The 115,691-nt window shown below is 39.0% G+C and overlaps 1 protein-coding gene across 1 annotated transcript; it reads right to left on the minus strand.

Annotated features, from left to right (window-relative positions):
- Window positions 1-29,572: 29,572 nt before the first annotated feature.
- Window positions 29,573-115,372, minus strand: LOC108891202 (exostosin-1a). Its single transcript, XM_051072069.1, has 13 exons — window positions 115,297-115,372; window positions 115,096-115,187; window positions 72,343-72,572; window positions 69,796-69,889; window positions 66,528-66,635; window positions 60,294-60,413; window positions 55,592-55,724; window positions 50,335-50,453; window positions 49,438-49,533; window positions 41,575-41,664; window positions 34,840-35,000; window positions 33,396-33,567; window positions 29,573-30,541 (listed from the first exon to the last, which is right to left on the minus strand). Exons 1-13 carry the CDS (start codon window positions 115,370-115,372, stop codon window positions 30,356-30,358), a joined length of 1,677 nt encoding a protein of 558 aa, XP_050928026.1. The 3' UTR covers window positions 29,573-30,355.
- Window positions 115,373-115,691: the final 319 nt, after the last annotated feature.

The raw sequence follows: 115,691 nt of genomic DNA on the forward strand, positions 1-115,691 counted from the left end.
ACCTTACTATACTATGACCATTTTTGACACCTTACTATACTATGACATTTTTGACACCTTACTATACTATGACATTTTACTTTTTGACATTTATATGCCCTACTATACTATGATATACATTTTTGATATTTTTGATGCTTTACTATACTATGGAGTAATTTGACATTTTTTAACACATACACACAATGACATTTCCTATTTTTGATTACTATTATTTCTGCATTGCTTTTATATTAGATTACTTTTGCTATTACCTCTAATATAACATTACTTTTACCATTACTTTTCTTATCACATATTACTTCTAAATTTACAGATAACTTTTACCCTTGCAAACCACATCTAGTGACAGATTGACTATTACATCTTACTTCTGATATTGCTAATTATGTTTACGTACATATTATTTATACACTATTTCTATATTGCAGATTACTTCTATTATTCCACTTTCATGACATATTCAGTACTGAAAAAAAACAGTTTAATGTCGGTGCTCTGTGTTGGACAGTTGATGTAAAGCTGTTTGTGAATTACCTGGAGGCCTGTGTCCTGGTCTCAACGAACTTCTTCATTGTACAAAGACTCTCTGCGATCGTGGACGACATCTCTGTGATCATGGACAATGTATCTACGATCGTGGACGATGTTGTGGAGGAAGTTGTGACACCTGAAGGAAATCCAAGAGAAACATACAAAGGAAAATGACAAAAATTATATGGTTTGGTAAGAAAGTGAGGGGAGCTACAGTCAATTTTTCCACTGACAACTATTCTGATACATATTTTTTCAAAACCAAGAATGCCAAATATTTGCATCAAGACAGAGGCTTGTGAGGTGTGAATTTAATAGTTTTGTCATATGATAAATAGTAAATACTGTTGATTAAGCAAAAGAAGACATCTGAAAACATCACCTTGTGCTCTGAGCAATTACAGTTAGTACTATTTTCTGATTTAATAGACACAATTAATCAGTTCTTATTATATTCAGTACTAAATTTATTGAATACCAAGGTTTGAGCTGGGATTTACCCAGAGACACTAAAAGAAAAAAAAGCAATTTCTGACATTAACAATTCAGCTCATCAACATATTTTTCAGCCTGGGTAAATGTTTTAGACAAATACCTGTTGGTCTGTAAGGTGATGTTGGTGTCTCTGTCCAAGTTGCAGCAGCTGAACAAGTAGACCTGGAAAACACAAGTTCAACACTTGAAACACTGATACAAAATGGTAATGGAAACTTTTTACCACTAAAACCCACAGAGTGTAGGATAACAGTGAAAACTAAACACTAAAGCTTTGACAATTACAAATAAAACTTGACTGACCGAAAAGAAAAAACTGCAAAAATCTTTATTTCTGTTATTTCTACTACTACAATATTGTGTATTGTCTCACCGTGTAAGCTGAGTGTATACAACAGATTACTACCACACATCTTACAAAGACAAACAAAAATGACAGACAAAAACCTATACGCAAAACAATCAGAATGATGTGCTTAACTACTACAATGAAACAAAAAATGGCCTCAAAGAAATGTCAAATGATCAGGAAAGGACACTACAGAGATGCAGTAAGAACAACCACAAAGAGACAAATGCCATAGCTGAAATCCAGCTGAAACGCAGCCAGATGTACAGACACAATATATTACAAAATGACCACAAGTAGACACAAAACAATGACAACGACGCGATAGACCGCTATAAACTGAGTTAAAATGACCAGGTTACAAAAAGTTGCAAAATGTCGGAAATGTGACTGTAAAGAATTACAACAGGGATTTAAACAGACTATAAAGAGCTCCTTGAGTTGTTACCCATCCACGTTGGGGGTCCACAACTCGTGTGAGAGACGCCTCCGTCACGGAAATACAAACACGCTCTTACCCACGCGGTAAAAAAGCGACTGATAATGGAACTACTACAAGGCTAATGCTAACGCTCGCTTCTAACGCAAATGCTAAACCTAGCCGCTAACTAGTTCACTCCTTAGCCTTACCTTCGCGCCGCAGGTGTATTCAGCGTCCAGCCTCATTCGTGTTCGACCAAAAAGCAGCTGCAGGGTTTGTTTTAGCATCCAGGCTTCTTCTGTAATTCAGTTTTCTCACAGTACTAACAAACCGAGGCAAAGGCCCAAACGTTGGTTTATATCTGTTGTCCGACCTCGTTTCTCCGCCTCTCTGCGCGCCTCCCAGATCATGGCCAATGACAACACACGCAAGCCAACGACGTCAGAAAAAAAACGCCAATTGGCCAGTTGATTCTGTTCCGCCTAGCAACCGCCTCTGATTGGTCTTCTAATACAGCCATGTTTTCTAATTAGAACAACTTGTTTTGTCATTGTCACATACATTTTTCTATTCTATTTTTCATTTTTTTTTCTAATTTTAGATAAACTTTGTTTTTTTTATTGTTCACAGATTATCATCATTCATTTCATTGTAGAATTTACTTAAACACCCCAGACTGACCTGTGAATGAGAATAAATATATTCAATTACAGGCCAATTTTCTGCATTTTGAGTACTTACATTGTTGATACATTCAGTACGGTTAACTAATACTAATGTTAATCTACTCAAGTAGACCTTTAAACACAGGATTTATAATGTAATCACACTTGTCTTTGAATTAAATCTACTAAAAAGGAAACAAATGTACTGAAATTTTACATACCGTGCTCGCTGCTGTGATTTCTAGCTTCATAACATTTTTTTTTTTTTAATTTTTATTTTTTTTGGCTCATTCTGTGGTTTGGAACAGGAGGGTGTTTTACTATAAAGTGACTCTAGGGAAGTGGTCTGACCAACATAAACAAACATTTAACTGTTTTTATTCACACCTTCAAATTATTAGCAGCATTAAAATACATCTGACAACAACATCTGTGGTGTAATGTGTTTATTTGCATATTTAATATGTTCAACATTTGCCTGTCTATATAAGATCAGCTAAACTCTGGTCATAAATGAGACATTAGGGGCAACATTAAGAGATATAATTAAAGTACTGGTTTTAACTAATTATTGTTAATATATTCCTCTTTCTGTCTTCTATAATGCATCAAAGATAAGCTCTTCTAAGATCAGTGATGAGTGCTGAATGAAAACATTTGCATTTTTAACTATATTTGCATAATGCAGACATGCAGGGATCTAATATAGTGATGCTAATGTCTGCAATTAGCCAGAATATGATTTCCCATTCTGAGCAATGCATTTATTTTAACACTAGAGAGTCTGTGCACATACTCACACACACAACATGTATAGGGTTTCTGTATACATACACATAATCATACTCACATACACACACATATATACACAATGATTCCTCTCAGTCTCTGTGGATTCCATGAGCTGTCAGTTCTTGACAGCAAGATAAATAATAATCCTTTGATGGATGCTGCCGTGAAGTGAAAGCTCAAGGAAGATTTAATAAAAGTCAATACAATCTAATTAAAGTGCCATGAGTGTGTGTCTGTGTCTGTCTGTGTGTGAGGGAATGAGTGTCTGCATGTGTTTGTAGTGGGACTTCCTTTGTAGATCAAGGTTTGTTATTTAAATTTTGGAACGTATGATTTGATTTCACAGAAAAGAAAACCGGTTCAATAAACATGGCCGACAGCTGTCTGTTTTCTGTTCTCTGTTTGTTTTATATTCTTCAAATACCTTGATATTCATTGGATACCCTGTGTGTTTACACTAGCTGTTTAGATATAGTGTTTAGAAAAGTATAGCAGAGTTTCAATAACATCCAAACTTCCCAATATCCACATTTTTGTTACTGTTGGGACAGGTTCACTTTGTTAAAGGAATAGTTTGACATGTTGGGAAATACTATATACTTACTAGCCTTCTAGCTCATATCTATAAGCTTAATGTGAAGCCAGCAGCTGATTAGCTTAACTTTAGCATAAAGACTGTAAGTTACTGCCAATAAATAGTTACAGCACATACAGGAATTCAAATGGTTTCAAATGCTAGCTGTTCTCTCATGCTTCCAGTCTTTATGCTAAGCTAAACTAACTACCTGATGACTTTAGCTTCATACTTACTGACAGTCATGAGAATGGTATCAATCTTTGCATCTAACTATCAGCATGAAAATAAATAAGCGTGTTTCCCAAAATGTTAAACTGTTAAGGATGGAGCTGGAGCTGGAGGACAGTTAGCCTAGCTTAGCAAGACTAAAAGCGGAGGGAAACAGCTAACCAAGCAGTTAAAAAAATACTCCTACCAGTACATCTAAAGCTCAGGGATTAACACCTTCATACACAGAAAGAAAAGTATAAACCATTTTATTGTCTTCACATTTCTGTTTGTGCACAGAATTGTGTGGTTGCACTTGTTTCAAGTATGGAGCTGAGAGGTGATTAGCGTAGCTTAGCATGACTGGAAGTGGAGGGGCACACCTGCATCTGTACAAAGTTGGAAAAAACACCTGCTTATGAAGACCTCTAAATCTTGTTAATCAACAATATTATGTCCCATTTGTTTATTCTGTACACAAGCAGAAATGTATAACCAACTGATTTTACATTTTTTTGAATGTGCATGCTGTGTGTGTGCTTCCAATCTAGTTGCTAAGCTAATTACCTCCTAGGAAAAAGGCAAACAAGAGAGTGGTATCAATCTTCTCATCTAACTCTTGTCAAAAGAAAATAATAATCTAAATAATCTAAATGTTAAACTATTCATACAAACTGTTGTGTAAATATGATCTCCCAATTTGTATGTGTATTGAAGGAAGCCAGAAAGATACAAAACTCTGCAGAGATTGCTAGTGTTGCCGAGCAATTTAAAAAAAAAAAACAAACCAAACAACTTTTATTCCTGTAATTTGAATCATCAGGTCCAATTCATTCTTTCAAGTTCCAAAAGTTTATTGACTTATACCAGTAGCTCTTCTTGGACCGATTCAAAAGGTTCAAATAACTGAAAAAGTAAAAAATAAATAAATAAATAAATCATGGCTATTTCCAGTCTAGTCATTTGGGAGAAAGAACATCAGCTGGGGGGTTTAGATGTGGGTGATTAGGTTTTGTGTACTCTTTCTATTTCAAGAATATTTTATTTATTTAAGAGTTGTGAGTCACAGAGAGGAAATTGCTTCTCCTGATCTTCGTAAATCAGGAAAGAGTTCTGCTGACAGCTACAATAAGCTTTTTTCTTTTCAATAGAGTTTCACTGTTATCTGACTTTAAGATTTATGTTTTATTGGCCTGAAATGCTCTCCATTAATGTGAAGACAGTCTCTATACTACTAAACTATAAACTGGTGAAGAATAAAGACAATATTCTACATTGCATTGCTCCTTGAAACGTCTAATCTTTAGACATCACAAACTGAACAAAGTATAGAAACAACCCCTGCCTGGTGCACATAATATGAACACATTCTGATATCACATGAGTAGTAACGATGATATTACACTCAATTTAAATCCACAGCAGGAACCTGGAAGCTTACAGGCATAAGATGGTAAAGTCAGTAAAAATCCTCTTGTTGAGCTGTGTTTCTCAGCCAACATCCTGTCTGTTAGCAAACTGTGGCGGAGGCTCAGAAACAGAAACCCGAAGCCAAATGAACTTGTGCAGTCCTCCGTGGGGCCCTTTAAGACTGTGAAAGGTAAATCTGGATCTAATTAAAATGACAGGATGGGTAAACTTCCTCTCTCCCCTCACACTGTGAGTGCTCTCCAGGGCCAAAATAACTTTCATAATTATGACTGAATTGATCGTTGACTTTGCCTCCATCAGGAGAGGCTATGTGGAGGACAGTGCAGAACAGCTTGTGAATGTGCTGAACTGTTCAGCTGGTTTATTACAGTATTTCAGCAAAGCAATGCACACATGGCATGGGAGTGAAGGAAAATTTACTTTGAAACGCCCCTTTTGACCTAATAAATCACCACGGTGAGGCAGCACAGAAAGCATATAGAGGAGGCTTGATTATGTTAATATCATGGCTTTGCTTTTTACCATTTTAGTTCTCTCTCACTGCGCTCAGGAAGTTGTTTCCAGCTGCAGCAGGCAGCTGTTTTCAGCAAAAAACCCACTTCAGACCACCTGCTCAGCACAAAACAACAGACACCGGTTAGAGACAAGCTGGTGAACATAGCGATGTTTCCCTCAAGAGTTGGAAGACACAATAAACTGAGCTGAAAGACGGTGAACACTGGACCTTTTCATCTGTTTTTCAGACAGAAACACAACTTCAAATGAATTGAAATGAATGGTTGGACCATAGCTGCTGGATGTATAAATATTGTATGTAAAATATTTGCCGACAACTTCACTGTATCAACTTTAAAGGTGGTAATATGTCAATGTTGCACTAAACAATTATGACGATCTCCATTCATTCAATTTCTTGTTCCACAGGATGCAAACATGCTGCCACAGACATGGCCAAATGTTTTCTTCCCCTCATAGTGCGAGCACTTCTCATCACCTGGAGCTTACCTATACTTCCTGTGCTAATGCTCCACCCATTGTTCAAACACAAAACCTAAACATGAAACAAAAAATAAATCATGTCACCAACAGTTGAAATAAAAAAAAAGCATCTTGGCCTTAGAAAAAGCAGTGGACAAAATAGGAATAAAAAATAATCTTCATAATTAAAACTAAATTACAGCTCTCTCTGCAAATTTCAGTAGAGAAAGGAACAGCTGTAATGTACAGTGGTTAATAGAAACACATGAAATGGCAGCACCAACAGCGTTGGGGAATGACAAAACAAAGGGAATGACAGAAGGAGCTTTAATTTGCACATTTCTCATGAAATCTTACCTCAAGTCGTGCTGTACACAACATAAACAAGATGGCACGTTACAAAGCACACACCTCTCCCAGCACTGTGCACCTGTCAACATATGCTGTCAAGATTTGTCAGACTGGATTCTCAACTAATTTTAATAATTTCATCCTTTCCCCGTTATCAGCTTGTTTCACAACAGGAGGCTCGCAGTTTGTCTGAGCAGCTGAAATGGGATGTGAGACCAGACACTTTTAATCATTTCAGCCAATCAGCACATATCTGTACCAATTAGTGCTATACCTTTTTTTTCCAATCAGCTCTATACAGTGGATGCAGACACATACTCCTCTAAAGCTGTGCCCAGATGAGAAGACTAGCATTTAATTTTAAGCAGTAATGAGCTGTTCATTTACTCCATATTGTTTGATTGGGCCAATAACTGACAGTTATTGATGTCTCCTGATGGCAACAGCTAAAAAACACACAATTTGATGCTGTTATGTGACCTCATTTAAAAGTGATTTTTCTTTCATATAATGTATACGGTGGCTGTAGACTAGTTGTTTCCCCCCGCTTCCAGTCTTTATGCTAAGCTAGACTAACTGCCTCTCAGCTCCAGCTCGGTACTTAAAGACATGAGCTCTAACTCATCTAGCTCTTGGAAAGAAAGCATCAGCATACACCCCAAAATTTTGAACTGTTCCTTTAATTGAATTGCATCAGATTTTTTTTACTTTGAAAGTGTATTCCTTACAGCACCTAATTAACTGAAGCTATGATTTGTTACTTCAAAACAACGTGCAGCACAACCAGATATAAAAGGTATTTGGGGGAAAACTGGACACACTTCTATAAAATATAAACTTTTATTTTCCAGTTTTCTGTCTTGGCTCCATGCTAGAGTACAACACGTTACCACCAAGGGAGTAAAGTGATGGAGCGGCATCTCATCAATAGCACCACATGATCTCTCTGAGGTTTGTGTGACTCTCAGTCACACAAGCTTTCATCTGGCTGCTGTCAGGCTCCTGCAGTGATGCTATTGCCAGGACCAGAGAGTTGAGAGATGATGAATTTGCTTTTGTTCCTGTGGACATAATCAGGTGTTTTTCCTTCACAGTTATTCCTGTAAATGAGTGGAGAAAAAAAAATTCAGGGCTTTGCACATACATACTACCGCTGTGTATATACAGTATATATTAGGAAAGATAAAAGAATTACATTATGGTATTGTGTCGAGGGCTTTGATACGGCATTTAAACCTTCATGTTGGGAGATAAAACTGCAGAGAAAATAAATAATATGTAATCAAATATATAAAAGGTAAAGAAATCTTGTGGCTGTGAATAAAATGCAGACACTGAGGAGCTTCTCAGCCACTTTTTTTTTTTATTTAAAAAAAGCTGCTCTTGGTAGTTTTGCATATTTTTAACATGAAGTGATAGAAATTGTTTGCTGAAACTGTTGCAATGGGATGAAGAAAACTAAATATTTTCTTTGTAAAGCAGTTCATCATTTTTTAAATGATTTCTTGCTGTTTATTTCAGAGACTGTTGTTGCCAGAATTTAATTTCAGCAAGTCAGAAGAACACTGAACACACTCTCTAACATTCATCTCTATCCATACTTCTTCTTCTTCTTCTACTTTCCTTTCTTTTCAAACGGCGCTCTTTACTCGCTCTCTCTCTTCCAGCAGCAGACCAATGCCTGTGCAAATAACTATAAAATAAACTGGTACAATCGAGAGCAAAAATGATGACTAAGCCACTTTTCACTTTGCTGCCCTCGCATGAAGTGTACAGGTAGTTTATCTGACGTATAAGGCTCACACCAAGAAACATGACTCACACACAAAACCACGTCCACGCACAAGTGCTCACACACACACACACACCCTCACCTCAGCAGCAGCCTGTCTGAACAGATGTGCTGTAATGTGGAAGAATGGGACTTGGGCGAGGATAAAGAAGTGGCCTGAGACGTGGCGTGGGGAGATGAGCGAGAGAGGCATGACAAGACAAGAGAAGTCCCTAATACATTCCTGTGATCTGTGGTCTGAGAAGTGGCACCACATAGAGAGAAAAGAGACAGAGAGAGAGAAGAGGAGAGATGCTAATACTCAGAGAGGATGAAGGAGATAGAAAGCAATCAGTGTGAAAACGAAAGAGAAAGAGTGAGGGAGCACGCTGGGCGACGCTGACACTTTGTCAGAGGCAGAGCTAGTTGTCAGATGGGTTAATGCCACCTCGGTTCAAGTCCCTCTTAAAGACGTCAGATCACACAGGCAGATTGCCCGTGGAGGATTTGAGGCAGGCGCCCGCCAGGGGAGCTGGGAAATTGCATTTGCTGCCTGCTACAAGATCCTGATAAGAGCAGATTTGTTCTAAGAACGCAATGACAGGGCAAGGTTATCACAAAGCTGCCTGCCCTCCCTACTGCAGAGGAGAGGAGAGGAGAGGAGAGGAGAGGAGAGGCTGCCTAACACTCCTGAAATCCTCAGAGAAGACGAGGAGAAACTCACAAGAAAACCTTATTATGGTGAAAACAAGATGAAGCTTGTCTCCTCCACCAGAACAGTTCAGTGTGGAATTATTTCTTTTAATGATAATGTCACTATTTTAGCCTCAGCAGCTGTTGTTATTGTATGGAGAAGAAGGCGTGAGTCAGAGCTTTAGGGCGATTTTAAAGGGTATAAAACACAGGGAGTCTGGAGTCTGAATTCCTCTAACACTGACCCAGAGTCTGAGTGACTTTAGTGCTGAAAGTATCAGTATCAAAGTTAATATTTAGCCTCAACTTGCCGTTAATGAGCCAAAGCAAAATGCTCCACATGGGTTGCAGTTAACTTTTCTTTTCAGTTTGTAGATATAAAATATAATAATATAAAAGCTCAAACTTTTGCCCTTTATTCACTCATCTTCATTCATCTTTAACTCGGAGGATTCTACTACTGTTCATCCAAGCCCTGGAAGTGCTCCAGCTGCCAGTCACCTAACACTGTCTATACAGAACGAGAATGTAACTTTTCTCTCAGATGAATGAACATGCAAAATAACTCCAAAACTGTAGATACTGAAGGAAACCAAAAACTAAGAGGAAAAACTGCACATGCAGGCAAATGAAAAATATGGTAACATCTGGTTTAGTTAGTGTGTTATCACAAGCACCACCTGAAAAAACATCAGCAGAGGTGTAACTGTACATATGCAGACAGAGTGTGCATGTGAATGAATATGGTGTGTGTGTGTGTGTGTGTGTGTGTGTGAGGTGTTTGCAGTTGCAGGCAGTCACTTGGTTTCTCCCCTGGTGGAAGTCCTCAGTGTGCTGTTGTTGACTGATTGTGTCTGGAGTCAAGACAAGCTGATGATAGGCAAAGGTGACACAGTGCCAGGGGAGGAGTGTGTGTGTGTGTGTGTGTGTGTGTGTGTGTGTGTGTGTGTGTGTGTGTGTGTGTGTGTGTGTGTGTGGTGTGTGTGTGTGTAAAGCCAGACTCCAGACAGGTGTCAGAGCTGTCTGTTATTCTGTCAAACTCTGAGGTGAAGAGTATTTTTGTGTTTGTCTCCTACAAAATTAGAAGATGGGACATAACACAACAAAAATTTCACCAATCATCTGTACAATAAAAGTGTATTTTAGTGTTGGGAAGTATGAGCGCTATTTTCCTTTGGAATATACTGGGTGCTGACTTCCAAATGCAGGGAACACTGAGCTGTCAGCTACATAAAACTGATAAGTTCTGAAACCAAAAAGTGTTTTTATTTTATGTGGAGACAATAAAAGTGTTTTGATAAAAATGCAAGACAACATGTTGAGTAATTCAAGTGAACTGCATCAGTGAGTCTCTCCAAAGTCTGCAGGCAGCAGGAATCAGGAGTAATAACCACAGCAACCACTGAGTCTATACAGTCTATGGTCGACTGATTGGTGAGGCTCCTAAGCACCCGAGCAGTCTCCTTTGGCTGCGAGTATGTACCAGAGCCGGCATCAGCATCAGCCAAGTGGAGTCAAGTATATTTGTCTGTGTTTGTAGTAGCGTACTCAGCAGTCTCAGCAGAGACAGCATACAGCTACATGCTGACCAAGTGTACTTAAAGAATGACATCAGTGTTATTAAAACATAAATATCTGTAAATGATCAGAGGGAGCCCTAATAACACCTAGAAACTGTCACAGCATGAGGACAGACGGGCAGGCCGGGTTAGTTCAGAGAGGGATGTGTCGTGTCTGTCTGACAGCAACTCTGTCGCCATATACAGGTCTGTGATTGTCAGCGAGAAAGTGAGCACTGGTTGAGTGAGACAGAGAGAGAGGGAGCAGCAAAGTAAAAGTTCAAAGAAGAATGTGTGGAGGTGTGAGCTTTGAAGGCTTAAGGCTGTCAAAATCTTAATCTATCTGTCACGGGGTGTGTGGACGATGGGCTTAAAGTTGGCGGGATGTTGGAGTGATGTCATTTGGACAGCCTGCACCCATCACAGGACATTTCCAGCTGACACTTTATTCTCCTGCACCGGACCTTCATCTTTACACTGACAGGAGGAAGAGGATGTTTCTGTTTCTGAGCTGGAGGGAGGTATAAATCTAGTTATGATGCAATTAAACTGTATTGGGGACATCATATATAAATCACTGTAAAGAAAATGATGATATAAATAGGAATACAGACACTAACAAGATGAAGAAGGAGCTCCGTGGTCGCCATTTTGACATCGATGACTCTGCAATTTTCAATTACCTGAAAGAGAAAAACCACGAAAGTTATTAACTTCAAACTCTGTGTGTAATCACTCAGAGAGTTGAACAACACATGCAAGAACTAAGATCAGTGTAACTCATCTGTCCACCTTAGGCCATGAACTTATCAATCATTCCTTGTATAATTCATTCTATAAACTGGAAATCTGTCTTCATCATCCTCCAAATCCTGCCAACATCAGTCGCCTCTGAGTGCGACTGGTCAACACAGAGGAACACAAAAAGGGCTCAAGGGCTGAAAAACCGCCGGCCATCTGGGAAAACCCGAGGCTTTTTGAGCCCGACACAGAGCTATCCTCATCAAGGCTGGACAGTGACACTGAAGATAAAGATGAGTCAGATGCTGAGGAAGCGGACGTGGAGGATGTTGATGAAGTCCAGGAGGAAGCCTGAAGCTGAAAGGTTTGAAAGGAAAAATGCAGAAACCAGAGGCTTGAGAAGCTTGAGAGAGAAAATGCTTTGCTTCATTTTTAAAATGTGTATTAGCTTTCACACGTGTCTGCTCATGACAAAATGTTTATACGACCTCTGAGTGTTCACTTTAATTAGTTTTACAGATGAACATGAAGCACCTGTATTTATATACTTCCTCAGGTACTTCTGCATATCCAGCACAAATTCAGATATATTAAAGCTTTCAGAGAAATTCCCAGCTGTAGTTATGACTTGGATGTTGATGTGAACACTGAGTTGGAAGCACTCACTCCAGTATGACATGAATGTGGCATTAGTTCGGTCACTGACAGTGAAATAAGTTTCCTCCCAGCTCCCGGTTCACTGTTGATGATTTGAAAGCCACCCAGTAAGGTGGAAGGAAACTTTAGGATTTGAGCAATCTGCTGGGTATTATAACAAAATTAAGGAGTGTGCTGTCTTTTAAATCACAGGCTGCAGCAGTCGTGCAGACGTGCATGTGACGCTCGTTCAACTCGGTACTGTCACTTCATTTTAAGGCGATTACAGCTTTTAGAAATCTGATGTGAGAGAGAGAGAAAGAGAGAGAGACAGAGTGAAAGAAAGAGTGGTGTGAGATTTCCAAATCAGCATTTCAGCAGCGAGGACAGGCTCATAGTTTGATGTACTGTCTTGTCAATGTGTGTGTGTGTGTGTGTGTGTGTGTCAGGTGTTTACGTCTGTGTGGGATGTTTGCCTGTGGGTATGCTTGATTTCGTGTGTGTGTGAAGTAGATGTTCTTACTGGGTGTGATTTAGTGCCTGCAGGGGGAAATTAAATCATTTCTCAAGGCCTCTCCAGTCAAGTCTGTCACACAGAAAGATAACGCTGTCGATGCAACCTCATCTTCACACAAAACAGCTGGAGCAGGCCAGAGACGAACTAACCGGCCTGGGATACAACTCAACAATTAAACATAATATGTAAATGATTCAAGTGTGACCTCAGTCAGGTTTCATATTCTTTAAAAGTTTCTGTCAGACAAAACACACACACCTCTCCAGTGAATGTTTACGTAGAAAAATACTGTTGATAGTCAGATATCCTTGATAAAATATCCAGAGGCTGTTTTCTGCCTTATCTTGACAAGTAGCACCTAAAACAATATCCATGAAGATGAACTGATTAATGTGAAGGTGGTTCGTATTCAAGTGTCGTGAGCATCGACTGTGACTTTCAGAGTAAAAGTCTTATTGTGTTTTCTTTTACTCATTCCCATTTTCTTGTCTTGTCTCGAGAAAAGCCTTTTTCTAAAGCTCTTTTTGTTGAAATCATAGTCTCATCATAGAGTAGAATTTTTTCTCAAAAAAAGAAATTTTTTTGGTGGTAAATTAGTGATTTTTCTCCAGTTTACTGTTTGACTTCTGCTTTTTTTTCTTAGGATATTATCCTCCAATAAACTGTTAATCAGAATGGCAATGAATAATGCAAATAAGCAGTGATTAGAGTTGCCAGATAGGAGCTGACTCTAGTTTCAAACAGTAGTAGTGGTAGTGACATAGTGGTAGGTCTAAATAAAAAAATACTAACGCTACAAATAAATCAAAGGTATTAAACCTCACAGCCATAGTGAATCCAGTTGTCTTGTCACCGCACTAATTCATGCTTACATTTGTTCTGGCTATTGTTTATGGTGTTGCATGTTTTTCTATCCTTGAATTTGTTGTTTTCAGCTTCACAGCTGCCTCCATTAAAACTTCCAAGGCCACCTCCTGTCTTCAAACAGACACGTAGTGAGCACAGAGGAGAGATCATCAGACAAGAATTAAGAATGAATAAATTCACAGATCATTTGCTTGACTGACTTCATGATGGGTAATGAATTAATTTATGCTGTCATTCACTGTGTGATCAATTCCTCTATAAAAACAGCACCAACACTACATGGAGCTTTTTATTTGAGATGCTGCAGAAGTGTTTAGTGCCGTTTAGTGGAGAGGAGCAAAGCAGAGCGCTGACACCAGCTGTGGTTAGATAGATGGAGCCCTGTCGTGCTATAAATCATACTCTTATTAACCCGTGGGCAAGTGAATGTAAAGTCACATCGGCCTCTGGGGAGCCTGCAACACAAGGCTGTTTATACTTTGGGAGTTTCTTTTAGCCTTCAGTCTGAGCTCATGGACAAACTGTGCCCTGGATTCACATGTTATAGTGTGTGCACGCACGCACACAATTTGTTTTGACGATAATTAGAAACCTGTATGTCAAATCCAACTCACAGTTTCCTTTACCTTTTAGAGCAGACAGTGTTTTATTTTGCTTAGAATGATCCGGTCTGGATCCCGATGATTATCAGAGTGCAGGGCTACTGTCTGTTATAAAGAAGTCTACAGGCTGCAGGGCCTTTTCTATCCTGCACCCCTTCCTCCTCCCTGCTGACATCAGGCTGTTAAATCCAAACTTAAAACTCATCTTAACTTTAAATTAGTGGCTTATCCTTTGATTACTTCAGCTCTGGGACTGAAGGGTCTGTCTCAGTCTCTGTGAATCCATTAAACCTACAGTTCAGTCCATGTGATCCTGCCGATGAGATCACAGTAAACTTGATAACCAATGCATCTCTGGTTGCTTATTACTCTCTCCTCTCATCCTCAACAGTCCTGGGACCTCCCTCTCTCTCTCTCTCCATCATCTGGCTCTCAGTACCTCACTCCAGATGTTTTAGATCTGGATCTTCGTCCTCCTGGAGCACCAGCCTTCTCCTCCATGATGTGCTTGGTTTTGCCTCCTCTGTGTTGTCTGTCGTTTTTCCAGGTCTTCATGGTGGAGAGAGGAGGTCGTGCGGCTCAGGTCCTGTCTGTTAGCTGCACCTGGAAGACCTTATTGTCCATGGTGTAAATTTACTATGTTGCTTTATTCTGTGCACATGACATGTACTGCATGTCTGTACATCCTGGAAGAGGAATCCCTCCTTTGCTCTTCCTGCTTCTTTTTGGGGAGGTTTTTCATTTCTGGTTCGAACGTCTAAGGATAGAGGGTGTCGTAATGCTGTACAGACTGTAAAGCCCCTTGAGCCAAATTAGTTATTTGTAATATTGGGCTTTATAAATAACATCTGACTTGACTTGCTTTGAAGGTGTGTATATGTATATACTGTACAGCCTAGCTCTGTGTAAAATCCACAAAACAGCCGCCAACATTTGAACTAATTGTTAAAAGCAGGTTTGTCTACCTGAGGAATGAGTTCAGCTTCCCTCTTTAATTCCTCAACACACACAAGTACACAGACACACACACACACACACTCCTTTCTACCTGCCAATATATCACTGCCCCTAGGTAGGAAGATTGATGGCATTAAATTGCTTCTATCCAGGTTTTTTATCAGGATTTACAGGCGTTGCTGTACCTAGAGCTTTCCAGCACCACTCCCTTCCATAAATCATGCTTTTTCACCTTACCGCCACTCTACACACACACACACACACACACACACACACACACACACTTTTGCACCCAAGCACGAACAGGTGCCACACACATGCACAAACACCCCAGCACATATATACGCACAAATGTGCACACACATGGACTTTGGGATATGGCTGTAACAAGATGGATGACCTCCCTGTCGTCTGCTGCCAAGACAGACCTTAAACCCCACACACACACACACACACACACACACACATGCACGCACACAAACACAGCAACTCTGATGGAGCAACACATGTACATTTTGACTCTGTAATGGAAAATGTCAATCTCTGTCGATGGCAGGCCCTGGAAACGCAGTGATTCCTTCCCTTCCACCCATCGCTCTCATTATAGGAAAATGTCACCTCATTTCCCAAGTACACGTCGCCTGATTAATTTCTGAAAAGGGGAACGAGAGAGATGGTGAGATGGAGAGAGGTGGCATCTGTCCTGGAAACTGTCGAAGGTGTTGTTTCTTTGGGTGTGTGGGTTTGTGTGGCATGTGTGTGTCCTCGGGATGCAACAAGGTGGCCGAGCCTGACCCTGTTCGTTCGGTCTGTGGAAATATAACCGCAGAACTGCCAACAGGCTAAGCACGTTAGCCCGGACATCCTTCAACCCTGTCATCCTGCTCCTCTCCCTGGGGAATCCCAGGGTGATCCCAGAACAAATGAGCTATATAATCCCTCCAGTAAATTCTGAGTCTGTCTAGGGGTCTTCTCCCAGTTGGATGTGCCTGGAATACTTCCACAGGAGACCTCAGAGGGTAGGAAGCTTCTCTCCAAGGTCTATAAGGGTTATAAGCCAGTATGTGTGCTTGGTGGATGGTTGAACAGCATCTAACTTGTTAATTGCACTGTCCCCTTTTAAATGAACTAAACCTGAAGGGGGCAATTCAGTGAATTTTCTGACCAGTTATTATGACCTCAACCTTAGCACTGCTGATTCTAACACCAAGCACCTTGCACTTGTCTGCAAAGCACTCCAGTGTGAGCAAAAAGTCACACTACAATGAAGTAAAAAGAACTACATCATCGGCAAAGGGAAGCAGATTAAATCTTGTGGTCTTCAAATTTAGGTTAGAATACGTCCTCTGAGCTCTGCTTCCTCATCCTGTCATGTTGGACTGAGGGAGGACTGGATGCTACAAACATGTTTCTTCTAGTCTGGTGAGTTAACAGCTGTTTACCAACTATGTAGCAATAGGAAAACTTACATTTGGCACCTTTAAAAATAATAAGAACGAGAACTGAAGGTATAGCAACGTAAGACAACCTAAAGTACTGCAAAATCACTGCAAAATCTTGGGAGTGTTCCTTTATATGGCACTGCTACTAGTAAAGGCTGGTGAGAAAACAAGGTGTGAGGAGCAGAAGAAGGAAAAAAAAAGATGATGGGAGACAAATGAGGTGGAGGCAAACAGGAGAGGTGGCGACAAGTGTTTTACAGCTGCTAAATAATTAGAATCAGATACAACAGTGGCATTCTCCCTCCCCGCCTGTCATAAAGTGGATAATGCAAACAAATGACCCTCAAATTGAAAACTGTGGGACAACAATGGAGAGTACCCTGTCGCATCAGAGTCAGACACACACACACAAGCACACACACACCTCAGGGCAGCAAAAAGACACAGTTTACAATCCAAATTATACTGTGATGACAGTCCAATTCTTTTCAATTTAAATACTGATTAAATTCCCCTGTTGCTTTTTGTTGTCACCCACCATGTATCTTACGTGTGTGTCTGTCTGTGTGTGTGTGGACAGAATTGAATCCTGAATTACTGTACCTTCAATCAAAAATAAAGTTCCTGTGGCCTTGTTTTGAATACCAATATTTAATCTGAGTTATTGTAAGCAAGACTGAATATAACCTCCATAAACATTACCAGTCTAAAGCTGCTTCACTGGTGTTAATGAACATCATTTGCAGCTTCAATTGACCATACTGCAGAGTAAAAGAAAATCCACATCCTCTAGAAGTAAATGTGAATGTGTGAAAAGCGACTGGAATAATTGCTTGCCTGGTATCATGCTGTAAATCTGAGATTGTTTCCTATTCAGCTGTCCAGGGACTACAGATGAAAAATTAAACTGAGGTAAAACACAAATGAAAATAAATGAACAAGAGACTGGGGATAAAGGAAGGGAGGCAGTTCAAGTCTTTGGATTTATAGCGAAACCATTTACCTAGAAAACTTCCAAAGTCATAACTCGCCAAAAGTTCTCGATATTTAGTAGAAATATATCAGAAAGGTAACTGTAAAAATCTGCCACAAAATAAAAATTTCAGCCACAAAGTAACCTTGACAGAACTTTACTTCTGCGAGTAGTTTATATTCTAAAACAACGGAAAGTAACTTTTCCTGGACAACCGCTGCCTCTGCAGCTACAAGCTCTGAGTCCGAGCAGCGAAGTGGTTTTTATGGACAGAAAACAAAACCTATCACTGTGTAGTCTCTCTCACTGAACTGAAGTGCATATTTCCCATCATCCCCGGCTTCTAGAACCGGACCTTTCTGTTGCTGTAACAAACACACCAAACTCTGTTTATAATCCTTGATATTTCCTCCTATAAGTTTCCTCACTCGACATCAGAGATGAACTCTGGTTTTTAATAACTTCTAGGGTCTTTTTTAACTGATCTACAGTTCAGCTCTACTCTTGAACTTCCTGGGCCTGATTCCAGCAGTTTAAGCTGCTGACTATCACTCAGTTACTTCTCATGGGGGATCAAAGTTACACTGAGCAGGAACAGGCTTTCAGGGTGCGGAGCGGGAACGAAAGAAGCTCCATTCTCCCTATTACAAGTCAGTGTAACATCAAAATGATTCTGAAACTCTTCTTTTATGGTAAAATTGTTGCATAAAGTTGCTTTGAAGCAGACACCATGCTTGACAAATCAATCTTACCACAAAGTTCTTTAGTAGTTGTGCTTTTAATCACAATCCTCCAGTCCTCCTGCACACGATGCTGGCCAGCTGCCATGGAGTTCACATGGAAACTAAACAGAAAACAGAAAAGTTGATAAAATGTCAGCTACTGTTTCCAAGGTCAAGAATAAACTTTTTCTTTATCTCAAGATACTCTTCTTGTGTCAGAGAACTTTCCATGGGGTTATATTTTAGGATAATGAACCTCACAACTTTTCAAAATCTCTGAGTTTTCTATTTATAGGAAATGTTGATTTTTCCATTTTTTTTCCTGGCTTTTCAAGAACGCAGCAATTTTATATTTTATGTATATATGTATTTCTTATACCAACAAGTAATTTTAAAGAGAAGTTGCATCAGAAGTTGGCAGGTTTCTTCTAAGCAACACTGTGCCTGAACTTAAAGGGACAATAGAGGCAGTGCTGTGATATGCTAATCTCAGCCTGTGATGGATCAATAATGAAAGAAAAAAGTTTTGACCACAGAATGTTATGAAAACAGTAAACAACTTAAGACTGAGTGAAGTCGGGCTGACTGCTCTGCCAGCAGATCACAGATGAAAGGAGGCTCCTGGCTGAAGTAAAAAAGAAATTTAGAGGAGCTTTATTCATTTTAGTGGCTTTGGTGTGGATGACAGTGACACTTTTCTTTGTTCTGTCATTCCTCTGCCGCCCTCTCTCTTTCTTTCTCTCTCTATCCGCTCAGTGGTGCAGGAGCTCTACAGTGAAACTGAAACACTGACAAAAGACGAGGAGATTTAAGATGAGTTTCCTGCATGTGTGTGTGTGTGTGTGTGTGTGTATCAGAGGTGAAGAGTGTGACTTATTTGCCACCCCTGTTTCTCCTCCTTCTCCCTCTCTGTGACAGATGGAAGTTTTACCTGCAATAGAAAGCTGCGCTTCCTTCTGCTGAGCAGGAAATACGCCAAGACAGAGTTTTTATGTTGGGGACGGGGCGAGGCAGAGCTCAGCTACTTTACATACACATGCAGGAACAAGACTATGCAACTAGAGCAGAAGATGAAGCTATTTCAGTGGTTTCATTTGGTTTCTATTTACATCATATTGATGGCATCTGTTTGATTAATACACACCACAGTGAGAGAGTATCCAGGTTTGCTACAGGAGGTTTGTGATCAAACAAACTGCGCCCATGAAAAGCCTTTTTACACAGCAAACATTTTGACTTGTAGCAAAAGCACAGGTGTTACTGACAACATTAACAACAGATCTGGTCTAATTAAAGTCTCTGGTAAACATGACAGTGTGTGCTTTTCCTGCTGTGACTCGTCAAAAAGACCAAATATCAGGCAGGAAAAACATGAAGTAAAGCCTGAATTTGAACTCTCTGATTTAACAAGTCACCATGTTTCCACTCAGTGTCCTGGCTACCCAAATATCTGATACATATATAAATGCTGATGCATGTCCAGAAACCTTAAACAAGCAAGTATTTATCTCCAAACTTCATCTGATCTGCACACCTGTGTGCTCTCTGCCTCACCTGTGAAAAGAGCTGGTCTGCTCTTCAGAGACATTTAAATTGGCGCAGGTTCAGGGCTTAATGGAAACATTGACACTGTCAGGAGCTGTAATGTTCAGTCCCTGTGAGTGTGTGTGTGTGTGCATTTCAGTGCCTATTGAGGAGTCAAGGGCTCTTTGTGGGCCAGAAAAAAGGTAAATGTCACCTTCCCGTTGGGGTTGCTGTTCTCAGACTGAAGAGGGAGTACTGACAGTGTAACTGTCTGTAAAGGTTGAAAAGGTAAGTTTGTTCTCTTTGTCTCTCTTTATCTCTTCACCTCTCATTCTTTCTTTCTCTTGTTTGCCACCAACCTTCTTAGTCAGTTCTTAACCAGTTCAGTTAAAAGCATTTTTACAAACAGATTCACTACGTCTAAACCATTAAATCCTGCTGTAAAACCTTCTAGGGATTGGATAAATGCTTGCAAGCGTGAGGACAAACAGCTAATTTTGAGGTCTTTTTCAGGTGAAGGTATTTGCGTGCACCTAAAAGCCACATCAGTGAATAAACAACTGAGCAGAATATTTCTGTCCACCTGTGGGGGCGTCAGCTGCGGATGAAACAGTCCGCTCTCCACCCCCGACACTGTTTGAATAAGTAATGTTCAATTCTAATACGAGGGAAAGAAGTGATCATTCTGACAGTAATTCACCTATGAAGTCCACTGATGTCCCAGAAATGAAAAATAAAAGATTTTTTTTCATGACAAATGAACTGAAGTCATGTTTTACTTTGTCTCCAGCTGCTGCTTCTGTGTTTGAGGAAATTTTCTAACCAACATGTTAAAATAAGCTCCAATCTAACCTCTTAAAATCTCTCAAAACGCAGATGAACATTTGACTGAAATTCTTTTGTCCACCACAAAGGATTAAACAAGACAGCACGCCTACAAACAGAGCAGCGAAAATGGCCATAGTTTTCATTATGTGCATAGTTTTTGCCTTGAGTACGGTGGCCCTGAAGGTAAAAACACAACAACATTTCCCAGAACACAACATTTCATTTCATTTCAGTGTTGTGTGTTGGCCTTCAGGGCCACCATACTTGAGTGTTTTTTGCAAATAAATTAAACCCTCTTGTCATCTTGGTCGTTTAGGGACATAGAATCCTATTTCATTTAGTATTTTAATGTTTTTTTTTTTGTTGTTGTTTTTTGCAGGTTTGTAATTTCAGAAAAATTTCCTAAAAAAAATTCCTGAACAAATGACTAGCTTCTAGTTAGAGGGAAAATATAGACATACCAAATTTGTACATTTCCAATTAATTCTGCTTAACTGCTATTTTAAACTAAAGCTTTTTAATCAGGGCACAGCAGGACAATTCAAACTGCAATATGTGAATAACACGCATTCAATTTTACAAAAATGGAGAATAAAGTTTCTAATAATAAGTGAATAACAAATCAGCATTGTCAAATAAAGCCTGTCTATAAAGGAAGTCTCTATTTTTTTCTACAATGCCTTGAAAAAATAAATTTAAAAAAATAATTTATACAAACATGTGCGATAGACTCTACATCAGCTAACTTAAAATAAATTTTATACACGGCGGATTTCGTGCAGTGCATGTTCTCTGTATCTCGTGTCATAAACACGTCACTCTGTGAGCGTGACATTTAGCCTGTGGAAACCTCAAAGTGCATCAGACTGCTGAGTCACACTGAGCTGCATCACTGTGATTACATGTTAGCAGCTCTGCAGACACAGTCTCACCTGCAGCTGCAGAAGAGTCACAACAGGCATCTTCTATTTTTACACGGAGCTGACTTCAGGTGATACTGTCTGCATCGAATCATTAGACCATGAACCTGACTCTCTGTCATGTCAACTTGTGGCTTTGTTTTACTTCACAGTGACTGTTGAATATCATTATTTCTTGGTATGATTGACATAATTTGAGCAACATACAAATAAAAGTAACTGACTTACATTTCATTTCTAGTCAGTAAGAAACAAAGACACATTAACTTTGATAGAAAATCTAATTTCATAACCGATCGTATCAACCACATCTTCAAAGTCTATTTATGGTTCTTCCACACTGAGAAGCTGAGACACTCTTGCCCTGTGAAAGCACCTGAACTGGAGCCTTTCCATGACAATAGGTGAGTACACTTCCCAGTTTGAGTGAATCTGCTCCTGGTTTGTCTCTCTCAGTCATGAGAATGGTACCCACACTGGGTAGAAAGCAATTACAAAGTGTGCAGATCATTTGATTTACACTTGTTTCACACACACACCACATCACACACACACACACACAACACGCACAAACAGAGGCCAGATTGTTTCAGTGGTGTTGATTTGTTTTTCTTATTTTAGAATTCAACTTCCTCCTCTCCTGATCCAGATCTCATTTCCTGACACTTAGCCCCCCAGGAACCCTGTGTACATGTCCGTGTGTGTGTGTCCGTGTGTGTGTGTGTGTGTCTGACCACAGCAATGCACAAAGAACAGAGTTTTGGTTTATCTCAAAACTCAAACAAAGTTGACTTTGTGGAAATTGGAGAAACTGATAATAGTATCTAATAGTTTTTGCTTTTTTTTACTCTTGAATTTACACTGATATAACTTTGGTTTTTCAGGTACGATCTCTGTCTAACTGAGTGATAGTCAGCGGCTTAAACTGCTGGAATCAGGCCAAGCGAGTTCAAGAGTGATGCTGAACTGTAGATCAGTTAAAAGACTTAGAAGTCATTAAAAACCAGCGTTTTTTGTGTGTATGTTACAGCAACAGCACTTCCTGGTTACCTGTCTTTACCCTCAGATGTGACCAATGGAAGCAGCAGGTGTCTAGACCTGTGTCTTTGCAAACATGCACGTTATATATCCACCTCTGCACACTGACTTCCTGCCCTTTTAGTGGAGGTATAACTTCATGCTATTTTGCCATTGCTATTGAGAGCCGACAGTCACTCTTCACACAGTCAGTTGTCTTTTCTCTGGAAAACGTAGACACAGGCCATTTTTAGCATTTAAACAAATGACCAGTGCTGCTGTTTGACTGGTGAGGACAGTGTCTGCACATGTTCTGTCACTACATTTCTCCATTTAAAATCCATCTCCCCATCTTCTTCTTCTCCCCATCGTCCCCTGCTTTCACTTCCTTCATAATAGGATTCATAGATCCAGAGACATGTCCTATTCAATTCAGACAATGGGGGACTCTCAACACCCACCAGGAAGAAATAAGGACTCTGAAGCAAATAGGACTTTCTGAATCCCTGTCAGTGTGTGTGTGTGTGTGGTGTGTGTGTGAGTGTGTGTGTTTGGACATATGTGTGTGGAGTTTCACAGGGGTGTTCTGAAAAGCCAAGTCACTGCTGCAAACTATTCAAACACACACATACACACACATGCACACACAATACCCCCAGTACCCTATGATATCATCACGGGTGACCGCCCAATATGACAAATGTGAGGAGACAGGCTATAATGAGAAACATTGTTGGAAGAGGGGGAAAGATGGACGGGGGAATGTGTGTGTTTGTGTGTGAAAAAGAGAAAAAGTACAAGTAAGAAAAATAGAGTGAAGGAAAAAAAAATTACAGGATGAGAAAGTCTCTCACAAATACTAGCAATGGGCTCCTCCTAATGACTTTCTCTTTCCCCTCATCTTCTCCCCATGTGCTCATATCAACCCTGTAACTCACCAGAACTAATATCTAGACGACTCAGAGAGAAGGTGAGGAGTATTTCTGGGCCCCCTGACTTCCAATTATAAGTCCATTTGGTCACGGATATTTGAGGAGCGAGAGCAGAGAGAGGAGGAGAGAGCGATGGAGAGAGAAGGAGGGAGAGATTTGAATATTTGGATATTCTGCGAGTTCGTTCCTTTCTCCATCATCGCTCGCTGCCAATCAATTTCCAATTCCCTAACCTTGGAAACTGTTTAGGGTCACGGACGAATCAATGACTGCTCCCTCATGAAAAACTGAATAATTATCCAAACTCTATGAATCAGAGAGATTGAGGTTGGGTATGATTTATTCATGCGTTTGTTATTTTATTGAGGCAGCGCTGCATAATAGAGCCGTAACGAATGAGATGGATGCTGACGGTTTAAAAAAAAAAAAAGAAAAAATAAAGAGTGTGAGTGAGAGATGAAAGGAGAGGAGAGACCGACTGTCAGGAGTGATTGAGTCCAATAGACTGATGGGAAGACAAGATGGATGGATGTTCTGTTTTCTGCCTCTGTACTACAGACACATATGATGGAGCTGCCATGAGTCACACAAGCCACTCATTTATTACCCCTCTGCTTTTGAGTTGTTTGTTTTGTTTTTTTAATCTATCTGAATGTCAGCTGTTAATGTCAAACCACTCACATAAAAAGAAATAAGAAAAACTACTTAAGTAAACTGTTATTGTCACATTGATGGCTTAACAGCTGAGCAACAAGGAGGGATTCTGCATTAAACTGTAGCATACAAACCTGGATCAAACTTTTATTCTGAAGTTTATAGCAGCACTGAGGTTTAATATTGGCTTTTAAATGAATTACTACAGTTACTTCCCTGATGACCTGTATTTCTCACCATAATTGAACTTTTATTTTGAAAAGTAAAACTACAGATAATTACTCAGAAAACATTCTGCAATTTTATGTTTTGTTGTCCGTCATAAAATACTGTATTTGTTAGATTATATCACAAGTCCTGGACTTAAGTTTCCTCAGTCCTGAAGAGCAACCTTCAATTCAGTTTCATACAGAAGGTGCAAAAGAAATGAACAGCAACTAAAGAATTTCACTAAAGAATTTCTTTGTGCTGGACACATACAGTAAGCTCAAGGATTCTTGTTGGCTTACCGAGTGTAAAAGCTGCTTTTTTGACACAAAAATTAGCTTATATATGAGTTCAGCTAAATTCTCTGGCTGGTCTCTAACTGTGATGTATTAGACAAGACTCCAAGGTCTGTTGCTGTGGACTCAGTCTCCTTCTCTTTCCAGCAGAGACACAGAGAGTCCGACAGTAGCTTCTCATGGCTGGTTAGCTTGGAGTTAAAAATATCTAACTAGCTGAGTCTGAAGTGCAGATACAAGTGAATTTTCAAAATCAAAGCGCGCCGGCTGCAGCCAGGTACAAACAATAAGGTGATCAGCCATTGCTGTCTGATAATAGCTGCTTTTCTTGCTGCGATTGGCTTAGTCTGTATAACTGCAGGCTGAAAGAGGAGATTTCAACATGAATTAAATTGCTGTCTGGTATTAAATTATGTGAATTAACACCCTCTCCATGTAAAAAGACAGTGATAATGGTCCCTTACATATCCTCTAATGTGATTTACCCAACAGTGAAAAAACACTACCGATCATTTTTTCAGAGACGTCTTCATGGGTCCCCGGGGATTTTTGGATTTTACAGTTTTACGTCACTTAAAAGCCTTCTGTGCCTCTTACTCTCCCCTCTGTCAGATTTATTTTTTCGTGTTTCTCTGTGCTGTCTGGCTTCGACTGACATCAGCAGGAGCAGGGATCCATGTTCACTGTCCAATACGTACAAACAGGGAAGAAGTGAAGCGGTTTAGTTTCCTCCTGAGGGATCCCATGGATGATCACATCCAATGACTAACACTGACCTGTATTGATCACAGTGGAGACAAGACCCTTTAACACGCTCTTACAGATGGGAGGGCTTTGTGTGTGTGTGTGTGTGTGTGTGTGTGCATGTGTGTGTTGCCCTGAAAAGATAAAAAAAAGTCTGCTGCAGAGAACAGTCTGTGAGATATTATTATGGTCTGGACTCCCATATTGACAGCTCTTTACAGACAGGAGGCCTTTACTCTGTGCTTCACTGACTCACATCACATTCAGATGGAACAGAGACAGACAAAAGAAGAATAATAGAAGGCCTGAATATGCATGAGTCACAGCTATTTGTGCCTGATTTGTGCACCTTTATTGGCTTATTACCACACACACACACACACACACACACACACACACAGACACACAAAATTGTAGAGAAGTACCTGCAGAGAGCTTCTGTCCTTGAGGGAAACCCAGACATCAAAATTCAAACTCCAAATTCACTGCGGATCAAACAGAACCCTCATTAGGCCATTATCTCAAATCTAATTCAGAGCCAGTCAAAATGACAGACAGAAAACATGAAAAACACAGTGTGATAGCAGATGGCAAAAATAGAAAAATTCGGTTTCAAAGCTGAGGCATGACCAGCACAGCAGGCTCACTTGTAAGATGAAGCCTCCTGCACTTTCTGTGCTACAGCAACAACTGGACAAAGCTGTTTGGTGATATTTTAGATGTCTGGAACACACAGTTCTGAGCGTATAAATGGACAGTGGAGAAGTGGATAATGCTGCAGGACTGGTCTGAAAACTTTCTGCAGATGTTTTGGACTCTGCTGGAGCCAAGTTGACTCCATCAATGACAGTATGAGACAAAGTGCTTGTTTTGTTGTTGAGGTCTTTGAAGGAGTTGGTGTTTGAGAGCCACCTTTAAAGGTGCTATATGTAAGTTTTTGTTATCACTACATAGCCAATGTTAGCATTAGCGGCTGTTTACTTGCCATGAGCTTAAGCCATCGTCACAAAAGGTTAGAATACGTCCTCAGTGCAGTTCTACTTCTTCATCCTCTCTGACTCAGTATTGCAAAGTGGCATTATGAGGCCAGGGCTAGCTGGTTAGCATGCTAACTTCAGGAGAGGAGAAGAAGTGATAGACACATAAAGCAAAACCAAAGACTTTTCACCGCTGGAGACAACTCTTGGCAAGTAAAGGAATGAAGTTTGATGCTGAACTTGCAACGTTTCCTCTAGGCTGGTAAGTAAACAGCTGTTGATGCTGTTAATGTTGGCTATGTAGTGACAGCTAAAACATGCAGCACCTTTAAATTAACACCTAAAGGGTTTAAAAGCTTGATATGTGGAAGAATCCAGTCGTCATCTGTTGTGTGTTTGTGTGCCTTGGGTTTTGTATAGCACAAATAACTTAACAAACACTCCAGAGACCAGTGAGATCTTCCTGAAACCCTTCTTCATCTATGAGTTGAAAAACAAAGTAAAAACCGTTCACATAAATGACATATAACACCATTAGAACTAGTTGAGTTGGGCATTAAGCTGCAGATTCATTTAATTGCCGTAACTGTCAGTAAGAGCCAGACATCAAACAAGCAAGCAAACTATTTAACAATACTTTATGCACAAAGAGTTTTTAACATTAATATTCATCAGGAAAATGTTTTGCCACAGCTATGAGCTACAGTAGGTGGTGGTGCTATTGGTCTCAAGAGTGCTCTTAGCTCTTAAACACCAGTGTTATACATACGATAATGTGTACATTATGACCTGAGACACACACACACACACACACACACATACACACACACACACACACACTATTTCACGGGCTGCAGGGACCATAATAATGCATCATAAGAGCAAAAGGAGAATTCCCTAAAGCAAACTGAAATGAAAGCCATTGTAGCTCGCACTAAATCATCTGTTCTGGCTCTGGTAGTTTGCCAGACTGCAGGAAAAAAAGAGGGTGAACAGGGAGAAAAGACTTTCATGTTTAATGGAAAAATGGTCTATTCTGGTCTCATACAGTGACAACTTTGAATGGTATCACTTTATTTTGACAGATCACCCTTAAATCTGAACAATGTTTGTGCCTGTATTCAGCAAGCTGAGTGTCAGCACGAGTACTGTCAACATGCATTCACCTGTTTCACTGGGATTTATTTCCAGGCTTTCCTGTCTGAAATGATACTTAAACCTACTCACCTGTTTAGTTTCTCCTCTGTTGTGGTCTGAACTTCTTTGGTTTGTGTTGATGTGTTAGTTCTTATGAGACTGTGGATCCTGGTCTGAAGACGTGATAAAGAGATCCTCGTTATTGGTTGTGAGAGACAAGCGGAGACGAGGGAGAAAACCTGAGAAGAAAAGAAGGAGTCAGATGAAATAATTGTCCACAGAGAAAACTAGAAAGTAAGATCAGGTGATTACAATTATTGTCTTTGAGAGGAGGGAGGAGCAGAGAGGTGAGAGGAAAAAAATCAATGAACGATAGATGAAGGGAAGGAGAGATGAAGAGTGGCAGAAGTGATGAGGGAGGTTCATGGAAATATGGCTTGATTGGCTCCTTTATGGTCATAGGAGCAGCCCTGCGTACTGTACATGAAAAGGCTGTGTGCTTGAGTGTGTGTGTTTAATTTACAGTATGTTTACAGATTCTACTCATCATGGTTGGAATTCGATTTCATTTTCCTCCAAGTAAATTGACTGAACTTTTCTGGCTGCAAATTACTTTGACTGGTTGCTACAGAGCAGCACTGGTGTAATTTGGGATTTAATGGCTCGCTTGCACCTCAGCAGCGGCGGTTGAGGTACTGGAGATGTTACTCAAGCCTGCTGTTTTTAAAAACTTTGGGGCTGGGACTACACTACAAAATGCTGACTGTGGATTGCTTACCTGCAGTTTAGTTTGAGCCACAGATCAAAACAAGACGTGCATGCAGTAGTAAAGACGGTCATGATCACAGGATGTGTCAAGTGGAGGGAGATTAGAATAAAGAAATCTGTTTGAAGTACAGCTGTAAACATATATATGAATCTATTTTCCTTTGCTGTTAAAAATAAATGTGAACAAGACATATAGTAGATTGTGCTTGAGATTTCAGATCCTTGATTGTCACACTGATGTAAACCTGTGGTGCTTAGGACAGCACAACACATCTTTTATATCATTTATATCACATCTGGTGCCTTCTACACATTCTTGACGTTAGCACAAATTCACACAGGTATCTTCTGTGACTAAAAAACACTCACCCATCATGGTGTGGACCATCTTGAGTTCAGTTCCTTCCACCTCATCCTCCAGCTAAGCTGTACGTGGTGTTCATCAGTGGGAAGCTGAAAAAGGATCATGACCTGGCAGCTGCACTAGAAACTCCTACTGGTTGAATATTGGCAAAAACATTGGTGAGCAGCAGGTTAAATCCAAAAAAATAAATAAATAAATGTTGCTATCAGTGTGAAAATAAACATACAGCTCCTCACCTTCCTCAAGTGACTGTGTGTTCTTTAAAAGACCAACTGATAAGACAAGATTACAGTTTCAGTAGCAGCATTTGGCACATGATCACAGCACTTTGAACTGAAAAATCTACTGCAAACTTTAACCAATTTCCATCCACTAAAGTCATGTGAATATTAGGAGTTGGCTCATTTAGATAAGTAGTGTTTTTTTTTCTGTGCATAAATTGAAAATGTGAAGATCTGTGACTGAATAAATATCGCCAGAAATCTTTTATTTACTCCTCAAATGCCTTTGTTTGAGCATTATCTGCAGGCACAATATGACAGTTATTGTACTCATTAACTTTTAATTAATTTCTAACTCTTGTTTATGGAATCTCAGCATTTTTACAAATTTGTAATCACTATCATTGAATCAAAATGGCCTTGAGTAAAGACTTCAAAACCTAACTCCTGTCTTCATCTGTGTTTAGCTTGCTGCATGGCTGCGCACCTACATCCACAGCGAGGGCAGAGGAGCCAGCGTTTACAGAAGGGAATCAATACAGCAAGACAAAAATGCCCCTGATTCGATCCTTTTGTGAAAAAAAGAGAGCAACAGAGAAAACCCCACACCAGAAAAAATAGAACACGGTGAAGTACAAGTTCAAACTGGAAACAGGAGAAGAGGAAAAAAGGAAGAGACAGAGTTGAGAACTGGCCTCGCGTCTTATAACATAACATAACTTTATTTTATTTTTTATTTGCTTCATACAGACAGGAACTGCTGCTGAAAATCTACAATAGTATACAAGAGGCATATTGCCATTGTCTCTGGGTGTTTTGGGGTAGCAGCTGTCATCTGGCCCGACCCAGAGACTACAGTTTGTCCCTTTTGTCCATAATGTGTCTCTACTGTACATACATAACCCCAAAGATCGCTTCCTTTGACTTTGGACTTTATGAATACAACCTATAACTCATAAATCTCTTGAACCTTTTTGCCAACAATATACTGTATACTCCTCTACTGCCAACAGGCCGGCATCCACAATAAACATCTCTTAGATTTTTTTTTTAATTCAAACATGTTATATTTTTCAGGTCCTTGTACAGCGGTCTTATTCAAACCATGCAACACATACTGTATGTCTGTGGTCAGGACAGGCTTGAATGTGTCCTGGTCTTTGTTGCATGTGTATCCATGCATTCATATTTATGTGTACTGTCACAGATGGCGGGTACGCACAGTTACTCGCCGTTATCAACCACGCATACACAATCAGTGTTTTTTTTTTTTCATTGAAACGCACAGTTAAATGCCTTATGCTTACCTCAGTGCTTCATCATTTTTATGTCCAGTGCATGTGTTCAGTTTTCCTTTACAGTCTCACAAAGGTTTGTAGTCAGTGTGTGTATTTCTTGTCATGACCTCCTGAACAGGAAACACAAGAACACACACCTTGTCAGCCTCTCTTACTCCCTCCCTCTCTCTCTCTGTGTCCTTGTGCATTCACAGCCTCTCAATGTCCCTGTATTTCTTCCTCAGGATGGAAACCTGGTCCCTGAACAGCACAGGGTCCAGCCTCATCTGGGAGTGAACCAGGGGCATGAAACCCAGCCAGTGGCTGAAGGCGTTCATGCAGGTCTGACGCTGGGCGAAGTGGTCCGGGTCGGCCCACCGAGACGCCTTGGAGCCCTAGGTTTAGAGAAACAGAGGATGGAAAGTGTGGAGAGGGCGGAGGATGAATGTGTTAGAGCGAGTGAAGAAGAAATAATCAACACAGGTCTGCAGCAGGTAAAAATAATCCTGACTGAAACATTACATGGTTATTTGAGAGAGCATGTCATGATATTGTATTTAAAACACACGAAGTGTAGAGTGACGTAGCTGGAGTTTAGCAGGTGAGCTAACTGCTAACGTGAACATATTAGTGGAAGCTTCCTTCTATCTTCTCTGTTCTGGGTCGTTAAATCCCTTCTGGCATTTTGTTCTCTGTATTGTACATCGTGTCATTTAATTAAGAGTTATTAAAACGGGGAAAAACTGTCTGAGCTAACAAGCTTGCTGACTGTGAGTTATGGAGGGCTGCTGTGCTCTGATGCATCTGAACCCGCCTTTCTTCTTCTCTGTATGATCAGTTCCTACAGCTGTTTCTACTTACAGCTGATGGTTAAAAAGGCTGAGTGACTGACCACCACTTGTCCCAGAATAATTCTGACTGTAGCAACAAACTTAAACAGCTATTTTTAATCCCACATAAAGACTTGTTGCCTGTGGCATATGCTGACTTATCAGCCACTGACAAGGCAGGGGATTTTCAGCATCCCAGATGGTGAAACAAAGGTGTGCCTGTCTGATGGTCCTCGCTGGTGAAGCTCCTCCTTATCACGGACAGCTTGTCAGGACACAGGCAGGAAGTGTTGCTCGTAGTACTATTTGTTTTCACCACCTGCTTTTCCAGAGAATCCAGGTTCATCATACTGACAGAGCCGGTCGACCTGACCAGCTGGTTCACTCTGTGGGAATCCCCCGAGTAGCTGTCGACACGCCGGCAAACAGCAGCACAGAAAGTCAGACTGGTGGAAAACAAAGTCCCGTTCACATATTGTTAGGAGGTACAGCTTGCTTTCCCCTCGTCTCGGCTCTAACTAGGAGGTTGCTGAACTCACTCTGTCTGTCAGTCAGTGTGTTGGTCCAAACAAACTCACTCTGCTGCTGAGAGAAACAGGTTGCAACTGACTACAAATTGGTTTAAAGGTTTTACATGTTTCATATTTTGGAAACAGGAGTCTTTGGTGAGATTTTTACAACCACTAAGTGCTCTGTTGTGCTGACATTTAGCCTCAAGCGTTCCACCTGTCACAACACAATAACTAGACCGGTGCACCTCATGCAGTGGCTACTAAATGTTCTACTTTATCCAGTTCATCTGCATCTTTGTTCATGAGTCTAGAAAGGCCTGATGTTGTTGTGTGAGAAGTTTCACCTTCATTATTTTCCCTTCATTATCCCAAAAAAACCCTGCCATGTTTGTAAGAAGTCACTGCTGTTACTGGAACTTTGAAGCAGAAAAGTATCATCTCCTGCTGCTCTGCATCCTCACTTATCTGAGATGGACTGCCAGGAGATGAGCAGGAGAGGGGGCAAGATGGAGGGCAGCAGATCCCTTTGATAAACTGTGGCACAGGGGCGTGGAGTTAGAGCACATTCATCCTGTGTGCTGCAGGAGGGTGGCAGCGGGGGGGTACTAGAAGTCAGGTATAGTAATGAAGCTAAAAAAAATAATCAAGTCAAAGAAATGGTTCGCCCTCTGAATGAAACATCTCCTATCTTAAATAGAAAATGAATGGTTACATTTTTAAAAAGTCTAAAACATCAGTCACGACTTTTGTTACTTCATAAAAACTTTACTTCACCGGTCAAAGTTTCCCAAAAGATGTCGGCTTCTTCCACCTACTCCATGTTAAATGCCTATCTGCTGTTGCTTGAAGCAAAGTAACAAATCAGGGGTGAGAGAGAGGGAGGAAGGAAAAGAGAGACACCCCCCAAAAAAAGGAAAAAGAAAGAGAGAGCGAGGAAAGGAGGGAGTAAATCTTGGTTTGCCATGCTGCCTTCACAATTAAGACATTAATCACTGAGTCCATACTGCCGAGTCATCGTCCTGCCTGTGGTCAGGCCATCAATCAGAACCTGACATGGGGCTGGCCACATGAAGCACACACACACACACACACACACACACACACACTTTCACACACACAGCATGCACATATAGGCATCTCCCATAGAGAATGTCAGAGCTGTGTATAGCCTCAAGCTTCTCCACTGTCACTTGTTCACCACAAGGAGGAGTGAACCTCTCTCCATCTTCTTTTTCTCCTTCTCTTTAAACCACTGTCAGATGCTGTTAAAGGTGAAGCAACATCTTGATAATTTTGTTTGTGTCTCGTGCTCTCTTAGCTCAATCACCTGGACACAACTAACACACAATCCTGCTGGTGGTAAACAAAACACGTTCTAAACTGTTCAAAAACTGTGCGAATGTTTTATGAGGAATGATACGATACGATACGATACGATACAGACTCGCGGTGATATAAAAACCTAAAAACCTAGAAACAAAGCAGCACATTCTGTAAGGACTGCATTCAACATGTTTGTTATACCTCAGGGAAATACTGATTTTTACTCCACAGGGGACTTTAAAGACTGTTAGGGCACTTCAGAGCCATAATTGCTGCTACAGTCACTAAGCATAAGCACAAACTACAATCAAAGAACAGTATAAGTATATAATACAGAGATGATTAACTGTATCATGTGGTGGCTATGAAGGAAATTATGGAAAGTCTGACTGCAGCTGGCCCTTTAGGAATGATCTGCCTTAATTTTACCAAAACAAAAAAAGACTATTGATTGTTACATTTCCCTTGTACCTGGATCCATTTCAGGTCAGGATGCTGTTTTTGAAAAGAACCACAAAGACAGAAAAGACAGAAGAGTCTATTGATACATACAGTATAAACACAGCACAGCAAGACACCCCTACCTGGGTCATCATGGTTTCCTTGTACTGCTTCTTCTGCGTGACTTTGATTGGCGGTTGCTTGGTGACGGCCGAAACCAGAAAGTTCATGAGGATGTCCTCACAGTTTGCCATGCGGTCCACCATGGTCAGCAGGCTGGCCGGGACGTGGTGGGTGAACAGGTAGTGGTAGTATCTGATGTACACACACACAAACAAAGGAAAAAGGACATAAACGGGTATTTGTGTATCTACTTTTTTTAAGCTCTCAGCAGCATGGGAGCACTTGATCACTGTCAACTCTGTTACCTCCCTGCCAAGGTCTGCCATCCCTTCACACCCTTACCACCTTTCCTTCTCACTCTTTGACTCATTTTTCTTGCCTTGTGTTGGCATTTGATATTCTGAATAACAAAAGGACTCGAGACTCGCATTGAGCGTCCTAACAATAGAACAACGAGACGAGCTGTTTATCTGCACGACAAGATACCTTCAAATCCCATCGGAGAGCAACACTCTTCTCTGTTCAATTCACCGCTTAATACTTTGTGTTTTTCGTTTTACGAGCTAACAGAGAGGTGGAGAAAGATAATACTATTTCATTTCTTGTCCTTTCACCTCAGTAAATGGTGAGAGATGATTTTTAATGTGGTTTGTATCTTGTGAAGAGAATAAATATTTCTGTGGAGCTGGAATAGACTGAGCTGATAGCATGCTCAGATTAAGCTGTACCAAGAAGTGCAATAAAACAACAATAACTTAAGTTCAGTGTAAATTTTGGAACATTATCATTTTATATCAAATACATTACATTGTATTACAGCGTTACATGCATTTAAATGCTCATACTAGCCAGCCTATTAGCTATTGGAGTAATGTAAGGGGGCCGTGGCTCAGGAGGTTGTGTGGACTGTGCACTACTCGCAGTGTTTTGATCCCTGGTTCCTCCAGTCTGCATGCCAAAGTGATTTTGGGCAAGATACTGAACCCTGAATTGTGTGTGTCTGTGTGAGAGAGTGGTTGACATGACTGGAAAACCGCTAGATAAATGCAGTCCATTTAAAGTGAGCTGAAAATCACAGAAACACATCTACTGTGTATTTGTCAATAAATTATACGTAGACAGTAATAGAGAGTTTCAGAAAATGACATGTTTGAATGAGGCCATATAGAAAAGTTAGTGAGGAAAAAGAGACAGAATTTATAATAAATAGGTCTTAACTGTGAGGCATTTATTGTTGTGTTTATCAAAAATATTTCAATGGATCTAAAGCATTAAATCAGTGTTCATGCACTCTGCAAATTCACCTGACTTCACTGCTTCCACAGGGAGTCTTTATTTACATTATAATTACCACATTCCTCCTGTTAATCATTTGAACGAATGAGGTGTAAAAATAAAAAGCAATTTTCTGGGCCGCAAATGCAGTGCTTCACTGATCAGCAGGAGATCATATGGCTTCTGTACCTGTGGTAGAAAGCAGCTCCTGTGAGGACCATGGAGTAGTCGTTGGTCCACTTGGAGGTGTAGCCCCAGCGGGATCTGGAGCTATCCCAGTAGTGGCTCCTTGCTGGATAACCCACGATACGCTCCGGAAAACTTTGCCATACAATAAAGGCAAAATCCACCTGGGGGAGAGGAAAGGAAGATAAAGATAAAGATGACAAAGCAGAAGAAAATAAAGATAAAATGTAAAAAGTATGAAAGAAAAATGGAGAAAAGGAGGAGGAAAATATATGGTTAGGCAGAGGAAGGAGGACGTGGGAGGAGGAAAAGCATAAAGTATTGAAAATATACAAGAACTCATTCAGAATTTAAAATGCTTGTAGAGGAGGTAAACAGATAAAAACAGCATATTCAGAACTGCTATCAAATGGCATTTAGTCTGCCGAGCCAGCAAGGACATCTCCTAAACACTGGCCTCTCTGCTGCTTCACAGCCTAACAAAAGGCATTTCAAATGGTATTTCAACATTGTGAGCATTTCCCTCCCACCTGAAACATCCCCATCAAATCACATGTCATTTAAAAGCCTTTAAATGGACCAGACCTCCAATTTTCATTAATTTCCTCAGGTTTGATTAAGGTTCGGTTTTTATTTTGTCTTATTTGTGTCTTCTCTAAACCCGAGCATGAGTGGCATTTGAATCCCATTTAAAAATCTATCAGGTCTGCTGTCTAGATATTTAAAAGTTTAATTAACAACAAACAACTGCTCTCAGAGATCAGATCAGTCGAAATGCTTTGTAATGAAAATGTAAGATTACGTCCTTTGTTGTAAAACAGCTGCAGAAAGTGTTGAGTTACAATTACCAAATATTTTGAGGTTAGTTACATTTTTTTTTACAGATGTTAACTGGTGAGGCAAAAAGCTACAGATAAAGATGACAGATTCTTGCAGTTTGGTGACCTTGAATCCTCCTACTCAAGGATCGTTTCAGGTTTTAAATGAAAGGTTCAGGTAAGTTCAGGTCTTTTTTTGCTCACACACACAAAAAAAGAAGAGTGTGTTTAAATTCAGGGTGAAGTAAATCTGTCCTTCACTTACTTTGCGCAAATTTGAGAATGAGGTTTATCAGAGAATCGAGCAGAAGCTACATGTAGCCGTGTCTGGCTAACTAGACCTAAGTTAATAGTGGTTAATATATAACCATTAATACAGGCTCTGCTTTTTGTTTCCACTGTGAATCCTGAGCCTAAACAAACAAAAAAAAATCTGTCACACCCTCAGACACTTGAATTCTTAGGTAAAAGTGCTGGTGGACTGAATTGGCACTAATCCCAATGCTTCACAAGAGCATGATTCTCTAATACACTGATGTGCTGAGAGGGTGGTCATCACCTCTGGAGCTGCACATCTTTCTAGTGGGTGCAAGATTGGACCATTTCTCTCTCGCTCTGTGTCCCTCTAAGGCTCCCCACTCCCTCATAAAGAAGAAATTTCATGTGGCGTTGTCTGGAGCGTCTGGTGACCTTGAAGAAGCTACCTGAGCAAGACCCTCTTTTGAATTCAAAAACACCACTGAGACGTACGGGTAGACACACCAGAGAATAAGGGGATCAGCACACACTGAAATACTTGGTGATACATTTACACACACACACACACACACACACACACACAGGCTCAGGAGCCAAGGGAGAAAATTAATTACCAGAATAGTAGAGGTAGAGAGAGGAGTCGGGGAGGGGAGCACCGAAAGTGGATGTTCTTTAGCGATACCTCGCGGCTTCTGTCATGAATCGCGTAAGCAATTACTGTAAAGCGCCAGCGCTAATCCGAGAGAAAGGTTGGAGCTGCCATTCTCGGTGTAGCCCCTGATGAACGGATGTGTTAGCTGTGTGTACGCAGGGTGTGTGTGCGTGCTCTTATTCGTGTGTTTGTATGTGAGATGTGTCAGATGTCTTCACAGCTGTGCTGAAAGGATTAATGATATCATGCAAATATAATTTTGCCTTCAGAGATTAAAAGGCTCTTTATAATGTGAAATGTGTGTGTGTGCGTGTGTGTGTGAGCTTACAAGTGAGAGAGTGACAGAACTAAGATTCTTTGCACTCATAATCTGTCTGTCTTAATTATGGTTTAAAAGAGTGTGGCTGTGGAATTCAAAGTTGAACAGAGAGTGTGTGTGTTGTGTGTGTGTGCATGTGTGTAATACATACTAATAGATTCAACAAGGCCAAAATTGATCTGAGGAGATAGAGGGTCAATCCAGCGATAGATCTGTTACAAATCTCTCCTGACATTTGGCTTTAACGTGTCCAATGTCACAAGACGCTACATCACATGTTCAGAGCCCTCATCCTCCCTCAGCATGAGGTCTCCTCAAATGTGTTTTGAAAAGTCGTGTTTTCAATCTGTCTTTTTATTTTTGCTCCCTGTGAAGTGATGCCACCGTCAACCTCCATCTGATTTCGAGGTGATAAAAGTGAGGAAAATCTGTCTCAAACTGAGCGCGTATCCAGCAGTTTCTGAGTGCTCCGGCTTTGATGAAGTTTTACCAACAGTCTCAGTGTGATCCCAGACAACCAGCTGGGGTGTAAGGTCTACAAGTGCGGTTACAGGCAGCTCTTGTTTGGCTGTAGTTTGCAGCATCTTTTGAATTATGACTCCTCTCACCAGGTGCTCTTGGTGGTGCGTCGTTACGCCCTGTCTGGACGGTCTCTCGGTTCTCTAACACTGAGACGACCAAACTGTCAACCAAACAAAATGATGTGGTGTCAACTATCCCCAGAGTTTCTCTCACTGATCGCTTGTGGCTCCTTTTATGAAAGTCTGCAGTGATTATTTTGAACCTGTGGCGGCTCAGCAGAGAACTGTGTGAAACTTCACATGCTGCAACGTCAGTATCCACGGCCAAGATTGATATTTCAGGTGTGGGCATGTGTGTGACTTTTAAGTGGGAAGTTTGAGCGCTAGATTTCACACAGTCTTCTACTTTGAAATTGAATTCACGAAAGGAGGTCTCTTTATTAAGAGTCTGTGTGTACATGTGTAGATACAATTTGTGCTTTAATTCTTTTTAGTTTACATTCAGAAACTGAAATTTCTCATGTATTATTATTATTAATATTAACAGAGCGTGATGTACAACCACTGCTTTGGCAACTGAACATAACTTCTCAGGCTCAAAATCTTACTAGCCTATAATTAAGCCCATAAAAAACTTATTAAATATGGAAATCTTCTACTCAGTACACACATCAGACCATGACTCAATGAAAATGTTATTGTCATAGTAAGACCCTGCGGCTTTAAGCACTGGAAAATGTCAACTGTAGATTAAAATAAGGAAGGTAGTTTTTTAGGCCTTTAGGTAATATCATTATCTTTTCTAGGAATTTATGATTATACTGACGAATGGTTGAAGTCCATATTGAAAACCCTGTGTGCTAATTAAAATGATAATTGCTTTAAAAAGTGCAGAAACCCAGTGACTACATAGTCGTTCCTTTAAATAGAGGATCACATTTCTGCCATTGCTGTTGGAGCGCGATTTCCATATCCACCATATTGAAAATGTCTTCCAAAGGGCATAACGCAGCGGCATGCTTGGCCGCCCAATGAGAGACAAAAGCTTTGTCAGGTTTTTTTTCCACTCGTATTCCCCTCTCTAATCTCTCTTCATGGAATAACCATACATTTAATGAGCTGAAACAATGTAATTATGAAATTGGCACGACCATTCCTCCACTGAGGTATTGTAATATGAAAAGCCCTAATAAATGCGTAATGTTCTGTCTTGCACATTTTCACTCACTTGACATATTTCATCGTCTTTCAATAAATCCCCTCACCACGTTAAAAGGGCAATTAGAGCAACGGAGTAGTGAGCACAGCAAAGAATCACTCCACTTCCTCTTTATGATCCCGCTCTCTTCTTCTCTCTGACATCTTCTTCTTCTTCCCCTCGTCTCCAAAAACAAGCCCATAAAAGTTTAGCTCGTATTGCGGTGCCACACATTGTAGTGCCATAAAGTGTAATTGTGATCCCATTAGCGTAGAAAAGGTGAACATTGACTTGCTTCGATCAATAAAACATCTCAGAGTTTAAAGATATATTGGATCTCTTGGGCTCATTGGGCCTCACAATCCATTATGGATCGCGTCTTTTACTCGCTGAAAACCTGAAGAGAGACGAGGCTGCTACTTGTAATGACTCTCAAAGTAGGAGCTCTGATTTGGCATCGCACACGAGCTGTTCCTGATCATTTCACTGCCTGGTTTCAAACACAGGGAAAGGTTTTAAAAATGTATGTAAAGTGATGTGTGTTGCAACATTTTTCAACACAGTTGTATGTCCTCAGTTAGGAAGGTAATGAGCCATTTTAAATGTAAAAACTGTACAAAAATATGATAAATAAAGATGAGCAGAGGTAGTTCAATCACCATGGTAACAGTATATGGAATAGGGTAAAATATAGATTATATTTAAAAGCAAAAACTGCTCAGAAAATTGCTTGAACAGACCATAAATGAGACAATAAATACGCCTGAATAGACCTGCATTAAGTTGCTACTAATGGAAGCTGAATGTTTCCTATTGCTGCTAGTTTACATTAACATTTAGCTTTATTATGTTTATTATTTGCTTTATTCTCTTCCCTGTGAAGCATTTTGTACATTTGCAAGTGACTAATGGAAGAAGAAGTTTTCCTAAATGTCAGTTTAAAAATGTAATCAAATGGACGTCTTTGGTTCAAATGAAGGCTGATGTGGAGTTTTCAGAAACATTTGAGAACAGTGTTTTAACGGTTTCAAACATTTAACACTAACACAGTGGGAGTGGGTTTATATTTTGCATTTTTTAGAGATAAGAGAGGCTTTCATTTTAAGTTTTGTGATTGTACAAAGCGTCAGATCGACACCTGGATCGCACAAAACTGATCACACACAGTAAAACCTAAAATAAAAACAAAATGAAATCCTCAGAAATGTAAAAGTAAATCAGTGTGCCTCTGCTTTTATTTAATATATATATATTTCAGTGGTTTTAGAGAGCTCAACAAGACACGCTGCTAACTGCTAACCACGTCTAAGTATTGATTAAAAAGGAGGAAATACAAACATTATTTCCTCTCGACAATGCTTTAGACAATTCACTGGTTTCTAATTTGTTCTAAACCAAGTGTCAGTGTAACAAACCACCGCTGTGTTTCAGATCCTCGCTTTTAAGTAACAAGTGAGATTTTAATCAAAGAGGTGTCCAGTGTTTTGACAGTGTAATGATACAGACACAGAGGTAATGGCTCTCGTAAAACTCCTGACTCTGTGAAAGCACTTTGTTTTTCATTATACCCTTTTCAATCAGCTCCACTCTCCTTTTCTTGTCTCCTACAGCCTTGATTTTCCTGTCCTTTCAGGCATTTTGTTTGCTTTCTTCTTTTCTTTCCTCCTGTCTTTCCTTTTCCTCTCCCTTTTTCTTCTCTGATCTCATCCTTTTCATGTCTTCCACCCTCTCTCTCTTTTTCCTCTTTCTTTACTCACATTTCTTTTCTTCTTTTCGTTTCCCCCTCCTTGTATTAAATTAAGAGAATGTGATCTTAACACGATCTATCCTAACACCACACACGGCACGGTAATTTAATTAAGACTAGGTTTCAAGCATCCTCTCTACATGGTAAATCACAGAGCCTCTGCAACACTGATGTCTGTAATCAGAACACTTTGTTTTTGGTCTGATGTGTAACTCTGGTGCTATGCTAGACTTTCTACTCATCCTGCTTAGTTTAATTTCATCTGATGCATTTGGAATAGTTCTTAAAAGGCAAAGCACATTTTGTACCTCCAGTTCACTGGCCATTGCGCTGTTTGGCAGAGTCAGGCAATTCATTTGTAATGAATGGTATTCATGACTCTGCGTGGACTGACTGCCTCATTTCAGCAAGGATCAATACTGTGTTAAGACATCACCACCTTTTGCCACTGGCTGACATAAAACCATACAGACTGGAGCTGGTTATAAAAACATTTCCAGAGGCAAGTTTCCACTGGCTGCAAAGAGTCTTGCAAAAGTGTTAAGATCCCTTCACTTTTCTCCACAGTCTGTCAGTTGTTTCTCACTACATTTATTCAGGATTTCTAATAAGTATCTAAACACGTCTATCAAAGTAAAATGGAGAAAAGTGCGTACAAAAATGAATCTCTCTATTTTTATTAAACTGCCACATTCTGCAAAGTTTATTCAACATGTTTCATGAGCTGTTACTCAGAGGTTTGTCATTTTAGCGAGTAAATTCAGAAACGAGAGGCTGTTTTTGTCCAAAATCAAATCTCACTGTTTCAAAACTTGCTATAAATTCATAAGTAAGTCTGTAAATTTGGAACCATTATCATTTAAACTGCATACGTGTTGTGAGAGAACAGAAAGCTTGACAGTCATAGCAACAGCGACACTAAGGAGGGCAGGGCTTAGCTAACATTCAAGCATTTCAGTCTCAACTATCAGACACAGAGCGGCTCTTTGTCAGTCTGATCTTAAGGCAGGCAGCTGTGATGGACTGGTTTCTTCAGCTGTGTGCTGAGTAATTCAGTAATTTGGATTCTAATCCAGATGTTTGATAGTGGTGTTTTGGTGGCCTCGGGTCTTGGGAGTGAGGCCGTCTCACCTCATTTTGCTGATAAAGCATCAGCGTCTCAGTTCACCGGTTCGTAGAAACGTCAGTGTCGTGCCAACTGGTTGATAAGCTACCTGCGACTCACCTCATTGGTTGAGAGGACTGAGTCTTCATCCAGACTGAGGACAGCATCAGAGAGGATGACGTCGTGGGGGAAAAAACGACTGCTCATCGTCTGCAGAGGAAGAGACAGAAAGAGGCAAGTCATATTATTGCTAATAACTTATCAATACAATCAACCCACTAAATGAATCTCATCCTCTTGAATTGATGGCAGTGATAAAATCATAAAACAAGTGGAGGATGATATGAAAAAATCTTGGCAAAATAAACAGCCTATGAGAAAATGTGTTTACTCCCTGCTGTGTGTCTATCAATCAACGGGCTGACTTAATAGGTTTTGTGTGACTCTTTATCAATTCACTGCCTAACAGCAAGTGTAGCAGACCTCGATCCATTAGCCTAAAGAGGGCTGCTGATGATATTGACTTGTGATTGAAGTGTGAATTATTTAACTGCTTGAGTGGAAAAGGAAAAAAAAGACAGGTCTTGGCTGCACGAAAACAAAGTTCAGCTTACGTTTCAAAAAAAAAAAACCACCTCCCTGAAAATACACAAACATGGAAACTGAAACAAGGGAAATGAGGTATAATCACATTACACACACTCAACAGACAGCATAAGGTTCCTGTTTTGGTGTGATCACTTCCTGGCTCTCATGGACTTAAACTTCATGATGATGATTACACATGAAAAGTGACCATACAAACATGATCTTTCAAGGTCAGTTTACGTCTGGGTTGAACCTGGAAGATGAGCTAATCCAACCACACAACCTTCAGAGCACCATGTTAACTCCAGTCAAGACGTTTAACTTGGATTCACTATCTGAAATAAAGTAGATTGACTTTCCACCCCACCCCCCCAGGGGTTATATTAAGAGGCTTATTTTGCAAAGCAAGACTACAAATATCTGCAAGGTTAATGTCTGCTGCCATCTCAGCTTAATGAGCCAATGGGCGTGGAGTGCAAATTCATCAAGAAATTAAGCGTGACATCAAACGAATTTGAACGCAAATCCACTAAATTCCTCCAATTATTTGAGAGTGCCGCATAAAAACTGCATTAAATCACTGCTTAAAGTGAGGACTCCTGGCAGAAAATGAATTTTCTTTGGATGGATACCCCATAATCATCAAGCAGGTAATTAGTTCAGTCAGGACGGTGTTCATAGTAGTGTAACAGTTTCTCAGCTTTCTTTTGAAAACCACCATCGCAGTGTAATTGGTTGTGGTAAATTAGCCACATGCCTGATAATCAACTTTATTCATCCTGGACTAATGATCTGAATGTAATAAATTTAAAATATCAAAGATTTGCATGAAAAAGGAGAAACATATGCACAATGCACATTTACATTCTGTGATGAGTCAGCCTCTTGAACTGACTTCAACACATTTCCCAGCATCCTTCACTGACCTTGTCAGAGGTTTGTTTCATTGGGTCCATTCGACTTACTCCCTTGTTTTGGAACTTTCGACTAGATCTTCCTCAGCTGATTAAGACTCAGTTTGTCTTGACAGTGGCTGTTTCCAAGGTCAAGAACAATCTGTCAAGATCAACTTTCAAGTTAAAATGGACGAGAAGCGCCAGGAGTTTTCAGAATCATGGAAAGTGGCAACAGAGCAAACTCAGTCTCAGGCTATGGTTCATGGTTCCCAGAAGATGGATCCTAATGACTTCTAGCACCAGTATAAGGTTGATATTTGTGGTTTTTAAACTCTTGGTGCAGACATTCATGTACCCCTTGAGTAATAAAATAATGATCCTCTGACCTTTCATCTAGCGGCATCATCGTCAGTATGTTAACATACCGAGATTAGCATTAGCTCAGAGCAGTGCTGTGCCTAAATACAGCCTCACAGAGCTGCTAGCACAGCTGTAGACTCTTGTTTATTATGACTTGTCAAAATTAATTCACATCACATCCATTTTGAAATTAAAACTATCCATCCAGTGCAATATTTTTCCCCTGGTTTTGATAGAATAATGATGCCCCATGATGGATTAAATGCTGTGTCAGATGCTTTTCCAGTCTGACAAGAATATATAAAAATATATTTTAGACTGAAAATGATCAAACTGAAAGGTACTTATTACAGACTTAAAATATCTCCCTCTGGCACTCTTAGTTCAGTAAATGTCAGTATTGGCACTGGCCTCGAAAACGTCATATTGGCCATACCCAACAGAATATGTCTGTCTGTACCTGTCTGAGTGACCCCCACCCCCCTGTTCCACAACCCCCTCCCCTCTGGCCAGTGTCAATGCTTTTCTGCCTCTGGACAGAGATTAGATCCCACTGAGATCAGTGGCAGTTCAATGGTCTGAACCTTATCTTTGTCGCTCTCCTTCCACCCATTTCCTCTCTTTATATTTGCCTTGACTCCTGCTACTTCAAGGGGAGATATGTCATCTGTCTTTATGTCGCAGGTTTACCTTGATGTTTCTAAATTACAGTTGAAAGTCAGAGATCACATGGCTATCTGTGGCACCATCATGAACTACAGGAATCCACTTTCTCTCTTGATGAACATCTTATTCGCCATTATCGCTGTGAGAAATGACACTGGCAGTTCAACAATGCTCTTTACTGTTTCAGCCTTTATATTTCAGAGCAGGTCTTCGTCCTCAGTCACAGGCCATTTTTCTGATGTCTGATTTTACTACTGTTATCATCATTTTTGCCATTAACTGAAAGAATCTGAAAAAAAAAGATCATTTTGGTAATAATGCATGGTTTATAGTCCTGTCACTACACTGGTCAAATTCATAGATACAACAGTTCTGCTGTACGTCACCTGCCCTACCTTCTGTCCAATCAGATTTCAACATCGAGTCCTACTTGACCTTTAAACTCTTCACTTGCTCCTTTGGTATAATTTAAATACATAGCTAAGGAGTCAGGATCGATGTTGAAGATTAACTTATCAATATGAAATTCAGGGTGTGGGGGGAAGACGCAGTATTGAAAGGTGATTGATGAAAGTGAGGTTTAGTCAACATGTTGGTGCAGAGTCCATGGATCACTTCTTTGATAATATTGATGTGCGGGTCAGAAATGCTTAGCAAGCAGGGCCAAGCTATGAGGAACCTGGTTCATCTGATCTTCGTCAGTCATACTTGCCCTTTTAAAATTCCTCAAGGTCCTATTTGTAATATTCTTGGAGATTATCATGGTTGTTGGTTTCCTATTGAATTTTTAAATGATGAGGTTTTTAACATGGACTGGGAAAGAAAAAGCAAATAGTTTTGACACAGTTTTCACCATAAAAACAACCAACATTTAAGTTTTTCTGACAAGGGTCAGGGTTCGATATCATCTTATCGAATCTGAATTCATTTATCATTGGAAGCAACTAAAGTTACAAACAACTACAACTCAAAGATAAAAATTTTGATTTATGATTATTTGCTGCTGAGTTACTAAATTAATCAACATTAACATTAATTAAGATTCATTAAGCACCTAATAATGCTCAAAACCTGAAGCTTCAACCTTGAAAATGAGATGAGCAGCAGAACACATGATTGATATTAATTGCTCTGACACTGAAAAACAGCTGGAACTGTCTTTTACAGCTGATTTCTCAAACTGATCAGCCCATTCTCTTCAAATAACACAACTTTACACTTTCAAAATGTGAACATTTAACATAATAACATGTCAGAGGGCGGCGTCGGGTGGATGGATAGAGACTTTGTTGACAAAAACTAAACCACTAAACCATCATGTCAAGTGGTTTTAATGCCTAAACCTAAACATTTTAACTGAAACAATGTGGAAAGGTCTGGTGTATTGCTCTGCACGGTGTAAAAGTGTTGTTTATACACAGATAGATGAGACCAGGTCGAGCTATGAGGTTAATGAGCCCAAAATATTGATTTGATCTGCATAAAAAGTTGTATCTAACACGCTGTGATCAGCTGAGCATTTCTCTAGAGATGAGTCTCCACAAAAACACAGCGCGACTGCACTTATTGGCTCTTAGCAACAGTCAGCGTTATTTTCTTGTTTAACTACGAGGACTTGTGGGATATTACAAAAATAAATTAAAGAACAGATACATTCTATGAAAAGGTGATCGTGAATGTGCTGTTCTGCAGAAAAAACCAGTGGAGATAAACATGTAGGTTCAGGAAAAAGAGGAAGTACAAGCTTGCTGATGGAGTGTATCCACTCAGCATTACAGAGCAGATACACTCATAACCAACAGCAAATTACTGCTCCATCGAGGCAAATGACAAACTTTCTCTGTGTGTATGTGTTGTTATTACAGTGGCAACAAACACAGCGAGCGCTTGGAAGGAAATATGCTGAAGAGCATCTGTCTGGGCTGCGCGACAGTATAACACATGACTAATTATACGACCATAGACGCTGCTGGGTACTGACACGCACCAGACACACACACACACACACACACACATGCATATTGCCTCTGAGATGCTGTTTATCGTCACCAGTGGAAACATTGTTCTTGTATTTCAAGGGGGAAACATTTACATGAAAACAAACAGAAGCAATTAGATGACAAAGGATCAGGATTACAGAGAGAGAGAGAGAGGTTGACAGGGAGAAAAAGAGATGGAGAGAGAAGTTGGCATGTGTGTGTGTGTGTGTGTGTGTGTGTGTGTGTGAGGGGGTTCAGTGAGTGAATATGTGATTGAGTGTATTTTTAGGATGAAGCTCAATTGATTCAATTGGTGTGAAAATGAGAAGAATGAAAAAAAAAAAAAAAAAATTTCCCCCTCCTCTATGAAATCTCATATTGTGTGTTTACATATGTGTGTATAAAGACAGGATATTACACTTTGATACTACAAATCAGAACAATCCCAAAAAAGTCACAGTCTCAGCTTGACTCTAATAACTGACAATCAAAACTCATGTTGCCTCAATCTCAAATATCAGGAGTCTAAAGTGGAAACAGCACCGCACCAGAATCTAATTAACACAGGAGAGAACATTAATACTTTGTACAATACTTCAGTAGCAGATTTGTCTCTCTATGGTTTTTAATATGTAAAGTAGAAACACTTGCAGGTACATCATGTGAGCCAGCCATCTTGCTATTACTGTTTCTTCTGTTCTGCATTGTGCAGCCTCATTTAATGGTGGTGGTTCCACTCAGCACTGGATGGAAACTGCTGGCTGGTTCACTGAATAACACCGAGGCTCTAAGAGTTCCTGCTCCTGAACCAGAGCTAATTTGGTGGAAAAGGCGCAGCAGAGATGCTCGTCTGCATTGTACTGGTTGCAGACCTCTAAATGTATAAAGTAGAGTGTTGTCCCTCAAGAACACAGGGTGACACTAACATGATATAACAATACTGAGTGGAAGTAAAACAATATGTTTCACTATCCTTCCAAAATATTACTGATTGCTGTGATAACTGTGTGCTACGTCTGCTTTCACAGTTAAACAAAAAACAATTAGTGTGTTGTATGATAGTAGAAGAAATAAAAACCTGGAGATGATGAAAAAGTGTTTGAAAATCAAAATGCAAAACTATTATTAACACTGACAACTGACAAACTAAACTGCAGCAGGAATCAAGCAATGAGTCTCCTGTCTGACTCTGGAACATTAATGAATCTGGCGTGTGGTCTGCAGTATAGTTTCAACTCAGAGATTTCCAAAAAAGAAACTAATAAAGGTGGTTTTGAACCTTTCTGGTTTGTGCCCTTTTCAAACAAGCTGTGTTGTTGTGGCTCCTTGTCATTTGTCTTTAAGTTGTTCGCAGATCCACCAAAGACACATTTCTCCAGGAAACCTCTCACATAAAAAGAAAAATTATCCAATAAGATTATTAGTGTCAAATATTAAGGTGATCTGTACTAATGAGCAGATTCCTTTATCGCTTGTACTTGAAAAACATTTTTTTTTTGAGAATCAAACACTGAAGACTTTTCTCACAGCAGATATTTTTGACTTGTCGTAATCAGCAGATGGTTACAAAAAGAAAGCAAAAACAATAATTTCAGGGTAGATGATACATGTATCAGAAGCTAATGGGCTCCCACACAAGTGTTTTCACTCATGGTAAATGGTTTAACCTCTGCTCAGACTGATTTGGGAGAGAAAAAAAAGAGGTGGTGTAATTTTTCTCACACTAACAGGTGTGACAAAACCAACAGGAAACAGTCAGGAGATGTCACTCTAACACACATCCACGCAGTCTTGTGGAGGGGTTAAATCAGCCAAAAATAATTTAAAACACCTGTCAGGGAAATCAAGGCCTTTAAAATCCAATTAACATACCTTTTAAAAAAGTTCTCTGTCTTCAGTATGAGTTTTTAAACTTTAACAAAATCTGTGCAAAAATGTTTTGCAGACGCCTCTAGAAGCAGATTTGTTAGTAAACTTTTTGGGAGGAATTTTGGTTCAAAGTGTTCACTATCGTTATATTAGCAAAGCATCAGTGTTGTGATTTCAACGATATTCACAGGCTTTCAAAAACCAGTAACCGTAACTTGGTGCAGAATTGTCTGTAGCAAATGATCAAACAGCCTTTAATTTTCACTGACAGCCTGAAAAGTCAAAACTGACTGATGCAGTTCAGGCTTGATGAGCCTTAATCAGGGTCCACTCCTGTTTTTCTTTGGGTTATGAAATAATAACAACTTATAAGGCTCAGAATATCTGGCATTCTCAAGGGTATTTGCTTGATTTGCAGACTCATTTATCATGAAGCGAAGCTCTAAACGGTGCAGAATTCCTCCCTGAGATTATGGCAGAAGCTCTAAATGCACATCACAGGATCATTTTAGTTTCGTATGTGCTCGTTACTCTGGGGACGTTGAGGTTTTATAAATTAAGATGTGATTTCTCTCAAGTTTAACTCTTGACTAACAGAAGCAATCAGTCTCCTTCTCTGTGCAGTGTATCTGTATCATGGACTTGTTTTCTGTATTTACTTCTTTTGCTCGTCATTTCAACAAGCATAAAAGATAATACATAACTAGTAAGACACACAATTAACATACATTATGATCCAGTACAAGCCTTTTCCTTGTGTTGCTGAAGAGTTGATGGTTTTCACTTGATTTTAAAATGAGTATTTCCTGGGAATGTATCGCTGTTTTCCCTGTGTTCCTTGAATTTCTCACCATAAAAGTTTGATTTTAAAAAACAGAGCTGCAGCTAATTAATCATCAAATTATGTTTCTTAGAATTTTCTGATAGTGTTTTCTCATATTTTAAGATCATGTGGTTTTTGAGGTGGAAAAAAACAAAATGCTGAACCGATGCAATCACATGATCACTTTTTATTTTCTTTTAGCATATCCTCTTGCCAGAATTATGTCTGAGTGGTTGTAAGAGACATATTGAAATAACCACTCAGAAATAACACCATCGCCACAGATCTAATCTGAGTTTATTTCTGCTGGAGTGGCGGGGAGGGAAAATCCATCGCATTCAGCCATTTCAGCTCTACCACTATGATTTGGGATGGAGGTCTGATTAAACCTTTCGTTGAACTGTCTGCATAGTTTACATTTACAGATTTTGTACTTGTTTACATAATGCCTCTTTAACATGAAGAATAAGAAGGACTGTGTCTGTGGCATGGAAGAAATAACATCCAGGAAATAACAGGATGTCAACTGCCGGTATTTAAGTGTTAAAATACAACACCCAACCTGTTCTAAAGCATCTCTCTGAACATCTCTACAGTGTGTTTTTCCTTTTCTTGTGTCTTCTAGAAAACAGCTAGAGGCTAAAAGGTTGATATTTTAATTTCTGGCGCAGACTGCTAACAGAACTGTTGCTAAAGTACCTTTGAGCAAGGCTGTTTTATGAAGGGGAGATGAGTTTCTTCACTGCCGAGCAACAAAGTGTCTTTTAACACATAATGGATGCAGAGAGCCGGCAGCTCTTACCTTGGTCTGTCCTTCAATGACAGTGAGAGGCACGCTGGTGGAGGGCCACTTGTTCCTAGGAGGTAAAGGCTTATCGCAGTTCCATAAAACCACAATCTGTGTGAGAAAAACACAGGAAGTCCGCAAATATTACATAAGCATCAACACTTATATACAAAAGTTTCTGTAGCTGTGAAAACACCTGATATCTCTCACAAAGTCCAAACATATCAGGATGAATTTTCCATCTTTAAAAAGCACATTCAGGTCAGTCAGGGGGTTTCCTGCTCTGTTAATACACTTGCTGAAGAATATCTGATTGTCACAGGAAGTAAACAGTTTCTCGTGCTAATAAAAGATTGTATCTTCACATTTGTGCTGTTACTGCTCCTGGCATCTTTATGTTATAATCAGTAAAATCAACATGAAGTCGAAGAAAGTGTGAACGGCTGAGTAATTCATCATTCAGTGTGTTTCATCAGCTGTTATACATACATTTACAGTATAAAGGTATTTACAGAAAGTCTTCATTGCACCTTTCATAATGAAGTTCTATGTTGTGTAAGTGCTTCTTTTTTTCATGATGTTCTGACTTTTTTCTCAAAATATTAGGATTTTATTCCAAACCATCCCAAACCACAAAAGTTATTAACTCCAAACTTCCTATATAATCACTCAAAGAGCTGAACTGCACATATGTGTAACTCATCTCCCTCTACTTTAGGATCCTTATCAATCAGAAAAATGAAGAGGAAGAAAAAGGTAAAAGGCGGAGGAGGGTGAATGGGAGAAGGAGAGGAAACATATTAATCAAAACTTTGGACAGAGAAACACCTCTTGACATCATTTACATCTCCATGATTTTCCTTTGTTGCACAAGCACCAGATCGCAGTTAAGTATAGACACACACTTCCCACCTGTGCACAGAACTTGGACTTGGCTACAGCGATGATGAGCTTCACCACAGGGGAGATCTGGGACTGCAGAGGAGTTACTGTGTGGATCACAGCTGTGAACTGCTGCGACGGGCTCTTACCTGAACACACACACACACATTTCAGAAACAGTTGTCATGGGTAAACTGTGTGTAGATTTTTTTAAACACAGATTTGTGCAGATGTAGCTCTCCATAAAGCTCCATCACGGTTAACTGGACACAGAGTGCTCTGTGCAGCACCCATCATCCATCTTTCTGACAGCTTATATACCCCCGATTCACATGACTGGACCTGAGTAAACATGTCTAATCCAGGAGTGAACAGTTTCCTGTGAGTGTCTCTTTTAGTGAATGGTGAATGGTGCTGATTTATCCCCTTAATGAGCATTTATTCTGTTTCCTACAACCTCACAAATAGACCAGCTCTTGTTAGTTACTTTTTTTGCGTTTTACACAGAAAAACAAATGAACTAAACAGGACAAAAAGGGAAGCCAAGAAGCAGAACCAAACTTTAAATTACTACCTTCGATAAATGATCCCCAGAATACAGTACAATGGGTAAATAGAGCTGAGGAAGTGATTCCCCCTGAGGCGCCGTAGAAACATATCAATATTATGAAGCACTGGCCTCTACAATTGTTTCTTTAAAATAGATTTTCTATTCCATAATGAATGAATCTATCCATGTTGTAATTTTGGCTGTAAAGAGCCGATATACAGAGCAAACAATGCAAATGTTACATGACATATTAAGCACCATTTGGTGTGTTTACATGCACAGTAACAGTTTGATTTTTATCAGATTAAGGTGAGTAATATAACATGAATGCTTCGTTTTGATACTGTAAATATCATTTTGTTTGTGATCAGTGAATAATAAATAAAGAAATAAATAAAGAATAATGTGATTAGCACAGATTCACTGCATTTAGATGAAAGAAAAGATCCAGAAGCTCAGACAAAAAGCAGCATGTGAGTCCTGATGGTGACTTCCTTACGATTATTAATCTGCTCATCAAACAGATCATGTAAACTGAGGGCACTGGGGGATATCTGATAACTGTGAACTGTGTAAACACTTTAATTAGACCATTAATCTGTTTCCCACAATAATCAGGTTGCAATATGCATGTTAATGTTGAGATTACTGTATGAACACATAATGGAATAAAAACTAACTCTCTAACAGCAAACTACAGAACTGAAATTTCAAAACTACTGTAGTTACAACTACTATATACAACTGGCTCTAAGTCATCTGAGCTTCTGAAATTATTCCAAGCTATCTGAAATATATTTTTCTTAAAAAGGGTCAAAAGCAGTTGAGTGGTTTTCATGTACAGAAAACAAAACCTATCAACAGCATGACCAGAGATTAGACTGCACCGCCGCACTCGCTGTAACAAACACCAAACTCTATTTATAATTCTTGATATTTTCAGAGTTTCCTGGCTGGATATCAGAGATGAACGCTGGTTTTTAATGACTTCTAAGTCTTTTTAACTGATCTACAGTTCAGCGTTACTCTTTAACTTGCTGGGCCTGATTCCAGCAGTGTTTAGCGCGCAGAGTAGGAATGTCAGAGGCTCCATTTTCCCTATCACAAGCCAGTGAACCATAAAAATTATTCTGAAGCAGTTAATTTAAGGTAATGTTTATAAATGTTACATGTAACATCTCTAAAAAAAACAGGAGTTCTACTGATATGCATGTGTAAAGAGTAATATGAGAACCATAGACTAGATAAATGAGGGCAGATATGGAGACACACACAGATACGTAATGTTTAGAACGACCAAAGAAGGCCAAGAGTGCAGGTACATGGCATGCCAAGTGTTGGGTGGGTGTGGGAATAGGGGAATAAGCATCCTCATGGATAAGTGGAGCCGGAGTGCTCTTTAGTGTTGCTCTATCCATCTCTCTGACACCGGGCCCCCTGACCAGCCATCTCAGGTGGGCTTAGCGTATTTATGGAAGCACCAGGTCTGCCCTTCTGGGGGTCACAGAAATAGGCTCAGTCCTTCTGTTTCCACTGTGCCTTCTTGGAAATAGCTGTGCCACCTTGATGACACGGGCTTCTTTTATTACTGGAACGCTTGCAGGCATTGTTGTACCAATTAAAATGAGGCAGCGTAGGAGCTAGGATTTAACTCTTTAGTGAGGATCTTACACTTCTCATAATGTCATTGTGGAGCTATATCTATCTTGAGATGTGCTGGTCTGTAAATAATGGCCTCTGCAGCATCAATTATTTTTTAAGCCTGCCTCCAAAACTTTATATCTGAAGGTAGATTCTCAAAGACATTTTGCTTCTTCAGTTCAGATTAACTGGTGGGGTGTTTATTCTGTATTTAACCCCTGTGGGGCTGTTCACATCTGGAGAGCAGCTGAGGTCACATGTGGATCATTAGTTCATATGAGAGCTGTTAAAGTCACATGAATCAAGGTGTGAATGGGTCTTAAACTGCCTGGGAGGAGATATCAGCACAGCATTGTTCTGTAAATGGCTGATAAGTGGTGTCATTATTTTTTTTTAAATTGCTGTAAAAGCTTTGGACAGCTTCCTGTACTTTTGTGAATGTCTGCAGACAAGTGTCAGTATCTTATTACCCTTCAGCCTACTGCATCTGCTGGTGTCATTAAAGAGGCATTGTACTGGGCACTGGCCTGCTGACACATAGTGGATCAGTAAAGAAGAGCCATTACTCTGTTAGAAGAGGAGCAAAGAATTTACTGTTCCCGCCAAAAAAGTGAGACACAAAACATTCATCCCAATCTTTTAATATCATTCTCTTTGGGAAAGGGATTTTTTTGTGAATTTCACAAAAACTATACGATAAACTCGCAGCCAAATGTCACTGCACAGGTCAGAACATTATGCACAGTATGTGGTACCAACACTGTTGGAGGCATAGGTCAGTGAAAATGTTTGCAAAAGACGGAGAGGTTACTGACGTTTTGTAGATAGAGTCTGGCTAAAGGAAACTTCAGAAGAGCTGGAGATCAAACCTCCAACACCCCAAACCTCCAGACCTTTTGATTAATAATATAATGACAAGTATGAAAGATATCAACACAGTGTGTGTGTGGCTTGTGACTTAGTTTGCATTGCTCAACAAGCACAAAATTATTCAGGTTTGGCCTTTTGACTCATATTCTTACTTTTTAAAAATGTGATAGTGGATATGAAATGATCAGTATGCAGTTGAAAAGCATGTCATTGTGTGTGTTTAGCTCAACTGATATAAACAGAGAAGACAAAGCAAGATGGTGTGTTTGAATGCTTCAGATTTTTCAGCACCATGGAGAGAGACACCAGTCTGGAACGAGTCAGCACCACGGATATAAAAAGAGACAAACAAGCTGACTGTTTCAGCACCATGGAGAGAGACAGAGAGGCAGACTGCAGCTTTGTCTCAATTCAGGGCTTCAAGTTTTAATCTGAGAGCCGAGAAATTCTAAGGCTGAGCTTATACCTGAAGACTCTAAACTAAAAGAAATAAATTCTGAATTTATCACCCAGAATTAAAGTGGTGAACAGCGATAATAAACTCAAGTAAGTTTTGTGATAAATGTACAGTACGAGCTGTGATTTTTCACTTTAACACACGGTGGGTGACTGACAAAAGTAGAAAAGGGAGCATAAACTCAAACTGAAACGAACAGATATCAAAAACTATAATCAGAAGGCTCCTCCCAGCATTCCCTATGATTTTATCTATGGAGTAAGATGCATGATTAGTGAAGATGTAAAACATTTTGTTAATGTGTTGTTTTGGTCTGTTATTACTTACCCAAAACACACAACATTTTCCCTACTGTCTGTATTTTAATGTAGCTCCACATAACCGTACAACTTTTCACAAACTTAACTAAAGCTGCAACTTGAGCCATCAAATCAGGATATTCTCACAGCTCCTGAGGCCACAACGTCTGAGCAGTAAGTCAAACTTTTTCAAACTACCAGGCAGAAGTTGCAAATGCTTTGCCATCAAAAGTTATGGGAAGGTAGCAGAGTGAGACCGTCGTACACACAGCACTGACGACAAGTTATTCCCTGAGAGCAGCATTGGAGGTGGCAGCAGCTAAAACAGTGATTTACTGCAGTGGCATAAACCGAACTGCGCCATCTTCACTTCTATTCCTCAGTCACTCCCCTCTTTCTTCCCTCTAACCCCTGTGTCCACAATCCCCCAGAGAAGGACAAACATTGATCTGAGTTACAGCCTCAGTCTATTGAGACTAACTCTGGTCTGTATGCATATCAACACACACCCACGTATACATTCTGTATATACACACACACCAGGTCACTTCCTCCTCACTGTTTGCCTCTAGATCTAAGTCTGCTCCAACAGCAGCCTTAAACTTCATGCAGTATATTTGTTTATCCATACACTGTACATTTCTGCTTAACTTAATATAACCAGTGATATGTGATTTGCTCTTTGGTGCAATTTGTAGCAGAAGCAATGATTTATTTTGAAAGAACTGAAGAAAAACTTGAATTGCTTAACATGCACGTTTTGTTTCATTTCCTCGCCTCTTTTTGCCATTCAGTTGGACTAAAGCAGGTGTTTTCAGTTCTCATAAGTTTTAGGCTTTGGTGAATTACGAAGTCAGTTGGTTAGGGAGCTGTGGGCTACAGCTTGAACCCCTAATTATCACTGTTTTACTTCTGATACTGAAGAAAACTTGTGATAATTCCCAAGCAGATACTTTTGTCTTTCCTCTATAATTTCTAATTGTATTTATGGATAGAAAGTGTGTGTCACACTGAATCAGAAACGGTGTGTATCATGTCAGTGTGTTCATGGTTCAGGGAGTGAGCACGAATTTTGATGAAAACTGTTGCAATCCTGTGCCAAGGGTTAAAGTACCTTAATTGCCTCCATGAGCTGTGTGTCACAGCCGCTGGAGCAGCTCCAACTGTTGACCATGTTGATAAGTGGGACAAATCAGAAAGGCCAAACTACAATAAAACCTCTGGGCTAAGGCCTCTAACTCTGACTCTAACTGAAGCTGGAGGCATCCACTGAAAATGAAATTCTTTTTGGGAGAAAGCAAACAAATGATGTATAGTAAATTCAAACCTTTGTCTAGTTTACACATATATGTTTTATAAATGTTCCCTGAAGACCTTTAAATCGGTCCTTCTTGGACTGAACTGACTCTTGAACTTGAAACAATTCTTCTCTAAAGCCAAGTCTGGCCAGTTGATTAGATCAGTACTCACCCAGTATGGCATAGTAAAAAGGGAACTGGGCAGGGTCGGTCGAGTACTGGGGGATTGCATAGAGACCACCAGGTAGGGAATTCCACAAAAACCGGCTTCTGGACACATGGGAGTCCACGCGGTCCTGGATGATCTGGACAAGAGGGAGAGAGGAGGTACCGTAAAAAGAGGGGAGGGACAAGAAATACACAAAATATTGGAGGTGAAAGTTTATATGAAGTAAAAAAAAAACAAAAACAAGTTGAGTTAAAATAAATAAATAAATAAAAATGTGGGTCACATGAGAAATGTGAGAAAACACGAGAAAGATAACAGAGAAAACAGAATTAGGCGAGAGTGAGAAAGATGGCAGAGAAAATAAGAAGAGTGGAGAGAAGAAGGTGTGACAGGAGGAAAAGAGAGACGCTGTGATTAGCTCAGTAATTTCCTTGTCTTGTTATTTGTCTCTTGATTTCATGCACACTCTTTTCCAAATGTAACTAAGCTAACTAAAAGGTGTCAGTCACACAGATACACACATAATACCATGAAATACATGTCTAACGAAAACCATGTATATTCAAATGAGGTCATTTTGAAGTTTTTAAACTGAAGGATTAAGTTTTGCTGTTTATTTGAGATTGAATATCAAATTATTTTAGAAATAAAAAAGCTGATCTGACTCAGAAACAATAAAGTGACCATGTACTCACAGGGACACATCATATGACTTGAACTTGCTAACACACCTTCCTCAAAATGGCATCTTTACACTCCTTACACTCCCCCTGTTACTCCAGACATGTACTAATATTTGGAAATAAAAATAGGGAAACTCTGGGGAACTCTGTAGGAGAGGCACGACTCATGGGACCGTAACACGCTCCTGACATGAGCAGTCCATTAGTTATTTAGTCAATATGATCCATCTGTGAGTGTTGTGAGAGCGAGCTAAGTCTTCTAGGGGCCTTCAAACCTCCAAACCTGCTCCTGGGAGTCTGAATGCACAAACACCTTGAGTTTAGCAACAAGGACATCATTTGTTCACTGTAATTATTCTGAAGTGTCACTAGGAATCTGAAAATAACACAGTGATATTTTAAAGTATGAAGCTTCTTTGGAAGAAGTGGCTGCTTCAGTGCATGTGGAAGATCTGTTAAAGTAAAAACATATAGTGACAACATTCCTGATATTAGTGTGAAATGGTAAGAATCTTAATTAACTCTCAGTTATTGTTGGTGGAGATTTGATAAAATAGCTTTAGGAGGGAGGTTATTGATATATCTTTAAAAATCTAATTTGTAAATATTCCTTCAGAACTTATTTTTATTTCACCTACACCCACTGAATATTATTCTGAGAAAACAAGTGTACGTTTATGGGTGTGAGTACTTTACAAACAAAGTCTGTTATTATCCCACCTTAAATGGGATTGAAAAGAAATATAACATACACTGTGAGAAATGAAGAAATCTGGAAAGCAAACGTAAACGTAATGATATACGTTATAAGATACAACTTAAATCTTTAAAACATGTGAGTATTATCAGCAAAATATACTTAAAGCGATGCAGAAAATACCTCCTGTGGGTTTAATACTATTATATATCATGTTACTGAATTATCATTAGTGATTTTTAAACAGCATTTTAATGTTGCAGTTGATCAAGATGGAGCTACTTTATATACTGTTTGATATTTGAATTTATAACAATAAATCTATTTAGTAATCTCATCATATTTTCTGTATGTCTGTTCTTAATCTGTAAAGTAACTTGTAACTATAGATGCAAATAAATGTAGTTGAGTATTTCTGTCTGAATTGTAGAGATTAAAATATCTTCCTAAAGTACAAGTGCCTAAAGTTTGTATTTGTACACAGACTTCCTGGATTTCCGTCCTGGATTTCCGTCCACCAGATGCTGAATGAAGAAAGAAGCTTTTGTGGGACTGAGTCAAAAAAAAAGTCTTTCGTATGGTGACGGCTCCAAACCACTTCTTCTGTTTTCTTCTTTTCCTCCTTTCTAATTTAATTCCTTTTCTTTCCACTTGTCGCTGATTCAAGCAAAGATTTCAGGTCCTCGTCTGACTAACCCCAGCAGACTTTCTAAAGGTGTGATGGCTTTATTTACTTGGTGCTAAAGAAGTGTTTTTACGCCATAAAAACATGTGTTCTCGAGTCGGCATAAGATAAGCATATGCATGATTGTGTGAAGACTAGTGTTATACCGACAGTATATAAGATTTTCAAGGCCTCGCTGACATTTTTGTTTTTATGCTGCAGATAGCCAATAAAGTAATAATGAAGGAATGAAGCTTTTAAGAGCAACTTCAACGTAAATAAAATACGTTCATGACATTTTCAGCTCTAATTGAATATTTATTTGTATTTAAATAAGTTTAGAAACTTGAAAATGAAGTATGGAGGAGGAACATGTTTTTTTTTTTTTTTTTTTTTGAGGCATTTTGTCTTTTTGTTTTTTCTCTCTGAGACCAGAGCTGTCTACTGATCTGTGGAGAATTGGCTTGGCACTTACAGCCAGCTCTTAACACACATACATGCACACACACACACACACCTCCTGACACCAACTGTCAGACTCGCAGTATGTGGGACACTACAGTTATCAACAACGCCTCATTTCACCCGTTTAGCCTGGTGGCGTGCTGGCTCGGAGTTCTTAGCACATCTGGCCAGCAGTATAATGCTGTCAGTGGGCTTCTGTCTAATTTCATACCCTGCTAGCACTGGAGCACTGGGCATTTAGTGGAGTCCCTGAGGTCTTGTTTTGTGCTGTGATTTTAAGAATTGCAGCAATTTGAGGAATGTTTTTATTATTAACTTGAACATGAAGGTGAACATAAATTATAATATCAAGATTTTGGAGATTAGTCTGTTAAGAGATGAATCCATCTACTGTCTTTGGCTCATAGAAGCTTCATGCAAACACTTCAGCATACGCTGCTTTAGTTTTAATGTATGACACCTTCAGGCAGCTACAGCAGATGCTTATCTTAATTTCACATGTCATAGCTTCAATCTAACTTCATTTTATAATGTCTTGAAGCAAGGGTATGTAAATTCTTAAAGAACTGGCACATTTCTTCTCCCTGAAATAAGAAGTTGAACTCAGTGAAATGCGCCCTTACTCTGCCTGGTACACTCAGGGTTTTAGCTGCTACAGCTTTAGCTGGTGGCAAATTGGCATATTGTTGTGTAATTGAAAATATTGAGCCAGTTTGCTGACTTAATGACTTACATTACATTTTTACCATTTACCATTATCCTGTAGTTTATATCCAGACTGGCTGCTGTTCAGCAAAAGGCACATTATGTGCTTCAAACGTAAACAAAAGTCTGTCACCACAAAACTTTACAATCACAGGTGTTTTTTTCTATCATTAATAATACATAAGTTATATCTACATTAATTTGTTCTGATTCTATTTGAGGTTTCTTTGTAAAAATCAATATTACGAAACAAGACAACAAAACCTTAAGAGAATAAGAATAAACAAGCAACTAGTATCGATAAAACTCCTCATATTTGTTGGAAAAAATGTGGACTGCACCTTTAAACTTGCTGCATTTACCAGTTTAGTCTAGGATATACCCTTAGGATAAAATACAATTCAACTGATGTCCTCCCTTAGTGATTATATCAATCTATTTGGAGACTAATCCCGTGAGGATGAGGATGGTGGTGATGGCGATTTCAGTATTTGTGGTAGACGTGGTCCTTGCAAACAACAAAGTGTGTTATAAAGATGATGATGCTGCTAATGATGAGGGTGATAAAGATGTTTATTATCCTCTGGGTCTGTCTTCAGAGATGCTACAGGGAGCAAATTGTCCCTGAGGACTGAATCAAGGTTGTGAGGAAGTGAACGAACAGCAGCCGAGGATAAAATGAGAGAGGAGAGACTCTAACGCGCCAGTGAGACAAGTTCATCTTCTCCTCTTCAGCTAGCGAGGTCATTTAATGAGCTGACCTGGAGCTTTCTAGTCTCGAGAGCAGGCATGTACGCACACACACACACACACACACACACACACACACATACTGCAGTCTCTCTAACCTGAGGGCTGCCAGACAGTGCAGAGCTCCTTCACAGCTTGGCACTTCACGCTGCCTCTCATGCTCACATTTTGTGTTTAGACTTCACTAATCAAAATGCTTGTTTCCAGTCTATATGTTACATAAAAATCAATCTTATTTATAAATCAGACATCTAAAGCTTGCACCAATCAGCGACCTCAGATGTGACCACTCAAGGCCTGATGTGATGTCTCGTTTGAGATGATTATGAGTATAATTTATGTGCTGACTAGAGGTTTTTTTATTGAAGATTTCTGAAAGTAACAAAAGGCAATACTGACCTCAGAACAGCCTCCATCAAAAACTACTCTTGAGGTGCCCTTCAGTGGGCCTACATTTTGTGGTTAATCTTAGAAGATTGCATGTTCAGAGAGGAAATGCATAAATATGAAGCACAACATTGCTGAAAAACACGAGGCACGCTCGGCTCGAAAAGGTCAAAAAAATATAACTGACAAGTGGAGAAAGATTTCTTTTTAAAAGTTTAGCTTTGGGAGGTGATGCATAGCCAGCGGCAATGTACAGTACAGAACAAGACGTAGCAGTTTGGCTGATTAAATGAAGCTCTCCTGACAAAACTAAATCCAAAAAAATCCCATTAAGACCATTTTTTGCAGGCTTACCTCCAGAGTAGTTAAGACGATTTTGGCTACTGAAGAAAAGTAGGCATCCCAGAGGAACTGAGTCTGCTGGCGGAGAGCCAAGATCCTGTCACGGCCCACAGACCGAGTAATGGAGGGAACCTGGGGGGGAAGAAGGGAGGAAGAAAAGCAAGAGGACAAAAATGACAGTGAGATAGATTAAGTTAGATTTTAAACAATGTTGAGCGAGGGGATGAGAAACAGTGTGTGGGTAAGAGAAAAAAACACAAAGTCAGGCAGACAGGTGGAGGAAGCACGAGTAATTCTATGGACATGCAGAAAAGATTAGAGGAAATTCTTCCCTCCCTCAAGACTCCTCTGCCTCCACATCTTACTCTGTCCATCAACTGGCTTATCCCCAGGACAGTGTGGCAACTAAACCAGCTGCTGACCATCTTTAATATTCTCCTCACACCTTCTGGTAGATACTATGTGTCTAAAAGAGAGAGCCACTAAAACAGGGTCAAATTTACAAATGCCTTAGAGCAGTGGCTCCCAAAATGTTTTTCATGTGACATACCTATTACATTTTTAACTGTTTACCACTTTCATCAGACAACAGTGCAATATTTGTACAATATGTTTTCATACAAAACCTAGTGACTGAGGAATTATTGATATTAGACTTCTTCTTTTTTGTTTTGTTTTTGGGAGTTTTGGTAAAGTTCACAGTGAAGTTTTTTAGAGGGACAGAAGTTGGATGTTTCAAACATGTATCCACACACACTCTCAGGAATTACAGGTGTTTGTGGTTGTTGTGTTGTGCAGTCAGCGTGTCGTAGCTGGTTAGTCTATAATTGTATTTGCGTGCTTATTTAAGTTCAAATATGTGCTATGTATATACATTTTTTGGGATTGGGAATTACTTATTACTTTATCAATTAGTAAGTCTATAAAATAAGGTCACGTTTTGAAACTTTTATTATTTGACTGATCAAGACTCTAAAACTAATGAAAGGTTCAATTTACAGAGATACAAAACAGAAAAATGAAGAATCCTCAGATCGGAGAAACTGAAATCAGCAAATGTTTTTTTTTTTTTTTTTTGGCTTGAAAAATGTCTTAAATGATTAATTTACTTTCAAATTTGTCATTAATTCATTTCATGTTCATCACTTAATCATCTGAGTGCAGCAGTGGAGCTCATGTGTCATTTAAGCTGTTATTATTTCTATAACAGAATAAAAACCTTGACAAATTTCACTTTAAAGCTTCAGTGGTCAACTTTTACAACTTGCCATACATCATATATTGCTCCAGAAATGTATTAATGGTTGGCAATTTGTTTTCTTTGGGTAAATATGACAAGTGACGACCTGCTGCAGTCTGTTCATCTGCAACAGCAATGCACCAGCAAACTCTGCTAAACCAAGCAGGAGCCCAAATATCCTGTTCCTGGTTCACCAGAGACAAACTGAAGTCCCAGCTCACATTGTCATGGACGACACGAGCAGCTGGCTTGTGGCTTGCAACAGTTAACACCCTCATGGGGAGGCAGTGAAGGGATGAAATCGAGGGAGATAAGAGGATCCTGCCAATCTGACCAGGGAGCTAAACACCCTGACATGCCAAGAAGACGGAGCAGGACCCTCTCTTGATGCTGAGTTTGTAGAAAAACAAACTAGCCTCTTGATGAGGTTAGACATGACCTTAGCTGCCCTGCTCAGCTTGATAGTGAAGCTGGAAAAGGAAAAGAAAAAAAAAAAAAAAAACAGCTTTGCAGCCAATGCTAGTGAAGAGCCTCATCAGCTCTCGAGAGGCAGTGGTGGATTTGGAGCCCTGGTCCCTTCTGGTGTTCTGGCCACAGCCTCAAAGTCTCTTCACTCAGAGTTACGCTGCCAACCTGTTGGACATGGCCAGTGAACAAGACACTTTGGTCTGAAAGGGACACAGTGACTGATGGTGCTAATATCAGTTTGTAAAGAGCAATCAGAGCTTGAAACACTGGTTTATATCCAGGAGAAGTTTGGGGACTTTCAATCAAAGAGCCCAGAGCTGCTTGGCTCCGTCTCATGTTGAGAGCAAAGAGCTTCTCCTCAAGTTGTAGAGCTTTGTGAAGTCTAATGAGGCAGCTGCAGACGACGATGAGCCAGTCTTGGATGTTTTTAACTGATTTTCCAACGAAAAATAACCTGATTTTTGAAAATAACGCCTCAGTTTAAAGCAGTTTCACCTGGATATTATATGGAAACTGATCACTACCGTTTCCCTGCATAAAAAAAGGCAGGCTCCTCGTTAATTTGAAAGAGACTATGCATATTCCCATTAGATTAATGTTAGTTAATGTTAGATTAGTGTAACATAAATGCTGTGTATCTATCAGATTATTTTAACTGCTGATAAAATGGCTGCTGTTCAAATGTGCAAATCCTTCAAAACTAGAATAACTCTTGATTTTTATTTGATTCTCACACCTTTTTTTTCTTACCGACTTTATTGAACAAGATAAACTTCACTGTTCTTTTTTGGTGAAAACTGAAAATGAAAAAAATCTAAATAAACCCAAGAAATATCCTTCAAATCATCAAGGAGTGTGAAAACGAAGAGCACAGGTTTGTTGTGCTGCAGCTGACGTCAGTGGGATCTGTCGACAGCAGAGCGAGCTTTAATTGTTCAGCTCTCTGAGGTGGAATATAAACAACACCAATCAAATCAGCTCAATTCTCTTCCCCTCGACTGACTCTAATAGTGTTTATGTTTCTCAGCAGGGGCGATGTGTGTGTGAGTGTGTGTTGTGCATGTCTCCTCTCCACGGGGGGAACAGAAACTCTACATATTAAACAGCCAGGTATTGCAGTTCTCAGTGATGTAATTGAAAGTAATGAGATTCAACTCTCTCAGCAGGTGTTAGAGCTACAATGCTGTGTTGAACACTGAGTCTGTGTGTGTGTGTTAGTGTGTGTTACTAAGAAAAAAAAGAAAGACAAAGAGGGCAAGCATCCAGAATCTGTTTACCAACCACAAACATGTTGTTCTTTATCATTATATTTTTACAGATGCTGTCATTTAGACCTGCTAATTAAATGGTTTCTGGGTATTTTAATGGCTTTTCTGAGATGTTCAGGTGACAGTAAACTCTGGAGCTTGAAGGTGTCTACTCTGACACTTCCTCTCCAGAATCTGATTCCTGCTACCTTCACAGCTGTCTCAGCACAGCAGGAAACAAATTAAGCAGCTTCAAGGTGTCCTCAAAGTCTGTGAAGCTTTTTGCTTGTTTGAGTATTTTATCAATTCTGCACCAATTAACCTGCTTCACTATAATTATACTATATAATATATATACTCATGTATGGTTTCTGGGCAGAAAAGTCTTGTCTTTTTTAAAGGGACAATAATGATTTTATGTGAAATATTTTTCTGAAATAACATTTTCCCATCAATAAATAATTTTGTAATTTTTATGACTCATAAGTTTGATATGCTTTTGTTGATTTACATTTACTGATCCACTGATTATTTTCTGGATTAATGCACTGATCATTGAGTCTATAAAACACAAGAAAATCATGAAAAATGTGAAACAACCATCTCTCCATCTTGTCTCCATTACACAAATTTCAGGGACGAACACAATTACAGAACGGGGAAGAATTTGTGAAACCACGGGAAAAAACAACTGCCTGAATCCTGTTCACTTCTCTGATCCAGCATCCTCTCTTCCTCTCCTTGCTTCCTCCGTGTTATTTCTTGTTGTACTACAAGTGGTGTTAAGCAAAGAGAGGAAACAATCCTGGAGAGATTGAGAGAACAAAACCATCTTCAACAAACCTGACTGGAGAGTTCAATGTGTGTTGCAGAACACTGTGCAGAGCAGTCGTCGTGTGTTTGATTTAATTGTGTTGTGTTTTTACAAATGTCAGGTTTTATCCTAAAAGCCTTGGAATTATTTGTTTTTATGCCTGCCTCTATATTTTCATTAATTCTTCATATGTCTGCATCAAGATGAAGCAAATTAATGGAAAAAATGCTTGTTTTGTTCAACCTCTGCAATAAAACAACCCAGTACCCACATAATACTTGACTCACACATATCATCTCAACCAACAATTAACACGCTTTCAGACGGGAGGTTTGTTGACGGGAACAAAGCAGACAACAAAACCTCTAACATCAGTGCATCAGTGTAGGTCTCAGTAATGTTTAATGTCAAAAAAGCTGCTTTATTTCTAAAATGGCTCGTCTGCTACTGTGGGATTCACAGTGAAAAATGAAATCATCATCATCGCTAGGTGCTGATAGAAGGCTGATAGGGAAACGGGGACACATTAATTAAAGGCAGACACAGTCTCCAACTGCCAACACACACACCCACACACTCACAAAAACACACTTTAACATCTCTGTGCTGCTGTCCAGGTGGTGGTATAGGTCATGCAGGTGCATGCATAGTAATATAGAGTAATTAGAGAATGTAAATATCACAAGCTCTCCCTGCTGCCGTAATTAAAGGGAACAGAAGGTGATCCAATTGTAGAATAATCCGTCTCAGATAAAAATAGTTCTGGTGGAGCTGTGAGTAACTGTGAATATCACAGCTGTCACGTCAGAGTAAAATAAAATTTACTAAAAGCCACATGGTTGCAATTAGATCGCTGCCTCCTCCTCTCAGTTGAACTGAGTCTCTACACGTCAGTTATGTGCCGACAGGTCTCACTTCCGATGAGAGTTTGGCCCAGTTTGTTTAAAAATATCTTTTTTTTTTACCCAACTTATTCTTCTTCCTGTGGTTTTTAGAGTTTCCAAAGACGTGGTTCTAATCTGTCTGTAAAACAATACAAAAAATAAAAAAGGCTTGTTCTATTATATCAAATAGTCAAAAAAAAAAAAAAAATCTTGCAAAAAAGTTGAAGAATTTATCAGTTTAGAAAAAGTTGTTGTTTGGTGTCATACTACTTTGGCCATACTTTAGCTAAAAAATGAATATACAGAGAATATTATTTTACATGGAGCGACCAGGTAACAATTATAGCAACAACTGAGGCTGTTCAAAAAAAAACAGTGGTATCATGATATCTTTAGTTCTCAAAAATAAAACCTTTTTATTTTAAGACACGCCACTTGCTGATAGATATCTGTTGGCTGTGGCGAGGTCACATGACACAAGCAACTCCAGTTTAATGGCAGTTAATATGTTAATATGTGTTTACCATCAGAATCCAGCAGACAGTGGACATATGCCAGATAATAAAAAATGTTTCCTCCCCTCCAACTTATTAAAATCTGGGTGCTCTGACCAGAGGCTAGATGCTAATAACTAATTATGCACTGAAACTTTTCCCACACATTACTTCTATGCAGTTTATGGCACAAAAACTCCTCATGTCAATAATTCTTAACTAAACCCATCTATTGTTGTACAGTGTGTCCACTGCTTTATACATTTACCCAGAGAGATGATTTCTACACATCAAGTGGGCGTATTGAGTATTGACTTCACTTTCTTCAGGAGAAATTGGGAAGTTGCGAGACTGTGATTCAGCCATTGCAATGTTTTCTAGCTTGAAGCCTCGGCGTGAGAGGAGTAGCAGACCAGAAGTGCGTTCATGTATTGATTGAAAGCCATGAGCTCTCACTCCTGACTTTGGCCCTTGGCCTTTTGGTTAGACAGGGCAGGGTTCTCTCAGAAACTTTGGAGGGGAGTATCTCTGTGCTGCTCCCAGGCTGTTCATTAAGTCTGGGTCACAGCACCTTTCCACGTTAAGGTATGTTTTTGGAACATATTTCAACAAAAAAATATCAGAGAAAAGTTACATATTGTTGCTTTAACATTTCAGAATTTGTGTCTAAGTGTTTAAAATAAAAATCAAGTTGATTAAACTCTTGTGGCAGCATAGTGGACGTTGTTCCCATCTTGATCTATGTGTTGTGCTTCTATGTTGGAATCAGCCCCAGCTGGATCTTTGTGATTGCCCAGGGGGGATCTGGAGCCAGAGAAGACAATTATAACTGAGAGGATGTTGGCATTTCACCACCCAGACACTGAATTAGCCCCCGCTGAAAGGGCACATTTTATCTTTTGGACACGTTATGTTGTACAGTGTGAGGAAGGTTTGGCCTCTTCAGCCAGGTTACCCAGCAGCAGCTTTTACTAACCTCCATGCATGTACCTGCTGTTCTACTTTCTACCTATCCCTCCATGTCCCTTCTTTGTACACTATTTTTCTCCTCTACCCATCCCGCCATCATTTAATTCGATCACCCAGTATCCCTCTGCACCTGTAGCAGCAGTCTCTCGTCTCCGATGATGGCGGCTTTCCTCCAGTCGATCACTTCAGAGAAGGGCAGCTCCCAGCCGTTACTCAGAATAACTGGGATACAGGCCGCCTGTGCAGAAACAGAGAGACAAATAAAGGAAACATCAGTATGACAAACCACATAAGAAAAGAAAAACCCTCTCAACCTTTAGGAGTTCAACCTGATTACGCTTTTAAAGTTTAGGTGTTGGTGTCATTGTTAATCTAACTTTAATTTTGTCATGTATTTTTCTCTCAGAGGGCATTTCTGTCTCAAAAAAGACATGAAGAAAATATTCTTTAAAACAGGTTTTCACAGCTTGAAAGAAAGAGAAAAATCCCAGTAACATGTAAGTCTAAGTAGAAGTTTAAAGCAGAGCACTGGGAGGATCTGTTTTTCTGTCGTTTTTTTCCTCCTCCGTCACTGAGGGATTTATCCTCTCAGACATTTTCTCTCTGATGAGACACTTTCAACGTGTTCCAAGTTGAGGAGTTTTTCAGAAACAAATGGAGTTGCCAAAAAGATTAAGGAGAAAATAAACAACCAAAAAAGGTTTGTATTTATTTCCCCTGTATGCATCAATATTTAGAGGATTCATTAATGTGACGTAATTCATCAGGAGCTGTTTTCATTTCCCACAGCATCTCCCTGTGTTGCTCTTTTAACTGTTCATCACTTGTGGTTAATGGATAGGAGTTGATTGTGCGGTCCACCGCACCGTTACACCGTGTTTAGAGGGAAAATATACTGTTTTCTAGATAATTTCTTTCATTTCACATATTTCACGTCTCATCTATGAGCCTGTGGTGTTGATTTATTATGTTCTCAGAGTAAATTTAATGATTTAATGACAGTTACTAAATTAATGGTTAGGGGAATTAACCAAAGATTATTTCATATTTACAAAAACAGCATGCTTTTCCAGCACAGTTGATCGAGCTGAAGGGTAAAAGTATAGCATACTGTTAATGTATTTGTCAGCAATAATAACTCCTCAATTGTTCATGTGTGTAAAATGATAAATCATTATGAAGGATTATTGTATGTTATCAAACATTCATGGAAAAACACATATATGGAATTCCTGTTTTCATATAATAAATTATATATATGATTTAATTACACATGAGATGTGTTGATATTAAATGTGAATTTGATGTATTTATGCAGTCTGTAATCACATCTGAAAATTATATGTGAGTTTATAGAGTTAAAAACATGTGTATGTATGGAAAATTGACACATAGGAAGTGTTTTTTTTTTTTTTTTTTTTTTTTTTTTTTTTTTTTTACATGTGATAAACACGTTTAACTTAAACTAAATTTTTTATGATCTGAGTCAGAGTTTGAGGCCAAGAGTGATGGTTTCACACTGATAACACAGGCAATGATGTGTATATGTAGATATGTAGTCTGAAGTAGCGGAGCGGTGACAGAGAGGACTGAAAGAAAAATTTAATAAGTCTGGTATTTTCATTTAAAGTTCAAGTTCGACTGGATTCTCAATCAAGTGAAGCTGAGAGATTAAAGGAGATTCACAAAATGCCGAGTGTATGATCAGTGACCTGTCTACGTAAATTCTCACAGCTTTGATTAGTCTGGCTTTGTGAGATGACTTTTCCCTTTTCTTCTTCGTCTTACACGTCTTTGTTTTCCCCTCCTCTCCTCTGATTTTCATGATTACGATAACTTCACATGGGCAACTGATTTTTCTTTTTCTTCATTTTCCTTTTCTTTTTTTCTACTCGCACCTCTGGCAAATAGGTTGAATTTGCTGAAAGGCCATTAAAATAATTGCCATGCATTTAAAATGAAAGTTTTTTTTTCTGCCAATCATTCTTTTTATTCTTTCTTTTGTGCATCTCATCTAAGAGGGCCTCCTATGTAAAATTCAGCATCTACCTGCTCATTACTTTTTTTGAAAGAGTGATCATTATATGACAAAAAAAAAGACTACAGATAAGCTGGAGAAGCCTAGGCTTCTTGTTTTATTGTATAACCTGCACAGGGACCACTAAGGTGGTAACTCACTGGTTGTTCACTAGCATTTCTTGGCTTAGTCAGTCACCTTGATGTTGATTAAATCTCACTTTACAATACTTTACATCTTCTAGTGAATCTATGTCTGAGAGTGAGGAGAGACAAGAGCAAGAACAAGGAAAACAACAGCCAAAGGCAGGCACAGATAGAGCCAGATACTTAATGTCAAAACAACAGAGAGACACATAGAAACGAGGTGCTAATGAAAGCTGAACACATCTGTGGTCTGAAGACGTGTATAAATGTTTCTCTTCCCTGTGGTGAATCTACAGAAACAGGCCTTTTCTGTGGCGGCGAGATGACAGGTTGTCAATAGTAATAAGATCAGCTGTTGGTAAGAGGAGGCCAAGGAACTGTTTGATTCCTTGTACTGCGCAGCTGGAGCTCCACAGGCTGTCTGATAAACCTTAGCCAGTAATCATAGAGAAACAGTGAATCTATGGTTATAGTTACTTTGGTGTTTTACTTTGGTATTGATGCTTAATCTAGTATCATACAATTTACCTGATAACAAAATCATTTAATACATTGTCGCCCAGAATCTTCACAGTGTGGACTTTATACAAAACACCTTCAGTTTCAGAGATAAAAAAATCACAGTAAAAACTTAACAAAAAGAAAAAATAAATAATTTGAAACTTTCACAAAGTCTTTTTTGTCAATATTGAAAATAATCTTAAGCAGGTAAATTTGGACTCAGTGTTTCCTAACCCTGAACAGCAACTTGTTGATCCCATCAAAAAATCAAGGTACTCTCTTAAAGACAAACTCATTTTTTATACTCGCTTTTGTGTCACAGACTTGAAAACGTCAAGCAGATGGAAGAAGAAAAAATAGAGACAGGAAGTAAAACCATAATGGACACACGAGGAGGAAATATCAAAATAAAACAGGAAATAAATGAGTCACACAGGGAGCAGATATTGACAATGAGCTCTTCTACTTAGATACTTTAGATACATTTACCTGATTGTGATTCCACATTTTTAAAGTATACTTTTGAATGCAGGGCTTGTAACTGAGTATCTTTTGAATATTCCATATTTACATATTTTAAATATTACTTCCATCACTGTCTACTACTTTATTCCACTGCATAAAATAAAATATAGGAGAATCAGCTTGCTTACTCTGAGTCCACGGTATTTTTACACACTGCACACACACCCCTGGACGAATATTTAGTGTGAAATGACATTATCCTGCTGTACCTGCAAGGCCTCCAGGAAGCGAAAGGATCCCAGACGTCGGCCCCGGGGCACCAGGCAGAAACTGGAGTTATGGAGCAGCTCCTGGTAGTCGAACCTACACGAACACAAATAAAAAAAAAAATGGTTAAAAAAACCAAGAGAAGACTGCCTCAGCAAGTAAAAGAAGAACAAATGAAAGTACAACTTAGTCTCAGGGGACAGGAGAGAGCATTAACAGTGTAATGTACTTTCAGGAAAAGAGACAATAAAACTCTAATTCAAAGAAAGAACAGAGGCAGAGAGGAACACACAGGGAGAAGGAGAGAGCACAGGATAATTAAACTACCAGGGAAACCCCATGAGTTTTTAATCCAAAAGGTGAAGGCATCTTCACAACTTTTGCTGGTGACAATAAGGTCTACAGGGCTGAAAGAAACAGCGGGCAAAGTGCAAAGCGATTGTCAAACCCTGAATCTATGTTGCAGCTCTGCCATTTCAGCATCCACCCACACCTCAATTTCTAATAACAATCAAGCAGCTTACTTCTAAATGGCTAGCAAAGACTTTTTCAAGGACTTGATCTCTTCATAAAACGTGTTCTTGTAGAAGGCAGAACGGTAGTGCCTGCACATCAAAAGATACACAGTGGATAAATAATGAAATGTGTTGTAAAGAAGCCGTCCACAGCTGTTATATAATCAAACAGCGGTGGCCTTTAACACATTTCATCTGATATGTGAAGAGAGAATCATCCACGCAGGGTTACCTTCACCGAAGGTTTCACTCACTTGTGTTGGGAAAACTATTGATCTGACAGCATGGTGTATCTTGTTCGTCAGGTGAGATCAATGCAAGTGTTTGAAGGCCAGGACTAATATTTTACTGATGAAATTCTTGCAGTGTGAGTTAGCCTCCTCCTCTGGGACAGGGTGAGGCAGGTTTCACTGAAGGGTTAGCTGATCTCGAGCAATGCTAATACGACTGCAGCACACAAAAATCTATGTTTAAGTATCAAACACTCAGTCCCTGCCGCTTGTAATCAGCTTGGATTTCATTTTCTACCTCGTACCCCTATTCTATTTAATTAAGCTGTGGAGTTACCACTGGAATCCATTGTAACTTCTATGAATTCAAGCTAACAGCTGCTGTTAGCAGCAAAAGATCAAGCTGCAAGCCACTATTCAAGGTTTCTTGAATCTTTAATACTCAAAACACAGATATTTAGCGAAGTATTTCTTGGAAGGAAAATGCAGTTTACAACTATATTATACTCTGACATTCGGTTCAGTTCCCTGCTCAGTTCAAACCACTTTGGACTACAAAGGTTACAAACAACATCCATGACACCAGGTTTGCTTTAGACGTTCCTCTTAACCCTATCCAACACACAGTATACTGAGTTTCTCTAAAGTTAAAATAAAAACATTCAGACAGACTTGACAGCAGTCCTCTATAACCTCTCTGATGCTTTGACTCTTCCACATTCCCCTCAAAACTGGTGAGTTTTTCCAACTAGCAAGTCACTTCTGTCTGTGACTTTAAAGCTGTGTGTGTGTGTGTGTGTGTGTGTGAGAGAGAGAGAGAGAGAGAGAGAGAGAGGAGAGAGAAGAGAGAGAGAGGAGAGAGAGAGAGAGAGAGAGAGAGAGAGAGAGAGAGAGAGGAGTGTGTGTGTGCGTACACATGATCTCAGGGCTGGCCTGAGGAGATTTTAGATTGAAGCCTAATCTGTCTGGGGATCAACTGTCCCACTAGACACCTATGTGTGGATGTGTATGTGTATATGTGTGTGTGTGTGTGTGTGTGTGTGTGTGTGTGTCCACCTGCCTGGAAATCCTGCCTCCATACTGTGCGTGTATGATAAGTCGTCATGATGAGAGAACGTCTGGCATATCACTTAGTGTCAGTGCACCTTTTGTGTGTGTGTTGATGTGTTATTGTGGGTTTGTGTGAAAGACGAAGGGAGCAAAATAAGATGTCAGGTGTCCAGTTTGTCACCAAAAGACAAGGTCATTTTGTCCGCCGCTGAGAGACACCACACACAGACACACACAGACAGCTTGTCACATCTAAAGACGGTTATTTGGGAATAACAAGTCAAATGGTTTGACTGCAATTAAATCTCACTTTACCGCAGAGCAGCTCCTCTGTTTCACGGTTTAATAACAAAATCTCATTCCTGTGACCTTGGTTTAATTCCACATGACTTTTTTTTGTGATGCCATCTTTCTTTGGAAAGTTAGTAATGTCCATCGTTCCTGCAGCTTCTCCTCTTCCTCTCCCAGAGGCTTTATCTCTGATGAAGAAGCCAGGGAACCTGTCTTGTGTTTAGCCAGGTTTGGTTAACATAAGCATCTGGAGCCAGATACATAAAACACATGGCAGCTTTCAAATGTATTTCTATGTCCATAGAAATACTTAAACAAGGCAGAAAAACTGAATTTCACCAAATGTAAGTTTTGCCTTGACTTCAGTTGTCACAGTTTTAGGTCAGGGGGTAAAGATGCGAGAACCCAGATGCAGACACAAGGGAGGCCAGAATTTATTCAACAAAACAAACCAAAAACTCACTGGTTAGGAGGCAAAATCCAAATCAACAGGGATCCAAAAAGGGAGGCAGACAGTCCAAAACACAAGAAGTCCAAAAATCCATCAGATGGAACAGAAGCAAACACTGGGAACACAAACAATGGCACACAAACAACACACACCAGCAGCAGACCCAGGCGATGATTACAAATGAAACACAGGTGGGACGGAAAAAAGGAGGGAAACATAACAAAGGGTGGAAGTAAAAACACCTGTGACACACCAGGGAGGTAACTACAAAATAAAACAGGAACCTAAAAATACCAGAAATACAAGAGAAAAATGATAATTTCCAAGAGAAATTAAGAAAGTTTTAACTAGTTTTCACTCATGAGGTCAGCCAGAAAATGGTGCTTCTCATCTCTTGACTGGGTGACATTTGTAACAGTAACAGTGAGGGTTTAGAGGCAGGGATCACCTGCAGCATGTTGTTTCAGCAGAGACAGCAGAAACATCTGAGGCCAGAATGGCTGACTGCTTTTGTTCACCCACCCTGTCAGTGTAGACAGCTGCACTGCAACCTCTGTATGCTCTTTGCCTGTGCTATTTTGCTGTCCACTCAATCTCCGCACACTGTGTTTTGAACTGAAAAGCTCAGTGATCAAGGACAAGGACTATAGTCATTGCTCCTGCTCATGAAGCGATGGCCAATTGAGTTAGAGGGCACCTTTTGCCCCTGCTCTGGGTGTGACATACTGTGAGTAGATAGAAACTAAGACATTCCAGTTTGTCTAGCGAGGGAATCACAAAACATCTCAAGAGGAGCAAAGAGAAAGGACATATGAACTGCTCTGCATGCTGTGTTGCCAACATGACCTAGATTCATTATGCTTCACCTCAGCCACCTACCTCAGTGTTTGCAGTGGAGGGTGTTTCACCTGCCCTGCTCTTACACCTGTGTGTGCAAGTGCTTATGTGCTCATTAGCAGTGTCTGTGCATTCACTGTATATTTGCTTGAGCATGTCAGAGTAAACGGGGCTGAATTTGTATTTTTATGTCTATTTCCTGTGTGAATTATTATGTGGTAAATACGAACACTGCGCTAACCAGCCACAACATTTGTCCTAACATTATTTTAGTTCCCCTCAGGCCACCAAAACAGCTCGGATACTGGCAGTGGATCTGCTGGATCCTGTGGTTTAAGGGGTGGGACCTCCATGGATCTGGTGTATTCCAGGTCATCACAGAAAGGCTGGATCAGATTAGGATCTGTGGAGTTTGCAGGCCAGGTCACCTGTCAGTGGCTTTACTATTGTGGCTGATGAGTGCGTTTGTGTATAGAAGCAGTGCTATTCCATATTCCCTGCATTAGTGGCACTATTTGTTATATAATTCATTTGGCAAACTCTCAAGTAGTTTCACTGCTCTTCTGTGTAGTTTGTGTTCCCTGGTGCATAATCAGTCGTGTATTTGTGCTTTCTGTGCTCATCGCAGCAGAACCTCGATTACCTTAAACTGATGTGATCACCATCTGATTGCAGCAGGAAACACAAACCTTTGTATGCATGGGAACTAAAAATCTGGGAGTAAATCAGCTTAAACTAATCTATGCTTTTTGACATTTTTTATAAAAACAACCCCTGCGAATACACAGTATTTTATTGATACTGTGTGAATGAGGAACAATATGTGATTTGATATTTTTCTCTGTGTTTGCTTGAAAGAGACAGAGAGACAGACAAGAGAGAAAGGCAGAATTGGATGATACCCAGTAAGAGGGAATGAAAAATCAATATGTGCCACAGAGAATCACTCAGAACATTTTAGCTGAAAAACAAAAGAAAGAGGTGTTGTTCACTATAAAGTAAAAGGGTTCTCTCAGCAGAGGACACTAAATAGTTTCAGGAGCCGATGGATCAATATGAGGCCTTACAGAGTAGACCCTGAGGTCTGGTTTACACTAGTGAAAAATGTGTGTTTTTGTATCTGAAGAAAAGCCAAAACCCACAAAACAAAATTCTACACACAAAGCTAAAACAGGAGGAGAGCTCTCCACAACCAGGCACAAATCATTGTTTGGTAATTACATGACAAACAGCTGAGTGTATCACTGTCTGAATGAGGGAGCATTTCAAAAGTCTGTGTTTCATTCAGAAACATTCTCAACATAGTTTGTGAATACAGATGCCGGGTGTATCCATTATAACTGATCATAAAACTGATCACATGGGCGAAGCCTGTGGTGGTGGCAGTCGCCAGCAGCAGGGCTGAGTTGAGCTGTTAGGTTCGAGACTGTTCCATTGATCTGAAACTCACAACCTGCTATTATTAGTCAAGAAATGGTAGTTGGTATGAATATAGCTGAAGTTATCTTAACTTGAAATTGTGAGCTGAAACAGTGTGGAAGTGTTTGATAAGATAAAGTAGGTTTTCGTATAGTTCTTTAAAGAACAAATGGTCATTTGTAGCTTCACTTTTTGAGCTGAAACAAAGCCAATCTTCAACTTGACATTTTTAAGGAAGCGATGGCACTTTTTTAAGGTTTTTAGGTTGATTCCACAGCCGTGTACAGATGGAAGTAAAGTGCCAGGAAATGCAGTAAAGGGCAGCGAAATGTAGAAAGGAAGACAACGTTTAACACATCAACATTGGATGCAAACAGTGCAGGTTTCAAAACTTTCAAAAAATAAGATTTGCAAATGTTTTAATGAGGAAAGAAATCTATCAACTTTGTTTACAAGAGGTCTCCAAACGGTCAATGACTAAAATGTGCCCTTGTATCAATTTTATTTTTACCATATGTTGTTTTAAACTGTATAATTTTAAAGAAAAAGAAATGCTTTGGAAAAATTCTTTATGTGTTGGTACATGAAAACTGAACAATACTGAGCCTCACCATGACTGTGAGCAGGACATTTATTTGACTTTACCATGGGTCTTGGGATTCCAGGCTCCAAACATTTATCATTATAAATGCAGAGTGCTATTTAAACTATAAATGGCAGCAGCAGTACTTACTACAAACAGGCGCCTCACTAGTACAAACACGCACATAAAGGCACAAAGGAAGTGAAGGCTCGTCTTACGCAGAGACTAGTAGTCCCTCTAGGTGTAATTGTTCAGTGTGTGTGAGGCCTCACGTACATTGTGTGGACCCATTAATTATGAAGCAGAGACACACACAAGGATGTCCTTGAAGAGAAAACAAACAACCTTTGTTCATAGAAGAGCGAGCGAGGCTAAAGTGTTACTCACTTGTGTAATTTATAAGACAATGGAAATAAATTGAACAACTTGAACCCTACGGTGGAAAATGTTTTCTTTATAACCTGAGTGAAATAAGAAAAGAAAAAGAGAAAGTACAGCAAGCGGGGAGTGGAGGATGATCTCTAGAACGGACTAATCTGGTCAAACAATCAGACACCAAGGTCTCTAAACACACCGTTCAAACACTGCATCAGCTTTCTTTGCACACATCCACTGCAGTGTGCTCTAAAAGGTGTTCATTCATGCATCTTAGAGGAAAGGCTGGTGATCAGTAAATGACTGATCAGCTTCCTCACATAGTGCTGTTCAGTGCTGTAGTCGAGTCACTAAACCTCGAGTCGGAATCGAGTCTCGAGTCCCCAGTGTTTGACTCAGGGTCCAAGTCTGAGTCATCAAACACAAGTCCTGAAAATCAGAGCTTGAGTTGAACTCAAGTCCAAGTCCTGGACTCAAGCACTACAACACTGGTACTGTTGCATTTGTGGTCAGTCAGAAGTGGAAAATAAAGTTATAAGATCTAACTGCAGAGTCTTGATCTCTAAGTTCAGTGCCATATCAAAAGTGTCATTTGTCAGAATATTTACACAGTCAGCAATAAAATATGTTCAATAATGTCCAGTTCGATATCTTCAGTGTTCATAGGCCATTAGATCACAGCACAGAGCCACAATACAGCCTCAACTCCTAAAGATCATTGAGTTTTACATTAGGAACCTGGAGCACAGGCTGTAATAATATACAAACAAAGTCTTTAATTAATTTCCTCCTTAATTACAGCTCTGTAAAGATGTAAAATGAATTCTAATACAATAAAAAGGAAGATATAAACTCAATCATGACTCTCTGCTTCGATCCCTAAAGATCTGCACAGCTACATGATGTATCACAGTGTGTGTCTGTGTGTGTGTGTGCGTGCTGAGGCAGCAGTGAACAGTCACATTAAATTTGCACCATTTCCCTCGTCGCCCTCCCAAAATTGTCGTCTCTTCTTCAGCAGGCCTCTACTCTCACACCTCAGAGTAGAAAACAGAAACGAGGGTGAGAAGAGTGTGCGGTTTGATAAATTTGTTTCAAAATGGGAGTCACAAGGAGAGGCACCCTCGGCGGCACAAGATGTGAAACAATTGTGATTTGTTAAGTCAGGCCAGGAGCTGAGGGGTTTCGTGTGTGTATGTGTCTGAGATGTAGATCTGGGAAGGCTACAATATATTCCCAGGCCTGTTTCTCATTTAATACACTTCAGTGAGTATTAGGGGAAATCTCTTACCTTGTACTGAACTAATAAATTAGTAACTTAAAGCTGCACTGATAATATTTTTACAGCTTCACTTTTAGCTCATTGTTTCGATTGACTCACTGCTCACATCAAACCTGTGAGCAAAATAACTTTAGAAAGACGTAATGTTATGTTTACAACATGTTCCACTGGCTCTACATAAAATAAATATGAATGCAGCTTTAATAACACTTTACACACAATTATTAGTTACATAAAAGACTACCTTAAATGAACAGCAGGATTCTTCATTGCCTTTTAAAACAATGTAAATTGCCCTTGACAGTACTGGCCATTTTGCTTCAACATACATTCTGAAGTGGTGATTTTCATGAACCTACTTTTTAAAGCTACATTATTTGACTTTTAGACTATAGTGCCATGACGTGATCCACTGAGTAGACGTCTCACTCTGTTGGGTTTGTTGGATCTGGGGTTGTAACAATTCTGAAATCGAGACCGAAACCTGCAATCTAATATCACGATACGGGAACACAGGAGCGTTACAGCGGTTCACACTGATCTATTTTTAGCTGCAAATGCGAGTTAAGTGCTTGCACTGCAGAGCCCTCAGTGGGGATATTTAACATCTGGTTCACCTGATCTTTTCTCCACGAAAGTGAAAGAAAACCCAGGCCACTTCGGGTTTCCTTTATTATTTCAGTAATTAGATCCACTAATCTGTTACAGTCGCATATATAGAAGGTAGCAGGAGACTTGGTGCCAATTAAAATGCAAAGTACAGTGGTGTAAATGCCCCACAGCTCAGTACAATGAAGAAACACTTAACACTTATGTCTTAGCTGTTCCTATGTGGGGCTTTAACGCAGAAGTGACCATAAATCAGGACACTGCAGGGAAATGAGTCTGAGTTTAAATTGTTAAAACAATTCAAAGGACACAACTGAGCATCAATCTTGATAAAAACATGAAGAGAACTGTGGTCAAGGCCAAAAACTGACTGCAGGGAACAGTGTGAGCAGCTACAACATCAGCACCTGACTCTGGAGTCTGTTGGAAGCTGTTTAAAAACTCATCAAAGCATCAACAAGCTATTTAGTCCACCATCAAAGAGCATGGCAGGGAAAGTATGTGTGTGTGTGTGTGTGTGTGTGAATGAGCTGCTGCTGCTTTCTGGCACCACTAGTTTACAAATGTGTGTGGCCACATTAGTGCAGAGGCGTGCTCGTGCATTTAAAAGCACCACCATTGTCTCCAATCTGTAGTCAGTGAATCACATAATTTAGGGGCCATATGGAAAATGTTTTATGCTTTAATGGCTAATGCTGCTAACAATGGGAAGAAATGGGTGTTTGGTTAAATGGAGAGTGAATTAGTAATTCAGAGCTTTCTGGTTTGTCTCTGCAGAAGACAGAAGGTCAGAATAACCGAGAACAACACGAGTATAAAAGGCTTCAGTAAGCTTGTTCGCTCGTCCAACAGCCAGAAATACATTTCTCTCCAACTCTCTTTTATCAGTCTTCACAGAAACACTTTCATCAATTTTTCTGTGAACAACTGAGGAGGGCAACACCACGAGCAAAAAATGTGCCCAGTTATTTCCAATCAATTCACAATTCATACATTACATACATACAATGACTGTTCTACACAGTGCTCCCAGAGGAGAAAAATATCATGATTACGTCATTAGTGGCAATTTCATACTGTTAGCAAGAAAATAGGAAGAAGCACATGATAATTTTTCCAGGAACAGTAGTAGATTAAGGGTAATTATTTTTGTTCATGCTTCCTGTCGTGCTCACTTCTGCCTGTCTGTACAATGTTCTCCGTGTTTCCTTCTTCCTCTTGGCATTTTTTCTTCTTTGAAAAAGCCACCTACATAATTTCCTGGCAACAGCAGAGAACATGCTCACATTGTTGATGGAAGGACTATGCAAGCTGACCACAGATATCAAACGCAGTACACAAGCGTGAAAGCAGACCGGTGGGGTCAGAGGAGGGGGAAATTGAATTTTGTTTCAGACTCAAACAAACAAACCCAGAGAGAAAAACCTGCAAAAAAAAACCAAAAAAAACAGTGTGTGCTTCTGTGTTCCCACATACACTGGGAATTCTTGTGTGTGTCTTTTAGCTAGCATCGCTTTTAACCTTCATATCCAAACAGCAGCAGCTCCAGAGGTCTTTGCGAGGGCATGCCGGGGCTGAGGTCAGGGAGCTGAGGAGTCCCAGAGGAGGTTCCTCAAAGTTTATGTTACATCCCAACAGCCTTGGAGGGAAAATACTGGTATTATAGAGGTCTGCTCCCGTCAGGTTCCATTAAAACACCTGAAGATGGATGGCACAGCTCCACAGCAACACCTTAGCTTCAAGTGTGTGTGCGAGGGAGAATCATTTGCATGTTCATTGCTGTGTCGGTGTGTCTTTGAGACTGAGAGAAATTTCCATATTTATCACTGTGTGTATGTGTGCACGTAAACATCACAGCTGAGACTGTTCCCTTCTCTAGCTGACTTGAAACACAGGTCTCTGGGCTGGTATTAAAGCTTAATGTTGCAGACTGGTCGGGCTCAGAATATTAATGCACACTCACTAATACATACTACAACACATACACGCACACACAGGGGAAGAGCTAATATACAGAGCACAGGGAAAGGTCTCTGCACAGGTGGAGGGAAACAAAGGTTCATGAACAAAGTTGCTACAACAGTTCTTTTCTTTTTTTTAAATCAGTGGTGAAAAGTGTCGTTTTTTTTTTTGTTCTTTATTGAAAATTTTAAACCACAACAATCACAACCAATGCTCTCTTTCCCAAATTTAAAATCTAAATATTTCAGGGCGTGGATTCATTTTTGTGTGACGTAACATGAGTGTTTGTAACAGTTACAGGAAGCACTGACAAAGAAACTGTATTTAAAGGACAAGGATGATGATAGAGCTGCAGCTAACTAATTATTGATTAATCTGTTGATTATTTTCTTGAATTGTTTTGTTTCTAAAACATCAGAAAACAGTGTAAAAACACCTTAACTGATTAATCAATTATCCTAATAGTTGTTGCAGCTCTGGCTTATTATACTGCATTTAAAACACACTGAAAAATACAATAAATTAATCCTAACAGGTATCCAAAATTAAAATGATCATACATATCCTGCAACTATGATCATTATCACAATAAAAACAATTATGCTTTTGGGAGAAAATGTGAGTAGTTAGTTGTAAGCTGTTTTATAAACTTAATATGCCTGCAGTGAAAATGGTTTTAGTAACGTAAGTTGAAACAGAATTCTTATCAAATATTTAATGTAATTAATCCAAGGTCTGCAAAAGTAGAGCTGGAATTAACTCTGGATTTCTATTAAAAGTTATTAAGGATTGTTACGTTAAAATGAAGACCTGTAAGGACTTTGCACAAATAGCCTCATTATTCCTCTTGGCACACATACTATATTTTACTACTTCTCATTTTAAGTTTAAGGATAGTCTGCATCTAACAACAGCTGCTCTGAGGCAGCTCCTTTTTCTTTTTGCTGTTTCCTAGACTTCAATTTGACTGTTTTCTTTTTTTCTAATTTATCTGGGGCAGCAGACACTGTCCCACAATAACAAGAGACTATCTGGGCTTGGATACATCTAAAAAGAATTTAGTGGTATCCAATCTCATTCAAGTAGACTGAACAAGAGATGCTGTCGTCGGGCAAACATTCCTGCACAAAACAGGTAAAAGCTTTCTCCTGTTAACCAATCAACTGTGACCTTTCAGGGTCGACATCCTCTTGGTCTCACGGCACCGCCGAGAAAAAAATCCCTTCAAAGAAGAGAAATAAAAAGCTGCAAACAGTGCATCTTTATTTTATTTTTTTTTCTTCTCCCAACCACAGATCAGCAGGTGATGGGCTGACATTTCCAAATCACAGAGGTGGACTGTTATTGTGTGTGTTATCATCAGGTGTGAGTGAGTGAGTGTACGTGTGTGTGTTATCAGACTGTGAGCAGTAACTGCAGTTTCGTTAGGAGTCAAAAGAGTAAGCATGCAGAATGTGAAGGTGGGTCGAGTTAAGATTGTATGACACAGTATTTTTGGTTGTCGGCTTTTTGACTGGACTAGAAAGGGAACGTAAAATCAAAATAAAAGGATCAGGATGATGGATGTAAACAGTTTTGGTTTTTCCTCAACAGCTCTGGGGTACAAATCTATTTGTAAAACTTGTCTATGTAGTTGTAAACTTCATGGACTTTTTGACCACTAGTTGTGTTATAGAAAAATATTTTTGGTTTTGGTTTGGTGGTTCCACATTTCATTTGTATTTCCAACCCTTAATTAAGTTTGTACAAAACTAATTTGCCACAGTAAGTATGTTTTGTAGGAAACATAACACCATGTTTTCTATTTACACAATGAGGAAATGTTGTTAATGAACATATCTGGCAAGTTGCAAAATGTTGATACTGAACGTAATCTTCACTGACTAATTTATATTTGTTTATTTTTCCTTATCTATCTATCTTACTGCCTGTTAGCCAACCAGTTGCCTCTGATGAATAACATTTCGCTGAGACATGCACACACACACACACACACACACACACCCTGACGGACTGTGTAGATATGTGTGTGTGTGCTGTGAGGCACCATTAGCACCCTCCCTGTGCCCCTGCAGGCTTCAGAGGGTCAGGATGTGCAGTCTGTGTGTTAAAGTACTTCACACATCAGTCTCACTCCTTATTCTCTGTTACGGTCTCTGGTCCTTTTTTTTCTCTTTACTGCTTTCTGAGAAACAGCCGGCGTCTTAGGTGAGAATATACAGAACCAAAATTGAAAATATTATAAAGACATAAACGATTGAGATACAAAAGAAAAGTTGCATTACAGCAAAATGCAAGCTTGAGAATGTGGAGTATTTGATAACATATCTCACACAATATTTTGATCTTCTGCACTGCAGTAATTCAGCATTTTTGTGACATCCTTCTACTATAATTGGAGTCTGTTGGTGTGTGTTTGTTACGTGGCTGTAATGATGATTTCACACACTTAAAATGCCACTGATGGACTGCTACTGTGTAAGATTTGGTCTGACACACACTTCTAGGAAAATGTCTATCAACAACAACAACAGTCAAATTCATTCTGCAGTTCAGTACATTCACTTTCCTTCTCATAAATAACCTTAACAGCTCAAGAGAAAGGACAAAACTACAAATATGAACACAAACACAAGCAATGGACATGGGCAAAGTCAAAAACTGTACACTTCTCTCACCAAGCAGCAACACCTGAACTTAATTCCAAGAATCATCTTAAATACATTTCTTTACCAGTAACTGTTTTATTGAAGCGATAATTCAACTTTATGGTCACTGTAGAGGCTGCAGTTCTTGGTGCTTTTGAATTATACTGCGCTACACAGAGAGGTGCTTCTATTATTTCCTCTACCCTAACTGATACCAGATACTGAACCAACAAAACCACGAAGTTTAATCAACACCTCTCTAAAACAGAAACAGACAAAAACTGAACATTATGACCTTTAGAAACTGACAACAGACTGTATAAAATGTCAGAAAGTTATTAAAAAAGTGCCCATCACATTCCCCAGAGCTGGGGGAAACACCTTTAGATGTCTGGTAAACAGTTCCATCTCCAAAGATATTCAGTTTACATTTAAATATAACACAGAAAAGCAGAAAATGCTCATATTAAAAAGGCTGGAACCATAGAATGTTTGGCATTTCTGCCTAAACAATTAACTGATTAATCGGTCACTGCATGCTGCAGCATATATGCAATATATGTGAGTATGAAGATAGAGCACAGCAGACACAATTCCAGCAACTGATGGGGGGATTGGTAGCACATGCAGGAGTAAAAATACAAAGCATCAACACCTTCTTCAGCAACTTTTCTTTTGTTATCATCCGTCATGTGAACTGTATCATATGGATTAAACCACAAAGCTTCAGTTTTATTCAGCGTGTCAGGCTCCAGTCTATACATGGAGATCTACTGATGGCTGCAGACACACACTCTTCACAATCACGCATGGTGGAAAATAGACTTGTGAGGTTACCCTCAGTGCAGGCAGCCAGAAATCAATAATTCTGAATACACGCCACTTAACTCTGAGCCCGCTCTGCCGCTCTCTATCCCTCTCATTCCAGAAAAGAGAAGTAAAGAAGAACAACAGACTAAGTCAAAGTCAACCCCCACCCCCATCCCCCAAATACTGAACACAAACGCTCCCTGTTTCCAGAGATAGCGACAGGCATTAAACAACATCAGGCAAGAAATCAGAGATGAAACGACGTCTTCTTCCTGCTGCTGAATAATTGAACACTACAAAAGTAGCTAACGCGAACACACATCCATGTACACAAACACACACTAATATGAAATTTCATGCTGATATACTGATGATGACTTTGATAAGAGATGACCCAGGCTGCATGTTATTCTACTGTATTTATCTGTCTCAGTGTTAGTGTTGCAGGACTTCTCTCAGCGGCAGTAGACAGCAAATATCTCTGATACAAGCTCTCAGTGACTAAAACTGATGAATTATTACAATTACATCAGGTTATATGTTGCATTTTATACACGATAACAAGGTGATCAGTCCAAATGGTTGGTTTACTACAATGGAGATAAATGGATGTCAGGTGCTTATAGCATTGAAAATCATATTTTTAGAAAATCTTCCTCAGTTACCAGGGAATCCAGGGACAATGCTGTAAAAGATCCAACAGGGACTATTTTTGGTTTAAAGTAGTCCCACGAATTAACTGAATGACTGTTTATAGTGAGGTCTATGATTATCGCCGGGATATTAATGCTGGAAAGAGGAAGAAATCTAGTATCAAGAACTATATGTGCATGATCAGATAACACTGGAAGTGAATGTAAAAACATAAAACAGTATTCAATATATGCTCTTAAGCTCCCAGGTACAACACAAAGTTCATAAGTGGGTCTTGTGCCATCTGAAACAAACAAACAAACAAAACAAAACAAACAAGCAATACAATGTGATTTAAGCTCTCTCAGGCGACATTGTTTTCATTCAGCAAGTTCTGAGTCAAAAACATGTATCATAGCTGTCGATAGGTCACACACCAAACCAAGCTGCCAAGCCAGTGCCAAACAACAATACTCATTTTTCTCCTATTCACTCTTTATTTTTTATTTATTTATTTATTTGTGGAATCACATGATGATCATTACTCATTATCGATGGATGGGAAACGGAGATGGTGAAGCCCAGGGCGTGAGATCGAAGGCTGGGCTCTTGTTGGCTGTAGAGTGATTTATACTCAGTCAGTATTTGTATACAGTATGTGTGTGTGTGTGTGTGTGTGTGTGTGTCGCCTCTGGACAGACCAGTTCCTCAGTGAGGAATGAAAGGCTCGGGACATCATCAGTTCCCATATTGATTTTCCTGCTCACATGCTTAATTGAAGTTGTTGGGGTATACATAATTGAAGTTGGTTCTCCCAGTTACTCTCTCTCTCTCTTTTTCTGAAACATTAAAAAAAGAAAAGCCATACCTCTTCCTACTCTCCATCCTTTTCTCATTTCTTTTCAAGAGACAAGTGTTAATGGGGAGGCCTGTGGCTATGTAGTTTTGATGGAGTTGTAGGCTGCATGTGTGTGTGTGTGTGTGTGTGTGTGTGTTCCTGAAGCTGCTGTGTGAACATGTAAGACTGTGTGTGTAGTCTCTGGGTGAACTGAAAAACTCACCAGAGTGAAAAGAAAGGAGGAGGAGAACAGGTTATTAATGAAAAATGACTCGTTTTATTTACCTATTTTTCTGGACTGTAACTGAGTAATCTGATGTTCTTGATTAATCAGTTAATTTTTCATATTGCTTCTTTTGCCTGACCATAGTCCAACAGTCCAACTATCATATATGACAAAGAAAAGCAGAAATGAAGAAGAAATTTTCTGGATATTTGCTTCAGTGAGATGTTTTCACACCTAAAAGACCAAGGTCTCTCACATATGTCTGTGTCTATGTCTCTTATTCTTGACACTGGTTGGTTTATAGATGTTAGCCTTTTCTGTTTGCATGGAGAAAATGGATGAACAGATTAATTTCTCTGCTATTCTTTGCCACTACACTATTATCATTGTGGCATTACTACAAGCAGCAAACACAGTACTGGAGACAGTAGTTCAAATTTGTTTTATGTGTAACAAGCCTGCTTCAACTTATGGTGATATTTATGAAAGTCTGAACCATCCAAAAGACTGTTTTTACGCTGCAAACAAACCAAACCATGGTTCAGTTTGATCCAGACCGAGACCACCTGTTTTGGTCGGACCAACATTTGTCTGAAGCACTTTTTACACCTGCTTGACCTGAAATGTGCTCACAATTACTGTCTTAGTTTAGTGCTTTAACCAGCCAAACACTTGCTAATTAGCTTTCCATCCAATTATGGTTCACTAAAAAACACCCTGGACAGATCGCCAGTCTATCGACAAACTGTGTGTTTGTTAAATGTTATCAAATCAAAAAAGAAATTAGGTTTAAAATATTTTGGGGTTAAATTCACAGATAATATGACTGATTACCAACTTTGTTTAGTTTGTTCTGTTTAGTTTAGTTCTAGTTTTCTCAGCCTTTGATCGCTGTTTAATGTTGTAGTTTCAAACGGCTTCACATTTCACACAATATGAAAAAACAATGAAAATTATAAATGTGAGCTGACGCCGTCCAAGCTGAGACTCAACAATGAGAGAATGAGAAAAAAACTCTCATGAAAACATCAATAAGCACAGCTGTGCTCAGAGACTCCAGCCCAGTAATAAGATAGATGTATTTAAATATTTCATTGTGCATGAAGAATCACAAGTGTTTGCTCAGATAAGAAAAAGCCGACATAATTAAATGAGTAGTTCACTTCCATAATTAAACAGAGGAAAGTGAAAGAAATAAATCTGCCAGGATCAAAGTAAACTGCAAAATGTATTGCAATAGGACGAGGCCTGGTTTAATACAGAACATCACTTATAGGAAAATCAGAAACATTGTTTTACTAAAACATGAACAAAAGCTGATATGGGATCTGTCCACAGTGAGAAGGCTTATGGGAAGGCTTTTGTCGTGTTGGATAATTGGTCCTCTGCTAGAGTTGTTCGTCCTTCTCCTCAGATTTTCTCTCTTCTCTTGAGATAATCTTCCTCTTCATCTTCGCAGATCTTCTACCTCCTGTTCCACTTTGATCTTCTCTCCCCATGAGATCTTACTCAAATATCTTCTTCCTCATCCTTCACAAAGATCTTTCTTTTCTCTCAACGATCCTCTTCTCCGCTTCCAGGCTTTTGTCTTGAATAAAAACGGCGCACAATTTTCTTAATCATCTTCAGTTGAGTTCAGTTTAATTCTCTCTGAACTGTGCTGTGCCGTTTGCTCCCTGGCATTTTGTTCATGGGGTTGTACATCATTTCATTCAAGAGAGAGTAATTGGCCAGGTGAAAAAAGCTCTCCAAGGCTAGTTCATTCAAAAGACGTATTTGTACCATTGACTCTTGTCTCACAACTGCAAACAATTCCTCTTCTACTGAGCCATTTCTACTCAAGAGACAGCGTTAAATAAAAGTGGCCAGTGCAACACAGCTAATAAGCTATGATATCTTTCTTTATTTTGGACTCTCTGGCTTTCTGTTTCCTAAAAAGTCAGCATTTTGTCATGAGCTTTCACAGTTCTGATTAAGCTAACCAACTGCTGACTGTAGCTTCATATTGGAGAATGGTATTGATCTTCTTATCTTACTCTCAGCAAGCTATATTATAGATTAATATTCCTTTAACACAGATGCATGACAATAGTTCCTGTGTCCACCTACAATGTAAACAGTCGGAGTGACTGACAACCCACACCTCAAAACATCTCACTGCTGTTGTGTAAAAACAGAACATTTTCCTGCTGCTAGAGAAAAACAATCACATATGTTTTGTTTCTTTATCTTGATGTTTTCAAACCTCTACTTCTAATTACTGTCTATATGTGTGCTGATTACCCATGGGGAAAAATGAGGCTCCCTCGTCTTCTTTATTTCATCTGGGTGCTGACCTCCCGCTGGTCTAATTCATTACAGCAAGAAATAAAAACTGTCATCATGATTATAAGCCAGTATGGCTGCTGTTGCAATGGTTCTCACTTATTTGTTTCTAAATGAGGATGGTGGAAATGCTGTTTTATAAGAGTTTCAATTCAGTGACACTGAGATAAAAGAGGAAATTCTTAATTTAAGACTAAAAAAGTATTAGTCGATTGTCATACAACTAACCAACAACGATTTTGAAAACAAATGAATATCTCATGCAATTAAAGTTGAAAACAAACTGCTGGTTTCAGCCACTTTAGAATGTTTTCAGTTCTATATCATTGTAAATTGAACATCATTAGGTTTTAACAAAACTAAGAAATTGACTCTAGGAACATTAAATGTTTTGAGTCAAATTAACTGAACAGAAACAATATGACTACACATTAAAAAAAAAAAAACAACACATGACAAGCCTCCATCATATAACTGTCTTTTCTCTCAAGAAATTTAAACCAATTACTGTATGTGCATATTATTTAATCAACATTATACATTATTTAATTACATTGAACTTTTACCTTTAATTAATTACATTACATTATTTAATTAATAACAGATTTTACAGTGTATGTGCTACAGTGTTTTCTGTCCATTTATAGACTCAACAATACACCATATAGATGAGATGCTTAATTACAGCCTTACTTGTGACTTTAAATTAGTAAAATATGCAACCAGCAAATAATAGCCTCGAATTGCAGCCCAGAAATAAAAAAAACAAACAAAAAAAAAAACAATAATGAAATAATGTGTTTTTGATTATTACTCCACCATCAAGGCAGCACCTTTACACAAGGAAAGATCAATTATATTGGCATGATTGAATGAGGAACGAACCTCCATTGTTTCTTCTCTTTCTGCGGGGTAGTGTGCTCAGGACCAGATTAATTGCTCCAGGTGTTAATTTGCTGCCCACCCCCTGAACCCCACGTGTCTCCATTGATTAAAATTAGCCTGTGTTCTGTAGCTGCTCTTTGTTCATTAAACAGGGTAATTGATGTGGCTGGTTGTCTTGTCCTCTGTCCTCCATTCCTTCTTATCCTTCCTTTTCTGTTTTTTTCTCTTTCCCTCACTCCTAAACACTCCTGTTTGCCACTGGCCTAGCTCCTAAATCATGCTGTTTGCAAGCTGTCTCCTCAGGCAAGAGTGTGTGTGGATGTGTGTGCTTGTGTTTTCGTGTACACAGTCTGCACACACTGCTCTGAGTACCCATTTCACACGCTAACATTACTGCCTGCCAGTATTTTGGTTTGGTTTATTAATCCCGACTGTTATATAGGTCAATATAACATGTTACAAATAGGAAAATAATAAGGTGCTGGTGTTCCCTGCAGAGCTGCAGCAGCCTTACACTGTTTTTGATTTATCTACATGTCCTGCAATTTCAATTTTCATAGGCACGCTCAGATGGGTGTTGAGGGGCCGTCAGCTTCTGCCATTTTTGTCACATGTGCCCTTTTCAGATTTGAACAGCAGCCGTATGGACGCATCACTGGCACAGACCATTAAAAGATCTATAAGCTGAAAGAAGGTTACAGTCATTCTGAGGGGTATTTCTCCTGCAATATTTCCTCTATGCACCGAACCAGACCCCAGCATCATGCTATATTCTATATTTATGTATCTTATGTTCAAGTCCACGTGAGCTCTGAGCTTCACTCAACCGAAAGACACAGTTTCTCTTTGGGATAAAAAGGTAAAAGTTCAACTTGAAGTTAAAATGGCTATGGTTGATATCTCAGTTAAAATGAGCAGTGTGACAGTGTGAAAGGTGTTCCCAGGAAAAAATATCACCTGGATCTGAAGCTGTCCTTTAAAGAGTTTTATAGCAAGCTTCATTTCATTTTTATTAAGCTGTTTTGGTTCACTGTCCACTGTGTTTTTGAGCAGGCTAGCTGTTCTTACTCCAAAAACTCAGTACATTCCCTGTTCTACATAGTAGACAGTTATCCATTAGCTGGCGATTATACTGGAGCATTTAGCAGCTAAAGAGCCAGATATATTCCTCAGGAGTTGGTAGAGACCAAAAACAGAGCTAAAAGTGAGTGAATATTGATTTCCTCTCTTCCTTCCACTAGGCGCCCAGAAACAGGAATCCTCAAGAATGATAATGTTTCTCTATAAATGGTAAATAAGCAACTTTTTGGTCACAAGTTTGCCATATTTGCTTTAAAGGTGATGATACAGTATTGTGTTCACAACTTGTTTTGCGCTGCCCCAAAGTCATGCGGTAGCTTCAAACCAGTTGAAAAGCAGGAAGCAGCTATTATTTAGCTAGCATTTCTTCAGCATAATACAAATTCACTTTGTACATATTAATTGAAGTGTTATTTGTAGGGCAGATAAGATACAGACCAATCCATTTAAGAGTCAGAAGTTACTGGTTTGTCTGAACCTCCTGGAAGTCCTAGGCTGCTATTTTTTTCAATTATAAATCCCACACTGTTCCCCAGGAGACTGTGACACTCCTGAAGTTACAATACAAAAGCATGAGGTGAGAAAACACGAGTACATGAGCTTTTGAAGGCCAGAAATGAAGCTGATTGGTCTTATACTAGCAAAGCCTCGCTGTTGTTTCTGTGCCAGTTTTTCATAGTCACCTGTTTCCATCAGTTATTTTGTATTTCCCCAACTCAAGAGAGGGATAACAGCAGAGCAAGATTAAAACAGGCAGCTCTTAGTGTGAAGACAGGACCCATATTCAGTCCATCACAGTTAGCTTAGCAGGCCTATCTATCAGCAGGTTTGACCGCGTAGAAAACCCAGAGCGTTTCCCCGAACCTCAGACAGCTCAGCAGCAGAGTGATAAATGAAGCGGGCCATGATGGCCGTGCATCAGACAGACATGAAAAATGTCTGACTGGGTCTGCAACACGCTGAGCTCTGACATATTATGTCAGTCACCAGTGTCTCTCATCGTTAGCATTGGGCATAAAACATGAAATATGGATCCTCTGAGAAACTGGATCCTCTGAGAAACTGGTCTGGTTATTGATTATTGAAGGAAAAACACATAAATACATAACATAAACAAATATGGGTATAGAAAGGTTTGGATTCTTTAGATTTGTTTGTTTTTTGTAAGAATGATGAATGATGAATGAATTAACGTTACACCATTACACAACAACTGTTTGCTCTACTTTGATTTGATACCATCACTTTCTTGATGGTATCAAATTCTCTCTGATATCAACAATATCACAGAGACATTCTCACTCTTGCTCACAAGAGAGATCCAGATCTGAACAAAACAAACAACAAAGGCTACATTTTTCATTTATATTGTATTAAGATCAATAATACATCAATTACAAGTGCAAACTTACCCAAGATACTGTATATGTCTGATCTCTGTGTATACCTCTGAAACTATAGGTCAAGACAGAACAGCAGAGCATATGCAGGGCATTTCTGACTCATATTAGAATAAATAAATACACTGAGTAACACAAACATGCATCCAACATGTTAGTACTGGAGATGGGCTTACAGGGCAACATGCAGAACAGATTACGTCAGTCAAAGAGTAAACAGAACGCAAGTGACTGTGAGGGGAGACGATAAAGAAAGTAGAGCTTTTGGAGGCAGGAGTGGACTGAGTAAAGTCAGGGCCAACACATTAGTCACACCTCCAGTGAGACGTAGCGACACACACTTGGTGCTGTGACATGCACTCTGATAGGGCAACAGTCACCAACGGCAGAAACCACTAGTGAAGAAAAAAAAAAGAGTGGTACTCTGAATCTGAATTTGAAGAATTCAAGAGTCAGAATCTTCCAGCAATGATTTGAATAAACCCAGAGTTTCAGCTCATTTGTTTGAAAAGAATTTATTGCATGGACATTGGCTCAGGCAGGGTGTGTTGTGTATTTTTATTTATACATGAGCTCTGTCGAAGACAAATTTCCATTGCCTTATGATGGAAAACAAACTTAAAAAGAGTCTGTGTCTGATCTCTTAAGGGTGTTTGTCATTTCAAAATGAGAGGCACATCAGGCCAGCTGCTAAATATTTAAAGCCACAACTCAGCACACAAAAAGTTCTCATCCATCCACAAGAGAACGCAACATGTTTTATGTAGTTCCACTTCTCGATTCCCTTCTCAGCAGGAAGGCTCCTTCTTAAAACTAAAAGTTAAAAACTATTAGGTTTGAACAAATGAGAGCGAGTATGTCATTTGTTCAAATGAATTCAAATGCAACCCACATAACTAAACTCTAGCACTGACATTGTTCCATTAATTTGTTTGATCCAAATCCAATTAATTTGCCTGAAATGCAAAATTCTCCCTCACATTACTTATTGGATGATTTGATGTCTCAATTTTGTGTTGCTGACGGGGCAACAAGTCGTGGAGTGGATCAGTGCTCTTTACACGTGCCCCCTGCTACAAGACATGAGTGAAGGAGTGAAGTTTTCATTTATCTTATCATCCAAACCAGCGAACCAGCATAAATAGAACATAATCAACCAATCAACACAATCAACCCAAAGGAGAGTTAATAGCAGATCCCTGATGGTGACTCCTTGTGTTACATGCAAAAAGTTGATTGGCAAGTTGTAGATCTAAGTAATATATTGGAAGCAAACATTTCACCTACTGGTCAGAAAACTGGTCAGTGATATTGATTGATGGATTGATTGATTGATCTTTGATGTCTTCTCTTTGACATCTGTGGACCAGCAGCATTTTTATAAAAACTACATTTCTAACAACACTGAGCAGTTAATGTCTGTGATTTTTAAATTTTACACACAGGGGCCTTAAGCAGATGAATCCAGAGGATTTGTTCACCTGCAGCATCCACTAAACATCCAGGTGGCTTAGCTGTGTGTTTAGCTTCAGGCTAACAACAGTAGGAGCCACAAACCGAGCTGGCAGCATACTAAAGAATTTAAGGACAGTGTTAAGTAAAACATAAAACTTACATAATCTCCCCTTGGGCAGTATAATGCTATATGCAGACTTTGGTTTGCCTTTGAGGTGTATATAAATATATATTTGTGAGTGTGTGTGTATGTGTGTGTGTGTTTGTGCCACAGGCTTTGCTGGCAGACTCTGGTCTTTGATATGCCTGCCATTCACCAGGGAAGAACTTTAATATTCCAACAGTAGCACCGACAGACACACACACACCCACACACACACATGATCACGTACACAGACAGTTGGTGGTGGGTGGCCTGTTCATATGCTGCCTCTAGCTTCAATTCAGCAGTTGCCGGAGCCCCACAGGGCCAGACAGGGAGAGAATCACATTCTCTGGAAACACACTGGCAGAAAAGAAATCAGTCTCTCTGCATTAGACTTATGAGCAATTCACCCGCTTTGATTTCATTTAATAACCGTGCTGTGTTTTAACTTAAAATGTTCACTGCAGCTGGAGTTGACTGTGTCTCCTCGTGCGACGCTGTAAAAGTTTTTTTTTTTTTTGAGGGCATTGTTGCCTCTTTTCTCTCCTTGGCTTGCACACAATGATTTTACCTGTTGGAGTGGAGAGCATGGGACTGTCCACTTTGAGTCTCAGTGATGTGTTTGCATGAAGGCAGATTATTAAGACTACACTGGAGTTCAATAGCACAAAGTCATATACTGCGAACTATCTGGCTGTGCTTTCACCAACAGGATCATTTGGCTGGTTTTAGTTTTTTAAAATCTATTTTTCTTTTCCCCAACAAATGATGCTTCAAAACTACAAACCTCCTCTTTCACCAGCAAAAAGAACACACCACACTTTCAAAGACTGAGCATTCAAATCAACCACCTCATCACCAGATAACCACAACTATCCCATTTACCACCTAGTAAGTAAAATCAATACCAAAGAAATGATTGATTGGGCCACAGTAAACACACACACACACAGGCTGCTGGACTTCAAACACAAAGCCTTGCGCTCACACAGCCACCACATACACACCTGCTCTGAAGCTGGCATTGGCAAACAAGGAACAAAGTGATGCAAGTAAAGCAATATGTCTGACAGGCAGCTCACAAGGTGAAGCAGAACGACAACTGAGTTGCAACTTGTGAAGGACTGTGAGAAGAGAGTCACATTTATATGAATGAACACGTGTTGTTGTCTGGACATTGTGTTAATTTCTCTATTCATCTTATCTGAACAATGTTAAACTTAGGCTATCTGAGCTGCATGACTTTTTTTCTTTATGTTGCATCTGTGGGCTGCAGTTCATTAACGTTTTTGTTTTAGCTGTTACAGGAGAAATTTTGCTAATGCCTACCTTTTTCTAACTGTGAGTCTCCCTGTGCACAGATCTGTGTTTTGCTTGTGTTTGTCTGCCTGTGTTAAGTGAACGAGAACATGTCAGTGATTGTTTTTAGTCTCCATCTCTATATTTATTTTTATCTCAGTCTGTTACAAAGTCTGTGTTTATTGGTGTGGTGTATTTGTGGATATGGATCTTGATAGACCTTAATGCATCTCTTGGTGCATGTGTGTTTGTGTATACTCTCAGATGTTGGCTGTCAGGAGAACCTGAGGCTTTAAGACCTGGATGTAAGTTTGGTCTAATAATTTTAGGTTTAAGACAACTTTAGGATTCAATGTTGAGGCTTATACAAAATGCAATTACAGCAGTGAGGGTCTTCACAAGTATAGAAGTACAAAAATGTGTGTGTGTGTGTGTGTGTGTGTGTGTGTGTGTGTGTGTTGTTTTTTTTTTTTTTTTCATTTGGCCTGCTGCCAGCAGTTCACTCAGCTGGTCTGAAGTGAAACAAGGAGACAAGCGGAGCGTGCTGGTGGCAACATTCAGCTGTCACTCTCAATATCCCAGTCACACACACACACACACACAGACACACACTTATTTTCTCTCACACTGAGAACTGCTCTCGTATTTCTCACACACAATGCTCTGCCTAATTAGGGTTGTAATGTGAACAAAGGCAGCAGTCCTATCTGCCACAGCAGACCTCTGAGCGCTCAAGTTCAGACAGGAAACCTCTTAGTGAAGTCATGTGGGGCCCTTCATTTGTCTCTCTGTCTCACAAACACACACAAGTGCAGATGGTTTAACAACACACAGTTTGAAAAAAATACTAACTGCGACCTGAGGCTGACGTCATTCTTTATATGTCACGGCCCATTCACACACAGACACGTCGCTCAGGATCAGTGCTTCTCAACTGAACATTTATTTCAACGGGAGATGCTGCTTGTAGCTTTCTGACAAGGTGGGGCAGCGCTACATGTTTTGATGAGGGCTGAGATGACAAAAGTTGAAAGTAGTTCCACTTCTGAGGAGGAGCAGGAATTACTGTTTGCTGTGAAATCACTATTTCACGGTCATTCATGGTGAGTTTTGGCTGCAGTGTTAAAACACAGCACAGGTGACCTCAGAGAGAACGATACTTTAACCATCTGAGAGTAACAAGTTCAAGTTTACCGTCTGTGCCATTTGCATTAGAAACCGTTCACTCCAACACAATAACAAACTCCCTACAGTGCACAGAAAAAATAATAATAATAGATACAGACAGAAAATCTGTGATCACGCTCTCAGACGACTGATTGGATTTCTGACAGGTCACAGATTTTGGATTCGCTCTGTTGCAGTTTGTGCATTTCTATGGTCTGATTCTAACACGGCTGCTGTCAAAGGATCTGTGATAAACTGTAGTGAGTAGTATTTTACATGTTGTGGCTAAAACGAGTCATGTCTGCAAACAAGACACATTTATATCAGACTGAACTTCACTGTAGAACAGACAGACCTTAGTATTTTTAAATTTTCCTCCTTTCTGTACAGTAATACAGACTCTTTGAATAAACTTTATTGGAATAGCCAATGGAAAAAAAGAGAAAACGATCAGGGGGTTCCTTGCTTCTGTTCAGTGTGAGCACCCACGTTGTGGCCGTTCCATTGATCTGTGCAGTGTGAGCATAAAAGTCACGGGTACAGGCCGTGCAGAGAGACCGATCAAAACATGTAGTGAGTGAACACAACACACACGCTTCACCTGCTTCTAGCTATTTTTCAAAACTTCTACAGTGAGTGAGTGTCCCAGCAGAGTGCATTAATTTTGATAGACTCCTGATGCTGAAGAGATGGAAATATAGTTCACTGGCTTCAGTACAGTAACTTAATAATGTGTTTTATCTAGTAGCAGCTCATGTGTCTGTGGATGCCAGAAGATGATTCTCAGTGCAATCTACTGCTTTGTTTACTTTATATAAAGTGTTCCCACATCCACCTCTGTAGAACGAAAACTGAGCGAGTTTCTAATAAACCAGTGGGATGGGCTTGGTTAACTTTTTCGCTCACACACACACACACACACATAGATAGGAAAACACAAACACACACTCGCACAAAAATCTCTCTCACACAAGAACACCACACACAGGCGCGTCCCTGTCCTCCTGCCAGTAATGAAGCAGATAATAAGCTGCTTCACGCTCTGCTGTAGCAAAACCAAAATCAAAACACTGTTGATTTAAGAATCAAAATGCGTACACTCATGGGTTTTTCATCTTCCATGCTCTGTGGCAATGATGAGGTAGAGCTTCAGTGTATGTGTGTGTGTGTGTGTGTGTGTGTGTGTGTAGATGTTCGAGCTGTATATCAAAAGCCTGAGGAGCAGGCAGTGGGTTTGCTTGGCGGCGTTGAGAATCCATTCCTCGTGCCTCCCGCCTCATTTCAGCTCTCCGCATTTCCAAGAAATGATTCTCTGACTTTGACACTGATGTCGTCACTGACCTTTTTTTTGGGAAAAATTTCTGAAGTTGTCAAAGAAAGAAAATAGAAGAAAACAAACCGTGCAAACATTTTGATACTGGGAGGAGGATATAAACCTTCAGAGATGAAGTATAAATGAAAACTGTGGATAAACCAGTGAGCTAAAGAGAAAATGTAAACAAGATATTCATATGCACTTGTATTTTTCTGTTTAACATGCTAAGTTGTTCTATTTTTCAAGCATCATTTCAATAAAGTTTCATAACTCTAAAGTCCTTTTAATTAACCTGCCATCCGGCTCATTCTCCTCCCAAAAAATGTGAACTGTTTTTATCTTTCATCAACAACAGAACTAATGATATCACACTCCACATTTGTCATGTCACTGGTGCCCACTGGTGACAGTCATTATGAATAGCTTTCTTTCTCTACTGGCGGTTTCCCCGCCTACCATAGACATGCAGCAGTCAACCCACTTCTCAAGAAAACCACACTCGACCTTCCTGATTTTAAAAAACTTTAAAACTTCTCAAATTTACTGCTTTTAGCTAAAATTAACAGAAAGCAAAAACTGCCTTAATTAAGGTAACCAGTGATCTATAACTAATACCTGATGCTGATTTTAATTCGCAGTGCTGGTCTGTGACTTTGCTGTCTGGTTCAACTACTTCCATGTTTTTTTCCTGTATGTTTTTTCTTTTATACAGATACATAATATTAATGACCATATTCTCCTCTTGAGGGAGCCTATACACTGTGTGAATTCATAGAATTTTTAAACTATATATATATGACACACACCAACAACTGAATGTGGACAATTAAAAGCATAGGTTTTTGATACGTTTTGTGTATTTTAGTTGAAAATCACCAGAACTCCAATATCAAACTCAGTTAAAAGAAACATTTATAAAACATGTGTCAGTATAGTTGTTCTTCTTTGGCTGAGTTTGAACTGATGACCTAGATATACATGTGAACTTTCAGGAGGGAGGTTTGTGATTCTCCCATATTTGACATAGCTTTTGATATTGTCTCCAATATAGATGTCTAACATCTTAAAAAACAAAAGAATCCCTCCTGTGTTTGTACCTGCTCCTCTCTCAGTGACAAGGCACAGACAAAAAAAAAAAAAAAAACACTTGGAAGTTGTTTTGGGTGACCCCATTTTAAACGAAGAAAAGCCAAGTTTACTCACTTTGTCCCATGTTGTAGAGAACGACAGTATAAAGAAAAGAAAAATTTGAGAGCAACATACTTTCATCATGAGGCATCAAAAATGTCTTATATGTGTTTCACTTGGATCTAAGTGTCTGTCATTGGCCTGGCATCCCATCAGTCTGGCAGAGCACATATACTATAAACACACATACATATATAAATATACACATATTTTATAGCTGCATTTTTTTTTCCATCTCTCAGTGATGTGTTTGTTGGGGTTCTGTTTTTTCCTGATATGGTTTTATTGCACTCTCCACAGAGTTTCTTGTGTGTTGCTTCATGTAAGGAGCATCCCGTTACGTTGTTTCTATAAATTCCCTAATCTCCTTTGTTTCTCACAAAAATATTTAAAATAAAAATCTACCATCATTTGATGGACTAATGTGGTGTAGTAAAAAAACCTTTCCAAATTTTGGAATCTCCCCCAGCACAATGTCACTGTAGTGCCCAGTCTGCCCTGAAGAAGAAGTGCTGCTCAGCATATTCTAAACTCTTGTATTGTAAACGCAACAGTGAGTGATAAAAATCACCACCACTTGCTCCCTGCAAGAAACCATGTTAGGTGGCAGAGAAAACGTACAAATGCCCCCTTTAATCCATTAGCAAAACAAACATGAGGGCTTGACAAAAAAGGATATAAAGGAACATTATTAAAAGCAGGTGCTGTTGTGCTGCAGGGACACATTTAATCGAGGTTGTCTGAGCTTGTGTGTTTGTGTATCCTGTCTCTGCAAGGAGGTGTAAATTATGATGTGTCAGAGGTTGTCTCTTCCCCATAAGACCATCTGTTTAAACACACAGACACACACACACACACACACTTATAAGCTCTATTCCACTGTGCACATCATGAAATATTGTCATGATTAAGATGTTCTGCTTAAAGATTTGACAGAGAAGCTAATTCAATTTAACTTGGTAGTCAATACTATATATCATAGCACATATTCCATAATACCAAGTTTAATATAATGTTCCCCAAAGACACAGAATAATCCTGGCGGTCAAAACAAGCTGAAAATGTGCTTCAGTTTGTATCTAACTGGAGCCCTCTCATTATCTTGGGAGCAACAAAAACACTGATCTTCAGACTTTTTCCCACTCCACATCACACAGACAATTAGACAGGATTTAGTTGAGATTGTGATTCGTCTTTGTAGCTCTGTGATGCCTACTGGCACTGTGTACAGTCCACTAACAATCAGGATTAACAGTTACTTTGTCCACATATACTGGAACCAACACTTTTAATTGCCATCACCTAAAAATCCCTCTGAGTTTACTCACCACAGAAAAAACTTTACCAGCATTTGCCACTTAGTCAGTTAAGACCCTGCAGCCACTTCATTCAGACTTCTGTCATATCATGTCTCTCTTTAAAATTAACTGTATGACTCCACATTATAAAACTAAAAAGTTAATATGCCCTCAAATCACGTTTTAAATGTTACATCCTAATTTCCTTGACGCTTGTGTCACTGTTCAGTTCCTGTGTGTTGTTGGAAGAGTCAGTCAAGTCTGGCTGCATTAACCCAGGAGCGTATGTGTGGGTGTACGCGTGTGTTTTGCGCCACCCGTCTGTCTCCGGCGAGGGTTTAAAGAGGGATTGAATTAGAGGAAGGATAGCTTTCAAGTAGGGATTAGGCTAAAGCTGGGTCTCTCAGGGTCATTATTCAATAGCCAGTGAGTGGCATCAGGACCCCTAAAACCCAGCAGAGAGCAGGCTGAGAGTGGCTACTCCATCAGTAATGAAAGAAGGAGAGCTCAGGAGAGAGAGTGTGTGTGTGTGCTGCATTGTTATGGAACAGTTGGGGATAATAACAGCAAAAAAACTTTGAAAACTTTCTTTGGTAGACAGAGAAATTGGCAAGTCGCCCACTCAGGGTCGCAGAATGTTTCTCTAGTCTGTCATTTCCAAGTCAAGATGTTTGGTGATGAGGTTGAACCAAATATATGCCAACAACTAATGATGACTGAGGCTGACTGATCAATTATCTGGGTCTCCTCATATACTCTTCAAAGTCCATGAGAAAAAATAACTTATGGGCAGAAATATGTAGGCGGGGGAACTGAATTTGAATCATTTGTACTTGACTTTGAATTGCTCAAAGTGAATAACTGCATTGAAAAACTGAATCTGAATAGGCTGAAATTGAATTTATTAGTTTGGATCTGAAATCACATGAACTTGGAAATTGAATATATTGGCTCTGAAATGAAAATTTGAGTCTTCAGTTCATGAATTCAACATGAATTTACAGCCACTGCAGTCCATGAAGGAAAAAAACACAACTTTTACTTTACAACCAACTTTCAATTCCATGTGATACTCACGTGGTTTTGGTTGTAGCATCAGTTCTTGATGGTTTGATGATCTAATGATTTATCTAATTTACCAAACATATTATGTCAGTCAGCCACAACTTCACTCACCCTAGAATTTTTGGTGCAAGTGGTTTTAGCTGTTTTGTAAATTGTAATAGATCCAGAGATTTGGTGAACTAATGCTATTAATTGTGCCAGAGTAAGCTTTTCTTCTCTAACTTCATTAAGTCAACTATTCATGATGCATGCCAACTAACAGCAGCTGCTAGTGTAGCTTTCTGGTGCCTCTGGTTCAGTGCAGTTGAGGCCCACCCTGGTCACGTCTCGAACTTATTCACATAATACCATTGTGTCATCTTCAATAAACAACAAAACAAAGTGCTCTGAATGTGAAGAGCTGCAATACTGAGATAAAAACAAGGAAAATATCTTAAAGACGATCAGATTATTTGGTTGGTTATTGTTTTTTCAGCTACTTAAAAAGTATTGCTTCCTGTTGCCTCTCTTCTGCTCAGTTCTCACACCTAAAACTTAAAATACAAATTTGTTTGCGCAACCGATTCCACAACAGCTCTTCACCATCTTAGCTGTGGTTTGATCTTTCTTTAAATGTAAATGCAAACTGGCTGGATGCTGACTAATGTTCCACTGTACTGACTTCTGCATATAGGCACATTATGTTTTTACTTTTCTATTTTCTGACTGTGGAGACAAAGTGTCTGAAGCTTAAACCAACAGTTATCAAATGTTCTTTTTTAATAAACTGTATTTACATGTATTTTACACATAAATCACTTTGCAAACTTGCTGTGGAAAGTGTTATATTAAAAGGTTGTTAGCCACCCACGCAGTTTTATTAACGGGGCTGAAGTGCAGTTCATAATTGCTTGTTCAAGTGTAATCGCACCAAAAAAACAAAAAAAACTGTCAGAACAGTGAGTAACACAACCTCACCAGCAAAAGCAACAGAAAAGAGGTGGACAGAAGGATTAAAGCAAAAAAGAATAAAGCAAAGTGCAGAGAAGTGAAGATGGTTGAGTGCATCCATTTTAGCTGATGCTGTGAATTTGGGTCCTTCTGAGATTTTTAGTGCTACAGTCCCACTTCACTGAGTTCTCTGAGCCAGCAGACAGAGGCTTACACCAGGATCAAAGACAAACCCTCAGCTCGTGGCTCCTTATTGTCGGTTGGTTTGTCAGGATCATCCTGAGATGCTAGTTTCTCTGCTCCCCCAATCACATACAGACCTCAGATATCTCACTGTGACATGACTGGAAACAGTTTAGAGAGCTGACAGGAGATCAGGCCGTACGGAGGTGCAGCTGAACCTCATCCTGCAAACTACATCACTGGCTGTTCACACACATGGTTTGATCCTTGTGTGGTCACATTCACTTGAAAATGTCTCCGTTAAACAAAATCAATATGCTGTATTCATTTGAGCCATTTATAGCTGAGATACTAAAAATGTGGTGGGCAGAAATGTTTCATCCGACACAATTAGCTCCCCTATCTTTAGTTCAATTAGGACCTGCTGACCGGGGAAATGTTTCATTTTTCATTATGACTTCAACCTAAAGGAACGACAGCCATGACTGCTACTCAAATATTATTCATGTGCTGCTAATGGCTCAACATTAGAGAGGGGAAACTGCCATATAATGGAGACAAAATTATAAAAAATACAAATGTAGATGTGACAGTGAAATGAAAGTGGGGGTAAACAAATATGCAAAATTACTGATCATTATTGTATCAATAAAAGTTATCAGAAGTGCAACACTGTACACAGGAGACAATATTTCCCTTTATATATTTTCTGTTGAGTTCTTTAATCCTAAGTTGCACTGAACACATTCACATTAAACCTGATGCAACTGCACTGTGCAGATTTCTGTGCTGTACACTATTTATTTTGTCACTGTGCAGGCCAGGCAGGCAATCATATCACACAGATCTGGTGGAAACTATAAATGAACAGGCCTGATGTCATGTTAACTGAAGACCTAATGATCAAACTTATATAAACTTTATATTATATAACAGTGACAACAGTGTTACAGTATTTCATGAAAGGGTTTTTACATTTGCTGCTTTAACTGCAAAATGGCAGGTAACAGAAAAATCCTCAATTATACTCGAACATGACTGGCCTTATAAGAACAAGCTGGTATTCAGGAAAAGTAGCAGCAATAACCACAGTGGCTGAATAGATGCAAACAAACTGCAGAACCTCTGACAGAAGAGTCAAAGAAAAACACCTGCTTTTGCCACCTGCTTGATTGTTGAGTGACCTCTAGAAAGTCCAGGACAAAAGTACAGCAGTGATAAGCAGCAAAGATGGAGAAAGACCGAAAACGCATGGATTATCTCTTAAAATGTGTGGATTTTACTTTTGCCAGAGAACCCATGGAAATTAAAGAATGCTCTTGATGGCATACGTTTAAAAGAGAAGGCCGAAAAGAACAGACAACAGTTTCCTTATTTTTGTTGTATGTCTTTGAATTTTCTTACTGTCAGTTCCCCTAAGTAGCATGAGAAGGGGAAACAGAGGATGGGGAAGTGATAAGATAATAATCAAGCTGTTAACACTGATACAGCAAGGGCTTTGCATTGTCACTGGCCCATTCGGGTCAAAGTTACCAAGCAAAACAGGCACCTGTGTACCCCTTATACATATACACATGCGCACTGCCCTGACTAAACAAATACAGCAACATTACTAGCCATTACTTTTTTCAGTTTATCATGCAGTCATGGGGAAGTTTTATTCTGACAATCATGGTGGCTGCCATTGTGTTTTTCCATTTCAAAGATGGTAATAGAGTACTGTTGTATATGAATAATGAATAATAATATATATAGTAGTAATACTACCATAAGAGAGGAAGGAGTTGGAGGTTTAACTGTGAGCAGCAAGGGCTACTTTTGCCATGGACTCCTCTCCCCAAGAAGGTTGATGATGCATAGTGATGGTTATTTGACCTGGCATTGATCAATATTTACTTTCCAGACAAGTCCGTCAGCTTAATCATGAGTCATCATCTTCTTTGTACCCACTGGATTTCATAATCAAGAAAAAGTACACATAAGTGGCTTGATTTAACAAACAGAATGACTAATTAGGCAATGTTGTCTTTAGTAATAAGGTGACTATATAATGTCTGTAAAAAGTCACAATCACAGTGAAAACACTGAACAACAGAAAAAATACAGTTATGTATAGGTGAAAACTCTCTACAAATTGAGTTAAATCAATGATAAAAAATGTTCTTTTACAAAAGTCTTGCAACTTGCATGAGAACAGCTGCTTTTGGTAGCAGTTTACATCACAGCCTGGTACGAACAAGGGTTAGCATCTTGAACAAGTTAATGCCATGTCAATGAAATGTTCTCACAATGACAAACTATTTCCCTAATTCCTCATAATTTTATGGACATAATATTTTAAATACTAAAGGGCAGAGCCATTGCTCTCAAACATAAGTGGTGCTTCATTTGTTAAACACTTGAACTGAATGAAGCTGAATTGCCTGTTCTTTCATGATTAAGTTATGAACAGCTAAACCATCATATTTGCTAAATCATCACATTTCTACATAATGTGATTGCGTAACACACCCTGTCTGTGTGACCCTGGCCTCCTACATGTCCTTTGTTTCTGAATTGCTTTGTGGATTTCTGTTCAGAGTAGCAGTTCAGGGTCAAGATGTACCAAATCTTGAGAATCCTTCTCCTGTGCTTTACAGTGGACACTTGGCTGTATCACTTGTCAACTTAGTAAAAGGGCAGGAAGGAAGATTTAAGACAATTTAAACTGTGCTAATCAATTCCCATGAGTACCACAAGGATCACAATGTTACCACCAATACACTCACACATCATAAAGTACATTACACTATTACACTCATTGCTCAAGTTTTAGTAGTAGCTATAGTGATGGTTGTACTTGAAGCAGTGGTACATTAATTAAAGAACTGATACTGCTCTTTTTGTCTTTTTTACATGAACCTCATCGCATGAAACAGATTGGGATCACGTGTCATGTGCCAGGAGAGTTGTAGCATTTATTCACTAGCAAATAACCTAACTGTAAATACACTGCACTACCACTTTCACAGCTTTACTGCTAGCCTCTCACTTTCCTGCTCCAGTTGTCAGCTAACACCAAAGATGCTCTAAGCACGATTCTCTCTGTCGCTCACACATGACACACTCAGCTATCCCTTTAAGAGCTACGCTACTTTACGTTGTGCAACTACATGTATCATCCAGAGAATCTCATATGGAGAGCATGGAAAAGAGTAATGAGAGCTTGTAAGAAATGCTGGTGTGCAAGAAAAAGTCACAGTATGCGAAAGAGTAGGATGTAGAGATGCAATGTGTGAGAACTGCCCCAGGTTGGTTGTTAGTTTCCAGGAAGCTGTGGCAACAAGCAGCACCAAAATGAGTTCCTCGCAGGTTGACCAAACTGTTTCAACAGCTTTGTATCCGTCTGAACAGTTAATACCAGCTTCACTACATGCTGGTCCTCAAAACTGGCAGAGAAGTTAAAATATCATTTATACTACCACAGTAGAACTAATGGTGTAGCATATTGAATGTTCCCAGCATACAGTGATGACTTGAAGATTCTTATCTTGAAAACCCCAGACATGTCGTATTTCTGCTTTTAGTTAGAGGAATGCTTACTGGTTTTCTAAGAAGAATGCTCGACTGACTTAAAACAGAACTCAAAGCTGCTAATAAGTGGTATCAAGCTGTTTTACATTCAATGTCAAGACCAACTACAATTACCACCTTTCAAGTTATAATGTTGCTTAATGGCCAGAAAAGTGTTTAACATTATGATGTTACAGTGAAGTTGACCATTAACCTTTTGGATATAAATTCATAATTTTATCCTATTAAACATTTGTGTGAACCTTTAGTACAATTAGCATGTAGATTCTTGAGTTATAGCCAAAACGTGTTGTGTGAGGTCACAGTGTCTTTGACCTTTGACCACCAAATTCTAATCAGTCCACCCTGAGTCCAAATAAAAATGTTCAGTATTATTGGTGAATACCTGCTTCTTAACTGCCATTATTCCTTGTGTTTTGCTGTGGTATGTGCTATGTCACTCAGCAGTCTATCTGAGCAATATTCTCTTTTAATGTTGAGTATAAGAGAAAATAGAACAAGTGGGAAATATTCAGTCTGAAATAGGCAAAGCACCAACAAATGAATATATGTATGTATGTGTGTGTGTGTGTATATATATATATATATATATATATATCTTCACCACTTAGACAGCACATACACCACACAGAAAAGACTTCAAGCTGTACCACAAGGATCTATGCTAGTACCAGCTCCTTTTACTATTACATTAATAATACTAATCTATAAATAGTTGTAAAGTCCATCTTTATGCAGATGACACTATTTTATACTGTTGTGCTAATCATTCACCCACTTGGACTACACTGAAATCTGAATGTGAGGAAGTTATAGGTGGAGGCCTGTGTGAACTGACTGGTTTTGTGGTAGAGATTATATCAAGTATCTACCCCAGCCAAGTAGGAATCTATATTTGCTTTTCCTGTATTAATACTAAATGTTACATAATGACTATAAATTTAGCTCTGCGGACTGTATATAAAGAGAGTCATATCTCGTAATCAACAGATATCACCCATCAACCTCACAGATCTCAATTTATTCTGTGTGTAAACAGCCTTTTGTCTTTGATTCTGAATCTGTGGAGAGGTAAGAATTAAATATTTTAACCTCATTTAGGCAGACAAAGCATTGGGAGAAACATGCTGAGATTTGTTATTGTATTATAAAAATATTCTGTGCTTTCTTTGTTTGTTTTAGGATGAAGTGTACTGTGGTCTTTCTTGTGCTGTCTATGGTCGTCCTCATGGCTGAACCTGGAGAGTGTATCTGGGGAACGCTTTTGCATGGAGCACTTCACGGTACAGTAAAGGGAACTTTTTTACTGCCAAATATTTTTGATATATTACTTACATAATTACATGCGTAGCTAATCATTTTCAATAATTTTAGCAAAATAGACTTTGACTATAAAATCTGTATGGATTTTTTGGAAGTCCACCAGCTGCCTTTTGGGAATTGACCCTGTAGAGTGCGTAACATTAATTGATAAAAAAACAAACTTAATGTTAGGCATATGCTCTAGGGATAAGTGTAAATACTGAATTAACTAACACAACTGATGTGTGATATGATGTGATTAGCTTGAATTTAACTTAAGTCTTTTCTTTTGTTTGTTTAACTTAGTCGGCAAGTTTATCCATGGGTAAGGACGAATGCTTCTGCCACTATTACGTATCATATATACATATACATATACATATACAGTGCATACAATTACATACTATAATTATTACAATTACTGACTACTTCTCTTGTCATGCTTCTCTCCCTTCACCAGACTTGTCAATGGGGACCGCAAAAATGTGGACGAGCTGGACAAACGTTCAATGAACACCCCAGGGCATCGTGGTCTTAACTGACGAAGCCACTCATAAGTATTTTCTGAATGATATGCCTCTTGCTTCTCAGTCCAAGAAAAAAATATTGACCCACAAAGGCAACCATCGCTGAATATATATATTTTGAATTGACCTATTGTTTAGGGACATTTGAATTAATTTTGTGAAACTGATACATTTGGAGTAAATCTGCATTATAAAAAAACATCTCATGTCTGTGTCTCATTTAAAAATGCTAATTTACAATGATGATGAAGAGTTTTTTACTATAAACTCACAATACAGTAACTCACATGTAGATATAATCTGACAATTATGTGTTAACTGTTAGTAGTTTACTTTGAATGTTACTAGAAATGGGGTCCTTTGGAATGGGCCTGAGTAGCAAGTCAGACTGCCCTGACAACATAGCTTTCTAAATGAGCTTGTCTTCCTGCACAAGCAGATACCAAAGATACCAAAGCCGCACAACTAAACTAGACAGCTACTGGCTCAGTTCTGCTACTGCTAAGTTCAAGTAGAGAGAGAAACCTGATACTAAGGCCTTCACTCCAGTGCTGTAAGCAAGGTGTCAAAGAGGTCAAAGTTCCACCATCTTAGCTGATTAATTATCTTTACATACAGAACATACTAGTAGTGTATGAAGTTTTGGCAAACTTTTGTTTGAATAAAAGTAGCAACTCCACAAGGAATAGAAAGACTCTGTTACAACTAAGTAAACGTGTTGTGCCCATCATGCAGAATGGGCTATTGAAGAATAAAGTGTATTTTATTATTGGATTGTAGTAATTTATGTATTACATGTGTAAGCAACACCTAAATGTTACAGTTGGTAAAACTCGTGGTAACTGTAACTATTTATATATACTGCTGCATAGCTTAATCGATGATAATACATCCTACTTTATTTGTTGACATATTTTAATCAATAACTAAAAGATGTCAAGTACATGTAGTGCAGTGAAAAGTGCATTATTTATCTCCCAAGTGTAATGGAGTAGAAGTATAAAGTAACACAAAAAGAAGTACAGTAACTACAATAACTTAAAACCAGTTGGCAGTTTTAATGTTGTGGCTGAACTGTACATCTATACGTACGAGTGAACAACGTGTGGAAACGTGGATTTGATATGAAGAGCATCTACCATGTAACTGCATGTTTAATTTTAATATTCGCTAAGCTGGTTTATGTTAAATTTTAAACCTTAATACTGAAAAGTGATGGGAGGAGGGAACAGTGGGTAGAATGACCTCAGTTTCGTGATTAAAATGGACTTTTACCACTGCATTACAAAATGTAAAGAGAGTGACTGGTCTTGTTTCATATATTGCAAAACAGACATGAAATTATGAAATGATGGCACCCACTGCTATAAAAAGAGATGTGCACCTACCCTCAGAGAGAGATTTACATCACATTGCCCAATTAACTCTCTGGCAGCAGCCTTGTGACATTTGACTCAATCAGCAGTAAGGTAAAAACTAAATATTAAATTGTCATTTACATATATGTATGTATGATCAAGACAGTCATTAGAAGTCTGCTATGTTGTGTATTTATGTGTAAATGCTGCCTATCCATTGTATTGTGTCTTGACGCTTGCATTGTAACATTGGTAAAATGTACACTTTGTGGCTATCTAAATGTGGACTCTCTGATGTATTTGCTGTTTATTTACAGGATGAAGTTCGCTGCAGTGTTTCTTGTGCTGTCACTGGTCGTTCTCATGGCTGAACCTAGTGAGGGGTTTCTCCACCACATTATTAAACATGGTACCAATCAATAATTCTATGAGCAGACATTTTGACATGATGAAGCTGGAAATGCAAAGGTGTAACTGATAATATTAGGATTTCTGAACATTTTGACAAAACAGAGCTTCAACTGGGATCAAAACATTATCAACTTAAATATCAATATAGATATAAATACATTTTGGAGTCACTTTGCTCTTTTCTAAAAACAAATATGGGAGTAGAAAAGCATGTTTATGTTCGTCAAAGTAAGGCATCAGAAATAAAAGTATAAATTTGGAATTTATAAATTGTTACACTATGTGCTATGCTGCACTGACTGTACAATAGTAAAAATAATATTGTTATAGTACTATAACATATGATGTCTGAGGTCAAACTAATTGTTTTCTTCTCCTGACTGTTTCTATGTAGTTGGAGGTTTCTTCCACGGGTGAGAACCTTTTACTACTGTTACCATTTCTATAAACACTTAATTACATTGCAGAAAATATCTAAACTGATATAACGTGTATTATACATAAAAAGTATATGAGCTAAATCTGGTCTTTCTTTATTTAACAGACTTATCAATGGCCGAGCGAGAGAGCAGCAGGAGCAGCAGGACAGACAGGCATATGTCCAAGATCGGGCTGAATTTGAATAGACCATCTAAATCTATGATGGTTTACCTGAAGGGGCGACTGCTAAGCAATGTTTAAGATTACGCAGAAAAAAAAAAAAGCTAACTAACAAAAATACAAAAAAAAAAAATGGCATTGTTGAATTGAATCATCTAGTGGGGTTCATCTGCGGTGCTTGCAACTTTCTGATGCTTTAACTTATTTGACTGGAAAAATGTTATTCATTAATCAACTGGAATAAAATTGCATCTGAAAAATTCAAAACAGTCTCCCATTGTCTTAATTTGACTATGCAACATTGTCTTATATATTGTATTTAATATGCTATGTTTATAAGCAGCTCAAGGGTTTTACTGTACTTGTGCCCTAATGTATTGAAAAATGTAGAAGTCAAAAACAAGATAGAATTTAACCCTATTTTTTAGAATTTTTTAAAGCTGCCACTTGGACTTTCTGCCACTTGGTGGACATAACCGCAGTGACTTCCATGTGCTGTGACGTCATGTGCATACCCTCTATTGTCCCTAACCTTTCAGTTTTGTGAAATGTTGTAGTGTTTTCTGAGTTGTCGTCGTGTTTTCTGAAATGTTGTTGTGTTTTCTGAAATGTAGTGTTTTCTGAGTTGTCATGTTTTCTGAAATGTTGTGTTTTCTGAAATGTTGTTGTGTTTTCTGAGATGTTGTAGTGTTTTCTGAGTTGTCGTTGTGCATTTACCTTCAGGGCCACTGTAAAGGGTGTCAAAGTTACACCATTTTGGCTGGTTAATTATCCTTACATACAGAACATACCAGTGGTTTAAGCAGTATTGGCAACTTTTATTTGAATAAAAGTAGCAACTCCACAGAGAATTGAAAGACACTGTTACAAGTAAAAGTCCTGCATTCAAACTTTTCCTTTAAGTAAACATGTTGAATACTTACTTAAAGTGCCCATCATGCAGAATGGGCTATTGAAGAATAAAGTGTAATTTATTTCTGGATTGTAGTTATTGATGTATTACTTGTGTAAGCAACACCTTAATGTTACAGTTGGTAAAACGCAGGGTTACTGTAACTACTTTATATACTGCTGGGTAGCTTAATCTATGATAATACATCCTACTTTATTAGAGATGAAGTATAAAGTAGCACAATAAGTAGTACAGTAACTACAACATTAAAACCAGTTGGCAATTTTAATGTTGTGCAACATGCAACATGGAACATTCCAGAAATAGAAAGAGAAAATCAGCGTGAGAAAATAAGTTGAACAAGTTTTAAACCTTAATACTGAAAAGTGATGAGAGGAGGGAACAATGGGTAGAATGACCTCAGTTTCATATCATGTTTAAATCAGACTTTTACCACTGCATTACAATATGTAAAGAGAGTGTCTTTTTTTGCTTCCTGTATTGCAAAACAGACATGAAATTACTGAATGATGGCACCCACTGCTATAAAAAGAGATGTGCACCCACCCTCAGAGAGAGATTTACATCACATTGACCGATTAACTCTCTGGCAGCAGCCTTGTGACATTTGACTCAATCAGCAGTAAGGTAAAAACTAAACATTAAATTGTCATTTACGTATATGTATTATGATCAAGACAGTCATTAGAAGTCTGCAAAATCTGTTGTGTATTTATGTGTAAATGCTGCCTATCTACTGTATTGTGTTTTGACGCTTGCATTATAACATTGGTCAAAACAAATGTACACTTTATTTTTTATTTTTTTTAAATTAGAGGAAACTGTGGCTATCTAAATGTGGACTCTGTGATGTATTTGCTGTTTATTTACAGGATGAAGTTCGCTGCAGTGTTTCTTGTGCTGTCACTGGTCGTTCTCATGGCTGAACCTGGCGAGGGTTTTTTCCACCACATTATTAAACATGGTACCAATCAATAATTCTATGAGCAGACATTTTGACATGATGAAGCTGGAAATGCAAAGGTGTAACTGATAATATTAGGATTTTTGAACATTTTGACAAAACAGAGCCTCAACTGGGATCAAAACATTATCAACTTAAATATCAATATAGATATAAATACATTTTGGAGTCACTTTGCTCTTTTCTAAAAACAAATATGGGAGTAGAAAAGCATGTTTATGTTCGTCAAAGTAAGGCATCAGAAATAAAAGTATAAATTTGGAATTTATAAATTGTTACACTATGTGCTATGCTGCACTGACTATACAATAGTAAAAATAATATTGTTATAGTACTATAACATATGATGTCTGAGGTCAAACTAATTGTTTTCTTCTCCTGACTGTTTCTATGTAGTTGGAGGTTTCTTCCACGGGTGAGAACCTTTTACTACTGTTACCATTTCTATAAACACTTAGTTACTGCAGAAAATATCTAAACTGATATAACGTGTATTATACATAAAAAGTATATGAGCTAAATCTGGTCTTTCTTCATTTAACAGACTTATCAATGGCCGAGCGAGAGAGCAGCAGGAGCAGCAGGACAGACAGGCATATGTCCAAGATCGGGCTGAATTTGAATAGACCATCTAAATCTATGATGGTTTACCTGAAGGGGCGACTGCTAAGCAATGTTTAAGATTACGCAGAAAAAAAAAAAATCTAACAAAAAAAAAAAAAAAAAAAAAAAAAACCTGGCATTGTTGAATTGAATCATCTAGTGGGGCTTATCTGGGGTGCTTGCAACTTTCTGATGCTTTAACTGATTTGGCTGGAAAAATGTTATTCATTAATCAACTGGAATAAAATTGCATCTGAAAAATTCAAAACAGTCTCCCATTGTCTCAATTTGACTGTGCAACATTGAGGCAGTGTAATAAGACTAATATTTCAGACTAATAATTTTTGCCAGCTGAAGGGTTTTACTGTACTTGTGCCCTAATGTATTGAAAAATGTAGAAATCAAAAATAAGATAGAATTTTTCAAAGTACTATCTAGGGTATAGAGACAATGTGTAAATACAGTGTTAATTCCTTAGGTATAGTATGTAGCAGAAAGCCTTAACAGAACAACCTGTAGAAAATGGAAACCATTAAAAGAGTACTTACAAGAACACAAGAGACAAAAGAAAGTTTCCAAATTCATTAAAGATAGAAACAATTAAGGTTAGTTGCACATTCTTGCTGCCAACCTCCTGTTCTACCTCACCCCAAAGGTGTTCTCCTGCCCACTGCAGTGCACTGAACTCATTATCACATCAATGAAACCAGCTTTATACAACAGCAGTATCATGCTGCAAGTAGTCATTAGAAGACGTAAATTGTGTCATGTGTATACCTTTTTGTTCTTTGTGCTTAAGAAGGATGGTCACTGCAAGTTCTATAGGTTTTAAATGATCGTCATAGTACTGCTAAACAAGCAATGACAACATGCAAACACCACATCAGTCAGACCTTTGTGAAAAGAGCTAACAAAAAATACCTCTGACATGGACCTAGAGATGATAAATCAACCTTCAACATCTCAACACCAGGAAGTCCCTTGAGAATACAATCTCTTTTTCGAGGGAGACCATATGTCAAAAGGTAAAAGAGGAGTGCATTTCAATTATTGCAAAGTTACAGGGCAGTGTTGTTGCCAATAATGTTGTGTTTCCCATTGTTGAAAGCAAGAACCCGAAGCAAGGATCTTATACATATCATATCAAGGTCATTCAATCACCAGTGATATAACCATTACAAATTCACCTGATATATCTTTATCCCAGCTAAAGAAAACACAACCACCAACAATAAAGAAACAGCAGAATTATTTTTACAAATAAGCAATTATTTGCAACATGCAATATGCCCAGACCAAAGTAGTGATGTGACATTACACAACACAATGTGGATCCAAAGCCAAACACATATATTAGGTCCAAGACAGGAGACCTACAGGGCAGGATACTAGAGGCTGCTATTACCCATACTGCTATACTGACAACATGAAGGGGGTATTAGTTATATAGATAAAACATCTTACTTGACTTATTCTATGTCACTGGAGCCAATGCAATGAACAGCAGCAGTAAACTGAAAGGTTTTACTGCACTTGTGCCCTGATGTATTGAGAGTATAGAGAGTAGAGTAGTATTGAGAGTGTTAATTCCTTAGATACAGTATGTAGCAGCCAGTTAATTCAACAAAACAACTTGTAGAAACATGGAAACCATCAAAAGAGCATGTCAAAGTATACAAAAAATATTTAAGAGACAAAGGTCAACATTAGTCTCCAAATTCTTTAAAGGTCGAACAGGTTTAGATCAGTCAGCTGCACATTCATGCTGCCAATATCCCATTCTACCACACCCCAAAGGTGTTGTATGGCTACTGAGGTACACTGAACTCATCAGGTTGATGCAACCAGTTTTAGACATGACTTGGAGATACAGTGCTTTATCATGCTGCAAGTAGTCATTGGAGGACATAAATTGTGACCATAAAGGGATGCACACAATCAGCAACAGTATTCAGATAGACTGTAGCAATCAAACCATGATAGATCGGTATTACAGGGGCCCAAAGTGTGTCAAGGAAACAATCCCTAAACCATTACACCACCAGCAGCAGCTTGGACTGTTGACACAAGGCAGGTTGATGCCAAATTCTGACCCTGCCTCAATTTCATATCAGACTACATTTTTCCAGTCTTTAACTGTTCAGAAATACTCAAACCAACCCATCTGGTATCAACCATCATCTCACAAACAAAGCACAAACAAAGCACTTCACCAAGCTGAAAAAATAATGAGATCTTGTTCGTATTCATAGTTCGTATCTAAATTATACTTAAAAACTTGAACACAAAGTGGTGATGGAAGGAGGAGAACACTGTGTTGAATGACTCCAGCTTTCTTGGTATGATTATTCAGCATCTTATTCCTGCCTTCACATACATAAACACATGTTGCATAACACTGCATAAACAATGAGTCGAGGAATTCTCCCCTCACTATATAAGAGATTTCTACCATCTGTTCCACAAAGAGATTTACATCATCTGTAGATCTCACACTGCCTGATTGGCTCTCTTTGAGAACAGCCTGTCGACTTCGCTCTGAATCTGAAAGGTAAGGACTAAATATTTGAGCTTTGTTTATTTATGAGCAAGACATTAGACAACTACTGCTGCTACTTCACTTTATATGTTAAAATGTAGTGGTCTGACCTCTGATGTGCTTGGCTCTTGTTTTCAGGATGAAGTTCATCACACTCTTTCTTGTGCTGTCTCTGGTCGTCCTCATGGCTGAACCTGGGGAGGCTTTTATTCACCACATTATCAAGGGAATTGTTAATGGTAAAAAAATGGTTGTCTATATTTCTGTGCAATTCTAAATCACTGGAGTCCCTCTACTAGTGTGCTACTCTACTATGTGAGACTTAATGATTACAATGCATTTCTGATTAATTAGTTACTGCTCTATACTGCAAAGAATATTAAAATAGCGTATTCCCTCCTGTAATGTGTAATATAATGTGATTAATTCAGACTGAATATAATTATTTTCTCATCTCTGTCTTATTTAGTTGGCAAGACGATCCATAGGTAAGGACTTGTGCTTCTACTATAGTAATATTACAAACACTTTACAACTGCTCTTGTTGCATGTTTTTAAATTCTGGATCTGAACTCTGAACAATCCTCTCTCTGCTCACCAGACTTGTCACTGGGGGGAAAAGGGAAGACCTGCAAGAGCAACAAGACCAACGGATGTTTGAGCGGGAGCGGGCTTTTAACTAGACTTCCTCTATCTGTGATCATTTATCCAACAGGGTCACTCTGAAGTGGTGGTTTGGATGAAACTACATGATGTTTCCTCTTCAAAATAAAACCAAACCTCTCTGTCCACTGTACCAACTATTGCTTCACGTGTTTGCTTTGACTTTGATTTTGGAAGAAAATTGAATAAATCTGCATTTGAACACAAAAAAATATTTGTCCCTTGTCTTATTTTAATGAAAAGAATTATGATGAAAATAATGCAAACCACACTGGACACCAATAGGAGATTTTGGACAGAAATGTTTTTTCCTTTAGATTGTTACCTATTTGTGTATTTTCTGGCATTGCGATGTGCTATACATGGTGAAAAGGAATAGTAAAAATATAAGAATGCAACAAAAGGTAGTAAAAAGTCTACATCTAAATATTAATGCATACAAACAGAAATATACAAATGCAAATACAAATCTGTGTCCAAACTTGTTAAATAATTTAATGTAATCAATTAGCTTTCTTTCTACTCTACAGCTTAGCCACAAAAATGCAGCCATTTAATTTTGACCTTCTATCTGACCAGAATACCTAAGATTTCCATTTTTAGAAACCCCCAAATAGGCTAGAGTTATTTAAAAAATAAGTAATACAACACCCAGAATTATATACTTATACTATAAACCTGAGGAGCCTGCTGTAAGATGCCAGGGCGTAGCTGGGCACACAGGGACCTATAACTTCTAATCATAATATTAGGGTATTATATGCTCGCCTACAATGAAAAACATGAAAACGTGCAGGTAGCATGTGATGTAGGAAACATCAGTCCATTCATTTTTGTGGGAAACAAATTCCACATGATATACAGTAGGTGTGCGTAATGTTGCTTGACAGACCAAAGTATTATTTTGTAATTCAGTTCTGTGTGATTCTGAGGTAAGAAGAGATGGCTTAGTATGTGGACGACAACTCCTGCAGAAATGCCTCGTAGACCCCATTCTTTAAGGGGGACCATGCACAAAGAACTTGACCTAAGGGCCTCACACACCAAGCATTTGTACCTGCTGTATCAAGTGTAATATAATCCATTTGTAAGACCAACACGCCGCTCTAAGAGCAGATTTGTTACACATTAATAAAAGATACATTTAGAGAAGTCTCGCCAAGTTAAACCAAACTAAAAACCTGCACGAAAAGTGATAATGACAGGAGGGAAAGACTGTGTTGAATGTCCTCAGCTTTCTTGGTATGATTATTCAGCATCTTATTCCTGCCTTCACATACATAAACACATATTGCATAACACTGCATAAACAATGAGTCGAGGAATTCTCCCCTCACTATATAAGAGACCTCTACCATCTGTTCCACAAAGAGATTTACATCATCTGTAGATCTCACACTGCCTGATTGGCTCTCTTTGAGAACAGCCTGTCGACTTCGCTCTGAATCTGAAAGGTAAGGACTAAATATTTAAGCTTTGTTTATTTATGGGCAAGACAGTCATTCGACAACTACTGCTGCTACTTCACTTTATATGTTAAAATGTAGTGGTCTGACCTCTGATGTGCTTGGCTCTTGTTTTCAGGATGAAGTTCATCACACTCTTTCTTGTGCTGTCTCTGGTCGTCCTCATGGCTGAACCTGGGGAGGCTTTTATTCACCACATTATCAAGGGAATTGTTAATGGTAAAAAAATGGTTGTCTATATTTCTGTGCAATTCTAAATCACTGGAGTCCCTCTACTAGTGTGCTACTCTACTATGTGAGACTTAATGATTACAATGCATTTCTGATTAATTAGTTACTGCTCTGTACTGCAAAGAATATTAAAATAGCGTATTCCCTCCTGTAATGTGTAATATAATGTGATTAATTCAGACTGAATATAATTATTTTCTCATCTCTGTCTTATTTAGTTGGCAAGACGATCCATAGGTAAGGACTTGTGCTTC

Source organism: Lates calcarifer, linkage group LG7_1 (assembly GCF_001640805.2).
Source record: "Lates calcarifer isolate ASB-BC8 linkage group LG7_1, TLL_Latcal_v3, whole genome shotgun sequence".
NCBI classification, from domain to species: Eukaryota; Metazoa; Chordata; class Actinopteri; family Centropomidae; genus Lates; species Lates calcarifer.

Excerpts from the sequence above, each read along its gene's own strand:
- LOC108891202 (XM_051072069.1), bottom strand. The coding sequence starts at position 115,372 with ATGAGGACGACCAGAGACAGCACAAGAAAGAGTGTGATGAACTTCATC. Across the intron at positions 55,725-60,293 it reads TCGTCTTAACTACTCTGGAG|ATCATCCAGGACCGCGTGGA; the intron begins GTAAGCCTGCAA and ends CCTCTTGTCCAG. Across the intron at positions 35,001-41,574 it reads CAGTCCTCTCAACCAATGAG|GTGGATTTTGCCTTTATTGT; the intron begins GTGAGTCGCAGG and ends CCTCTCCCCCAG.